The 144,179-nt window shown below is 40.3% G+C and overlaps 5 protein-coding genes across 6 annotated transcripts; 3 read left to right on the top strand and 2 right to left on the bottom strand.

Moving 5' to 3' along the window:
* The first annotated feature begins 30,903 nt into the window (after nucleotides 1-30,903).
* On the top strand, nucleotides 30,904-40,418 carry dll4 (delta-like 4 (Drosophila)). The gene is made up of 11 exons (XM_031755148.2): nucleotides 30,904-31,340; nucleotides 31,502-31,762; nucleotides 32,152-32,209; nucleotides 32,886-33,149; nucleotides 35,070-35,130; nucleotides 36,138-36,268; nucleotides 36,497-36,666; nucleotides 36,766-36,985; nucleotides 37,487-38,222; nucleotides 38,575-38,683; nucleotides 39,176-40,418. The coding sequence occupies exons 1-11, from the start codon at nucleotides 31,287-31,289 to the stop codon at nucleotides 39,179-39,181; spliced, it is 2,070 nt and encodes a 689-aa protein (XP_031611008.1). The 5' UTR covers nucleotides 30,904-31,286; the 3' UTR covers nucleotides 39,182-40,418.
* A 5,071-nt stretch (nucleotides 40,419-45,489) lies between these two features.
* On the top strand, nucleotides 45,490-47,184 carry chac1 (ChaC, cation transport regulator homolog 1 (E. coli)). Its single transcript, XM_031755179.2, has 3 exons — nucleotides 45,490-46,150; nucleotides 46,290-46,325; nucleotides 46,438-47,184. The coding sequence occupies exons 1-3, from the start codon at nucleotides 45,980-45,982 to the stop codon at nucleotides 46,819-46,821; spliced, it is 591 nt and encodes a 196-aa protein (XP_031611039.1). The 5' UTR covers nucleotides 45,490-45,979; the 3' UTR covers nucleotides 46,822-47,184.
* Nucleotides 47,185-49,745: 2,561 nt separating this feature from the next.
* Nucleotides 49,746-90,420, bottom strand: ino80 (INO80 complex ATPase subunit). Of its 2 annotated transcripts, none has more exons than XM_039599175.1 (37): nucleotides 90,189-90,420; nucleotides 88,921-88,981; nucleotides 88,339-88,531; nucleotides 87,904-88,055; nucleotides 87,711-87,778; nucleotides 87,423-87,569; nucleotides 86,492-86,612; nucleotides 86,161-86,366; nucleotides 86,013-86,066; nucleotides 85,675-85,878; nucleotides 85,343-85,547; nucleotides 83,857-83,924; nucleotides 83,552-83,773; nucleotides 83,135-83,215; nucleotides 82,582-82,677; nucleotides 81,639-81,698; nucleotides 81,401-81,543; nucleotides 80,622-80,706; nucleotides 80,418-80,535; nucleotides 80,175-80,260; nucleotides 77,540-77,707; nucleotides 76,318-76,451; nucleotides 75,874-75,941; nucleotides 75,343-75,436; nucleotides 74,791-75,007; nucleotides 72,324-72,464; nucleotides 71,513-71,738; nucleotides 63,054-63,181; nucleotides 57,990-58,084; nucleotides 57,499-57,571; nucleotides 56,738-56,896; nucleotides 56,519-56,621; nucleotides 56,345-56,433; nucleotides 54,471-54,626; nucleotides 53,725-53,896; nucleotides 51,981-52,196; nucleotides 49,746-51,322 (listed from the first exon to the last, which is right to left on the bottom strand). In XM_039599175.1, exons 3-37 carry the CDS (start codon nucleotides 88,488-88,490, stop codon nucleotides 51,114-51,116), a joined length of 4,716 nt encoding a protein of 1,571 aa, XP_039455109.1. In that variant the 5' UTR covers nucleotides 88,491-88,531; nucleotides 88,921-88,981; nucleotides 90,189-90,420; the 3' UTR covers nucleotides 49,746-51,113. The 2 variants fall into 2 exon arrangements, with proteins under 2 accessions (XP_039455109.1, XP_031610997.1); XM_031755137.2 differs by having other exon boundaries at nucleotides 87,898-88,055; nucleotides 90,189-90,419.
* A 538-nt stretch (nucleotides 90,421-90,958) lies between these two features.
* vps18 (VPS18 core subunit of CORVET and HOPS complexes) lies at nucleotides 90,959-97,615 on the bottom strand. The gene is made up of 9 exons (XM_031755128.2): nucleotides 96,962-97,615; nucleotides 96,730-96,871; nucleotides 95,799-95,890; nucleotides 95,132-95,382; nucleotides 94,603-94,956; nucleotides 93,227-94,489; nucleotides 92,849-93,058; nucleotides 92,318-92,554; nucleotides 90,959-92,196 (listed from the first exon to the last, which is right to left on the bottom strand). Exons 1-9 carry the CDS (start codon nucleotides 97,062-97,064, stop codon nucleotides 91,900-91,902), a joined length of 2,949 nt encoding a protein of 982 aa, XP_031610988.1. The 5' UTR covers nucleotides 97,065-97,615; the 3' UTR covers nucleotides 90,959-91,899.
* A 123-nt stretch (nucleotides 97,616-97,738) lies between these two features.
* Nucleotides 97,739-100,443, top strand: rhov (ras homolog family member V). The gene is made up of 3 exons (XM_031755174.2): nucleotides 97,739-98,115; nucleotides 98,269-98,327; nucleotides 98,583-100,443. Exons 1-3 carry the CDS (start codon nucleotides 97,776-97,778, stop codon nucleotides 99,027-99,029), a joined length of 846 nt encoding a protein of 281 aa, XP_031611034.2. The 5' UTR covers nucleotides 97,739-97,775; the 3' UTR covers nucleotides 99,030-100,443.
* The last annotated feature ends 43,736 nt before the right edge of the window (nucleotides 100,444-144,179 follow it).

The following is a 144,179-nucleotide window of genomic DNA, read 5'->3' on the forward strand; positions in this document are numbered from 1 at the left end:
GCACCCAGTGTGGTCTTCTGCTGCTGGTGCCCATCTGTTTCAAAGTTTGATGTTGTATATTCAGAGAGCTCTTTGCATACTTTGGTCGTGGCAAGTGGTTATTTCAGTAACTGTTACCTTAGCTCAGAGCAATCTGGCCATTCTCCTCTGACCTCTGACATCAACAAGGCATTTCCACACAGAGAACTGTTGCTCACTAGATATTTTCTCTAAAACCCAGGTGTGCCCATCTCACACCAACAGCTATGTCACATTCAAAGTCACTTAAATCATCTTTCTTTCCCATTTTGATGCTCACCTTGAACTTCAACAGGTCGTCTTGACCATGTCTACATCCCTAAATGCACTGAGTTATTGCCATGTGATTGGGCAATTAGATATTTGATTTAATAATCAGCTGACCACGTGTACCTATCAAAGGGCCATTGAGTATATATGCTAAAACAAATCAGCCAGCACCGCATTTCAGTCTAATGACAGATTTTCAAGTATTTCTGCCAACAACCAACAGCCAGGTGCTCAGGAGCAAATCTTTCAAATTTACATTTTCTGGAAATAAGGAGAGGAAAAACTACTCTTTTAGTCTGTCCAAAGCAATGCATTAAAGAGTTTTTGCAGAACAGTTTTTTAGGCAAATCAAGCAAAAAAATCCTCTCTTGTTTAAATCCCAATGCTCAGAGGGGATTTATATATCTTCGAACATGGCTGGAGGGAATCTTTAACTTTCTGTGTTTGAACATTCACAAGTCTTTGCTAAGGCTTTTAGGGATATGTTTACTCCTTCTCTCCCAGTGCATCATTTAATATTAAATCTAACACTAAAAAAACCCCAGTGGACATCAAAATGCAGCTTTAGACCACAATTTACATACTGCAGGCACAGAAGTATGTTGTTGTGGAGCTTTATTAGCTCTACTAGTAACAATACACCCCGTGTGCAGCTGCGCAGTAACCATTTTATATGCCCTTGTGAACTAACAGTGTTTGCATAAAGCCCCAGTAAAATCAGTGTTTATGTGTAAAAAGATCATAAAGCATGCACAGAAATCACACAACTGCTGCCAAATCTCCTTCTCAGGGAAGATCTGGCAGACTATTCTGTACAAGATACTCAAAGTGGCATACGTAAAACAAGGTTGTGTTTCTATTGTTTTGTACCACTGGGAGTTGAAATGAAATATGGTAAGTAAGTCTGTTATTTGTAGTAACACTTGTTAGCAATTTAATGCACACACTGCTTAAAAGAAAGCACATTGCTACTTTTATTATTCAGTGCTTGTTTAAGGACCTAAACAACAGCATCTGTGAGTTTGGCGCCCATCACTAGAAAGCTACACTTCAGAGGCAGACAACCAAACATGCTGATTGGGTTAATAACAGGGCTTGTGAAGCTGAAAGACTCAGTGATTGATTTGATGAATACAGAGTCTTTAAATTCAAGGATGGCTGGCATTGAAAGGGCACTTTTGGTGATGTGATAAAACATATTGAGGTCATTGTTATGTGAAAATGTAACTGACATCTCTGCCGTCTGACGCACATACACTCACAAGACAAAACAAAACAATTAAGCAGCTAAGTCTGGATTTGTTGTTCTTCTTCTTGCATCGCACACAGACCCCAGAGCCGATTTGGACGAGATCAGGACGGGGAAAGAGATGAAAAAGGAAGCTGGCAGGGAGTTTAAAGGAAACGGGGTGTGGAGTGAAAGCATTTGTGGAAGGAGAGGAGGAAAATAAGGGGACTGCCTGTGCCCCATTCCTCTGTTTTGTTTTAACAGAAGTTGGCAGCACAGTGCCCCGACCTGGTTGGCACTGAGGCATCAAACGGTCTCCACCCTGTGCCGTTACTCATTAAAGCCTCTGAATGTGAGCTGCACTGCCAAACTTTCTCTGTTTTATCCTTTGCATGCCATGCTCATCCTCTTTTTTTACAACCATAGCACAGAACTTTAAAGTGGAATACTTGCAGATTTTGCATTGGTTAATATGTTTCCAATACCAACTAGTTTTTCATTTTCTCCTAATTTTTTTAAATGTTATTTTTCCTAGTCAGATGAGAAGATCAGTGTTTCTGTCATGCCTGGACAATAAATATGAGGATGGCATCAGCTTAACTTTAATAGTGGACGCGGTGGAAACAGCTGTGTTGGCCTTCTGTCTAAAGGTACTGAGGTATGCCTGTTTTTCTTCACATATTCACTGCAGCCCAGAGCTTCTATACATTCACTTGTATGTGAGAAAGCAAATGTCAGATTTAGACAGATTGGACATTAAATCCTGCCCACTCCCTAGTACAAAGTCTATGTGATTTCTTACTCAGCCCACATGAGAAAAGGTGAGGTAATTATGCTGTTTATTTACGGTAATGGAGCACCTTCGGCGCACTCTACCCAGTTGTCACCCCTGACCTAAACCAAAAGGAGTGTTTCCAGTAGCATGATTTGTCTTGTCTCTCCATCCATTTTAAGCACTTTCATCAATTCAGGAGGTGGTGGTGGGGGCAGCAGGGTAAGAGGGTGACAGACAAGCCAGTCGTCAGTCTATGGCAGGGCTAGCACAGAGAGACTGACAACCATTTACTGATATTGCCAATTTAGAATCACCAATGACTTTGAACTGTGGGAGGAAGCCGGGGTACCTGCAGATAGAGCATGAAGACACAGGGAGAACTTTCAAACTCCATGCAGAAGGGTCCCTGTCCACCATTGGATTCAAACCCAGACCCCTCACATTGAGGTGACAGTGCTAACCACTGGTGCACTGTGCCACTCCTATTGTGGACCATCTGTAACTGGCTGTTTGTTGGAAAAGGCAACTACCGGCCATGTTACGACCCAATTCTTATGAAAGTCATGCAGGTCATCGCCCATAACTGTATGTCAGTTTATTCTGAGAAATGTTGCCACCTAACACCTTTAGCATCAGCTGCCTTTTTTTTTAACAACATCATACTATGACAACTGTTACAAGCTCCTGAAGTACATAGAGCTGAGTTCAAATCTGCCATTTTTAAATTGCATTATTTTTTAAATGCAGAGGCTAGCAACATGAAATTTACACTCATCTATATAAATCATCTTTGTAAGTTTCAGATTTTGAACTATTGCCTTTGTTACAGTATGCCTCTAGTAAAAAGGTGTATAAGGACTCATTTGTGGCAAATGCAATCAGTACAATGAATAGTGAAATGCTTTGATGTATTTCTGTAATTTTATTTAATTTTTATTTATGTATATATATGAATGTGTGCTGATTATTGACAGTATTTTTATTACAAAATGATTTTTGTTAGTGGGGACAGGTTAACTGGAAACTCTAAATTGCCCATAGGTGTGAATGTGGGAGTGAATGTGAGACTGAATGGTTGTCTGTGTCTATGTGTTAACCCTGCGGCAGACTGGCAACCTGTCCATGGTGTACCCTGCCTCTCGCCATCCCGACAGCTGAGATAGGTTCCAGAACCCCCCCCCAACCCTGAAAAAAGGATAAGCAGAAGTGAATGGATGGATGGATTCATTTTTGACTTGGTGAACCAAAGACAATTTTTCACTAATGTGGAAAGTAAAGTTATTCTGATTCCAATTCTAAAGGCCTTTACACAGCAGACGCATACAATTCGTGTGGATGTTTCACTTGTTACAAATATTTTTCTGATACACCGGCTTGGTTCACGCTGACCAAACTCGAATTTTCACATGTGATTAACAGATCTGACCAATCAGACCACTGCATTTGACAACAAATCCACTTGCAGCTCAAAATGCGCACTGGTACTGAAAATACAATGATATAGAAGTAAAATAACACTATTTTACCTCAGACACACAGATAGGTGCACTCCCTGCTGCTGCCTTTTCATGAGAATTGGATGAAACCAGAATCTCTGTTTCTTCCTTTTCTTACTTAATAATATCAGGCCCAGCTCATCATCACTTGATGTCTACTTTATTTGTATTCACAGTGTTTTTTTAAGGACACGTTTTTGGTGAAAACATTTTTGTTGTGTATATACATTACACAACTAGTTTGAGCTCCCAAAAAATTCAGAATTTCGTGCAATTTTTTAATAACACGGCCGGTGTGTAATGGCCTTAATTCTAATTCAAACTCTATGATCAACTTTGAGCATCCATATCATGCAACATAGCCTCATAGAATAAGGGTGTCCAGACTTTTTACTGTTAGTAGATGCTAAAGTTATCGTATTAAAAAATAATAATATTAATAATAATTCATGTGATTCTGAGGCATTAGGCTGTACTCACTGGTATTCCAGGGAATGACCCATGTATAAAAATGGCTTAAGCTGGTTAACTAAATGGTAACATAAAACTCTTAGTACGTTTTCCAAAGTGACATTATTCATTAAAATAATACTTACAGTTGGGTATTCCATGCAAAGTCATTGTTTTTTGCAAGTGTAGAACATTTGAAAATGTATTATCAACTTATGCCATGACTCACAGTGGTGGTCATCTGTCCATAAACTGAAATGTGCTACAGAAATAATCTCATTGTTTATGAGAGATTCACGGATATCAGCCAAAGACTGTGTGTGAAGAGGATGTTGTTCTTGACATAAAATTTACTCCTGCTTCCCAAAAATTACATCACTTGGCTTCAAGTTGAAGAAAAGTGTGAATAATGGATGGAGCAAATTATTTTTTATCAGTAGTCAGTGATCCGAGGTGACTGTGGGGTACTTTTTTTAAAAACACACTGTGCACTGCCAAGCTCTGACATAAAAAATACTACAGTTGACTTTTATGAGGTCAGAGGTTTTGAGATGGGTACACACACTCAGTAAATATAGCTCACCTTGGTTCCCACATCGTAAACAACCTTGTGATGTCAGTGATGATCCCGAGGACAGGATAAGAGCAATAAACAGGAAGTGGCTCAGCAGCAAGCTGCATCCCATAATAATCACAGCAACAACAACAAAAAAAAAAAAAACATACACTGACAAACAATCCCAAATCACCACAAGACACAAGTGACAGACAACACAGACAAACGACCCCAAAACCCAGCACAAACGTTCAACAGCCCCAAAAACAGCACGTGACAGAAACACAAACAGACCCCCTTCATGCAGAGATTTCCCGAAGAGAACATCAAATGCATCAATTTCCAAAATCAAAGGCTTCTAAACCTAAACAGTCCATGAATCAAAGAAAGGCGCATGCAGGAACGAGCAAAGATGCGTGCAGAGAATGGTACAAACAGGCATAAACAGAGGATAGTGTGACAAACACTGTAGGATCAACTGTGAGACAACTTCACATCTTCAAGAGTGATGCTCTAATGTATCATATTTCCTTGTGTAATATGCTACAGTGGGGCACCACATTTCCATTTTATTTGAAGCATGTAACAGAAAGAAGAGCCTTCATGCTTCATCTCAACAGCAAAACCTTCTTTATGGCCACCTGACCTGTGTCAGCGGCACATAAAACCATTTTGAACCTATCATACTGCCTATAAACAGACATAGGAATATGCTGTATAGATACCCTGACTTTCTCCGCCTGGTGAATGGTAGAAACCTGAGGGAAACCATCTGCATGCAGTTTCTCTGTGTTTTATATGGTCCCATCTCTTTAGCTACTCTTCATCTCTGAATATGCAACAGTGTAACAAGTTGGTGGATATACAGCTAACACATAAAACAGCTTTTTTACAAATCTGGAACCAATGGACAGTTGACTATGGAATCACAAACAAGCATTTTAAAGCCTTACTAATTGGCCTGCAATTAGCATTAATCTAAAAACCTGAACACCTTAATCAGCATAATTACTGCTACTATTAGTAGCTTAATTACAGATTAGCATATTAACACACTGTTGTAGGATAGCAAACATGGTAGGCGTTAAACATGTTAAACATCAGTACATGTTAGCATGCCATTTAGTTCAAAGCATTACGGTACAATTAAATATAGCCTCAGAGCGTCTCTTATACAGTTTTAGATTCTGTCATTTTTTTCAACATTTATGCCAGAAAAAACTTGATTTCAAGTTTAGTGATGGTACTTTTACAATTCTGATGAAATTAAACTTAATCATGTCTGATTAAATAAAAGATGCTGTTAAAAGTATGTGGTGTGAGGGAGGGGTTGTTGGACTGTTTTTCAAGAGTTGTATTGTTTTTAATGAGTGCTAATGGATCCCGATGGTAAAGCACGCCAACTACCACAAAAAACAAAAAAACCTAAATTCAAGTGAATCTACGACAATATTTTCTTTTACTGTGTGATGATTGGTTATACTCAGTTTTTATTTTCAGTTAAATGACATGCTGGACTCTTCCTCTAGCGGAAAAAATTCTGCGAGGGATCTCTGGTTATGATATTGCTCGCTGGATCAGACGCTTGTCTGGAGTGATTCAACGTCCTTCCTTCATCCACAGCCGGCAGACTCACCAAGTCCGTGCAGCTGTTAATCCTGCTCCCTCCCATCTCCGACTACTGATCGCCGCCACACAAGGAAGGAGAACTTGAAAGGCAACCTCGGTGACTGTACTTCACACCTTTTTCTCTGCCTTACACACAAGGGTGCTTGCGCACACACATCATCTGTCTCCTCGTTTTCATATACACACACACAGACAAACACACAGCTGCCTGGACGCTTAAGATAAGAAGCAGGAGCTGTAAGGAGCGGGGAGAGGGGGGGGTTGCTCTGATGAAGTATGCCTGTATGTGTTTGTGTCTGTTTGTGTCTGTGTGTTTTTCTTTTTTCTGAGGGGGGGGGGGTGCTACTCTACAGGACGTCCTGAGAATGGCGAGCTTTTCAAACAGGAGACAGGTTGCGCACCACGTCGAGCCATATACAGGGCAAACAGCTCAAAAACAACCAACTGATCGCTAAACCCCCTAATGGCTACAGGACAGCTGATGACAGACATTAAATATCAATAAGCTAATGACCGAGCAATTGTGATAGCCAGATCTGGCAGATATTCAAAAGGCAGCTCTTTTTGTTAATGAGCTGCAAATATATTAGAGCTCTAACTATGGCCACCGTTTGAAAAAAAAAAAAAACACCAGCAGCAGCTGAACAGTGTCGTTAGCAGCAGGAGTCCACTGATGGCACTGCCTCTCCATTTCCCTAACGACTGCACCATAGGAAGAGAAGCAAGGTCTTCTCAGCACTGATTTTCCTCTTGGGTCCGTGTGTGTATGTGTGTGTGTGCATGTGTTGTCAAGTGTGAAGGTAGTAGCCTTCCTAATGGGATGTGTTGTATACAGGGGGGTCTGGGAAACAACAGTGTAACCAAAGGGAAGAGCGAAGGAAAACAAGGACCCCTCCCTGTCCGAGTATGGGACAAACACATTCGACGCACACACGCACACATTAACACACATTAACACACATGCCTCCTCGCTCTCCTTTCAGGCTGATCTGGAGGGGGGCCAAGTTTCTCTTGGACACCTCTCTCTTACCGTGCTTGGTTGGCTTGCGTTTTGTATTTGAAGGATGTGTTTTGATGTCGGACTAGACGCTGCAGTGAAGCTCTACTTCATGCATCCCGAGCTCTAAGTTTAGGAAGAGGAGGGCAACACCTAACACTGTGTACGCTTTCTTTTCATCTTGTTTATTGGCCAACATGCCCTGTGGTCCCTGAGAGCTGCGAACCAATGACAAGCCGGGGATGAGAGCTGGCACCGTGCCCCGCTGGAGCAGGTGCAGCCAGAATAGGAGATAAGGAAAACGTGCTGACAGACCTGCCGATCAACTTAAAATCACTGATTGAGGGCGTTGATACTCCGAGGCTTTTTTTTTTTCTTTGCTGAGGGGACACTGTTGTATTACCCATGTGGGTGTGGGTGGCCCTGTTTGTGTGGGATTAGAGCAGGGAGGGATGGGGAAGGGATAAAACAGTGCATATGTCTATGTATGTGTGTGTTCTCTAGTGCCAGAGCTCCTGCTCCTGCAACATCGTGGAAAATCCTCCTCAGCAGTTTCCTGTGGGTCTCCATTATCAGGCCTCGTTGATAGACCAGCTTTCCCCCCTACTTCCTGGCTCTCTTCCTCCCCTTCCACCCCACTTCCCCTCCCACACTCTTCTCAATCACATGAATCACCACTGCCATGTTGAGGGCGAGGGGCTGGCAGCAATTATAAACAACTCTCCCAAATCGCATATGGCCAAATTATGCAGTATAATATTTACTGTGCAATGAGCTAATGCCATCCCTTCGATGCTGCATGTTATTCGTAACATGATGTCATTACCGTGCTGCATTTACTGACATTCTGGTGCACACACTTAAGACAAATGTTGAGTCATTTGAACATGAGGTCATTCCTCCTTCCCCTGTGAGATGTGAAACCAAGATGCCAATCAGGACTGAGCTTGCCCTGTTCAAACACCCTTAGCAAGCCCTTGCTGTTTGAGTCTTGCAGCCAGTGCAAGTGGGCCTGAGTGATGACACCGTTCATCACGATCATCACGACCGTACAACCTCAAGACGAAGCGTGAGCCAGATCTCGAGGTTTCAGTTTCTCCTCCTTCTCTCTCCAGACTCTCCTGTGATAAGACAAACTGGTTTGAGATGTGGAGATTTTAAAACACCGTACTCTAATCCTTTTCAGCAACAGCTAAACGATTCTTGGTAACCCATGTTGTTACTAAGACAACTACAACAAACACAACCCTACCTGACAATGATGAGGGCTGAAAGGTGGTTACTGGTCAATAAACATACACGCCGAGTTGAAAGGAGAGTGAGCTTCAAATCTTTTCACCAAGTTACTTTGCAGATTGCTAGAGGGATAGGAAAGCAAGGAAAAAAGGGCACCCATGAGTCATTGTAGGTGGAAATAAGCAAGAAAAGGTTTGAGAGTAAGAAGAACAAGGGTTGGAGGGATAAAACATGACTAATCTTGCTTGCATACATTTTTTTTTTCTCCAAGATTTCAATCAGTTCTGTAGACATGAAGAGGATTGATCTGTGGCTGGAATCATTGTGCCTTTCAGGGAAGGTGGGGCTGTTGTCCGCTACAGGACGTGACACAGAGCATGTGTGGGGGGCCTGATAGAGAAGCAGAGGCCGATGAGAAAAGGAAAGAAAATAAAGAGAGGGAGGAAAGGGAAGCACTTAGGTGTGCTTGATATCCTATCAGCACCCAATACCCATCTCGGGCATGGAAAAACACCACGAGTATCATGAATGGGAATCGTAATTTGGTTAAAAAGGCAAAAATAAATAAATAAATAAAAAGCTTGAGAAGACCGAGCGGATTTTGGACTGTGGATGAGAGCGGAGATCAAATGTGGATGGATAAAAGGTGGGGAAACAATACCCAGATCCCCCGTGTGTCCGAGAGCCAAATTCGCAGCGGCAATATGAGTTCCTTTTTGTTCTTGAAAATGCTCCTCAGATGTTTGACGCAAGACTGAGAGTAGAGGAGGGGGAGGGAGACAAAACAAACAGCAATTAAGGTAGTTTGTGGATCCGTTTGAAAGGCCTTGTGATCCATCCTTTAGGAAACATCTGCCATATTGATGTATGAGTCCAGGAAAAGACAAATTCCTTCTATCCCTGTAAAACAAACCTAGCAAGGATGAGTTGCCTATTAATCCATTTCTAACCTGACGCTGGTCTTCATGCATACTTACATCGATGAATCACATGTAAACGCACTCAAACAAAGAGTGTGTTTTTTGGCTATACCCTAAACTATATTCTTCATAAACATTTGTAGTCTAAACACAGATAACACCAACCCTTATCATTTCACTCTCAGCTGGAAATTCCAGACAACCTTCTGATAGGGAAAGTGGATAAGAATATATTTTTTTGAAGCAAAAAAGTTCATGCTTGTCTAGGGAAGAAACATAATTCATAATCTCAAGAAAATGCAACTGCGTTTATCGTCTGTCCACATATTGCTGGTATGAAAGAGTTCAAACGTCTCCGCTGTCAGTCAAAACAACCCTGAAAGTCCCCGAGAGGAAGCAGACTGAAAAAAAATCTCCGATTTACTGTGTGAGGCAGATGGAAAAAGATACAAACAATAGTTTACAAATTCACCATGCAGTTCCCTGAACACTAAATCATAGTAAAAGAACTTGGGAAACACCACTGTATAGTTTACGTCACTCGTCTTTGGGGAAATCATCCTCTTTGGATGCGTTAGAACGATTCATCATACAGTAAATCTGATAAATCAGACCACATAAAACACTGAAGTGCAGTTTGGAGGAATCAGAAGATAAATGACAGACTCTCACATAGTAATGCAAGCCTGACCTAGTGCTTTACACACCTCGAAAATGGGGGTTTTCTCTTTTTTCGTGTTTCTGTTTTTTTGGTTTTTCAGGGGGAAAAGTAATATGTCTGTATGTGACTGCTCATGTCAGTCCATTTATACTACACCTTCAGCAGTATAGCCTGGAATCCAAAAACTAGAGGCTGAGGAAAAATCCAATATGACAGTAGTTTAAGTGGTTTGTTGTACAATAAACAGACGATCAGGCTGCAGTGTGCCATTGTTTTTATGTCAACACTGAAATATTCATCCAAGGGACCACTCGCTTGCAAGGGCATGCACTCAAAATTGTGTCTCTCCACCTTGACTTATGCCAGCTTCTGTAAATGTAGTCGGCAGTGGTAGAAATCATTTTAAGGTAATTTGATTTGGCGCTGATTTTCTACGCTGGATGCCCTTCCTGATGCAACCCTCCCATTTATCTGGGCTTTGGACCAGCACTAGAAGTACACTAGGCTGGTTTTGTGTTTCCTCCCATTTGCTAACCGGGGAAACCTTTTGTGTGTTAGGTGAATGTGCTAACCAATACACTCTACAAACACAAGCTTGTCTCCATCCTAACATAACAAAGAACTAAAGAACTTCTAATTAACCGAGACACACAATGGTTATAGAGTGCTTCAGGGGTACTGGTTGGACAAAATCAGGATGGTTATATGCACATGCTTTCTTCCTACTTGCTAAGCAAATTAAGTGGGAGTTGCCTAAAACAGTATAAAACATGAATGCAGTTTCCAGGTCTGAAAAAAGAAGCCAATGCAGAATTGCATTCAACTTTGTTTTTTATCTGAAGGTCATGGCTATAGATGTGGTTGCAAACAGAGGCTTTCTGACTTGACCTCTGTAAATGCTTTTCTGATGAGTTTATGGCTATAGTTAGTCATTTGGGGTCATCTTGAATTAGTCATTAGTTAAATTGGTCATATTGTGTTTCAAAATGGAAGATTGTCTGTGGTAAGAAACTGCACACCCATTGGCTAACAATTTGCGATTGATACGTCGTTAGCCAGTGAGCATGCAGTTTTACAGTCATACATGTCCCACTCAGTTTTTTACAACCAAGACGGCAGAGACAAAAGCAATAAATGTAGAGGTTTCAAAACAAGGCTGCAGATATCAGTGGTTGATGTCATCTTTTCTATTTTGTATGGTTGCTCCAAGTAGATTCATATTTTAGCCCACAGACTTTTAAAAAGGCATCAATCTTTTCTCTTTAACTCTTAACAAATGGAAAACAGGAAAGATACAAATTAATTTTGCTTTCAGGGCTATTATAGTAGTCTTCTACTTTAGGGCTCACAACACTGGATCATCTGCCACCATCTCATCCTATCCCTTGCATCTTCCTCTGTCTAACCAACCCTCTTCATGTCCTGCTTTATGACATCCATGAACCTCCTGTGTGGTTTTCCTCTTTCCCTCCTGCCTAGCAGGTCCATCTTCCAACATCCTTGTTCTAATATATCAACTATCCCTCCTCTGCACATGTTATAGTATGGTAGTCTATACTAGAATCAGATTTTTGTTAACACAGGTAAGCATTTTTCCCTTACTGAAGTGATTAGTGTTGAAAACAGCTTAAGGTCAGGTCTAGACTCAACAGTTATTTGGAAAAGTGCAAAATACATGTTCCCAGGCATTAGCATCAAGACAGGGAGGAATGTGCACAGATAGAAATTAAAGCTAAATAGTTTATTCTGATTCATCATAAGCAGCATTTTCATTCTGTTTCATTCTGCTTGGGCTTTGAAAGCAATTACGGTCAGAAGGTAAAGCTCTATGAAAATCAACCCAATGAAATTCAATCAATTAATTAAACAGAAATAGATCGGGAAGAACAATAGAAACCTTAAGTTTGGCATTCCCTTGTTTGTGAACCATTTTACTATTTTAACTGAACAATGATTTACAAAATGAAGATTAAATTGTACTGATACCAATTCAGTGTATTTATAAACAAAATGAAAATCTAGGTTAAAAGAAAAAAATCAGTCAATCAAATGAGAAGTATGGCCATGTTCTCATAGTCGTCCCTGTACCGGCCATTGGAAATAATGCAATTTTAAGCCGCTTCCACATTAGCTCCATGTGTTAGTTCCACAAGCTTATATGCTGTTTTTTTATGGACTTCTCCATTTTGTTTTTCAATCGCACTTGAGGTTTATTTAAACTTAACCACAAATTCAGCTGCACTTTGTCCTGCAAAATATGAGTCATGTATTACTGTGTCTGTGCTTTGCAAATGAGTAATAGATCACTCTTTGTTTACATAAAAAGCGAAAAGCGAAAGAAACACTGAGCTGATAATAAAGAGCCCAGAGACTCCCAACAGTTTTAAGCAAGAAATGTGTTTCTTTTCTTTTTTCAAGTGTTTACGATAACATCAAGCAATCGCCATCCAGGGTTACACAGCATTAGCTGGATGCAATATCACATTGAAATATGTAAACATTCCCCAAATGGATGATAATCAGAAAATAACATTTTTGGTTCTCTGACCTGCACAGATATTGTGACTTTCCCAAAACTGACTTTGTAAACTAGCAAAAGGGACTAAATGAAGATACCGGCAGATAGTCCATCCCTTGTCCCCAGGATGTCAAATAAAATGTTTTACTAAGATTAATGCTGTACCAACATGGTTGATTGCATAGCAACTAAAGGGGAGAAAACAAACTCACCATGTTGTTTATATGTGATGTTTATTGCTTGACATGCAACACTGAGAAATAACCGATGCTTCAGACACTTGATGTTTATCATATGTAACCATGTAGCACAAATGCAAACCTTGTATTTATAGGCATGAATCGTTTCCTCTGGGGTGTTTGTAGCTCTCTGTTTGTTCTGCTAAAAGTGGGTTAATTTGCAGGGAAAGATGCAGAGTAATTTGGCCTGCAGCAGGACCGTACAGTTAGATCAGAAGCCAGACTCAGACAACATTGGCCAAACCAAAGATCCATCTGTCTGTTCCTTGCTGAGAGGAGCGTGTAGGGCATAGAGTGCATACACACACACGCACGCACACACACACCTCCCATCGCCAGCTGGATTGGAGAAAGCAGCACTTGGGGAACAGTTGACATGCTGATCTCTTTAATGGTTACATCCTCCACACCCAACACCCGAGACGCTCAGACAAACACACACGCTTTCATTACTTTAAACTGACTGACAGAAAAAATACATATTGCAACATTCGCCAACCCCCCCCCAATTCAAGATTCGCAACACACACACACACACATATGCAGCTCCGTACTGGTCACACACACGTATAGACACACTATCCTGTTAACCACCCCCACTTCCATGCAATCAGAGGCTCAGAATAGGAAGGAGGGAGAGGAAGCGGCCCTGCATTCACAGGCTGGGAACAAGGAGAAGGAAAAACAGCCGGAACCTGGAATTTACGGAGGAAAAAACAGCAGCCATCCAAAAATACCCCACTACCATCTCTGCAGATAAACAGAAATATCATTACTCTCATCCTCCTGCTCAGGAGTTTTCCTTACATACTTCCTTTGACTCATCCTCAACCACTCAACGCCGTTTCTGGCTGCTCAATCAAGGAAACATTCATCGAAGCTGCAGAGATTTTTGTTATTCACCCAGAGTGGCTGATCCTCAGATCTTTCTGCCCAGCCTTCCTCGCTCACTCAGGCCAGGAAAGGCCCTGAGTTAATCACTGTTAAGTGGAGGTGTGGAATCCCTAAATAGCAGACCAGACACTCAGCCAGTAGTTTTCCCTGTTGGTAGGCGATGAGTCCAGCTTGTACCCACTCTCCTTCACAGCTTCAAATGAACTGGTGCAGTATGGTTTTGCATTGCATCATAGTCATATAAACCTGGAGAGGTAGAATTTGAAGTTTATTATAAATTGCATGAATGGCCCATATATAGTATATATAGAAAAGGGGTGATCTCTGCAATATAGCTCTTAATTTGTAAGGCTGAACCATCCAATACATGCAAAATGCAAGTGGATATAAGGTGCTGTGAAAATCAAATGTTGCTGAGCAACATTTGGGGTTTTCAAGTATGAACGGCTTGTTTTTAAGGCCATGCCAAAGCATCTCAATCATTATTTTCATCTTGGTTTTTGAGCCATTCTGAGGTGGACTTGCTGGTGATTTGGATCATTTCCCTGCTGCATAACACATGTTTATTTGAATTTCAGAGCAAGAACTGATAGCCAGACATTCTCCTTCAGGGATTTCTGGTAGAGAGCAGAATTTATGGTTCCATCAATTATAGAAGTAATCTACGTCATGAAGCAGCAAAGCAGCCCCATCGCACTACCACCACCATGTTTGACTTTTGGTATGATGTTCTTTTTATGAAATGCTGTCTTAGTTTTAACCCAAATGTAACATGAGACAAACCTTCCACAGAATTCAACTTTTGTCTCATCAGTACAAGGAAAATTTTCCCAAAATATACATTTCACCTCTTCCATGAGGGAACTGTTGTTTTGGGTTTCTTTTGTGACCTTCTTGGGGTGATTTTGGTAGACCAGACACTCCTGGAAAGGTTCATCAGTGTTCCAGGTTTTCTCCATTTGTAGATAATGGCTTTGACAATGTTTCACTAGAGTCTTAGAGATGCCTTAGATATGTCAGTATTTCGTTTCTCCGATGTTTTTTGATTTGGATTGTGACATGATGTGTTGTTTTTTGAGATCTTTTAGCCTCCTTCATTTTGTCAGACAGGTTCTACTTAAGGGATTTCTTGATTCAACAGGTCTGGGCTGGGTGTGGCTTCAGAAACTTATCTAAGCTTTCCAAAAAATGTGGTTAATCAGAGTTAATTCATGATTTAACAAGGGTGGCAATTACTTTTTCACAAAGAGCCAAGTAGGTTGGGATTTCTTTTTCCCCTTAACAAATGAAATCATCACTTCAAAACGGCATGTAGCATTTATCTATCTTTGTTTAATAGGAAAATGTGTTTGATCTGAAAGTGTTTAAGTGTTACAAATACGAAAAAAACTAAAAAAAAAAAAAATTAAAAATCAAGAAGGAGGAAAATACTTTTTCACACGAGTGTAGAGGAGAAAAAAAAAAAAAAACAAGTTGTCAGTGGGTCCAGTAGACAGCTCACTGACAGAGGTCTTCCTGTGGATAAAAGGTGGGGTTAACTGACCCTGAGGCCATTTCCTCTGACCTCTTCTTCCTAATTGATTCAATTTCCAAGCCACTGGCCCTCTATTAGGATGTTCTAATAGACCCATGCTACATTTTCTAAGTCCTTTTCCTTTGTCACTAAAATAGGGCAAATTTCCATGCTGTCCACTTGGATGAACTCAATTCATGTTGCTAAAATTTCTGCATCTATCCACATGTGATATCAGTTAAATTCATACTTCCCTCGCTATGTGCATAACCTTTAAATGACATAATTAACCTTTCAATGAAATAGCGATGTCATCTGTTGAACTCAAGTGGAATGCAGTAGATGTTGGACAGCAGAAAAAAAGATGTGGCAAATGGCTTATCTGCAGTTTGCCTGAGAAAGCTTAAACTATACAATTACATTCAAAACTATTTAGTGATACAATTTTGCCCAGTGCACTGAGAAAATAGCAAAGATTGATGTAAACAAATACAAATAACAAAAACAAAATTCAAAAATAAATACCATCCAATAATGGATTATAACAAAGTTAAAGATTAAAACAGTCACAGGTTTAAACTGAGTTATATATGTATATACTTGTTTATATCTGGGATCAATTTTCCTGCTGTGTTTAATTTAACTTGTAACTTTAACTGTTGTTAATAATCAACTATAATTACAAACATACAGTATTTTATATACTACTGCATATATGATACTGTCTGAGTGTATGCATATCTACACAGGAGATAGGGTACCATATCATATACAATGATTATAGTATGATGCTATGATACATTATATTGTGATACACCATTCTAATCTGACATTCTATTCGTTTCTTAAATTACTCATCAAATCTACAAATATATACGACTGTGGGATTTGTATAAAATATTTCCATGTGCTACATAGATGACTGGCCCCGGCAATGTTTGTGCAAAGTTTCATTAAGCTCGGTCCACTCATCTTGGAGGAGAAGAGGAACATATAAACAAACGTATGCTACATTCATTATCTTGGGATATAAGTATGTCTGACATTAAGAATGTCACTGCAGCATACATGAAAATATTGATTATAAAATATCAGCATTTTTCGAGAATGTAAGAGATTTTTTCCACGTTTTCTTATGTAATCACATTACAGTAAATTTACATTTGCTGATTTGCTTACCAAAGTATGTGTCACAAATTGTCAGTCCAGTGACGGGCACCATGTGACCGCTATTTTGCCATCAGACGCTGCTTACACTAGGCTCCAGGCTGACTGCCCTACAGGGCAGGTCAGGGTAGAAAACAGTACCATACCATAAGGAGAATGTATGTAATTACCACATTTTACTTTTATTCCATTAACAACATATGAAGTTTCTGACTGTAAAAATGTCATTATCACTGCTTCTCTTCCTTACGCACACCAAGAGGATTGTGAACATTAAACTGCTGCTGGTCCTACGATAGGTCAATTTCACCGTGTTAACATCCATAAACATTTCAGCCCATAAGTCAGACCCATTTCTGTGTAGATGTAAACACAGTGTGACATCAGGGTAATTAAACAACTCACGAGGACTCCAGACTGGTCTCCTTCGGGTTGTTCTTATGTCTGTTTATTCAATATTTTACTTTTTACGTGTTCGTTTATGTGACTACTGAGCGAAAACCTCTAATTAAGATAAAATATCACCACTGCAGTTGAAAAATTACAGGCAGCCCCAGACGAGATGTTTCATTTGAAGTCCACGAACCACGGGGGTAATTCATGTAGACTCAAAATTTTGCTCTAATACAACTGGATGCAATATTAATCTTTGTCCGTTATTAAATATTAGTAAACATGGCTGATATATTTTTGTTTAATCTGATAAAAAGGAATAAGATAAACTGACACAGATACTTGTCCATGGAAATGTGCCACTTCAGCAAAACTAAGAACTCAGGACAGATAAACAACAATTGCTATTTGTTTGTTCTTTCCTTTTCTTACACTGTTGACACAAAGCATGAAGCAGGAAAATGACTTCTGTGGCAATTAAGGAATGTTTCATACAATGAAAAGCTTGTGTTTGCTTAGATATGCTGGATTTACAAACATTTCCAGGGCCTTTTGGAGTTTAGACCGAAAAATATCTGTGAATTCATGTAAGCCATGAGCAGTTGCTGATGCAGCAGTTTGTCTGATTTGCTAAGTGGTGTCTTCATCTGTAGCAGTTTCTGTTTATTAGTTTAAGTGTTTGACATTTTCCGAACGCAACGTCTTATTCAAACAAGCCTGCGCCGAGCACGCTGCTTTAATCACAAACTGCTCTTTTAGGATAAATACAACTGTCAGCCTGTCAGAGAAGCATTTCACAAAACTACGTCTGTGTTTGTTAGGCATGGCGTTTCAGATGTGTGTGTGCACATGTTCAAAAAGTGTTTATGTGTGTGAGTGTGTGCGTGCATGTTAGCCCCACTGAGAGAGTTATTACAAAGAGCCAATAGGAGCGAAGGACCACACTCTAGCACATCCTGTTTGACTTGACCTCAGAGGATACTCTCCTTTCCCAAGCAAACAAACTGCGGCTTTTTGGATCGTACCAACGTCGGAGGGGAAGGGAGGAGACGGGAGGCAGGAGAAGTCTCTGGTGGGGAATCAGTGGGCTGAGCAGAGTTTTTGCAGCAAAGAGCAGCAAAATAGTTAATATATTGCCAAAGGGTGGGGGGAGGAACAGGTATAATCTCCGAAAATCTGTGTGTTAGCAGACTGTAGGCCAAAGTTGATACTTTTAGTCCTACAGTGATCCAATGATAATACACTGCTGTATATCTATATGGATATGGACTGGATGATGTGTTAGGAATGCCACATTGTTTGGTGGATATGAAAATGATCAACCTACAGAGGGCTGAATGCAAAGTGAAAAAGTGAAAGTAAAAATACAATAGAGCAGGATAGTCCATTTTGCCAAAATATCATTGCAGCAACTCAAAATGATACTCAGTAGTTTGTATGGCCCCCACATACTTGTATGCATGCTTGAAAATGTTGAAGCCTGCTCTTGATGAGACGATGGATGGTGTCCTGGGGGTTTGCCCCCAATTTTGGAGCATCACTGAGCTCCTGGTGCAACCTGGGAGCGTTGGATGGACTGAAACATAAGGTCCCAGAGGTGTTCTGTTGCATTTTGGTCAGGCAAGTGTGGGAGTCAGTGAGTGGCATCAATTCCTTTAACCTCCAGAAACTGCCTGCATACACTAGTCACATGAGGCCGGGCATTGTAGAGCATCAGGAGATACCCAGGTTCTATTGCACAAGTGTAGGGTTTGACAATGGGTCCAAGGATTTCATCCCAATACCTAATGGCAGTCAGGGGGCTGTTGCATAGCATGTAGAGGTCTGTGCATCCCTCCATGAATATGCCTCCTCAGACTATCACTGACCTGTTCCTTGAACAAAGAAAGTTCCTGGTCTTGTTGATGAGTTAAGGGCCTTCTACAGCCCTGTCCGACTCTCATAGAGTAACTGTCTGTCTCCATGGAATTTCCTCCATGCTTTTGAGACTGTGCCGGGAGATACAGCAAACCTTCTGGCAATGGCACATACTGATGTGCCATCCTTGAGGAATCAGACTACCTGAGCAATCTGTCACCTATCACCAGTAGTGACACTGAGCTTAGACAAATGAAAACTAGTGAAAAAAACATTCCTGTTTTAGTTGTTGCCCCTCAAGTGCACCTGTTGTTAATTTCATTAACACCAAAGAAGCTGAAACTGATTAGCAACCCTCCCTACCCAACTGACCAACATGACTAAGACCAGATCAATATCCCAGAAGTTGAATTTACTTAATGCTACAGTGGCTTGCAAAAGTATTCGGCCCCCTTGAACTTTTCCACATTTTGTCACATTACAGCCACAAACATGAATCACTTTTATTGGAATTCCACGTGAAAGACCAATACAAAGTGGTGTACACGTGAGAAGTGGAACGAAAATCATACATGATTCCAAACATTTTTTACAAATAAATAACTGAAAAGTGGGGTGTGCGTAATTATTCAGCCCCCTGAGTCAATACTTTGCTTTACACCTATACACCTTTTGCTGCAATTACAGCTGCCAGTCTTTTAGGGTATGTCTCTACCAGCTTTGCACATCTACAGACTGAAATCCTTGCCCATTCTTCTTTGCAAAACAGCTCCAGTTCAGTCAGATTAGATGGACAGCGTTTGTGAACAGCAGTTTTCAGATCTTGCCACAGATTCTGGAAGGTGAACCTCCGCCCCAGTCTCAAGTCTTTTGCAGACTCCAAGAGGTTTTCTTCCAAGATTGCCCTGTATTTGGCTCCATCCATCTTCCCATCAACTCTGACCAGCTTCCCTGTCCCTGCTGAAGAGAAGCACCCCCAGAGCATGATGCTGCCACCACCATATTTGACAGTGGGGATGGTGTGATCAGAGTGATGTGCAGTGTTAGTTTTCCGCCACACATAGCGTTTTGCATTTTGGCCAAAAAGTTCCATTTTGGTCTCATCTGACCAGAGCACCTTCTTCCACATGTTTGCTGTGTCCTCCACATGGCTTGTGGCAAACTGCAAACGGGACTTCTTATGGTTTTCTTTTAACAATGGCTTTCTTCTTGCGCTCTTCCATAAAGGCCAACTTTGTGCAGTGCACGACTAATAGTTGTCCTATGGACAGATTCCCCCACCTGAGCTGTAGATCTCTGCAGCTCGTCCAGAGTCACCATGGGCCTCTTGGCTGCATTTCTGATCAGCGCTCTCCTTGTTCGGCCTGTGAGTTTAGGTGGACGGCCTTGTCTTGGTAGGTTTACAGTTGTGCCATACTCCTTCCATTTCTGAATGATGGCTTGAACAGTGCTCCGTGGGATGTTCAAGGCTTGGGAAATCTTTTTGTAGCCTAAGCCTGCTTTAAATTTCTCAATAACTTTATCCCTGACCTGTCTGGTGTGTTCTTTGGACTTCATGGTGTTGTTGCTCCCAATATTCTCTTAGACAACCTCTGAGGCCGTCACAGAGCAGCTGTATTTGTACTGACATTAGATTACACACAGGTGCACTCTGTTTAGTCATTAGCACTCATCAGGCTATGGGCAACTGACTGCGCTCAGAGTAAAGGGGGCTGAATAATTACGCACACCCCAATTTTCAGTTATTTATTTGTAAAAAATGTTTGGAATCATGTATGATTTTCGTTCCACTTCTCACGTGTTCACCACTTTGTATTGGTCTTTCACGTGGAATTCCAATAAAATTGATTCATGTTTGTGGCTGTAATGTGACAAAATGTGGAAAAGTTCAAGGGGGCCGAATACTTTTGCAAGCCACTGTATATTCTGATTAAAAAGCGGATCTTTATATTTTTAAAAAGGCAGTGTGTATGGCATAGCATTTACATATTTTACATAATATTTGAGTCGCATTCTCAATTCTCAGCAAAAAATATTTGTATAGTCAAAGCAAAGCGTCCCAATCAAGAACAATCACAAGTATATGGCACTGGGGCTCACAATTCTCAGTATTCAGTACTGATCATTTTTGTAGTTAATCAATTAATGTTTTTTAACCAATAAAAAAAACCATCCTCTTTTATGCTAGATGTGCTGTTATATATAACTGGCACACCTGTCTTATTTTAATTTTCCTGTGTTCAGTGGTGTTTTCAAACAAAATTCTGTCATGGAAACAAATTTCGGTGACCCTTAAGTTATGTTAATGGCAATGTCGATGAACACGACACATGAAACAAACACAAACGGGCAACCCCCACAACCCTGAATTGGATGGATGGCTACACAAATTTTTTGCGCTCGAGAAGCTTGAACTGTAAAAGCTTCTCGGATGAGAGGTGAAACGTTTTCAAGAAACTTAAAGTGCTTAAAGGAGTCCAGTCGCTTTTCTTTCCAAGCTCCTTAGTCAAAATAACATCACATTCACAGGGAAAATAATATATCCATCCATTCATTCGTTCTCTTCCACTTATCCTCATCAGGGTCGTGGGTGTTTGGGGCTGGAGTCTATCCCAGCTGCCACTGGGTGAGAGGCAGGGTACACCCTGGAGAGGTCGTCAATCTGACGCATGGCTAACACGAACATAATATATACAAAAATCAAAAGAATTTCGATTTATAAGAAACATTTTTTTTTTAAATCCTTGTTTGTGCAAAGTTTTATTTAGAATGATCCACCCGTTGAGGATGAGATAGGGCACATACCCACATATATACATAAATAATCTATCGTCAATATAGTGAAACAGATTACAGTTCTTACAGGATTCATTCTGGCAGTCAGCATGCTGGTTGCCTGATCCTTGCTTCCCTGTTGCTGTCATGGCATTAGGGTTAGGGGGGTTAGGGTCTTGTAACAGATTATGAATCGCACCATGTGGACACGGCAACTTGGCTCTGCAAGACTACTCACAAGAAATAAGCTTGTAAGTAGTAATCCCCTTTTCACTACTCTTAATTGTTCTCTTGTAAGTATTTTCAATTGTGTAAAATTTGACTTGGCAACTTGTTGGGTTTCTGCTTTTCTAAAGCTTCTTAATATGATTTTAAACTTGATTTATAGGACTCACCTAGCGCAGCAGGTCCTTAAAATAAAAAAACGTGTATATCTATCCATTCGATTACCCAGTTGTAAGGGGCTATATTTAACAAATGCATTTTCTCGTTATAATTAGACTACCATCTGGAAACATCAGAGTTTTGTTCTATTTAGATGAAATTATCTACTGATACTTTTGTTTTTATGGTGGAGCTTTTTTTTCATTTGTGTGACTATGAATTACTGCTTGATTTTATTTTGTTGATATATCTGTCCCAAGTTATAGGTACTGAATTTACTGATTCAGTGAAAATTTCAGGCAGTTACCTTTAATAGCTGTTTAGATATGCTGGAAGTCGATGAAAAATCTATCTTAAATAGTATTTTATATATCATATTGTATTTGTACCAAATTTCTGGGTAAATCCGAGATTGTCAAATATAAAATGTTCTAAAAATTTTTGATGATTTGAGATGTAATAAGCCAATAAGCTCACATTAGTCTAAAGATATTTGTTTTATTCTGTCACAAAACAATGAATCCAAATAGAGTTAATGATTAATAATGTGTCAGCTGTGCCATCTTATCATTGTAGGATAAACAAAACATATACTAACATACTAACACAGCAAGGCATACATACAATATAAATCTTGCGATATATGTAAGGCAATAATATCAGCAAACTGACTGTATAGGAAAAAAAATGGACAAGCCTGCATCACAGTGGTAAGTTTGTTTGTTTTGCTTTGCACATTATGTAGAAAGTCGTCTCCTCCTCTATCTGTAACTGATTAATCCATTATTTGGTTAAGTCGCTGCAGCCCACTCCCTTCAGCCTCCCACTGGTGTTTTTCTCAGTTAACGGTGGGCCAGCTTGATGCTGCTGCTGCTGCTGCTGGGAGACTATTGGGATTAATGCTGCCGACTGACACTAATCTCATTGTGGTTAAGGCTTTGGAGAGACTGCATAACCTACACCCACTTCACTCTCACTCCCAAACACGTATTTATGGCACCAATCCACTGGGATATTCATGCCCAGGGAGGGATTTGTGTAGTGGATTCTTTCACTCACTGCTCATCTAATGGCTGGCTTGATTTGATTCCTAAATGACTGATTCTGAAGTCTTGAAAAACTAAAACTTAACTTAAAAGATACAAATAAACACACAAAAATCACAAACCTATTGTGTGCTTTTATAATTAAACACTATGTCATGATTTTTACTCTTATTAATTATCACTACGGTAAAGCCTTGACGTTGAACTACATATCCAAAAATTCACCCGAGCGGTGAGTCCTTCCACTTATCTGAATAATTATTGAAAGCTCTTTGTTCATGATGAATGATATCTGCTGCTTTTATCAACTTCAGGAGCTGCTGTCACTATATTTAGCTTATATAGCCTGTGTTTCCATGGCTACTACAGTTAAACTGTGGTGGTTAAAGGCAGGAAACCTATACAATCCACATCCTCGTAAATCATGTCAGCAATCACAGCATTTGTATCAGAGTACTAAATCATTTCCACCTGAGTCCTGTAGTAAACATTAACAGAACTTAAAATCATTAAGTCCATAACACTGGCATTGCTCTGTTATATGAATTCATGTGCCCAATTTTTATGTTTGAAAAACTGTTTCAGTAAAAAAGTATTTTAGTTTGATTTTTCAGTTTCATCTTCACAAAAATTGTGCTGATTAAATTCTGCAAAGCTTGTCTTAAGTTAAGTTGGCGTAACCTGACATGCACTTCCCTAGAAATGTAACTACACATCGCATCAACCCAACCCTCAACAATTATCATCTCAATATAAGGAATAATAATCATAGCATAATGACTCACAAATGTCTCACTCGAGGGACAAATATGGCAAATATACCTCCACACCAAAAAAAACAAACAAAAAAATGACCAGAACAAAGAGCGTAGGAAAAAGTCCCCGCATTTTATTTGTTTGTATCGGCTGGCACTGCATATAAAACACCAGGACACAACCACAATGTAACTGAACACATAATACACCAGGTGAAGGTGCTGGTTTACACACCGAACAAACGTAAGAAACCTGATTCGATCCTGGGATCAATCCTTTTCGAGTTGTGCCAGGAAGGGTAACTGGTGTAAAAAATGAGTAAATAAATCTGCAAAATCAATCATGCAGCGCTACATGCAGTGACAACCCGTTGTGAATAAAGGAGGAACAGAAAGTACCTTTATGATACTTTCTGCTTTTATTCCCCTATATCGATGCAGTTATTGTGGTTTGTATTTCGAGCTATTCATTTTAAAGCTGTAGGTACTTTTTTTGCAAAATTGCAATGTTAAAGAGCAAACTTTATACCCATCAATCAATCAGCTATTACAATTGAGTAATACTATGTGTATTCTGAAAAGTGACATTCCACACAATGAGTAATCTAAATATTTTTCATTATACAAAATATAACATAGCAGTTTTATTTATATAGCATATTTCATTATAATTAACCTTGGAGATTAAAAACATAAAAATCTGTGTAGATTTTACTACGCCTTAAGGCAGTGAAAAGCGTCAATTTAAAAAAAACACGCACACAGCTATTGACTGTAAGCCTGTGTGAACAAGACGGTTTTGAATCTGTTTTTGAATGTGAGCACAAATGCTTGTTCCAAAAAATCGGACCACAGTAACTGAAAGCAAACTCAGCATATTTGAATCTGATTCTTGGAACATTCAAAAGATCTGCACCTGATGACCTGAGAGGTCTGATTTGGTTATAAACAGTGAGCTAAATCACAGATCTCCTGGGAGGGCCAAACCACTGAGAGCTTTGTGACCTAATAGAAGGATTTTAAAGGTAATTCTATATTGCACTGGGAGCCAATGAAGAGAGTTTAATACTGTGGTAATATGGTCAAATTTCCACGTACCTTTAAGGACTCCATCTGCTGCATATTGAATGAGTTGAAGTCACCCTACTGATGCAAACAGAGCATTACAATAATCTAACCGGCTTGATATGGGACAAATTTCTCAGAGTCAGTGTGAGATAAGAATTTTCACATCTTTTAAGGGATTTCAAAAACATTATTTATCAAAACATTATGTTTAAATTCTTTATGCAGACTACTTATAACATAATGAATGTGTAAACACAGGACTGCACATGAGCCTGAAAAACGTGTTTTCTACTCCAGTTTTCCACAATGATTTTATTTCTGTTTAAATATTAATTTGTCTGGGTTCTCCATCCTGTGCTCTCGGTCTCCTCTGTCTCACCTTATTTTTAAAAAATCCTGGAAATACCCTTTGTTTTGAGTAGTTTCATGTCGGAAGTATTTCTTTTACGTAGTAAAACTTGATGTATGTTTATGGGGGTTTTCTTGATGTTTTTGTGCTTTTTATTGTTTTTGGTCCATTATAACCAACAGAAGGCAGACATCTCTATAGTTCATTTTTTACAAAGGGCAACTTGCACTGAAGGAATCTAGAAAATATCACATATGGGAGAAAAAAAATGTTTATTTGATTTTGTGTGACTTCTTCATTTAAATTATAAAACCCAAAGCTAACCTCAAACCTTAGCGCGTACTCCATTAGGATAAGGTAAAAGTGACCTCGACCCCCTCCTTGAGATCATGATGTTCTCAGACAAGGTGAGTTTTGATGACGGCACATTCTCTGTAGTCTGCGGCATGCTAAACAACTCCAGATGGTTCATGTTGCCACTGTAATCGTCAAAAGGCCAAGTCAGTGCTGGTACAGTGCTGTTTGTAGTAAACACCATGAAAGAAAAGACAGGTTCCAAAACAGAACATAAGGAAAGCATTGTTAAGCTAGAAAGATACGGGGCATTTTGCTCCAATGAAGTCCAAATTTCAAGAGTTGAATCAGACATCTGAATTTTCCTTTCAGACGTCTGAATTTTCCTTTCAACCAAATATCATGGATTATCTACACTATGTTTCACCTTCTTTAATTAAAATAACTGGACTTTTATTAAATTGGTTTGTAGGAAGAACTTCTTAAAATGTTAACCTATATATTCTTCAGGTTTCATTTAAGAAACACTTTTTTTATAGCTTGACGAGGTCATTTCCTTCACCTGCAACTGAAGAAAATGGAAAATCCAGAGAGACTCGCATCTGCTGACGGATTTTTTCTGAATCACTTTTGTGTAGGTCACCCGTGACTTCCTTAAATGAGGTCTTTCAGGTGTGACTAAGAAGTATCCTCTATACAGCCAGGCAGTGAACCTGTACCTCTGAGGAGCAGGTCATAAATCTGCCGTCCTCTGGTGTAACTGTCGATGTCAATGTCAGTCTACTCCAACACACTGGCCTCCTTTCAATTAAATCAGGATTTATGATACATTTACAATAAAGCCCAGGTGGACTTCAAATATAAGCTTCATTGAGTAGTAGATATGGTCCAGCCCTCCTGATCATCATCCAGCTAAACAGGATCAGACAAATATGACTGACTACACATACACATGTCGTATATAAGGACTGAGTCATAGTATACAAAATGTGAAGTCCAAACCATTTCACCTAATGTACTCCCAGTTCTGTTACTTCTCTGCCTACAAGACAGGCTTGGTGTAGTGAAATGTAAAACTGTCAAGGCTTCAAATTACAGCATGTGTTACCTTAGACTATTAGTGGCTTCCTTTTCCTTCCTTCACTCTCTGTGGTCTAAAACAGTAAAAGTGGACACTTGATGACTTTACATAATAGAAGTTTAACCTGGAAATGAAAATCGGATTTTTCCGTTAAGAAAAAAGAAAGAAGCAGAAGAGATTTCTGATGCCACTTCGTTATCCAAACTATTGTACTTCAAAGATAACTCCAAAAATGTACAACCAGAGTTAAAATTGCTGTTATGGTCTGGTTGAACAAAGAAGCAGATTCCTGTCATAGAAAAATTATATTATGTCAATTTAGTTGAGTCTATATGCCCTGTTAAGTGGAAACAACCTTTCTCAGACTGTCCCTGTTCACATATTTTTTTTAGATTAGCACCCACTGAAGTTTAAACCAACTTCATCTACCCACAAAAAGTTTAAAATATAAATAGTTTCAAGGTAGTACAAATGGTAGTGTGCATACTCATAACTCCCTTGTAAGAGATCTGTGGCCCTAAAAACTTTGATAGCCTTCTGTATGTTAAGCCATGTGTGGCAAATAAAACTGTATAAATAAATGTGACAAAGAGTGACAAAGGAGCAGCATATTAAAAAAATATCTGTCTCCTCCTATTTCCAAGTTTCAAGTATCATTACAGATGCGCCTATACTGTAGCGCTTGCCCTTCGTTTTCAGATTACTCATGTGATAAATGGAGAGGCTGACATCATCTTGCTTGCTCCATTAATACAGCATTCTTCACATTCCACTGACAACAATAGATATTTTCTTGGCCGCTCTCTGACCGATCAACCTGTTTACACTTCCTTGTCAGATCACGGTTTATTCATGAGAATTGTCCAGAATGGTGAGAACAGGAAACGCGGCTTTCTCCGCGGCGTTCCTCAAATCCACAAACAGCCAGGAAAGCATCGCGGAACGATCTGAAGCGCACCAGCAAAACCCACGAGGGGGGTTTGCTCGCTATGGAGTAGAGGGACGCAAGAGGAAGCAGAGGAGACATGAGCTTGTATGCTTTCTTCAGCTTCCACGACACCCACATACAAGCCCGTAGACACAGACACACACACATGCAAACATCAAAGCGCTCGGATGAAGGCTACAGCATGAACTGAAGCCTGGTCAGTCAGATCCTGCTGTGTTGCTGGAAAGCAGAGAGCTTTGATGCAACATCTTAATAAATGCAGGGTCCCAGCTTGTGGTTTAGAGAATGGGCCCAAATAGCTTAAGAATGAGCCGCACCAAAGCAGTTGGCTTGTTGTGGGCTCCAGTTGCTGCCTGGCATTGCATAAGAGCTCAAGAATACAATGGTTTTTCAGCAAGGCATGTTATAAATAAAACCACAGAGAGCATTTGATGACAGCGGCTTAACTCTACCTCAGATCCTCTACTGGAAATGTTTCTGACTGCAGACATCGTGCGACGTGTTTCGATTTTTGCCTACCATGCTTTACAGCTTCAGTGCTTTTCCTTTAAAGAGTTTTCAACTTTTGCCAAATATAATCAGTAAGTAAGCATGAATAGGCCATCTGCAGGTATATAAAAGTGTAATATCTGCTATCTTGTGCAAGCACTATAATAAAAGAAAGGGTCTGATATTGCAGACATTAACAGTGTTATATAAAAAAAGCAAAGCTGTTTGGTTTATTTCAGCTTTATGAAAAAAAAACAAAGCCCATATGGCATTGTCTTCATAGTAAAGACAGTTTTGTGTTATCAGCTGCACTCCCCTGTTAAACTGCAACTGTCACACTTTTTATGGTGGTGACATTTTAGCTGGACTGGAGACATAGGGCCATAAAGCAGATAAGCGGGGAAATATTGAAGATGATTAGAAACCATTATTGGCAGAAAAACTGATGTGCTAATGTGGATCAGTAATCCTGAACCAACTCAAAATGCGTAAATTGAATAAATGGATGCAGCTCCTATAGAGCGCACACACAGATTCTGTTTAAAAACACCTCATTAAATCAGAAAGAGTCATCAACACTGGAGCATCAACAAGTTACAGAATTAGCATCCGAGAGTCAAAAAAAAGGGGGAAAAAAAGAGCTGCACGGCATATGGCTCAGTCAAGCCAATGCCATTGTGTCTCTGTGGACCCACTGGAGACACAACAGGTGTGTCAATATGACAAGCATTCAACCAATCCATCGTGTCTCCCTCATATAAACACTGAATAAATATAGATGCTCTCCATTTTCACTCTCAGCAGTGCACAGAAACAACAGATGAAATGCAAACACTTTGAGATCGTGCCAAGGTCAAGGGAAAATCACAGACTATTTAAGCGTGTCATCATCCGTTAAGTCATAAATATACACTTTTAAGAGGGGGGGAAAGCAGCTTTTGTTGCTTCTAGGTGACTAAGATTTTAAGATTAATCAGACTCTAGTCACATGTACTTGGACACATTTGTTCCCTTTTCATATGTATAGCATGCAAACGTACAAGAAAAAAACGGGGAAAAAATAACAGAGTTGATGGAGGAGTGCACAGTTCATATGCTCAGCACTGACTACACTATTCAGTGTTTTGTCTTCAACAACCTGATTATCATATTTTCCAGAAGCCTCCTCCTCACGTGGGCAAATGGTGTTGCTACACAGCAACAAGTTTTGTCATATCCCCAGCGTTCACGTAGGAAGTCATTTTATTACACTATTACTGTAGTTTCCTCTTCACAAACGCTCAGATGATGCCAAACAGAATTTAGATGAACAGGTTGGAGAAAACTGGCTCGTGCCCTCCGCGAACAGACGATAGAAAAACGGTGCGTCGGACTGCCAGTCTCCCACCAGATGGTAAATGAGAGAGACACGGGCGATCGAACAACAAATACAACCGATGAGATTAATCAAAAAACAGCCAATGGATATGAGGGGGGAAACTGAGGTAAAGAGTGGTTTCCAAAATATTAGTACTATTCAAATATGGAATTTTTTAGATTTCTTTTTCTTTTAAATATCCCCCGGAAGTCTTTTCAATGCAAATTCAATAAATGAAATGTATAAATTGTATGTGACTGACATTCTTTGTGCATTACACTGGCGTCTACATCATCCTTAGTGGGTAAACCTGAAGGTTATTTATTTATTCTTTGCGTCAAACGGATTTAAGATAAGACAAATTGTCAGTTTAATAGTTGGACGCATCACCGCTGCCAATTTCAGGCCATCAAATCAAATATTTTATCTCGAAAATGGGAGTCTCGGGACTCAGATTCCTATTAGATGTAAAAGGCCGCGTGGAGAATAAATCCGTTTTACGCACGCGGGTGAAACCGCGCGCAGTCTCTCTGCTTGTGTTTGTAGGGTATCACGGAGAGAGAGAGAGAGAGAGAGAGAGCTCATTTGCATACAGCTGAATAGTTATGTCCCCCCGTCCCGCACACCCGCATAAGGGCGAGAGAGGGACACGCGCCGCAACAATAGGAGGCACGCTGCCATTAACCGTAAAAATACTTGGGTGGGCATGAAGGGGCACACGCGCTGCAACATTAAACACAACTAGAATAAGATGTTCAGAAGGGAGAAAAAACAGAATGGAAACATAATGCGTAATGTAAGTGTGTGAGCGTAAAAGAGAAATTTTATTGGAGCTGAGAAAAGGCCCTTTTTCTAAATTAAAGCAAGCGTGTGTCTTTAGTGGGATCATTTGGGTCTGGGAGTTGTAAGATATTGGCTCTTGTGCTTCTGGGTTTGGTCTGAAAAAAAAAGTAACATTCTGAAAACTCAAAAACAACTCAAAAGATTGTTCCCCCTGTAATCGCATTTCTGCTTTCATTGTTTGTCTTACATCCCGAGGGAGGCGCACATGTGACCCCACAGAGAGTGGAGGGTCCTGGAAGGATAGCCCAAGTGTGCGAGGCTCCAGTGCTGCAGTAAGGGCTAATTAGGCGTGCAATTGAGTGGAACCGGGGGGTAAGGAAGGTACAAGGAGAGTAAGACAGTAATTGAATTTCTGCTTTCCATTCTCGAAGTTTCGGCTCTCCTGCGCTGTCCCCTCTCATGCAAAAAAAAAAAAAAAAAATGTGTAAATCTGCGCCCCGCATATTGTGCGCTAAAAATAAGTCAGCAGATGTTGGGGGCTTGTTAATAATCGCCCGGTATCCATGGTGGTCAGTCATCTCTCTGCCAGTGGGTATTAAATCTGGATAATTGTTGGGGTGGAAAGAGAAGGGGGTTGAATATGTAAAATGGGCGGTGCCAGCTGGGTGAGTGGCAGTTTATGTAATGAGCAGCGCAGTGGTAGTCTATATATCTGGGAGGAGACACACTAGGGTTCATTCAGTAGTAATAAGACGAGTGATGAACGTCCGTGGCGCACTGACGCACCGACTTGAGCACCAAAACAAGCTCTGAGCCGCGCGCACACAGAGGAGTTGACCATTGTGGAGTACAATATCATGCAAGGAGAGGACGCCTGCTGACGGAGTGAGACACAGCTGTGGATATTGGTCTTCCCTCACCTTTGGATAACTTGGAGATTGGAAACGCTTCCTCTGGACGCTTTTGACGCACGGCAACAAGGAGCTATTGAGGACTCCTCGGGAGTGGAGGATTTATAGCGTTTCGTGGAAGGGTTTTTTTAATACCCTATTTGTTTACCTCGGCGTCAATACTTCGGAATAAGAAGGTTTTGCTGCGTGAGTGGCTGGTGACGCGGCTGCCCTGGAGAAACAAGAAGGATGGCAGCCTGGTTCACCTTTACCATCGCATTTAGCACCACGTTAATATCACAGGTATGAAAGAGGATGTACATCTCCTTGGTGGTCCTGAGACCTCGGCGAAACCAGATGGAGAGCCGCCTGTTTAATTTTCCCCCCCCTCTTTTTTTTTATAACAGAATAAGCTTCATGTTGCTGCACGACGTTTTCTTAAATAATATTTCCTTCTCTTTTAGGTATTTGGATCCGGAGTTTTTGAGCTGGATCTCCACGAATTTAAAAATCACAAAGGTCTGCTTGCAAACGGAGACGCATGCAAGCCCAACTGCAGGACTTATTTTAGAATTTGCTTGAAGAACTATCAGGCTGTGGTCTCTCCAGGTGACTGCATCTTTGGAAGTACAATGACACCAGTGCTGGGGACAAACTCTTTCAGCGCCAAGGACAGTGGCACTTTACCTACACCGATTCAAATACCCTTCAACTTTGGCTGGCCGGTAAGGGCGTGGAGCAGCACATCCACTTTATTTGTTTCACTACAGCGATTGCTATTATGTTGTTTTCGGGGAACTGCTATGCATTTTGGGAGCGCACCGATTATTGGTCAGCTAGTCTAATCCATATCATTAGGTAATACTCTTTCGACTAACAGATTGGACTGCTGCCATGTCGTTCATTTCAAAATCCAGAAAGGCTCTCGTGATCACTGTGAGACATATTTCCTCGTGCAGTCTTAAGTCTGATTTGAATTTCTCTTCTCAATTAGCAGCAGCCCATGAAATACAAAAATAAGCAAGATTTAGGCTCTCGTCTAAATTGCGAGAACTCGTTTTTTAATGGCTATAATCTTTGTAGCATGTATTAACGGCATATGTTTTCTCTTTAGGGGTCCTTTTCATTAATAATTGAAGCCCGACATTCACCTTATGGAAACCTACCTGTAGGTAAGTGCAGCCTTTTTTACCACAGGAGGGAGCTCTGTGTGTAGGTTTAACACACTCCAGTCGGTTTACCATTTTTGCACACTTAACATGCATAAAAGCAGAAAAAAATTAGGCTATTAAATGCAGTTTAGTCACTGAAGTGTTCCCCCTCTACCTCCTGTTAATTGTTCATCATTTCAGACAATTTTCACGCCTATTCATGCCTTTGTTATGAACTTCAGAACACCTTTTTCATTCTTATACCCAATACAATTGAACTTCCTCTAGTTTATTTTTGGCGTGGGAAAGAGCTGTGGGCTTTGGTGAGAATACTCAGTGCCTGCCAAAAGCCCCTGACTACATCTTCCTGTATTTTACACCTTACTCTGTTCTGCCCTTTGGAAGAGGGGACTGGGCCTGGGAATGTTTTTGCTGACGGAAAGAAAGAGGAAATTTCAACCTGAGTTTATCTTTCATCTAAGCTGTATGGGATTTGATAAGGGATGCAGCTTGGCACTGGGCAGATTATTAAAGCAAAAGTGGATGACTTTTGACCTCGCAAGCCATTTATGATGCATAAGTGACATAAAACCATAATCAATCCAGGACATGGGCAGGTTTAAACTCTAAACTTCCTCCATTAATTCTGACTTCCTCTTCCTTCTCCTCTTTTTTCTTCTTCTTCATCTTCTTTCAGAAACCAACAACCAAGACGCTTTGATTAGCCTCTTTACCATCCAAAGACAACTTGGTGTAGGAACTGACTGGTCTCAGGACACACTGGCCGATGTGCAGACAGAGCTGAAGTATTCGTACCGATTCATCTGCAATGAAAGTTACTACGGAGAAAGTTGTTCCAAAAAGTGCACGCCCAGGGATGACCGATTCGGCCACTACACCTGCACCCGTGATGGACAGCTATCCTGTCTGCCTGGCTGGAAGGGGAAATACTGCGAAGAACGTAAGCAACCAGCTAAATAATCTTTATGTTTTACAACTGTCTGGCTCACTTGCTATCAGTAGTCTGTTCTTGGTGGTCACAGTCTCTGTAGTTGCTTTAATTCAATCTGATTGTAATGAGTTTTTGGATAGTGTTCTGCAGGATTTGGTGGACAGGCCTTACCTTAAAGCTGTTAACTGTCCAAGACTCTGATGAATCTGTTTCCACTCTGTACATCGCCCTTTGCTCTTCATAATCATTATAATGGTTTTCTGCCTATAGAGAGAAATGCATAAGTTTGATATCAGCTGTTGCTAGTATGTGAGTTGTGTAACCCATAGGTCATCATCCTGAAGGCCACAGGATGTTTGAGTGCTATAACTAGACATGACCTCATGATATCTGGCAAGTCTGATAGGCAATTTTGGTGTGGAATGCATTTTTCATAGCTGTTTGCTTCATATAATTTGTAATCATATAATTCTGACGTGCAATTGGTGGGTTTGTGGGTTCTCATTGAATATGGGTTTTCTTGGCGGGGGGAGGCTTAGCACGACAACAGGCACATTATACTTGTGCAAACCCACTTGGCCGGATCGTGCACCAACACTCCCAAGATTTGGAAAGTTCTGAATGAGCCTATGAGGAGGCTCAATGCCATTTGGCTCCACAATACCAAGGGCCCCCTTTCACCAAAACAAATTAATCAAAGAGTAGATTGGAAGGAGGCACCGTGAGAGTAATAGTTACCATGTGCTGGATATGTGACCACATGGGTGACAGCGGATCTGTCATCCATGTCACTTGGCGGTGAAAGAGAAATTGGCATGTGCTATTTTGACTGTGGCGCCAAATTCTAACCAGATGGGCTCACGTGTTGCAATTACACACACATCAATCGCCACTGACTACAGAAAATATACATGAGAAAGACAGATTGGGCATCTTTCAGAGGCCATAATTTGCCTTCTCGCTCACATGCTCCCATACATACATTTTAACAAGCCCGGCCGTTCGGGGCCATAGTGTAGTTTGAAGGAGCTTAGTAGCAAACACATTAATGCAGAAACACTCACTGTGGACACTTGCGCACAGTGGTAGTAGTAGTGATCACGTGACACAAATGGCTAGCTAACTCAAGCTAAGTCTACGCGTATTAGCGAGCATTTACCTGCTGTTTCTGTCCAGGTAAATTAAAGGGAGAGCTGTTAATTTGTGTTTACTACTGTACCTTCAGAAAGCGCGTGCCCGGTAACTTAATCTGCGGGCGCGAGGGGGTGTGCGCGCGGGCATTGATAGAAGGAGCCCAGGCGACTGCACGCGCCAAGGTTAATCGCAGCATTATTATCCGCCACGCGCCACCGATGTTTAGTCCCCTTCCATTGTTGGGCGCGCGGTAGTGGCAGCTGCAAATATGGTTCTGGCAGACCACAAACAACAATAGTGACAGCTGTCTGCTATTGAGAGCGAGCATCTGTTCTGGACTAAACCGGCCGCTTACTGTCAGTCGCCTGATATGTTGCCCCGGCGAATCAGTGTCATGACCGGTACACTTAAAACAGGACAAACAAACTCTCACCCCCACCCACACACACACAAACGACCCACCCAGTGGCAGCTGTGGGTGTGGCGGACAGGTTTAGATCAAATGGAGGCTTCTGAGGAAAGTTGAGCCTCACCAAGGCCCCGTGCACTTTAATATACAGAGCTTACAGTTGGCTATTTCAAGGAAAGCCTCGGTTGTTGTGTGCCTAATGGCCGTGCGAGGGGCTTGTGTGACATTTTAGCTTATGGTTTATTTTTAACAGTATGGAAAATGTGAAATTGTCACGCCTGATGTATTGTGTCAGGAGGAACAGGTGGACAACAGGCAAAGAACAGTAAAAGAGCAGCAGCCTTACTGTAAGTTTCATTTTTTTTCTTTCTTCTTTCTGCTTGTAGCTATCTGTCTGGAGGGTTGCAGCGAGAGGAATGGAAACTGCACCAAACCTGGCGAGTGTGTGTAAGTATTAATAATTGCAAGTGTTGAAATATGTGTTGGCTGTTAGGAAAGGAGCACATATGGGCACAGCGTCAGCTCCTTTCATGTGGAAGGCCTGGGTTGTTTTTCACTCAACTTCTTCACTCAGCTGCCTCCCAGTTTATGTGCAACAAAAGCACTTTTATCATCCGAGGATCCACATGAGCTGAAATATTTCCATATGATTCATTAAGTGAGGCTGAAGTTCACGTCAGCGTTTCGGTCCGCGCCCTCTCTTCACAGCATCACTCACTGACTTCTCTGCTTCCCATGTTCCCTCCTTGTCACTGCCCTGTCTCACTCACCAGCGTGGATAATTCACACACACACTCACCCACTCGCTGTGAGAAATTCCTCCTGATTTTTATTTTTGCCCTCTTTTTAGGCACAAATCCACCATTCCCACCACTAAAACCATCCCAGATTGAGGTTAAATCCTTTAGATACCAGTAAAGCTGCTCCCATGTCTCTGCGCACTAAGTAACAGAAAAATGTTTTAACCTTTAAAAGAGCATCTTAAGTCCCACGATCCTAGGAAACTTTAGGAAGCATCTTAATCTTTAAAAAAATATTTTTGCTTGGGTATTATTATATTATAATTAGTCTTAGCATTTACTTCTACACATGCTTTACATACATTGTACAACCTACCTGTACAAATAAAGTGCACTTTCACTGAGTGATGAGCGATAAACTAACTAGGTTTTACTAATGCAAGATCTCACTTTTAGCCAAGTGAAAGTTTGGGTTTTTTTCAGATTTCTGTGATGCATTAAGTAATCATATAATGATTGTGTCCAACTGTGGTATGACGCAGTTACTGATGTTAACCGATTTCTTAATATTAACATCCAGTTAATCTGTTACAGCGATATTTAATCTGAGTTATTTGATGGTTTAATATGAACTTCAATCGCAACACTTTTAGCATGAGAAAAAAACAAAGACTAATGTTTTAAATTTCTTTTGTTCTTGTTTTAATTTTTCAGATGCAGAGATGGCTGGCAGGGCACGTTCTGTGACGAGTGCAGGAAGTACCCGGCCTGCAAGCACGGTACCTGCCAGCTGCCATGGCAGTGTAACTGTCAGGAGGGCTGGGGAGGCCTATTATGTGACCAAGGTACGGCAGACAACTTGGCTCACTGCTGCTATTCCTTTTTAAAAAGATCCTCTCATATTACTTGCACCCTGTTTTCATTTGAATTAACTTGAAAGCATTAGTAAATTAGGTTTCCTCTGAAGTGTTCTATTCATAGCTTTCTACACATCCGGGGGTAGATAGGTTGTGTGTGTGTGTCCTGCAGACACCCTGTAAACAAACACTCTTCTCCTCTCTTCCCCAATCCAGACCTGAACTTCTGCACCCATCACCATCCCTGCGTGAATGGTGCCACTTGCATGAACACTGGCCAGGGAAGCTATACGTGTACATGCTTGCCAGGCTTCACGGGGGTCAACTGTGAGCTGGAGATGAAGGAGTGTGACAGCAACCCCTGCAGGAATGGGGGGACATGCACAGTAAGTAGGAAACTAAGCGGTGCATGCCCATCTTTAGGTTTCAAGATACGCTGCTGATCTTACTTACTCACTGACTTTTTTATATTTCCGTTTCCCAAGAATCTGGAGAGCGGCTACATGTGCACCTGTCCCCAGGGCTTCGAGGGTTCCCACTGTGAGCACAGCCTGCTGACCTGTGCTGACTCTCCCTGCTTCCACAAGGGGAAATGTAAGGAGAAGGACAACGGGCGCAGCTACATGTGCGAGTGTCCCCGAGGCTACACCGGGCTCAACTGCGAGAAGAAAGTGGACAAGTGCACGTCGCTTCCCTGCGCTAATGGTACGGTCTTCCTTTCCTCTTTGCCACCCCCCCCCCCTTTTTTTTCTGAACTTCCCCTTCCCCCCCACTCCAATTCCTGCCACTGGAACAACAGGAATTGGTGGGAACTTGGTGTCTATTGTCCTCCATGTAAACACTCGGCAGCTTCGAGCAGCAGCTTGTAAATGTCACCACAGCTTGCTGTGGTTGTTGATGAAAGGGGACAAATATCCAGCGCAGTTCAATTTCTGTCCTCATGTAAACACAGAGGGCTCTGGGATTGTTCTGCGCTGGGAGAACAATATGCAGCGCTGCGGTCACACTGTGGATTCAGTGGAAATGTGTGAACTCAAGCGGCCTCGCGGGAGGGATTATGGAGATTGTGTTCTCTGTCTTTGATTATGAAATGCCTCAGTGTCGAAACGTCTCTCACTCTGTTTGCTAATGGTAGCTTTTGAGTTTCCTCCGAACCTGTATTCGTTGATGCTTATGATCTACATCCGCTTTCTCTTTTTTTCATAGGAGGTCTGTGTCAGCTCCACGGTGGCAACCGTGTGTGCAGCTGCCGCGCAGGGTTTACCGGCCAGCGCTGCGAAACCAACATCAATGAGTGTAATGGAAACCCCTGCCTTAACGGAGGCACCTGCCAGGATCGAATCAACGACTACACCTGCATCTGTCCTGCAGGCTACGGAGGGCGAAACTGCGACCGGATCCTGAACGAGTGTTCCCTTCGGGCCTGCCTCAATGGGGGTACTTGCAGTGGAGGAGGTGGTCCGGGCAAGTCTCCAGCAACTTGCACCTGTCCCGCTGGCTTCACTGGACCCCAATGCGAATATTTCGCCGTCACCTCTCCTGTGACCACCGGAGAGAACAAAGATGGTTTCCAGTGGGCGGCGGTTTCTCTGGCTGTTGGGCTGGTGGCACTACTGGTGGTGCTGTGCATGGTGGTCTTGGCCTTGAGGCACATCCACAGGCAAGCCCAGAGGCAGCGAAGAGAATCAGAGACTATGAACAACTTGTCCAGCAGTCAGAGGGATAACCTGATCCCAGTGTCCCAGCTCAAAAACACCAACCAGAAAATCAGCCTGGAAGTAGACTGTGACTCAGAGAAATCAAACTTTATTCATAAAAATTATCACTTGGACCCTTACAACTCGAAATCAAAGGAGTTCAAGGACGAAAAGTCACAAGAGGATAAAAGTCTTATTTATGACAAGTGTTTAGATGATAAAACGCCTTTGAGTAGAGTGTACAGGTAAGAGAAAACATCTTTGCATGTCTTTATATTCTCGTCTTGGCTGCGATAATGTCTGTTAAAGAACTATTTATTCCACTCACATAGATAGTTTGTATATATACAGGGCTCTGCTGAGTAGAAATGACTGTTATGTATGAGAAGCCTCTCTCGTGTAATCCTCATTTGCACCCAACAGTGGGCCCCCCAACCATACATTGCTCTTCATCCACAGAGTTTATATTGAACAATTGCTTAGCTATGCACCGCACACTCTTCTTTGATGCTTCGCCGCATGTGTATACACCTAACGCATAGTTCTGCCATGTGTTTCTAGTTTGCATTAACACAAAGTGTGATTTGTGTTTTGCAGCGAAAAGCCAGAGTGTAGAATATCTACGATATGCTCCTCGAGAGACTCCATGTACCAGTCGGTATTTGTTATAGCAGAAGAGAGGAGGGAATGCGTCATAGCGACTGAGGTAAGGCAAATAAATAAATAAAATAAAATCACGTCTTCATCAGCGTTGCCTTAGATCCTCTATTTGACATCCATTAGGTTGTCCCAAGTGCACGATTCCTCACTAGTACACCAACATTCATAGGAGAAGATGAGACTTGCTGTTTTTCCTTGTTTTTTTGGTATTCTGACTTAAGCTGGGGGGGGAACGCAATCACATGCATTATTGGTTTCTATAAATTATGCTGGCTACACTTTATCTTGGCCATATGATGACCTAAAGTGAGAACCTATAATGATTTCTCGCACATGTTTGGCTCTGCTCGGTCTCAAAGGTGCTATGTTTTAGTGCTGTGGCTTTTAGTGGAATTTTTAGGATGTTTACCTCCAAGCAAAATATAAAAGTGATACCGGAGCATTTGAGCTAAAGGAGAAACTGTTTTTAATTTGCTGTTTTTATGTTGTTCAAATTATTTGGTCTAACTCCATTTTTTTTCTCTCTTTTATCCCACAGGTATAAACTGTGAGTGTCAGAAGGCAAGGGAACGGGGGGGGGGAGACACAATCAAGGCAGAATGTAATATTCTGGATTGTTTACAAATGCTGAGAAGAGACTGGAGATCATTTTAGATGTTCACTGCTGCTCTGGAACACTTGAGAACTGGAGAGGGCAGAAAAGTCTGCTCTGCAAAAAGGAAAGAAAAACAAAAACAACAAAAAAAGGACAGAAATGAAAAACTTTGACCGAGTGTTTGTATGCAACACATGTACAGTGAAGGACCTCTCTCAGTCGCGACAATGGTTAAATGGACTGGCAAAAAAATAGACTGACTGCACGAGGTGTGACGACAGCATCGGTGAAATTATTAAACTTCTAACCTTGGCCATCCTGGACAGTAAAAAAAAAAAAAGAGAGAGATAAAGGGTGGATTGTTGCCCTTTGTATCTGACCTGGCCTTGTGTGATAATCATGATGACTTTGACAGCCAGCCAATCAGTAAAAAAGAAAAGGTGCCTAAAGATTTGATCACTCCAAATCCACCCCCCCGCCACCTTTCCCCTTCTTTCCTGCCAGCTTCGCCTGCTATGCAAGACTCAGGGTCCAGACGAGTGAACTCACCCCGTGTCACAATCCAACCTCACCACCACTGAGTTCTGAATGTCTGAAACTAATCTTCAGCCGTCAATCACGTGGAAAAAAGAAAAAAAGAAATGGGGGGGGCGCTGGTTGGACACGTCATGCGCAAGGGTGAAGATCGTATGCAGCCCAAATTCACTAGAAGCCTTAAAAAAACGGGGTTTGAATGCTCAGTTGTGTGCCCTTGTCTGTCCTTGGATCGATTTGCACTACCAAAATAAATAAATAAAAACAACGGGGGAAAAAATACTTTGAAAATCAACAGGGATTTGAAAAGAAAACCACAGGAGCGCAACAGTCAGTGCAGTGCCAGCAAGATCCAAGAGAAAGGGAAAAGTTTGCGCATAGAAAAAAGGTGTTGGGGTTTTTTTGTTTGTTCTTTTTAATGTAACTGAAAACAAGAGACTCAAAACGAGAAGAAAAAGACTGTCACACCACTGCCTGCCTATAATGAATTTCAAAAGTACAGAACCAATAATGTAATTTTTTTTAAATGAGTATTTCCAGAGTTTTAATTTAAATATGACACACTGCTCTTTATATGTTTTATAATGTTATTTTGTATATAATGCATATTTATAAGGACCAAACTTCTGAAGAATAAAAAATTCCGTGAAAATTTCTGGAAAGAAATTATTTTTGGTCTTTTTTTTTTCTTTTACATTATTAACCGTGTGTGTCTAGAACTTATTTATATGTTTAGCTTCATTTCAGCCAACAGCATCGGTTTAATCAGTGCTAACTGCTCTCCTGCAGTAACACAACATCACGTATAATGTTTTGGACATTTGGTAAATGAAGGTCCTTGAATGTAGTATGTCTACCTCGAGTAATTCCTGGAAATGCTGTTGGCTCTGGCCCCACTCACTCACCCACCCACCCCCTTGTTTCTCTCTCTCCAGCCCTAAATTGGCTTGAAATTCAAATCCGTTTCCACGGATACCACCCCCTCAAGCTGGAAATGGTGAAACAAAGCCCGGCACGGGGCAAAAGGGGGAATGCCTCCCCACCACCACTACTCTTCTCTCTCTCACCCCTCCCTCGCCATAAAGCTCGTGCGTGCATCCGTGCGCACACGCGCAGCCGTCCAAGCAGATGCCGTGGGGGAGCGCGGTGTGAGTCTGCAGTGCCATAAAAACAGCAGCATATGCCAAGCCTCTCAGCCTGTGCGCACGACCCACAGAGACCTCCTCCCATAAAAAATACACTCAGGCACTTGCATGCTCCCCAACTGCTCTGCCTCCCCTTCAGGGTTAAGAGCAATATTTCAATGCCCGGTTCCGTACCACCCACTCCTCTGCAAACAAAGCTGGAGAGAGGACCTGGCACCAGAAGAGGGGAGGGTGAAACCAGATGGAAGCCAGCGGATCTGCGAGGATTCCACATAAATAAATAAGTCAACTTTTCTAAAATAGAGATCTTTATCAGAGTACTCTTCTTCGTCTTACTACCCTTTACCGTCCTCATCTATTTGCAAAATAGCCACTGTTCCATACAGTTTGGAAGATCACTTAAGGATCAGTGTTTTTAATTATTATTTTTTTTATTTTGTCTTTTTTCTTTTCTCTCTCTCTCTCTCTGTGTGTGTGTGTGTGTGTGTGTGTGTGTGTGTGTGTTTGTGTGTGTGTGTCATCCGCATTATCAGAATCTCTCCTGACTCCAATTAACACAAATGCTGCAACAGTCAACACCCCCTAATCAGCAGCAATCAACACTCAGCAGAGAATCTGGATGGTTTTTCCCACACACACACACACACACACACACACACACACACACACACATCCTGTCAGCCCGTTGACCTAGGCATCCTCATCTTCAGCTAGTGTGTGTTCGTTAAAAAAAAAAAAAGAAAGAAAGGAGTTTGGAAAGGGGAGCTTCCGCACAGGCTCGGAAAAAACATACTTGCTATCACAGTGATGAATCACCCAGTTAAAGGCCTCTCGCGCTGTGGTCATCTGTTACCTGACCCAGCCTGATAGCGCTTCCCACCGTCCCCACACTCACACCTACGAGCAGGAGCGCTCTCTCATCCACACTCCATCGCACATGCTAAGGCTCTGCTCTTTGGCCTCTCGGTGTCCATAACACAGCCAGGCATTTTCATTGTGTTATAATCACAGCATCCTGTTTGTGACCCGATGACATCAGTTCCTGTTTCCTCCCTGATTAAAAAAAAAAAAAAAGCAGAACATGCCACTGCATGCTGACTGCTTTTCTCACGCATCGTTTTCATTTCGTTCTGTACTCGCACACATGACTCGGGCTCTCAGGAAACATCCTCAAAACAAGCCAGGGCCCAGACAAACACACTAATCAGTGCTATTTATTCCCAATCTAGGAAAAGGGAAGAAAATAAAATGTATAAATTGATGTGTGAGCGAAGCAGATGTTGAAAGTGCCAATCAGGAGTTGAAAGCTGCAGGTTGTCTTTCTTTTTATAGCTGGAGCTCTTGTGGTTTGTTAAAATCCTCAACTGGCTTCAAACAGCATGAGTGTGTTGTTGTTGGCCTGTGTGTCCTTGCCCTGCCCTGTTAAGGTGAGCCTGATCCAAATATTGATAGTACCGATACCAACCCTGGTATCGCTATTTGTATCGGATCAATACTAGCACAACAGGATTGATACTTTGTTGCACTATGAAAAACGTCTAAACCTTTTTCTGTTCAAACATCACGTTTATTGTAGTTATAGCCTACAGCACATTTAAACAACAGAAGCTGAAACAAAGTGCTTTAGAGACAGACATATTTACATTCAGGGTCTCCAAAAACAGTTTCAAAATACACGAAAAGCTGAAAGATGTGTTTTACTGTGTTAACTGAGTACTATGGAAAGTAAAAATCACCACAGTGATTTAGTAGTTATTAAAATGTGTTAAGAAGTTAACAAATTGATGATGATTCAGCTCATAAATAGTGACACACTGACACACACCCTCCCCTACATAAGCTGCCTTTCTAGGTTACACTTATCAGCATCTGTATCTGTACTGGTACTGGTATCTGCAGTGCTGGCCCTGTATTTACTTAGCATCAGATCTATAGTAAAATTTGCAGTATGGAGCAGCACTACTGCCCTTGCCCTGCTCTTATAGCTGTCTCGTTAATTAACAGAAGGTGTCAGTAAGAATCCCCACACACACACACACACACACACAGGAAACAGGGGATCAGTACATGCCAACATAAAACCTGCAGGAACCCTTATGTTTAACTTAAATGCCACACTTCTAGAGCAATAAGCAGATCTGCTTTTACTTGCACTGCAGCGAACCTTAATCAAAACGTGAACCATTCAAACACACTGTACAGTTTATTAACACACACCCTCATCTAAGATAAACATGCATTGACCATAATGCCTTCCTAGTTACTTTTAGATCCAAATGACCTGTCCTAATTACCTCCTAACCTTTTATCTAACATTTGTAAAAGAATGCATACCCTGTGTCACTGCATATATGTGTGGGAAAAAATAGGGGTCAGGAGGTTTTACTAGGATATCAGGACTAATTAAACATGTATGAGACTATCAGCATGGGGCTTGACTGATGATCTTAGATTGGTTGATGGCAAAGACAAATGAATGTATGATAAACGGACGTGTGCAAACATCGGAGAAGTGGGTGCCACTGAAGTCCTTGGCAGGCTGTGGTGAGAGCAACACAAGATAATGTAGCAGAGAGCTTGAGAAGCGGATGGACATGAAGGCACAATGGGCTGGAAGCTCGTGTATGCAGTACAGGGTCGCTCAAAGGGCTGGATGGGGTGTAGCTTTAGATTTATGAAGAGCTGATACAGTGGCCTGGCCTCTTATCAAGACAGATAATGCCAGCTATTTATAGATAATCTATGTATTGAGCACAGATGAGCCTCTGCTATAACTGTATATCAGATCTAACAGGAGTAGTGGGCACTTTTGTGTGTTTGATCAGATCTGAGGCTGGATCTTTCTGTGCATCCCATCTCTTTTATTTTGTCTTAACTGAGTTCCATGTTTTAGCTGTGTTGGCACTTAGCCATTTTCTTTCTTATTTTTTTTTTAACAGGGTTTCAAATGCATTTTAAATCTTACATGAAGTAGAGACCCATACATGCTATTATTTTGCAGGAAATCCAAAGAAAATACACTTGATTATTACAATATATATGAGGGAACCTGTGTTGAAAAAGCTGGAATAATTCAGAAAGAGTGTGCTTCCTGATTATAACTGCAAGAAAAGCATTGAATCTGGTTAAGGTTTTGGAGTTTAAGCTAGTAGGCTTTTTGGTGATTGTCACCTACAATCACCTGCTGTAGCTACACAGACAGAAAGAGGATCAAAGCTCAAATTAAATGTTATGGTGTCGTAATGGGTCCCAATTAGATACATAATGCATGCAAAGACTGACTTGAAAAGATGGACGTAGCCACAGTAAAGTTATCCAATGAATGGCCCACTTCCTTTTTGAAGGCTCGACTTGGGCTAAAGCCTATCTAGGGTGAAATACACCCTAGGTACACCCTGGACAGGTTGCCAGTCCACTGCAGTGCTAACACAGAGAGACAGACAACGTTTTAGGCATACATACACACCTACAGCAAAATTTGGAACCTAACATGCATATTTTCGGACTGTAATAGGAAGTTGGAGTAGAGCCCACACAAGCAGAAAGAGAACATGCAAACTCCACACAGAAAAGAAAGCTAGTTGGTAGATTTGAACCCAGGAACACAGAAGAATAAGTTGGTAAGTAAGTAAATAAGTAAATCTTATTAATTAATATATATATATATATATATTTATAAACATTTTTCTTTATTTTAATTTTAGGCACCATCGGTTCACCACACAGTGCCACACTGCTTATGTATTATCAAAAATTGAAAAAAAAGAAAAGAAAAAAAGAAAAAGAAAAGACTAATACATACCTAGTTTACATAAAATAACCTGTGTGCTTTTTGTAAACATTGAATTAATGAACACTTGAAAGTAATTGTGATCATTTAATCAATATAATAGTGATACTAATAATTGGTTCATTTGAAGCTTAAGTGACTGTATTTTTCCAGGATGCCATAAAGTGAAGTCAGGAACCCTGACTTTTTGAGTAGTGGGAATAAATAATATGCTTTCTCTCTTACACATGTACATCCATATAAGGTCCTGTGTAACTCCCTGCTATACCAGATGTGGTTTCCATCTCTCCTGTGTAAAGTCATATCTTTCAAATTAGAATACTTTATTTGTGCTTTGTATCAAAGTGAAGCAGTTGCGTATGTGTTCTTTTTGTGTGGTGAAATAAAATGTGTGGATCCTATAGGGAATCTCCCATAAGAACATCTGATGCAATGCCTTGGTATGTTGCTTGGTTCCTGCTGAGGCCCTGAAACGCTTCGGGAAGTTGCATCAGCCGTATGAATCGCTAAAGCTTGTGAAGAGAGTGACAACGCATTGGACCAATCACAGATTTATTTGTTTTGAGTGTCAGTTCATCGAGCAATCACGTTAAAAGATAGCAATGCCGGTCAAGTCATTTTTAACCAATAGTGTAAGGAAATTTTTTTCTAATCCCGCCCTATTTGGCGCACCGAAATCTGTTTGGGCAAACGGGATTATTTGGTAACGCCCCTTTAAATATAATTGGTGTTAAACGGTAGGAGAGGACCCGCCTACGTCCTGCGGACTCTATAAAAGTAAGATCCCTGCTTCGCCATGTTATCGAGGAAACGCGTCAGATTAGAGGTACATCTTGGCGGGTATATTAATACCATCTGGGCGTTAAAAGCGGTAACATCTGTGAATCCTCGATCTTTTAATTCGGTTTTTTTTTTTTAAACCAACCATCACCAGCCGGCAAGCAGCTAGCAAAAGCGGGTTTTGTCTTTTTTCGACATTGAGCTAAGGGCCAAAGCGGCTGCCATGGATTTTTAAGGCATAATGCGGCACCTCTAATGCAATGGCAATGCACAGTGCAAGGCAAAACAAACAGCGAAATTCCATCTTCGCAACTGCCAAGCAGTTGGGCTCAAATACCGTCCGCGGTATACCTGCGAGCCAACCGGTACCTCTGCTCCTGGACCGACGGAAGCTAACGCTAGCTAGCTAGTCATCTTAGCTGGTTTAAAACAAATCAGTCAGGAAAAAAAGATCCATTCATTCATTTGAACGTCGTCAAAACTAACGATCCAAAAACAATGAAGCCTCAAGATATCATCGCCGGGAAGACCAGCCTGTGGATCTTCGGGTACGGGTCACTGGTGTGGAAGCCTGACTTCAAATATAAGAGGAGCAAGGTCGGTTACATTCAAGGCTACAAGAGACGCTTCTGGCACGGAGACAACTTCCATCGTGGGAACGATGAGTTGGTAAGATGGGGCAAATGTTTTCTTGTTAACGGGAACATCATTAAATTGCTTAGGGTGGCATGATATGTGGAACAGCTGGGCTCACACTGCATCAGGCGTTGTCCGTGACGTGATTTATTTATTTTTTTCTTCTCTGCAGCCCGGAAGAGTGGTGACGCTGATCGAAGATGATGACGTAAGTGGAATTTTCTGCTTCCTATTGGTTTACAGTAGAAACTGCAGTGGAGTTTCCAGTCTACATCAGTTAATTGAATGGTGACTTAATTTGCTTTCCTCTTCTTCCACAGGAGACCACTTGGGGTGTGGCGTTTGAGGTGGCAGGCTCACAGTTGGAGGAGTCCCTGAAGTACCTCAATGTGCGAGAGACGGTCTGCGGTGGCTACATGACCAAAATGGTGGATTTCTTCCCTGAGGGGGAGGAACAGCCTTCGGTTCAGGCGCTGGTTTACATCGCCACCTCCGACAACCCTCTCTACCTGGGCCCGGCCACCTCGGAGGAGATCGGCGCCCAGATCGCAATGTCCAGAGGGAAGACGGGCCACAACCTGGAGTACCTGTTCCGGCTTGCGGAGTTCATGAGGAGGAGTTGCCCACATGTGGAGGACCATCACCTGTTCTCCATCGAGGCCGCAGCATTGACCATGGTGTCTTACCTGTTAGCAGCACAGTAGCTCGTACCCTTTGTTTCACTAGCATGTAATGGAAAGAATACACTACACATGAGGCTTTGTTCTGCCATGTTCTACCTGTTTTACATTCTGTAGCTTCACATCCCCATCACCATCCATTGTACTTGAAAAAGTGGAAAAAAGAAGGGTAGCTTAATACAATCCCTACAATGTTCACTGTAAACACTTGTTTTTCTTCACTAACGGTTTTGATTTGTACGGTGCAACTTTCGTCCAATTCAGAAGGTACTGCTGTCGCTCATAGTTGAGTGCGTTGATGTGTCCAAGAATAAATCTGACTCTGAGAAGTTGCTTGTGACAACTGAGTGTCAAGTTAAATAAATACCAATTTAAAAAAGTGGAAAATGACTGTTTTTGTGTGTTATTGCTGCAACAGAAAATGTGTTCTCTATAGCTGTAGGTTTTGGGTTTTTTTTTTTTTTTTTTAAGTGTTCTGTTCTTGGTCAGGAAAATCTACAGGTATTAAAAGTGGCAGTTTAATGTGTGCGTAGCAAAGGGATGTATAACCAGAAGTCCTAAAATAAAGGGCACTAGAGGAGAAAATGTTTATCTACTGCATTTTCCTGAGGGGTATGGAAATTTATTTTTAAATTTTTTTTTTTTTTTTTTTTTTTTTCCCCTCCTTGGGTTTAAATCAAAAACACTAAGCTAAGCACTCAGTGTGAAGATTGTAATTGAACCAGCTGACAGAACTTTTTCACACCAGCTAATAACTTGCAGCGAGGGAGGCTTTCAAGGTGTGTCTGTGTACATGTCATAAGAACACAGACCATGAGGGGCTTCTCGTGCCAAGAAGCAGCTTTTCTGACATGCTTTTGGAATAAAAAATCATCAGACGTGCTGGTTTCACATCTGGGTTGCAGATTGTAACTCAACAGCAGCCTTCTAAGAAGTCAAAGCTCTTTTTTTTTTTTTGGAACAGGTCTCCTGAGTGCACATATACAAGCATACATTGGACACACCCAAACATTGGCCAGAGCAGCTTGTACCCTGGATGTGATTCAAGTCAAAGAGTCTATCTAGGTGAAAAGGCTTATATAACTGCTGACCGGGAACAAGCCCAGACCTGGAAGTCCTGTGTTTACAAGTCTGCCCCGTGGTCGTGTCAAGAGTGCGCCAGGAAGAACATACTGCAGATGCACTCACTGAGATGAAATCTCAGCAGGGTGACATGGATCTCAGGTGCATCTTTGTCAAATGGGTTGTTTTTCTGTCATTTCCTTACGTCAAGGCTAAGTTCTTCCAAATGATTTTTCATAAACAGACCTTACAGATAGTTTCTATTTTAAATGCCAGAGGTTTTGAATATCTTACCTCTGAGATATACGTTTCCCTCCCAGTGCAACGAAGCTCAAAAGCTGCCTGTAGCACGAAAAAAACCCTACATTTGGCAATCTTTTTACAGTCTACTTCTTTAATAGTTACTCCAACAAAACCTGCCCATGGCGAGGTCTGCATGTTATTCTGAGCAACAGAGATCTAATTTCTTGGAACGACTACAGTAGAATAGATTAAATGTAATTTTAAGATTGCTGTAAGGACCACCAATTAAATTAGGGTTGAATGTGACCCTTGGCTGTATATGGATGTCTTACTAATGAGATTACAGGTATCAGGTTTAGTTTTTCTCTGTAGAGTTGTTAATCGTACCTTAATCTTTTTTAAAAATCAAAAACATGGGAATTTTGGTTTCCTAAATAAACGGTCTATCAAGTCCCAGTTTCTGGGTGTTTTGGTGAGTTTATGAATCCATGATTGTGGGATTGTCAGGAAATGCTGTAAAATCACTTTCTGGCTAAAGGAAGAGTACGGAGAGCCTTACAAGGGTAAGCAAGCAGACATAACAAGAAGGGTGCCAAACAAAATGGTTTTAAGAAAAAGCCACAGGTGAGCAAACATTTGTGTGATAACAGAAACTGTTGTTTCTGAGCTTCAGATGTTCTATTTAAATAAAGGGCTGAAATGAATATTGTTTGTATCTATAGCCATGGGGGGAATAAAGCGTGTAACTACTGAGAAACTGACTTGAAGATGTCAGTGTTCTATCACTGTTGTGCTGCACACAGATGTTTTAGTTTTATGAGAGATGGCAAGGCATGTTTCTCAGCTGGCAAAGTGATGTTTCCACTTGGCAGTAGTCTACTGATATGTGACCACCCATTTGTGGAAGACATTAACTGAGTAATATGAAGCTTTTATGAAATTTGTGGCCTTCCAAATCTCATTTAGGCCCCGTTTCTGCTGTACTTTTTAAACCTAGTACTTCTACAAGCAGAATTATTACATTCTTCGCCCTTTATTCCATTTCTTTTCTTTGCCAGTGCAGATTCCTTCCACTGTTGCAGACCTGGAGTCCACAACAGCCGTCACAGATTGAAAGGCAGGGTACACTCTGGAGAGGTCACATGGCTAACACAGAGAAAAGGCATCCTTTTACGATCACATTCACAGTTAGAGTCAATTTAGAATCGCCAATTAATGTAATATGGATGTCTTCGGATTGTTGGAGGAAGCCAGTGTACCTGGAGAGAACATGCAAACTCCAAACAGAAAAGCCACAGCTGGCTGGTGGGTTTGAAGCAAGAAAGTAAGCGAGCAACTAATCTTACATATGGAAAATAAAAATAAAAAAGAAGAAAGAAAAACAACAGCCTAATAAATACTTTTTACATAAGAGTGTACTTTTTTATAAAGTTTCACTTGGTAACCACTTTAATGTAACTGTGATAATTAATATCAATTAATATTGATAGTTATCATTTTTTTTTTAACTTACAGCCTATTTATATTTTTCCAGGATAACATAAAGTGAGTTAACCCTCGTGAAGTTGGATTTCTGAGCAGTGGGTTCAAACTCACAACAGTGCTAATTTAAAAACAAACAAACAAACAAACAAGCAGCAGAATCAAATTGCTCAGATTTCGCCATCTTTTATTTTCAGTTGACTCCTGTTAGTAAAATGACAGATGCATTTCTTCATATGTACACATGACTTATAAAAATAGTCAGGCAAATGAGAGAAAAAGCCAGAGGAAATGTCGCTTTCATTCATCATTATGTACAATCGATATAGAACATTGCATTTTAATCACGCTATAAACACAAAAACAAACCTATTAGAACAGATGTAGTGCTCAACTCAGGACACTGATGCACACCATTTTTTCCTGTTTTTTGTTTCTGAAACATTAATGACATCAAAGAGAACCACAGATTTCTCATCACAGAAAACAATTTTGGAAAAATTAAGAAAAAAATGGCTCTAGAATTTGCAATTTACAGTTTTACAGGTGAAGATTTTTCCGCAATTTTCATGAATCGCCTGTTTTTAACTTAAATAACTTAAGACAACCAAAATAAATGTGAATCGATTCATAAGTTTAACATTAGCAGCATTGCTGTATCAATCAGTACCCCTCATTTTAGTAGACCTTTTCTTTTTTTTTTGTTTTTACATTATTTTCCCCATCGGACACAAAAAATAATCAGAAATTTTCCATTTCCACCTATACATGAACACATTTTATGGACACAATTTTAACTGCCTGCCTGTTGGTTTCAGTACATCTTTCATTACAAAAATAGGAGCTTTAGTACAAAAGCTGTTTGGTACGGTGTGGGTTCACATTAAGCTCTGTAAAATGCAGACTTGTCCACCAGCTTTGCGCTGAACATATCTACAGAACAATTAAATAACCAAATGTGCATGTAGGAGAATCAGTAACACAGAAAAAAAAAAAAAAAAAAAATAACAATTAAAAATAAAAAATAAAATAAGGGAAGACGTGGCTCAGTGCATTTGACAGGAACCCCTTTTTCTCGCTACCTGGACAAACACAAGGATCTGAAAAGCCCTTTGAGCTACACGTGCTGCTACACGCCTTTGGGTTTCCTGTCATCAATAGTAGAATACAGCTTGTCTTCTCAAAAAAGCACTTAGAAATACTTCTGTCAAAATTCAAATTAAAATGCTCAAGGCAGTGTTTTTGTCCACTGGTCTGGACAAACAAACAAAAAAATTAAATAAAACTAAATGAATATAAATGAACAAATGCAGAAGCTGGTTGAGGCTGTACCTTTAAATTGTTGTGGTTACTTCTGTTTAGTTGCTGAGCCAGCAGGGAGAGCGTGGTCCTCCAGGTAGTGAGCCTCAGTTACTATAAATACTCTTGTTTATTAGTTTAGGTGGGCGGGGGGCATCTCTGGGAATCACAGTGAAGAGCAGGTCAGTTATCTGTCAGGGCATATTAATACGAATACGCGTACGCATGTATCATCGAGCCCCAGGACCGCCAGGACCCTTTCCTTTCCTGACTGCTCCGTGGCTGCTGTGGTGGTGGCTGTGGGCCAGCTGTTTGTGGGGGCTCGGGGTGGAGGTGCCTCCTTTGGTCTGGGGGGAGGAGCTTCTGCTGAGGCTAAAGGCAGGACTGGTACCAGACCGGCCCAGGGAGGTCTGCAGAGGGCTGGATGCAGAGAGGCCCGCTGAAATGGACAGAAAAGGATAAAGTTATCATGTTCAAACAGACAGTTCAGTAGGACATAACTGGCTTGTGTTTGTTTTTTTGCAGTGATACCACAACAAAATACATCGGCCTCAAAAAAAACAAAACAAAACAAAAAATCTCGATTAGACATCTCTGGTTGAACTCTACAAGAGTAGAAGTTCATAACAGTGTCAACTGTGTGGCAGAATGATTATGGACTCTAACAATCTTCTCCTTTGTTACTTTCTCCTGGCTTACTGTATCCATAACAGGAACCAGTATGGTATTCATTCAGTGCATTCATTGTGGCTTGAAAAGAGATGCCAATCAGGTCAGCACTCTGGCTTGAAACATTGGTGAAGGTGTAACTTTGTGCATGGGTAGCAGACGTTTAGCTTGCAGGGAAAAGGACAGATTTTAAAACAATATTTTTTTTAAAACTGAGTTATTCTTGAGTTAAGAGTGCTCATTTGAAAATATGGATGTATGAACATGAGAAACAGGACAAGCATGTTTGTTGTGACATCAACAGTCCTTAGGAACATTTGTCCAAGAAATGCATTGACAAGTAAACAAAGCACACATAACACACATATTCTTTTTGATTTCTGGACAGCCAGTGCCTGTGCATATGGATCCGTACAATATTTACATACCTTTCGAAACACTGTAGCCATAAGCAGCATAAGCTGCTGCCGAAGCAGCTGCTGCGCCTGCCATCGCTCCTGCCATTGCTGCTGCACTACCTGCAGTTGACTTACGCCCGCGACCTTTCCCTCCAGTCTTGGCACCGGCTCCAGAGCCTTTAGGCCGCCCACGACTCCGCCCGGACCTGCCTCTGCCTGGACTGATTGTGTCCGAGGCTGAAACACCTGAACACCACAGGCAATGAAAGGAAAAAATAGTAAAAAACTCTTCAGTATTTTACAGTCAGGCAACAGAGGAATAAAGTCAGGCAGGAATCGACATCACTGTCAGAGACACTCAGTTTGGTTTGGCCATGACCCAGTCTTTCAGAGTCTACTGTGGTAATTTCTCTGCAACATTTAAGCGCAATTGCACATTAATCACGGCTCATCATTACTGTAAGTGCTGGCTCAAGCAAAAACAGTCTTCTCATTTTCCATACTGTTTGCACAATCAGAGCCAAAGTGATGATGTACCTAATCCTCCGGTACCTTGTCTTCTCCCTCTCTGACTCCCCACATCCCACCACTGGTCTGCATTTCCTCTACATGTTTCACTCCAAATACTCTAGATTACAACCTCCCTATGTGGGGAAAAAGGCCCTAATCTATCACTAACACCAAAGCACACAAGAAAACCTTTCATAAAATTCCCCACGCTTCCCCCAACCTTCAGGTCTAAATTTCACTCTTCTTTCCCATTTACCCACGTTCACCAGTTGATTCTTGATTCTTTGCTTTCCATCTCATCTTCCAAACCTTTCATTAAAACATCATCTACATCTCTGAAGGAACCAACTTTCTCCCAGCTTGCTGGCTCTGGTTATTAATGCACATCAATCTTGCTGGCAAGCACCTCTTAGCATGGCAGCAAAAATCCCCAACAGGTTTTAATGAAGAAGTATGGATTTAGGAGAGATTATCTTGCTGCAAAATTCTAAAGTGAAGATAAAAAGAAAAAAATTCACCATATATCTGGATTTCTGAGTGCGGCCGAGCCAAAATAAAACTGTTATAAATGTAAAACAAGCAAGAAACGAGCTGCACACAGCTTATGAGGTAAAAAGCCACTTGTCTCAATGGACCCCAGCCTATTAAAACACAAGGCGAGATAGCAGAGAGAACATAACAAGCCAGCCTTCTACGTGCAGCGATGACTTTCATGTAAGTCACACTAATTTGCTATTCTAGCAACAGTAGAACAAGATAATAGTCTCATGGAAAGGACAGATTAAGTTTTATTTGGCAACTCCACACTTGGAAGAGATTATATGTACTTAGATTATTTTTAGTTAGGACAAACCATGAGGTTTCTGATAGTGTGTGAGATACGTGGCTGGGTGGGCTGGCTGTTTAACACTGCCAAAAATGCATTGGCTAAACAACCAGAGAGCAAGAGGGACCTCTAAAGCTTCTATATAGGAAGAACACAACGTTTAGTACCATTTACATACTTTGGGCTTAAGTGACTGTCTTTGATGCTACATATTTATTTGGAAACTTTGAACTTTAGCTGCTGATATCACTCACTATACAAACTGATATGTCCTAAATTCAGAGGTGGGGAGTATCAGTAACAAGTCAAATCTGGTCTTGATCTAAAGCAAATTTTCCAGGGACACCAACTGCAGAGCAAGTCTATGCAAAGTGCAGAAAAACATAAACTGGTCTACTCGCTCCATGAACGATGGCTAGACTAAAATTGTTTTCTCACCATTCATGTTGTCAGAGACTGATCCAGACACAGAGGCGGGTGAGTTGGTGGCACGAGACTGAGGCGCGGAAGAAAGTGGATCATCCACGATGACGAGCATGTCGCTGCTGCTCTCATCCGCGTCGGCATCAGGAGGTAATGAGCCGGGCTGGAGCTCGCTACTTAAGGAGATCTGTCCATGCACAGGAGTACAAAGAGACATACATACAGGCTGCGGGTCAGCACCACAAGGGGACGAGGAACCGGGTAAGTACAGTAAAGGGCAACAAGAGGAACAGTCCGAGGAACAGAGAAGAAAGGCAAGGCAAGGCAAGGCAAGGCAAGGCAAGGCAAGGCAAGGAAGGGCAAGGCAAGGAAAGGCAAGGAAAGGAAAGGAAAGGTTCAATGTGCAGGGTATAAAAGTGACAAATGTTTGGGAAAAGGTAAGAAGGACAGAAGAGTGGATCAAAAGAAGAGGAAAGTAGGTGAAGAGAATAAAGGAACAATCAATAACCCAAAAGAAACAAAAGATAAGAAAAGAAATAGGGAGGAGGATTAATAGCACAGCATGCAAAGTAAGATAGTGAGTTTGTGGATGCAGGCCAAAGAAGCCTAATGGAGCAGCCACAAGTCATCACATTTAACATAAATCTCATCCATTTCCCGCCTCATCTATGACCTACACTTTCACAAAAGCATTTCTCTCTCTTTATCGCACACATGCACACACCATCCATCTCTTCTGTTTTTCCTCTGGATTCCCTCACCTCGCTGAAAGGACTGGGCATGGCCGAGTCCATCTCGACGCTGATGAATGAGTCGTCTCCATCTGCCGACAGGTTAGAGTTGTCTGCTGAGGGGGCGTGGGAAATGACCAGGTTCACTTCCTTTTTCCTCTTGTTCTCCAGTTCCTCGTTCTTCTTCTGAAAGTTAGAAACAGAAACGGGGAACAGGAGAGGGGTATTGATGAAATCCAGTCTGCTGAAGTGGGGGTGTGACATTTTTTCCCTAAAACAGAATTAAAAGTCAACCTAACTAGTATATATTAAATCAGTGGTTTAAGCCACTTATTGTTAGAAGGCATTGCTATGCAGATGATACCCAGCTATATCTATCAATGAAGCCAGATGATACAAAATAACTACTTAAACTACAAGAATGTCTTAAAGAATTAGAAAAGAAAGAAAGAAGAATAAAGGCCTGAATGATCTCTAAATTCAGATAAAACATGTTATTGTCCTCGCCCCCCCCAAAAAAACAAAGAAATATGGTGTCTAACCAGGTACTTATTCTGGATGGCATTACATTGGCCTCATGCATTTATTACTTCTAGGGTGGACTACTGTAATTCATTAATAGTGGGTTGTTCTAAAAAAAACACACACAAAAAAAACAATCCCTGAAAAGCCTTCAGTTGAAGCAAAATGCAAAATGCATGCACAAAGCAGGTCTTGAACAATCAGGCCATAGTCTTAAAGGCCTTATAGTAACATATCACCCCAAATACAGCACTTCACTCTCAGGCTGCTGGCTTATTTGTGGTTTCTAGGATGTGTGAACGTAATATGGGAGGCAGATCCTTCAGCTTTCAAGTCACTCTTCTCTAGAACCAGCTCCCAGTTTGGATTTGAGAGACAGACACCTTCTCTACTTTTAAAATAAGGCATAAAACTTTCCTTTTCATATAGTTTATTGTTTGCCTGGATTAGGCAACCCTGAACCCTTCTTTAGTTATCCTTCAATAGGCCTGGGCTGCTGGAGGCTTCCCATTAGGTACTGAGTGTTTCTTCTTCTTTACCCACCTTGTTTAATTGTTTTTATCTATCACTTACCATTTAATTATTAACTATTATTAATCTCTGACTCTCTTCCACAGTGGGTCTTTTGTCTTGTCCTATCCTTCCCCTTATCCCGGACATGTCACAGCGGATGGCTGCCCCTTCCTGAGCTTGGTTTTCCTTCCTGGTTTCTTCCTGTTAAAAGGCAGTTTACCTTCCCACTGTAAAGCACCGTGAGATGACTGTTGTTGTGATTTGGCGCTATATAAATAAACCTGAATGAGTTGAACTGAATGTGCTGACAGTCAGTTGCATGGCATATACATTTTCTGTTCAGCTCTTGAGTTCAGAGCAAGACAAAACTCAACAGCCACTGACCAGATTGCCATGAAATCCAGTATGGATATGATCCCCAGAGGAAGATATTTAATGATTTTAGATGAACCTCTGACCTTCCATCTGACCCTACTTTAGTCACTGACTATCTCAAACTAGTGACCTGATTTCTGTCAGATTCACCAGCTATGTACTGCATAACGTCTCAAAGGAATAAGTCATAATGTTTTCAATGTCCCCTCGACCCTTCCTGCAGCTTCACTATCAGGTCAATGTTATAATTATGTTAGACAGAAAAGAGTCTATCGTCTAACAGACAGACTGCAGTTTACACTCTTGAGCTGAACACCAAACTTTCTGTACAAGTTTCTTCCAGGACTCTTCTCAGTGTCTCCTTATCTTCCTTCCTTACAATTTCTTCCATTCCAACTTTCTCTCTAACATTTCACATGTGTTTCTACTCGAGGTATTCTACATATTCCACTCCACATCCAGGCAGCCACCAACTCAGTTAATCAGTTCCATACCTTCTCAGCATACTTTTCCCTCTTCCTCTTGCGCTCCTTCACCTTGCTGCTCTCCTCTTGCTGTCTCTTCTCCTCTTGCCTTTGGCGCACTACAGAAAGAGACACAATGTTTGTTTTTATATTTTCCATCCCCTCACAGTGAAACTGTAACATCTGCCCAATGAAAACACTCACATTTCTTCTCCAGCTCGTCATCGTCCAAAAGCAGGCTGACCACCTCTTTGGGTTTGAGTGTGTCTGGCTTGAAGTTGCCTCCAGAGATCACCACCCTTTGGATCTTATTACAGAAGACCATTAAAGCATTAATCACCTCTGTTATTAATATGACCATTATGCACTTGTGTTATTTTGTTGTTGTTGATTTAAAAAGAATAGAGGATATTTTTGACACACCTCGCTCTTTTCCTTGGCCCGCTGCAGTATCCTCTCCTCGATGGTGCCCTGACAGATGAGGCGATAGACGGTTACCTGTTTGGTCTGACCCAGCCTGTGAGCCCTGTCCATGGCCTGTTGGTCCACTGTGGGGTTCCAGTCACTGTCATAGAATATAACCTGCACAGGATTTAAAAAAATAAAAAATAAAAAAATAAATATTTAAAAAAAATATATATATATATATATATATATATATATATATATATATATATATATATATATATATATATATATATATATATATATGTATAAAAAAATCATAATATTTTTCTCTAAAATTAAGTTATCCATGTTTACCACATTGTCTAATTTTTTTTGGGGGGGAAGAAAGTCTGAGCGTGAAACAGACACTCCCTTCTCTGCAATTTCGGAGACTAATAACAATGACGTGTTTTCCCAAGTGAACTGCCTTTTAACGTGACAGATGTCCTGTGTTAACAATCGCTTCACGCTCATTGTCATGAAAGCTAATTTCACTCGAACAGGGCTACAGGGAGTTTATACCGAGACATGTTAATAAACACTGACATTATCATTTTCAGAGGCGTGTTTACCCCTATTGATTACATACACATTCATGCTCCTTAGTCATTATCCAAACACATTTATTTATGCTGAAACTGTGTTTCAAGACGGAGAATGTGTGCTGCCCTGGATATAGACCTTTAGCAAATGTTAGTGCTATTTAAACTATGATATGGTATCAATAAGGGGCTCACAGTGTCAGCAGCAGTCAGGTTAATGCCAAGCCCTCCGGCCCGTGTGCTCAGCAGAAAGACAAAGATATCCGTTCTGTGGAGGTCAGTGAGAGAGGAGTGGGGGTGGAGGGAATACAGGAGGGGGACAAAATCAGAAGATATCATTTCCAACTGCAGCTACAGCACAAATATCCACATATCATGCCATTAAATGAAGTTACAATGTAAGTTAAGAATAAAAATGTCAAGCTTAAGACCTGTATAGGATGTGAAATGTGCACCAGTAGTGAAAGTCCTGCACCGTAAAGCAACTTCAGTAAACTCCAATAAACTTCAAACTCTGTTGTCCTCCAAAAAGAGTAATGCTGGCGCCTGAGAGCTATGTACTAATGCAAACCAGAGAATGTGGACTAAACACACACACACCCATATATATTTCGATGTATGGGTGACGTATTATTTCATGCATGCACAACCACTTGCACTCTAAGTCGTATTTTATCTTTACCCACCGACTCTGGAAGTCAGCCACCATGTCCCTGCGCTCAGAAATCTTGGAGGATCCATCGAGGCGCATGTAGGTGTGCTTGCGATAAACCATGTACTCCTGCAAAGATGGGACAAAGACAGTAAAGAAAATAATTACTAATAAATAAAGACCATTTATTCTGGTCTTTCACAGAACAGAAGGTTGGCTTACTTCCAGTATGGAGGAATATGTAGATATACAATAACTGATTCTCATTTTCACAACATCTTTTGTCTTATTTTCACACAACTTATAACTAGAATAACTAGATCTGCATCTAGTTAATAAAAAAAAAACTCTGAACTCTAGGATTAGCCAATATTTGGCATTCATAGATCGCCCTCACCGCATATTTCGAAACCAGCAAACCAAACTTATCCAAACTTCAAATCCAAAATTCAAATCTCAAACTGTTCTTCAGCCTCTGCTCTGGGGATCGCAAGCAGCAACTACACACTGAATTTAATAAGCTCTCAAATATGAAATTCTATTCTTTCTCTGAGGAGTGGATAAAGCCTGCAGCCCTACTTGTTAAATTTCAAGGGTCAAGAAATATTCATCTGTGCTGTAAGAATTTCTTTCTGACAGCAATTTTGTGTCCAAAATCCCAAAATCCCACATTTCTTATGTGCATTTGCTGGAGTTGAAACCTCAATCCGAGCCCAGGGAGGCATTGAGAAATCAAGAGATTGATATTCTATCCCCCCAAAGTCTGCTAAGCTGCGCTGTGTGCGCCTGTGTGTGTGGGTTTGATGGGAGGAGCTCTGAAGTCAGAGCAACAGCAGTGATGAGGTGACTCGCTGAGCTTCCTTTGAGCGTTGCCCTGAACTCGCGACCTCCTCGGTGAAACATGTCAGTCCCCCCTGAACCAGTCACAATAAATGGCCACAGATAACAACTCCCCTCACACAGCCATTATCAATGATAACGATGATTTGAAGCTATGTTTTCTATGACCGCCTCCAAATCCCCTTTCACGACACCCGGGGCCCTCAGTCCCGGCAGGGCCTGCCCCCTCATCGCCCTGAGTGTCTGGCTCTGTTCCCAACAGCCCCATCTGCTCTAACCGAACACTACATTAGGGACCATTAGGGCAGCGCTCACCAAAATGCTGCTAACCTTGTTGAATTGGGCTTTGGTATCTTGCCAGCACAACGCTGCCGTCTTTCTAATCTCCATCTAAATCAGCAGAATCAAAGTTTTAGAAAAGTTACACCTGAGAGATCAAATTCCTCTGCAGCCTTTTTGTGGTTTAAACTTGGAGTCCTGGTTAGTTGCAGCATGCTTTGGATTTCTTCCAAGATTACTGCCACACTGAAATATAAATCCCAACAGCTGGCAATTTTCTACAATATTCTGATCCAGTTTGTTCTAACTGTAGGTGAAGTGTGATATTTCTGCAGTTTTTCACTCATTTTCTAATGTATTTCTTTACAAATCTTATAAATCAAGCACTATGTCCCGGTTGGCCTGACTGGACAAAATGTTTGCTTTTTTCATGCAACTGTCATCAGCCCATTATGAACCACATTTCAGAAAAAAAAGAAGAAAAAAAACAAAACAAAAAAACAACCATAAAATCCCCAAACCCCTACATTTCCAGAAGTTCACGACGCATGGGAAAACGCAAATTTGTTTTAAGAATGCCTGAAACTTTTGTATCCACTCCAATTACAATTTTGCTTTTTCTTTCAAAGTGGCTCTGGGAACACACAGGCTGTTCCCAACTTCCCGTTAAAAATGAGTCCCCGCAGTCAAGCAAACGCTGTTAGATTAGTGTGCGTGGTCACAGACTGTTCTTAACCCAACAGCTGTAATAACTGAAAAGAACGTGCTGTGGCACGATAATAAAACAGAGTCCACTTCAGAACTGAGCTGCGCTTAAGACTGTTATGTCTGCTGTCAGTGACATGGTACATACAACACCTGCCCAAGACCACAGGAGCAGCAGAACTTCACTGACCTTAACTATTAAACAGTGTTTCCCATTTTAGGCATTAATACAGATGTGTGAAAAAAACACTTTGTAAAACATCCTATGGTGTAGTCTATGCACATTTCTTTTTGCATGTATGGCTGAATCATTCTGCAATTACAAAAATGCTATCTGGCATTGGCTCCTATGACAGTCTGTCGAGTTTCTCTGTGTTCTGTTTCTCATGGTGACTGCAAAAGCAGATCATGTTGGATTTTTTTCACTTAATAAATGTTTAGCCACAGTTATTTAGCATTAAATTAATGCAACGCTGAAGAGAGAGTCTATACACGGATTGAAATAGCAAAGAAAATGAGAATTGCTAAATATAATAAATGACAACATTTTGTTTCACTGAAGCAAAGCATATCGCCACTGAGCGGACAAATCAGTGTGTGTGCGTGTCGTTAAATGTCTGGGGAGGGTGTGTGTGGCAGGCTTCTGCAAGCTATATGAAAACTACATCATATCTCTGACATGTATTAACACAGCAGTATAAATCACACCTTAGCAGAAAGCTCGCTGGACCCTTCTATCCCCCTCTAGTACAGCATACTCAACTCTCAGAGTAAGAAGTGAGCGACCAAGCTGCATTGAGGGGAATGAAATGCAGGAAAAATGCAATCTCTGGTTCACTACAACAGTTCAGATCATTTTGGCTTCAAAAATAGTTCCACAATATTACAGGAGCCAAATGACTGCAGAAACCTTCAAAATGTCAGCAAGCAAGAACATGAACTTTGATTAGCTACTGCTAAAAAGTCGCATGTATAAACAGAAAGCCAGTTCAGACAAGGACAAGGTGATGAAACCTGCAAAACTATCCATTCATCAAAACCACAGTGTTAACAAACACGGTAACTTAAACTCCACTCTCTGGCTTTTCCTTCTGTGTTACAGGCTGTAGAGTTTCTATATTTGCAATCATAGTGTGCAGAAACGTACAAACAAACAGTCATAGTGTGTTCCACAAAATAATATAGGCAGAAGCCGTGCTTTTCATTGAATAATGGGTCACTGTGTCTCACTCCAACACTCCAAGACAATTTTCCCGAACCCAAACTAGTGATGGCAGCTGGTCGCCCCTCCCTGAGACTGGTTCCTATTAAAAGGAAATTTTTCCTTCCCACTGTCGCCAAGTGCTTGCTCATAGGGGGTCATTTGATTGTTGGAGGTTCTCTGTATTATTGTAGGGTCCCTGCTTAACAATATCAAGTGCCTTGATGTGACTGCTGTTGTGATTTGGCACTATATAAATAAAATTTACCTGAATTGAATAATGAACAAGGCACACCTGAAAGGCAAATTGCATTACTTCATTTACAGACAAAATTCTATTCTGGTTTGGCAGCAGTTCCAAGAGACTGTGGGCATTTCCCCTCATTCCTGCATTTTAAGCTTTGCAGACTTGGAGTGCAGTAAAATGATGTCTAAGCAGCCCCAGAAACTCAGCTTAAATAGGAAGGCAGTGACTCTGTGGTCCCGTTACACTATCAGCTGCTGCCAAAGAAAGCAAACAGTGTTATTTTTCTTCAGGCCACCCGAATCTTAATGATCCATCAACTGACAGCGTGATGTCACCAAAAGAACCAGCAGCCGAGTGGTGAGGAAAACAATGATGCTAATGACACAGATCAGCATCAGCTTCTCCCGCACTCTCTTAGTCAGAGACTCGCTTTCAGAAAATGAACTCCATCTGCAGATTTTTTTTTTATTTTTATTTTTTAGCTCTGACCAATGACAAACATGGAGGAGGAAAAAAAACTGAAGCCAAATTGGGTGAATGTATGATTTCATTCGTGGTTGCCTTGAGCCCATTAGCAGAGGAGATGCTGTCACATACAACCTCCCCCTCAACCAACGCCCACCTCCCATTGCATTATGAGGTCATTTATACACAATGACTTCTGTGATACACAGGGCGCTGTAATGTTGTCTCATTAAATCAGGAAATCATAGCTAGAGGGAACAACTATAGGTGGGGAAATCAGTGAGAAGAACACTAAAGCAGAATGACTAGCCAGCATTATCGAAGCCATCTTGAGCTTTCTCATCACTGCCGTTTTCCTATGACCTTTAACATGAGGCATTCTTGCTGTTTTCCAGACACACAGGAAGACAGTCCTTAGCCACCTGGGCCAGGTCCATCTACCATCAAAGGATTTGGCTGTGGAACCGGCTCTGCACTGTGTGAATAGGGACAGAATTCCCAATGACATCATGCGAGAGGCTTTTGGCTCCATAGTGATGTTTGCAACAAATATGGAGGCAACAATAGAGTAGTGCACCGAGGCTGTCGACACATAATCACTGTCAGGGCTGGGTTTCAGCATTATATTCCTGTAGAGAGAGCAGTAATGCACTTCGATCTTCATCTTGGCTTCCAAACTGACAGCCTCTGACCTCCCAATAAGATTATAACTAACTAAGAAGCTGAAAAGAAAAACATGCATGTGGGTAAAAGTAATACAGGTTCATTTACCAAGCTCAACCCGGGAAAAACTGATTTTGTGATCGTTTATTTGTTCCCACCTTTTCCTCATCCATCTACCTTTGTCTCGGTTTTCATACGTTATTTACTTCTCCTCTAACCCCAAAGACCCTGCCACTCCCATCACCCCTTTCCCCTCCACTTCCCCGCTTTCCTTGCTGCACCCAGTTATCCCTCCCATCTGGCTGCCTCCCCTGCAGATGAGACCCCTCTAATTAGTCCTCACCTGTTAATTAGCAGGCTAATGAGTGCACCAACGAGGGACAGGCGGGTTGATTAGAGGTGCTGCAGCGCCACACCCCAACGGTTACACTGCTTGGGTGAGGAGCTTAAACAACTTACTTGGAAACTTGGAATTTATATATGCGGTTATCTAAAAGACTTAACTCACCTTCAGGTTACATATTACTGAATGGAATTCAGGACATGACTTTTTCTACACTTAGCAACAGTGTGAGGGTAACTTATAAAAAGAATAGATATGAATAGAACAAGCAGGGCTGTAAAGGGGCAAAGGTAATGAAAATTAGGAACAAACTGTCCTGTTTATAGATGTATGTTGTGTATGTGTGCTTTTATACCTCAAGCAGGTCTATCATGCGAGTCATCTGAGAGTAGATGAGGACTCTGTGTCCCTGAGCCTTTAGTCGACTCAACAGGATATCCAAGGTGTGGAGCTTTCCACTTTCTGTAATCAGGCTTTCCTTATCTGAAAGAGGGAAAAAAGTTTTACCACACAAACCACCCAGGTGGCAACAGAGCAACTTTTCCATGTCGATCCTCCTAAATCTGGCCCTAATTTAGTGACCGTTTAAATAAAGCCTGTGCCCTGATTGACTGTGCTGTTGATGAGAGCTGAGAGAATTAAGGATAGAATGAGTAAGAGACAAAGTGAAACTGTGAGGAAAAAGTGATTTACACTCCATTTTAGACAAAAGCACAAAAGGTGAACAAACAGGCCTGGCAGTTGGTCATGTTTCTGTTGATACCACATCAGGTATTCGCTGCCCTTCAAATGATTTACCGACAAGAGCAATGGAAAGGAGGGGGGTGTTCTGACCCTGGGTCTACTGCTGAAGTGGTTTCCTCGATGTCCAGCTGATGAGGAATTAACGTCATCTGACACAATGGTAGAATAAGGAAAAAGCTGTGCCTGCATTTGACCCTGTGACAGGCACACGATGGTGTTTGACCAAGAGGTCGTGGCCCTGAGTGGGAAGAACCTAAGGCCAGGTCAGGGGACAGGGTCAGGCCAGGATTACAAGGGAGTCCCAATGGGAGAGTGAGTCTTACACATGAGGTGGACTCTTGTCTCCCAAGCCCTTTTGTGCACTGCAAACCTGGGCTTATAAATATTTCCCAGTGTTATTTCTTCACTTTGCTTCGGCCATTAATTCAAAACACATTCCCCAAAAAGCAAAAAACAGAGACTGGGATACCTTCAAAAATAATAGCCTCCTGGAACATATTTGAAACATGCAAAAAAATTTTGAAATGTACACCTGTGTTAAAATGTATAAGACCCACAAACTCAAATAGATCTTTTTTAAGGGGACCTTTCTATGCTAATTTGTACTTGGACTGAACCCTGACCTGTGACCTTTTAGTATAACCTTCTGAAAAAAGGTCAGGCCTGGCAGAGGTGTTAAAGAGGAACTAATAGAACAGATGAATAGGTGAAATGCTCTGGGGAAGTATTGGAGAGCTCACCTACAGGTCACTGTGGAGTGGTGTCAGCCTGTCAAATACATCCAGCCCTGGTCTCACTCACACTCACAACCTACAGCTGCTGGGAATACGCTGACAAAATTTGTTTTGGATTAAATTCATACATGTCTTTAATTTGCTTGTTTTATTTTTCTTCTGGACAGCTGAAAAGCTGAAAAAGGTTCAAGTTTTCTGAAGCGTAGCTTTTTTGTCAAGTAGCCTGTATTTTTGTCCATTTGCAGAAAAGAGGATTATGCAAAGGTTTGTGTGTTGACCGGTCAAAAAGTTGGCTTGAACATGAAAGAGTGAGACCACAGTGGAGTTCACCACGTAGAGGAAGAAGTGCAAAATATCAAATATCAAAGAATCACGTAGGAGAAACACAGACAATGGCTGCAGTGAATAGTTTTGTTTTAAACGGTTTCACTCCACTGTTAAGAATTTCATTGTATAACATGACTACCGTCTCCTCTGCAGCAAGAGCAAGCTTAAAGACGATCAACAGCACTTGCATAAATAAGAGTAGCCCACATTACTGGTTTTTCCATGTATGGCGTAGATAGCAACATGTAAATGTGGGTCTGCAAAGCTCTACGTAGCACCTACGCACTACTAACCCAGTATCACGCAAGTACTTTATGCCATTACAATAAACAATGAAGTTCACCAACAACACCTGGAACCAGCTCAACTGAAAGGAAGGTCTTATAAAGAGACATTTTAAAGAAGGAGACATGAAAACAAATCTATAGGAGATTTCTCTAACAGTCAAACTGGGAAGCATGTGAGCCAACTGTGCTTTTGCTACACCCACAGCTTCAGCTTTGTAGAGGGCGCATCTAGTCATTATAGAAGAAAAGATGTATGTGTACTGCATGTTTTCACAGCTTATCATACAGGCTGAATTAGAATGGTACTTGTTTAGTACTCTGGTAGAAAGAAAGCTGATAGTTACAGCACTGCTGGCTGAACTGTTAAAGAAGCTGTAATGTTATAAAGCTTTGCACATGCATGGTGTGTGTAATGGGTTTAACTGAACATTTTAAATATACAACTGTTATGTCCTGATATTAGGTACGCTCTCTCCTTATTCAGACAAAGGCTTCGAAATACCCAAATAGCTGCTTGGGGGCATTACCAGGATGGTTGCCAAAGGGCAAGACTTGCTAGAAAGATTTGGTTAGCAGGATGAGCGTTTTATCTCCTGTTATTATGCAAAATTAAAGCTTTGACAGGGATCTACATTTAGTAAATGACATATGCTCTTCCAGATTATTGTCTTTTCTTGTTATATTGTAAACACAAAAGAGAAAACATCTACAATGAATTGAGGTAACTCACAAAATATAGAAAAATTGTGAAATGACATAGGAAATGCTTTAAGGAGGATAATGAATGGCTTAAATAATACACCTATAGCTAAAGGCATTAAAGTACAACTGAAGCAGATTCAATGTGACACTTGATTTACTGTAAAATAGGCAGTTATGCATTGCTGTGGTTTCATTCGGTGTGTACAAAGAGCCCAGTGCACCGCAAACCATGAGATACACAATGTACCCTTCTGTGAAAGGCCTGTAATTGGCCTTGGCGTCAAGAAAGTGAATGGATTGAGAAAGTAAAAGACAAGAGAGGCAGGCATGCAGCAGATTAGACATGCAGAACAGAAAAAAAAAAAAGGTCCAGACAGAGAGGGACAGACGGAGAGGAAAGGGGGTCTGTGGTGGCTCCGGCTACAGCGAGGCTGGATTAGCCTGGTGGTGGCGGCGGTGATGTTGTGGCTGAGATCAGACAGGGCCTCCTGGCCGCAGGTGCCAGTCTAACCAGGGCCGCTGCTCAGTCAAGGGCACCGACTAACACTTGCGGGCCACGCTGCCAACCACCCAGGCGCAAAACCACCACTTGGCAGAGACACAAATACTCATATAAGGCAACACTACTAAACCCCTGCTACTGATCTGTTTCTGTTTAGCAGATTATATTTAAGCCTCCAGACTCCAGTGTCATGTTTTAAGACAGGTTAAAAGCCCCTATCTGAGGATTTTTGCGGCCAAAGAGGACCAAATGTTGCATGTACTTAAACTAAGTCTTGAATGGCATTAACAGGCAATGAGAAAATCCCATATTAAACAGTTGGATACTATTATTCTTGTATATAGAGACGTGTCAGTCACAATAATCCTTTTGTTTATGACTGGATTATGAGGGAGACAATTAATAGGGAAGCTGCTCTGCTCCTTAAGAAAGCAACCTTCTGGTGTTTGACGACACCGGTGACCATGATACAGCATTTGTGAGTTGCTTATCGGCATCACTTGATCACCACCATATTGAATTCTGAGTTGCATTCATACACAGAGAAATTATTAACACAAAGACAATAAAAAAAGGAAAGAAAGAAAGGCAAGCAAGAAAACAGGCAGAAAGAAATCGTCCCACAGCAATGTGGCTTATAGAGAGGTTGCAGAGTTCAAAGCATTTAGTACTGCATTGAGAAAACCCCAGTTTCATATTGCTGCTATGCTCTTTAAAAGGGAAGCCAAGAAAATGAATAATTACAATTTGGGAGGACTTTGGTGGTCTGTCTCATTCCAATGTAACACTTACGCTTACATTATAAGCTACATGTGGTGGCAATGAAATGCAGGACCACTGCCCTTAAGTGTGAGCAAACTGGATATAGTAACTACGCATGTACCATGAATTATGGACGGTTTGGAGGAATTTAAATGAAAAGGTCGATACAGCTAAAAAAGCCAGTGTGTTGGCTTGAAAGAGTCACTAAAATTCATTGACATAGCAACAGCAATATTATGTAGCTGATTGCAAAACAAAGAGATCATGTCCAAATATGTTGTGGTGTGTAAATCAAATTGTGGAGTAAAACTGAAAACAAAAAGGGGGGGGGCACAAAACAACTTTAAAATCATGGCCTGACAGGGATGAGGACTGCGATAAGACCACACCCCAAAACATGAGCAAATCCCATGTGGTGTCACACCACTCTGCCGTTGCTATGGATACACATATCAAGCTTCACCACCTGCCCTGCCCCCCTTTCACAGCACCCCCCACCTCGCCACCACCACCCGCTTCAATCCAATCCAGTCTAACAGAGGTATTCACCCAGCCAGGCCCTCCCCATCTCCTTCATGCTTACCGCCTGCTGGCAGATTAAGCTGCACTCCCTTGTCCCTCCTCACACCCCCATTCTACTACATCCACTGTAGCACCCTCCAGCAGCCTCTCCATCCTTCCCTCCTCCACTTCTACAAACTCACCCTCCCACTCCACGATACACACCCTCTCTCGCTCGCCCCTTCCCTCCCCCTGCTGTCTGTCCCCCGACGTTGTAATCCAATCCCTGCAGGGCCAGAGCCAGGGGTCTGACATGGTCCTGACCCAATTAGAGGCCTGCTGCCAGCTAATTAACCCCGGCCCAGCCCTGGTGCCTGGCGCCTGATACTCCCAAACCAACTATGGCGCTAATTTCATTAATACGCCACTACAATCTTCTATGCTGTCCTCTGTTTCCTTCCCCTCTGCTGCTGTTGCCTGCCAAAGTCAAGCGGGGAGCTGCCCTGAACATGGAGGGAAGTGAGCCAGATGTGATGAAGAACAGCGATTTTGCAGAGCATGAGTTAGTAAAGGAAGATGGATGGATGGTTATGTGAGAAAGAGAGACAGATGGGAGGCCACAGAACAGGTCGAATCAACGATCGAACCAAGCACCAGCCCCTCACTGTACAATGATACATTACACTGGGCAATCAATAAGTCAATGAGCAACACTTGTTCAGCACCGCTGATGATGGAAATATTAGCCTGACACTACTTTGCTGCTTCTGCATATATTGACAAAAATCAGAGTGAAACTTAATTTTCTTACAGCGACAGCATCAGTACAGCTAAGAGCCAGATGCCAGTGGGAGGATTTGAAAGCTAGGAAGTGAGAAGCCCGACAGAAAACAGGAGAATTTAGTGAAGATTTAACCCCCCCCCACCCAACAAAGTCTGTCTGCATCCAGAAAGCAGCATCTCTGCTCTGAAGCCCTGAAAGAGAGTCATTAAAAAAAGAAAAAAAGAACACGAATTCCCTTAAGAGAAAAAAATATGCTTGCACAACTAAGTGTGGCAGAAACTGAGCGATGGAGGGAGCATATATGGAACATGTTCACACATACACCACTGCCTCCCCTCAAACATGCGAGAGGAACGCTTCTTTTGGTTCTCTAGGAGTCGTTAAAGCAGCGGAAGAGACAGACAGTCTGATGAAGACTCCCAAGTTTCGCTGGGGAACCTCACCGCACCACACCACAGCGGCCCACTCTGAACTCTGTCATTAAGACAGATTACTGCTAGTTACCCTTGGCTGGCATCGACTCAGAACTTACCACAGATCAAAGCACAAAGATTACTTGGCTTCCATGTTTAAAGATCCCAGCATAGCAAAATAATGTGGCTAATGTCTCCCCCTTCAGTCTACACTGGATTTTTTTTTTTTTAATTTGCTCTTTCTTGTGGACACATTTATAGCCATAAATTGGACTAGGAAATCACAATCCCTTTACACACTTGGCTGTATGTTTTGTTTTTCATTGCTAGCCAAAAAAACAAAAAGCTGAATTCCACAGACGGACACCGGTGCCAGCTTAATGCAGATTAAAAGGGGCAGAGTCAGACGGTGATGTGGTGAGGCTGGCAGTCTGTGTTGTTTTGTGCCTGTCTATCAGAGGGCCGGGGAAGCTTCCTGCCATTTTGGTGGAGAGCAGAATTTCTTTGAAGGGACAGGAAGGCAGAACTGCATTTCCCACAGCCTAATGTGAACGGCAGGGCCAGAACTTTACTGATGGATATGGAAGCACACGCACACAGAGTGTGTGCTTTCTAATGCAGCTAAAAAAAACCCCCAAAAAACAACAACAACAACAACAACCAAAAAACAGCTGCACAAGCTGCCAACCATCTCCTTCAGAGATTCCTTCACGGCAGCAACAGTCGTTTAACAGTTCACAATAAAGCTAGAAAAAGAGTTAAAGAGTCGGTGCTATAGTGAGAAGCCCGTTATTTTGTGGAGTGGCTGCTTCTAATTAATGTGAGGGAGACAGAGGCCACACAGACAGCAAGGAAAGCTATTTCTGTGGAACTGAAAGTTTCTTTTAAACTTTAAATCTGTCTCCATTTGAATATATATTTTTAATCGAGTGGCTGCAAGGAGTAGAATTTTCACAAAGCAAACTAAACTAATTTGGCAAGAAAACAAGCCCAGAATTTCTCTGTAACTACAACCCAATCTTCTTTTTCTGCCATGTCTCCATGGAGAAGACTGTGGCTGCATGGGCTTCATTTTTTAGCGGATAATACATGTTGGTTTCTTTCAGAGACGTACAGAAGCATCGTGTCATCATCGGTGTTAACATTTTTAACATGTAGTTAATTCTCTCTCTTTTTTCCTTCAAGGAAATAATACAATTACAATGACATCAAAACAAATAAACAAACAAACAAAAAATAATCTACGGTCCAAAATGTTACAGCCCATTGTTTTTTCCTCCTCTATGGCCTGATTCCTAATAAGTCCTCTGATTAGATTCCTCCATCGATATCAGTGGGCAGCTGTACTCACGCCATGGCGCTCAAAACAAACAGTTATTCAGCTCTGCCATTTGTTCTAAAGGTGTGGGGCTGGGAGTGCGGAGGAGACGGAGGGTGGGAAACTTCAGCTGAGCTACTGTACATATCTGAGCCTTGATGTGGCAACAATGTGTTCAGCGGAGGACGGGTGCCTGAGTGTTGGGTCACTTCCTTCCTACTGAGGCTGAGAAAGAAGTGGGAGACCAGACGGACTGAGAACCCGTGGCCAGATACTGATTTCAGCCCAGCGCACCGTCCTGTCTGTTAGTGAAGGAGAGACAGAGGTAAAAGCTTGTCCCCCTGAGCGTGGGAGAGTGTGGAGGGCTGAGAGACACCTCGGTCCCCGTGTGAGCACCGCACACGTCCCTGAATGGGCTCGACTGTACATAAACAACACACATATACACACACACACACTCACTCGCACACAGGCAGACCATCTATTAGTGTTACCTAACTGAGCACTTGAACAATGACCAGTAGCTAAACTTCCTCGCTTTGTCTGCCTCCGTATAACTTCACAAGAGCTTTCAGGCTGTTCTCACACAGACACACAAATACTTGTTTTGTTTCTCACTTTTACACAGAAACGCTCTCACAAGCACATGTATACACAGGAGCTTAAAAAAAGGACTAAGCTTTATTATTATTTATCTGACAGGATCTAAAGGACTTATTATGATTTTTAGAGAAGCTGTTGTTTTACAGTGCACCTCAGAAAGTACTAAAGGTCGTGAAATGAGCGCACTGCAGGCTTATCAAACAAGGTATCCAGTGTCCGCTGCACTGGGACAATTTGACAAAACAGTCATCATAATCCATAACAGAGTTTATCAGAGACCCCTTCATTAGGTCACTGAGAACGGATGTGCTTTCTGTAAGAAGGTAGCGGCCTCTCTCACCTTAGACATCCATCAGTCATCTGAAGCCTGGTGGTGAATCACCTTCCAGTGTGCTGCAGCTAACCCTTTGCTCAACAAGCCAATCTTTTCTGATAAAGGCCTGCTAAGCCATAAATTCACTCGGACAAAAAAAACCCCCCAAAACAAAACACAATCTTTCCATTGAATCGCATAATTCAATGGAAATTGCTGGTATGTGTTTATATGAGTGAACCTCTGCAGAAGCCCTTTATCTCAGCAGTTCCCTGGGAAGTCACTGTGTGACCTACAGGTAGAGATAGTGGAGGGTGATGTTGCTTGCCCTGCCCTTCCTGACCCAGCACTAAGATCTATGGATTCTCCCACGGGCCTCTATTACTCACTATTCTATAAAAGAGGATATCCACTATTTACTGTTATTGGTCACCTCTCCTTGGAGCTAACCTTATTTACCCCATTTATTGCCCTAAACAAGCTCATTATCTCTCTCCACATAAGCAAACTTTCTTCAGATTAGCTGCCCCTTGAACAGCCAGTGCTGTTACATGCTACATCTAACACATCTATTTATTAGACTGCAAATTTTGGGACATTTACTTATGGGATTTGATAGCCTAGTGTGAAAAGCTGTGCATGAGACCACGGGAACTCATTTGAATGTTCAGTAGTAACACTCCAAAGGAAAGGAGAAATGGCCCCTCTCTCACACACACACACACACACACACACACACACACACACACACACACACACACACACACACACACACACACACACACACACACACACACACACACACACACACTGACAGGACTTACCAGGTATCCGTATAAAGGACCATCCATGGCGAGGATAAAGGGCCATCACACCCCCAGGGCATTGTGGGTGAAAGGCATTAGCCCTCACACGCCATTCTGATGCCAGTTCAGGAGAGCCGTACAGGAAACACTGTTTAAAGATCGTGCCTCCTCCGCTGCGTGTCAGCTGCCACTCGTATTCAGCACTGCGGTCGTTACAATAACGCTCCATGGGTACTGCTGTCACCTTGGAAACAAAAGATAGCATTGCATGATGGATAGAAACAACATTTTACGATGGCAAAGCACAAATACTGTACGCTGACACAGGCTCGGTTTTTAAGACTTCTTTTTTTTTAAACAAACTGATAACTTTGCTCCAGAGAGATTCAGCTGTAGATGGAGAGATGTCGATGCATGCAGTCCTGGTTTCACTGAATCAGCAACTTCTGCATCTGCGCATGTTTGTGTGTGTAGGGGGAGGAGGAGGTGAGGGGGGGGCAAGAGGAAGCTGAACAACTACTGAATAACCTGAGCAAGAAGCCCTTTTTTAGAGACTCAGTTTGTTTTAAGTGCAGCTGGGAGTCACAGTGTTGACCTCCTGTACCCCAACCACACACAGTCATACAAACATTTCACAGATAAGAGCTTCTCATTGTTAAAAAGCCACAAAAGCATTGTTCACAGTGCTTCCCTCTTCCATTTCCACGACCACCCAAATGCTTAGCTGTTTTAAGCGCGCCAGCACACAACCCCGACTGTCATCACATACAGACAGGCAGGACTTGCAAGTGTGTCTTCCTCAGTCTGTTTGTTGTTCTTATACACATACCCTGGGTGTGGCGGCTAGCAGGAACTTAGGTGGCAGCGTGGGCTGGCAGGATCGGATTGTAGAGGTGCCCGATTTTCTGCAGTGGACCTTTACGTCTGTGTGCCCCACCACGCCGGGCCTGGAGGCCGTGAACACCAAATCCTGAAAAACACATACAGAAATCAACACAATGAATCAATGATTTTGTTTAAGCAGAAAAGAGAGGAACTGCAAACAGAAGTAAACAAAGTAGGATCATAAAAAGCTCACTGAGTTCAGTGCTCATCGTTTTATAAGCTGTTCTCACATTATATTTAAGTTTATCTGGCTTTCATCCAAAGACGTTACATAACATTTCAACTTAAGGCTTAAATTGCTATGTAAAATGTAAGATTACTGCAGCCTATATAGTTTAAACTGCACATGTCACAGCATGTGGACATCGGGATAAAACGCAGTGGTAAACATAAACATTCATTTGGAACAAAGTATAATAGAGTATAACAGAATGGTAGGTTTAAAAGGAATATGGTGATGTCTGCTTTTGTGTGATGTGTGTGAGATTATGGTTACGCAGCGCCATCTAAAGGCAGACAAAAAAAATAAATAAATCAACTATCAGTGTCAGACCAACTCAGGCAGTGCTTAGCAACTACAATTTTTTCTTCAATTTCTTTGTTGAAGGCCATAATGCTTTGTGTGTGTGCTGCACAAAAGCAATGCACCACGGAAGATTTTAGTTTTTCAAACCAGCAAGAACAGATTTTTTTCACATGAAGCACTGAAAGCTTCATCCTCTTTGAACATACAGGAGGATGTTAGGATTGTTAGCAGATTGCAATTCAGACAAAAAAAAAAAAAACAGTTTAAAAATGCACTGACAATATGCAAAAATCATATCAGCACATCTTTATGGTTGTGGAACATAATTATGATGTCAGAAACAAACAAAAGCAGAGTTTCATAAGGTAGACATGGATGACATTAAGAGAAAGACAACATGCTGTTTGTATATTACGACTGTTTCAGCACTGAGATGGAACAGAGATGGAGTGAGAGCGAAACAGAGGGACAGACAGCCAATCCAATGCTCCCCCACAGCTTTCTGGGTATAATTGTGCGCGTCTTGGTTCTCTCGGTTTTCTCAATTCCTTGATAGAAGCAACAGGAAAGCTGAAAGCAATACTGGCCACGCTGTCAAGTACACAGCCAGAGAGAGATGAGCCAAGCAGAAAGAAGTGCCACTGTGTGCCAGCTCCATGCAGTTTTAAAAGAAAAACGAGGAGTTAAAAGAAGTTGGCAAGAACTGCGGGAGTGAGTCATTTCTACAAGTAGGAGTTTGGGGTCAGCGTGGTCATAAAGCACACATACACTAAAAACTCTCCAGGTGTCTGCAAGTTTCTATTCCTTGCTCATATTTGAAGTTGCATCTAATATTCTTATTCTCGTATGTTGAGAAGCTCCAGGGGGGAACCTAAGATGCTAGACAGCTGCCTAACCCAGCATGATGAGGCCGGGAAAGGAAGAGGAGGATGGAATTACCCCCGGCAGCATTTACTCCTGAGTATTTTCCACCCAACAAGTTAAGCTAGAATTGGTGGAAGGGTGGAAATGTGATACAGAAAGTATCTGCCAATGGCTAGCAGTTTGCCGAGTGAAATTTTGACGATTTTTTGATGATTTTTTGATGCTTTTCAGTTAAGCAGATAAGTGAAGGAGCAGGAATTTTAAGCAGCGACAGTGTAGAGCTTTTATTTTTTTTACTATTCTTTGTATTTGAACTGGCATTGTACCACCACTTCTGTACTAACAATAAGATTTCCATATTGCCAAATAATACAAAGAAAAAAACATTTTGGAGCAATAATGTGCTGTCTCAGCAGTACCCATGAAACTATTTGCGTGTAGAGAAAAGGCTTTGCTGTATGTATTACATGTATCATCTTTACTGATGAACATTACACATCACTAATCATATTTTGCCATAAAGCACCAGCAACACACTGGCCATGTATACTAATCCACACAGACAGACCTCACAACCAGCTAAAAGTCCGTACTGAAAGCAGATCAATTTGTTTTAATTATTAATACAAAACTTTGTATATATATTTTTGAAATGGTGTTCAATGATTTGAGGAGATTTCCTCTACACATCTGATATAAGAGTGAAGCTAGATGGTGTGCTGCGAGGTCGTAGAAACATATACCAGGAGGGAAATCGACATTAATGGGTCACAGGGCTACAAAGGGATTAGGTTCCACATTGCGTCCCTGCGGACGGAGAGGAAGCTTGGGGCAGAGAGCATGATGTGTGGCCAAACACCGGCTGATGCTCTGGAGAGAATTTCAGCACTGTCAGCAGGACATGGATCCTTTACTGGCGTTTCTCATTTCTACCACACATTAATGTGTACTGCAGATGGCTACTCAGAAATTTTTTGCGTACAGCTTGCCATCAGCATGCCTGCACCTTGATGTTTCTTACCTGCAAAACAGGACTGTTGTGCATATTGGGGAAGGAAATGGGTCTGTTCAGCCACAGAATCAGGTCCTTGCGAGACAGACACTTAATCCCTGGCTGTAACTTTCCTCTGCAAGCCTCCCCGTCTCCGGCTTCCTCCTGGCCCTGTTCTTCAAGGTCGAACAGGCGCTGATGATGGAGCCGGTATGCAGCTTTCAGAGACAGAAAAAGGGCTAACCATCTGTAAAGGCAGGAAATAAAGACTCAAGTTACAAATGAAAAAAACAAACAAACTGTAGAAACGTGATATATAAACTCAGCGTCAATTAAGGTGGATTTGCAACTCTTCAACATTTAAAATTGGACTACAGTAATTTTGCTTACCCCCTTTGGCTTTAAGGCAACCCACTGTTTAAGCCAACTTACTTCCCAAATCTTCACAGACAAAAGGATGACCATATAAGGTCACATAAGGTCATATATATCCACTCTCACTGACATCTTACTTAGCTAATAGTAAAAATATCTGCCTGAAACAGAGCATTTAGAGCAGTCTAAAGCCTATTTGATGCCTACCTTACTAAGGTGCCTTGGAGGATAAGATTGGACATTTCAGCTGGTGACATGTCAATGAAACGCAAGAAGGAGAAACAGCTTCCTTTGTCATCACCTGAAAATGGAAAAAAAAAATATTAAAACATTTGAAACATGACACTAAAAAAAATCAAAAAAGGAGAAAATGTTAAGCATGGATTAATGGAAGTCAGGGATTAACCACTTTTGACTGATGGAGGCAGACACAGGTACTTAAAATGCCCCCTGTGCCCATTTTTCTGACAATACTTCTTATTAAAAATAACTGAACTGTGTTTCAGGTCTTCACCACGCTGACTGAACATGTAGCCAACACCAAACTGGTGTAACAACAAGTAATCATCAACCACTGCCAACATAAGTATCATTTTATTATCAGTGGACCCCTAATGGAAACATCAAATTAAGACAGAAACTGAGGTTTGGATGTCAGGTCACGTCACAGGAGAAAACCAACTCCTGGTTTGAGCAAGAACTGTCTGTATTCTAGCTGAGAGCTTGACATGTGCTCACCTTTCCTGTGAAAGAGAGACTGCTGTATGTGATTCGGGGAGAAGGGAGACAGCAGCACTTGAAGTAATCTGAGGACGACGTGGAGAGAAAGACCAGGTTACACCAAAGTTTAAAAAAAAAAAAAAAAGGAGGGATAGCAGTTCTGAACCTAAATTTGACATGATCATCTGATCTCAGTCCAACCCACACAAATTCTTATTTTCCTATCTATAATTGGGATAATAACCATTTGTGAGCCCCAAGTCAGCTTATGTCCACAAGGCTGAATATTTGTTGAAGAAAGAAAACAGACCGTTTTCAAAGTGTTTACACAGTCATTTCAAATGTAAACGTAACCCTAAAACACTGTTAACAGAAACTCTGACAGACCGTCTATTATTGGATTAAGTGAATATTAGCGAAGATTACGTGATCCTGTGAATGTCTCTGTGTGTAAGAACTCACTTTTTCCTGGTCTGATTGTGCGTGTGAATGAGGCCATGACGGTAGAGGAACTTGCACATGACGTAGGGCTTGAGGGACATGTGGAAAGGTGAGCGGGTCTCCTGACGCTCAAACAAGTCAGGGTGGTTGCAGACCTACACACAAACATATGCACAGTTGGAGTTCGGGACTCAGCATGCTTGTTTGTTCTGTGCAGCCAAGTCACTGTTCGGATCAGACTAACATTCTCAACAAATGGTAAATGGACTGGTTCTTATATAGCACTTCTACTCTACTTGAGCACTTAAACCGCTTTATACAACATATATCTTTCACCAATTTCACACATTCACACAAACACATGTTTAAGAGCTTCCTACCCAATAGTCACACATTCACACTCCGCAGAACGCATCAGCAGTTCACTATTTTGCCCAAGGACACTTTGGCATGCAGGTTGGAGCAGCCAGCCACCTTCTGATTAGCAGATGACCTGCTCTACCTCCTGAGCCACAGCCACCCAAAATATAAGAATTAAGATTAATTTGTTTTTTAAACCCACTATACCTTAATAATAACTAAATAGGTTATGTTTACATCAGTGCTTGTCTGTTTTAGTGCCAAAAAGTAACAGGCCAGCAGCATTACGGTGCTGATTTAACAATTATTTTAACAATCCTGTCACGAGCACATACGCCAGGGAACTGCTTGGGGTCCAAGGCTTTTAGAGAGCCCCTAAAGAACAGTTTGTGATGGCATCTATGTGAAAATGGCCCCCTTTCTCTATGAATTATGCAATTTAGGTCATACTAAATAAAAGATTTGGTCCATTTTGTATATTTTGGTCATATCGGACAGAAAAGAAGATTACCTAGGGTATGCTCATTGCACAATGACTTTGTGATTGGCAATTCGTTAGCTGACGAGCATGCAGTTTCAGTCAGAACCATCCCTTGGACACCAAAATACCAAGAATGCAAAAATGTGTCTCCTGAAGGCTGACTATGAGACTTCACAGTGGCAAAATCCATCTTGTAAACATGAAGTATTGTTATGTGCTGTGCGATGTAACCAATTTATTGTTCAAACATCTAAACATATGTGTATCCATTGTCTTATTTATCATTCTTGAATATCTAATTATTTGCTGAGCGTATAGGTCTCTTCAAGTGCCCTTCTAGTTTTCATACATTTTTAGCATTTAATACCATAAAGACAATAAAATATGGATCAGAGCTCATACCTTTCTAAACTGCATGACCAGATTCATGAGGGAGGAGGTGGTGCTGTGAGCCTGCTGGGCCGTGCCCATCGAGGACTGCAGCAGATCCTCGATAGAGATCTTGTTTCTCAGAGCCTGGTAAAGCAACCTCTGCCGGGAGGTCAGCTGACAGTAGGTTAGGATCTCAATCTGAAGAAGGTAAGGGGAGTTCAAACATTAAAAAAAAAAGAAATGTAAGTCACAGAACATCTCTCTCTCCCTCTCCCCTCTCTCTCACGGACAATAACCATATCCAACTTCTAAATATTATTCTAAATATTACTTGTCATGTTGTATGTTGTTGCTAAGGACTGTTTTATTGCACTGGAGTCATATTTACACTTATTATTATTTTATTCACGGGTGTATGGAAGCTCCAAACGCAATTTCATTGTTTTTCTGACAATGACAATAAATATTTGAATTGAATTGAATTGATTCATGCAGAATAATGCGTTATTAAAACAGTGCTGCATAATCATTGTTCTCAACAAAGGATGCTTCATCATGTGTAGTTCAAATTAACTTTACATTGTCCCCTCCCCTTTGGTCAGCCAAACAAAATGGTTTTGATTTTTCTGAGTCAGCATTACTATCCCATTAGAACACACACAGTGTTTTCATGTGAGCTTAGCCCAAACTGTTATGCGAGTATGGACTTCATGCCCATTGCCCAACAGTCTTTAAACAAATATTCAAATCTCTGGTTTTATCGTGTGCCACGCTTTGATGAAAGCCGTGAAACCCAACGGTAACAATCCATAAAACCATACCGTGAACCACCAGTGAACTTTCCTGGTTAGTACTGGCTTTCAGTGTTCTGACAAAACAAAGAGGAACCAGCGGAGAGCGGAGAAGTGAGGGAAGTGGGCTGGCAGGACTACATGTGGGTGCAAAGGAAAGTGAAAAAGACAGATGTGGGGGAGTGGTGAACTCTGCCATTCCTCAAGACTCCCACAGAGCACGAGCGACTGAGTGTGTGAGTGTGTGACCTCGGGTCCAACATCTGTCAGGAGGATCTGCCAGCACAAGCATCACTCATACCCTTATTACAATACTTTCTCTGTCACTGAGGTGTACAGAGAGACAGATGGAGGAAGGCTCCATGTTTAACCAGGAGAGGTGAAAAGCATGGCTTCTTACTGACACAATATGGTCCTGCATTATAGCTGAGAACTGCTGTATAAAATGCAATTATATACAGATTTGTTTTTCCCCAGGAGGCCTGCATGCTCTAATCCTCTCTCTCTCTCTTGCTCTCTCTCTTTTCAATTCATGAACCATGTTTTTCATGAAAAAGTCCTCTATTAAAAAAACTGTGTTTTGCTTCCCTTGTTTATGAGACACATGACGACAGTTTCAGATAATAAAGTATAAACTCTGCTAGCTGAACGTTAGGGTTCAAAAAATTCTTGCGTTTCAGTTACAGTGTTTTTTTATTCTTGACTCCACCCACCTGCGGTTCAAGCCTTCAGTTTGTGGGATGCAGCCAATCAGAAGAAAGATAGCTTGTTTCACATAGTGGATGAACTTGGGAGCAGCTCCAACAGCCAATATAAAGTAACTAAGTTTTGATTTAAGGTCTGAATCAAGCAAAGCTATTGTAGTGACCATACATGGCTTCTTGAAATTTTTAGGCAGGCAAAGATGTTAATCTGGATGGTGAGAAGAAATGTGGAGGGACTGCACTAATGCACATCACTGAATACTGAACTGCTGGCTATTCGGATGAATCGATGCAACTCATCGAGGATATTCATCATTGCTGTTTGAATCTAGGTTGAATCAATAAACTATTCCATCATCAGCTGGAGCAGAGGTGATTCAAATGGCTGTTGCTGTCACACTGTAATTTCCCAACATTTGGGATACAGTGGTCCCTCGCTATAACGCGGTTCACCTTTCGCAGCCTCGCTGTTTCACTGATTTTTTTGTGGCAATTTTGCATGCTTTTTTTTTTTACAGCGCATTTTGTTCTGCGTCCTGATCGGCTGTAGACCATTGTCAATCAATCTCGTTCGTGCCGTGTCTCCTGTACAGTACAGAATGCGTTCAGCTTGTCAAATTTACATAAATCTTCGATCGCTAGCAGTGTGACTCTGAGTGCTGTACTGTATGTTTGTAACTTTTCTCCCCAACAAACAAAATGTTTGTCGACAAAACATTTTGCACTGTCAAAGGCACCTGCGGATGCCTTTGGTTTGATTCTGAACTTATTTTTCTATGAAGGTTTGAACTTTGAGTGTGTTTAGGATGAGTGTTTGAGAGTGTTTAAACAAGTGTGAAAATGTTCATGCCTGTCTGAGAAAAGTGTAGTGTGTAGTGAGGGGTTTTGAAGCCTTAAAACATGTATAATAATTGTAAAAAATAAGTTGGCTACTTCATGGATTTCACCTATCGCGGGTTATTTTTAGAACGTAACTACCGCGATAAAGGAGGGACCACTGTAAATCAATTATTTCTTATATTATCTTAGCAGAGTAAACGGATTAAAATATGGAGAGGGGATGTGGCATAACAGGAAGGATGCCACTTGGGGGGGGGGGTCCATCTTTTTTTGCCCTTAGGAAAACTGAAAAATGACCCTTAATTGTTAATACACTCTTGGTTCTTCTACCTTGTCTGAGAGTTCATTTTCCACATCTTTCTTAATTCTGCGCAGCATAAAAGGCTTGAGGATCATATGCAATCTGGATAGTTGGTCTGAAAAACAAAAAAAATCATGTTTACTTACAAATCATATCACATGCAAATAGAGCCAGGATAGAAGAACAGTGTTGGTACACCTATTTTCAAATAGGCTAAAAAGCATACATATAAAATAGGGGGAAAAAAAAATAGTAGGCTTTGCTGTACTCACTCTCATCGATGGCAGACTTGTTTTCAGCATGGCTCTCTATGTCCTTGGAGAACCACTCGTTAAACTCTTCATGGGAATCGAACAACGTAGGCATGATGAAATGCAGCAGGGCCCACAGCTGAGAGAAAAACATGTAGTCTCTTACAGTTCTGACCGGATGACCACACACTTGCCAACACACACACGCACACAGACGTCGCTCACCTCAGCCATTGTGTTCTGGATTGGCGTCCCGGTTAGCAGAAGTCTGTTCCGACACTGGAACTGCAGGAGGATTTTCCACCGAACGCTGAAAAAGCACAGAACCCGGGACCGTCACCTGCTGTGACAGCTACAGATGTTTATCATCTGCATTTAACACTTCATTTAATGTAATCACTGGATGTACTGAAATTTTTTGGATTATTGCTTGTATGTGGCTGTACGTTTGGCCAGTCTATTGATTTTGGCTGGTCTCCAATAGGAGCCGAGAAATGACACATACTAGTGTAACCGTAGAGACCGGTTACTGTATTTTTCCAGACATTTTTGTTGATTTACCAAATGATTTAAAGAACAGTTTCCCTTGCTCTGCATATTTTAGCTGATTTATTACAAACTTTTTTCACTTACATTTCTCAAGACACTTATCCAAAACATTTAGGGCTTTATTTGTTCAGACAAAAAACAAGAAAACTTTCAAATGGCTACAGCATTCTGTGCAAGTTTGAACTGCTGGGACTAGAAAAAAGTCATTTATTTTACAGCACTTATGTTTTGGCCAGAATGACATTATAATTGGTTAGTAAAGCTGTTAAAAGGTCGGTCTACATTTAAAACACATCTTAATAATGTGTGTATGCTCAGGCTAGTTATTGAATTGACAAAGAAGGGTAAGATAAAATCTTTAAATACAAAGTCTGATAAATCAGATATCACGCATCGACAAATGAACCTGTGACCCTGTGATCAGAAATATCAATGCCACCATGATAACGCTTCACCTTGTGCTGCTTTTCAGTGCCTGGGCCTCATCTAGAACCATGTACTGCCACTTGACCCTCTGAAAGTACTTGACATCTTGGACCACCAGCTGGTAGCTCGTGATGACCACGTGGAACGGTGCGTTTTGCGTGTAAAGAGTTTTCTGTGCGACAAAACACAGTGTTAGGATTTAAAAGGATAAAAAGTGCAGAATTTACTGGCTGCAAAATGTATGGTGATCTATCCTTCAATGTTTACCTGGCTCCAAAATTTCCGAATCACTTTCCGATCGTGAGGATTTCCCCAGTACGGTAACACCTACGGAACATATCAATAACGCTGCTCTGTCAGAAAACCTTCATAGATCAAAATAATCCCCATGTGAATGTGTTTAATGTAAAAAAAAAAAAAAAAAAAAAAGCAAAAAACAAAACCCTACAGTTAAGACTGAGCAATGCTGGAAAAACAGAGCCACAGTGATGTTCTCAGAGGAAATGTCTAGGCATAACATCGCACATGAATCACTGCCCCACTTGTTGAGATATAGAATGCGATGTGAAAAGATTTACACATCATTACGTCGCTCAACGCAAGCCGCTTTCCCATTGTTTTCAGTCAGTCTTGCTTTGAATGTTCAGGAAGCTTATCTTCAAATTGTGTAATGGGGTCTTTTCACACCTCATTAGCAAAACAAACTGCAATTGATTTATTTCCAAACTGGCTGAGAAAATGGGCACAGCTGAATGTCGTACACAACAAAGAGTCATGTTTATCACTGACTGTGTGTGTGTGTGTGTGTGTGTGTGTGTGTGTGTGTGTGTGTGTGTTCAAGCATAGCTGACATATTGATGCATTTGATAATATTTTGGCTACACACAGTCTTTCAAGAGCCAGTTATGGCATGCAAAATGATTTTTTTGAGAAGTACCACTCAACAAAAATAAAAACAGCCATGTAGTTATGTGTCACTGTGAGCAGTGCTACAATACTGCCCCCTAATGGACAGCTCTAGATAACATTTCATCTGGTAACTAGCGCTTGCTCTCAGAATCTCAAAACTAACAAAGTACTGCATTAAGAAGCGGAGAAAGAAATGCATTGGCGGAAGAACAACAGAAATGGCGACTCAGCGATTCCTTTGGACGTGCTTCTGCAGATGTATCAGCATGTGTGCTTGCTCAGTACCGCGATGGGTTCTCACCTTGAATTTTGGCACAAAGCGGGTGAACTCCTGATGCCAGTTGTTGAGTGTAGATGCTGGAGAGATGATCAGGAATGGACCCCAGATGTTATCTCTCTGTTGCAGGAACAGAAAAGCAAATACAATGTCAACCACTGCAACAGGTGGTCTGCTGTGCTTGTGTGAGCAGCACCCAGAAAACAGGAAGTCCTGGAGGGCCTGTGAAGCCCACAGTATGCACCTTCCTGCTGGCGACAGTTGACTGAAAAGCTTGCATTTCCACCTTTTTTTTTTTTTTTTGGCCTTTGGGGTTGTGAGACTAAAAAAATGTAAAGAGCTGGCAAATCAGCTCTTCAGAGGAGTGAAGTGTCATATGACTAATTCATTGAAATGTTCCAGCACCTGCAAAAAGCCAGAAACTGGGGACCCTTTAAAGGATGCAGGTGCAAAGAGGCTGCCTTTTAGATGTTTTATCGCAAGTCGAAAACAATGGTGGAGTCAACTGAATATTCCGCAAAGTGTTTTGGAAGAGTGTGGTGAATGAAACCTTTTGGCCCCCCGTCCTCTCTCTCACCTCTGCTAAGTGTGCCAACAAAGCGATACTCTGAACGGTCTTTCCCAATCCCATTTCATCTGCCAAGATTCCATTGATTCCCTGTGGAAATGAAGAGCAAACGAGAAAAGGGAAGAAGAATTAAATCACTCAGTGGGGAGGAAAAGTTTTTTAGAAAACATCCTAAAACTGTACACATGTTGACCAAAAACAATGCTAACGAGCCCTGAATCATGTTAGTGCTGTTCCACTAGAGATTCAGAAATTTTCTTAACCAAAACATGAATAAAGATTTCTTTTATACTGTTGGCCATTAAAAACTGCCCATTTCAAAGTAATGAAAACAAACTAAAGGAATACTGAGAGTTTCAGAAAAGCTCAGCATAAATCAGAAAAAACAATAAAAAAAATAAATAAATAAATAACAGACATGTGTACCTGTTCATAAAGGTTAGCCAGCCAGTTCATGCCTTTGAGTTGGTAGCCCTTGAGTTTCCCGTTGAAGATGGTGGGCTGAGGAATGTCTTCATCTGCACGGATGGATGGGTTTGAAAGGCTGTAGCTTTCTCCAAACCCAGAGCCGGCTCCTGTGGACAAGCTGCCAGCTGCATGCAGGGACGCACTGCGACTGTCTTTAGCCTCTTCATCGAACATTCGCGTCTAAAGGAGGAGATTTGGACATTACCGCCAGTTGCGCTGTGTGAATTAGGGCATCTAATAAAGGATGTCCATGAATTACTCACCCTCTCCTGATGAATCTGGTAGGCCTCTTGGGCATTCCTCAAGGCCTGGGATTTGTAGTATTCGCTATCTGCAATCACATACCATCATCTTGTGCATAAATGTATTGCAAACCATTTAGATGTAATATTTCTTCTGATAGAGTATATAGTCAAAACAGCTAGTCTAAACTGAAATTCTTACTAATGTATTACCACAATTCTTTATACTTAATCAAATGAACTGCAAATTATCATCATTAGTAAACAGTATAATGACAACAATCATGATAAAAACAGAAAGTACACACTCTTTAAATTTTTTAAAGTTTTTACCTTAAAATTTTGCAAATGTACAAAACACGGCATGTTACACTGTCATTATCTATTTACCGAAGAAGCAAAATGCAGATGAATTGAGTAAATAAATAAGTACATACTTACTGCTTCCCCATGAATTAGCAGGAGAAGCAGCAGTCAGCTGCTGCTAAGCAAATGCACTTGTTTACCTGATCATCAGCACATGTGTTCAACAGCAGACGTTTTGTGAGTTTGCTGGCCTGGAGCATTCATGTGTGTGTTAACACAATGTATTAATTCACCCCAACGCCAGACCCAAGACCTATATCTCAGGCTCTGCAGGCCTCAGCTAGTATGCCAAATGTTAATATCTGTGACAGTACAATTAGAAAAAGGCTCGTGCAACTGTGATGATTTGGGCTTGCTCTACAGTGACAGGACCTGGGCACCTTGCAGTCATTGAGTCAACCATGACTCAATGACTGCAAGCTGTATGCCAAAGTATTCTAGAGTCAAATATTAGGCCATCTGTCCAACAGCTAAAACCTGGCCCAAACTGAGTCACGCAACAGGACAATGATCACAAGCACAGCCGCAAATCTACAACGGAATGACTGAAAAAGAAAAGAATCGCGGTGTTGCAATAGCCGAGTCAAAGGCCAGGCCTAACCCTGACCCAAATGCTGTGGTGGAATACCTACAAATCTAAATGATCCATAAAGAAGAGTGGACCAAAATTCTTCCACAGTGACGTGAGAGACTGATAAAGTCACTCACTGCTTCACTAAATTATTGCTGCTAGGGGCGGTTCTACAAGATTCTGAATCGAGGGTGTTCTTACTTTTCCACACAACACTTTGCATCTTGACTTAGGTTTTGCTAAATACATAATGACACAGTGTAACACATCATGTGCTTTGGTTCATTTGAGGTTAATTTTAAGATCTACTGAGGACTAGATCATTTTTATCATGCTTGTGAATAGATGGAGAGTGTACTTTTGTTTTACCAATGTAGAGGAAGAAAAAAAAAATCTAATCTACAGCTAGAAAACTAGACAGGAAACAAACAGAAATGAGTTTCGTCCCATTTAATTTCACACTGTTATAGTTGATGAAGGGAGTCAATACATATATATATAAATTTCAGCCATCAACGATGACTACTAATTTCTTCTGTAATACATTAAACTCGACTGAGCCGTTCATACCATAGTCCTCTTGTCCCATGTTGACCATTACTCCTCCTCCAATGTCTATCTGTCTCTGGGCTGCAGTGTCTTCAAGTTTTCTCAGAATTTCCTCCTGTGCTGCATCTCCACCTGGAGCCCCCACGCTAGCTTTACCACTCATAAAATGAGCATACAGCTCCGTCTGGGTAATGAGAAAATTCAGTTTGCGCTGCTGACGCTTGGCCTGAGAGAGACAAAAAAAAAAAAAAAAAAAAAAACCCAGGGAGAAAAATGTATCTATATTTAGGATTTTCAAAAAACCTGTAATGGCAAATTAAAAATGTCTCCATAATAACTTCCTTGTCACAGACCTCTCTCATTTCTTCATCAAGTTTACGTTGCTCCAGGGCTTCCTTCTCGGCTCTCTTTCTGTGCTCCTTTTCCACCTTGTCATATTTTTTCCAGTAGAGCATCATCTCCTTGGTAAGACGCCGGGCACGGGGTAATGTCTCTTTACAGTTCTTCTGAGCCTGAATAGCTGCACGCCGGACCTCTCGCATGCACTGGTGAGCCAGCTAAGACGAAATGAATCACACGTTAAAAGTTACTTTTGCAATATAAAGCTGACCACATGTGTGCAAAACCAAGAACATTTAACAAAATGCTTTAAATGTACCTAACTATACAGTGCTGTGTACACTTTATTCACCTTTTTTGCATTGGTTAATACCAGATTCTTAGCAGAAGTCTTCTGCTTGAAGGACTGAAAAAAAAGTAGAAATGGGACAGTTGGCATTACAAAATGTTGGAAAAATGGTACCAACATCAAAACAAAACTGACTTTTTGCTTAACTAACCTTGGGGATTTCTTTTTTGGCAATGGTGAGCCAGACTTTGCGTCGGCGAGCATTCAGCTGCTCGACAGTGAGATGTTTTTTCTTCACCATGGGCAGCGGAGCATCATGGGAAAACTTAGCAAATATTTTGGTGACGAAGGGACGCTCCTCATCCACAAATTCTCCCTCTCCCCGTTTCTTCTTCTTCTTTACTTTTTTCAGTTTGGCTACAAAAAAAAAAAAGGAAAGACATTTAAATGAAAAGGTAGATCTTGTTAGCGGTTTTAAAATATGGTTTTTGTTTTTGTTTTCCTTAAAGGCATTGACACTGGGATGCCTTTTTTCTTCTTACCCTTAAATTTCTTTTCATCTTTGATTTTCTTTTTCTTTGGACCCAGCAGGTGGCGTTGTTGCTCATAGAAGGGATCATGAGTAGATAAGAGTCCCGTGCTGTAGTACTGATATTGGTGAAGCTGTAGCAAACACATACACACAGAGGAGCATGATACGTCTTAATTAATATGTCTGAAGAACTTTTTTTGTAGATGATGAGGCTCTGAATTGGCTGATTTTCCTTTTTTTTAAAGTAAACTCCCATATGGAAAAGATATATATAAATCTTATAAAGTTTGTATCTGTCTTGTGTGTAACTTGTATGAAAAGCATACAAGAGTGAAAACAGATATAAGATCCCTTGAAAAATTATATAAATGAAACTTGTATGTTTTGGATACTTACTAAAACAATATATGAAAGTAATGAGAAAGTGGCCACTTTCATGAGTAAATCATATAAGCCTTATATGATTCACTATATGAAGTAGGCCACATCTTATGCAAGTCTTTTACAAGTTTTTACTATTTCTTTTCCATATGGGTGTCTTGTCCTGTACTTCTTTATTTAGTGGGGTTCCCCAAGGTACTATTTTGAGTCCCCACTTATTTGCTTCTTATATATTATCCCTGGGGCAAATTGTGCATGGCCATGCCATTGATTTCACCCACTTATATATCACCATCTGTTCTGGCACCAGAGCTACATCCTGCATTATGTTCTGCCTCTCTGAGAGGGGATTTCCAACACATTTCGACAGCTAAATGACGCTAAACCAGAAGAAATTATGACAAACCACTATGAATCAAGCACAAGCAGTGTTATTTGCTCTTTTTGTTTTGCAGCACTTATTGATTAAGAACTTAAATAAGAAGCTTATTATTATAATGACACTAAATTGACACAAAGTATTAGCAATTAGTGTTCTTTATTTGTGTGTGTATTTGTACCTCTCGGTCAGAGTAGAAGTTGCTCTGATGCTGCCTTGTGTAACGATGGAGCCTCAGCATGTCATGTAGTTCTTCCCGAGACATGCTGAAGTTAGCGTCATCCGAGTCTGTATCTGAGTCTGTGGTGTCATCACTCAACAAGATACTCTACATGAGAAAAAAGTAGGTACAGGCATGGTTAAAGGAAGCTGAGAGCATGTGACACACAAACGTATCCTATGAGAAAGGAGGTAGATACAAAACTAAAATTCTTCAAAGATGGAGGTCAGTATTAGCCAGTCTAAATACCTTCAGCCATTTCCTGTTCTTCTTCAGCTTAGAAAAATTGTAAAGGCTTGTTTTATTTGCCTTTTGGTCTGTGAAACAAACAGCAAAAAAGAAACAACAGATAAATATGCATCAAAAGATTCATTAAACCAATGAGAGTGTGGATGTGTAGCAACATATCACTAACACATTTCTCAATACATCTTACCTTTACCTTGCAGAAGTACTCCATTAAGCGGCTTGCCATCTGCCAATCCATCTCCTTGATCACACGACTCATTCTTTATTGTCAAAGCCGTATCATGAGTGGTGGCGTCCAGGGATATCCCTGGCCCCAGTCCACCCTCGCTGTCATCGCTATCATCACTACAAGAGAAATGTATGGCCGTAAGCTCAACATTTGCATCCTGTTTGTATATTATCTGTTCTCTTCTTAGACAGTGTAATGTAAAGCAGATGACAAGAGGTGCAGTCAGCCATGCAAACATCTAAATTTGTATGTATATATATATGAACACAATATACAGTTTCATTTTGATAAGATGGGAAGATTGCTGCAAAACACTTCAGTTTTTTATAGGTGGCCAAAACAAACCTTAGCCTGGAAGCAACAACTGAATGCCCACCATCAGCACCTCTTTTTCTGTACCTGGTTATGTCTCTGTTGAAGATAGCAGCAGTTTGACGCAAAAAACTGTCCAACTTCAGGGATCTTTCTAGGCGCTGCAGGTAGAGAGGTTTGGCTAGGCTGGAGGCCCCTGATACCCCAACCTCCAGCTGGCCACCCTGCCCTGACGCCATACACCACAGACCACCTCTGCCCAGCAGGGCAGGACCTTTTACTGAAGAGAGAAGTATGGAAGAAATAGATGTGCAAATGGCACAAGGTAAGGATGAGCAGTACAGGAAAGTTACAGCTATGTGAAGAAAAACATTTTAATATTCTTCATCTAAAGTGTGGAGGGAAATAGAGTAAAATGGTCCAGACTAAAAGAAACTGTACACTGCTTCATTTTCTCAGCTAATCTGGTATAATGGGAGATAATCTCCTAGTATGTTTAAAGATTTCATAATTACTGCCTACATTTTTTTTGTCAAGGTCAGAAAAAAGGCACTTACACCAAAGACAAAATACTTGCCTCCAAATGCACAGATATGAAGTATGATACCATGACACTGTCCATTTTGCAAAATGTTTATTCTATTATTTTTTTTTTTTTAATGGACATACCTTCTCAACAGTGGATGGCATTGATTTTCGATTCCAACACTAATGATCAAAGATGAAAAGCCTACAAAAAAGGAAATGCAGTCATACACTGACAATTAAATGGCAAAAACAAAAGCTTTTATTAGAAGCTCATTTTACAGTGCTGTACTAACAGTGTTTATGCACGTGATTTCAAAAAGACAAAGGAAAAGTTAGTTTATTTGATCATCTCTTTTAAAGTATAAATAATTTGCTTCCATGTTTCAGTATAAATACGTCGTACAGTAAATTGTGCTTTGAACTCAATTTTGAGTTTATTTTAGTTTATTTTCAATAAAAAATAATAAGTTATGATCAGCCATATATTATGTTCGATAGTGTGTCTAAGTAATCTTGGTAATCATTTTCAGTCCTTTCAGTTTATTAAAAAATAAAATTAAACTTTAGGCATAGTGTAATTAATTAAGTGTTATTATGCATTATGAAGTGCCAGGTGGTTGTTTTGAGAGTTTCCATGCTAAACTTAACTCAGCTGTCCACAACAATACCCATAAACAACGCTATGGTTCATATTCACTTGACTTTCTGTGAGTTCATTTCCTCAAATGTAGCAGGCTGTAAGGGACTAAAGTTTAAAAATAAATACTTTTTAAAATAGCATTGCTATCACGTCGTTACGTTGTGCTTTGGTGGATAGCAAAACCAAGCTAGTGTTAGCCAGGGCTTGCTAGCTAACCTTCAGCAATACTGTAGCTTCAAAGCTAACGACCGTTAGCTGTCAGCAAAAGCAGCATTGCCTCGGATCAGTGACAGTAAAGAGGCTCAATGTACTGCTACAGACGCTCACTGACGGCTTTGCCCACGCCAATTCAATTAGGTTGCGCAGGTAGTTTTACTATAGCTAGCCTCTCCTTGCTATCTTTGTAACTTAGCGTATCATTAACGTTAGCTAGTTAGCTTATCAAATACTAAGGCGTTTTGACACCTTCGTCCTCTCACACCATTAATATGAAGTATTTAAATCGGCCCTGTCTCTTTAAGGCCACCACCTCCCTGCAAACAATGTATTAAGATATGAAATCGGTTTAATGACAACTCTTTAGCTTGCTTGCTGTCACTATGCAGCGACAGCTAGGGCCTCCGCCCGCGCCTCTTGGACCCTCGTTTCGGATACGAGCCGCGGCTCGGTTGCCTGGCGCACGTATGATCCCCATCTTTTAATTCTTTCTCCCTCCCGGCCATCTTCCCCATTGCTCCTTCGCCATAACAACCACCGCGGAGTCTCTCACCTCGGCCCCGTGTCCGCCTTTCAGTCTCTCTCGTCGCTGCTGCCGACTCTCGGTTCTCTGACTCCAAAATGGCGGTTTGAGACGCCGAGCGAGTCTGTGAGCTTTGAGTCGGCAGCAACAGCGGAGAGGCGGCCACTTTCTGTTACTGAGAGAGCAGAGACACGACGCCATGGCGAGGGTACAGCAAGGAGCAGGCATTTTAATCAATCCCAGAGAGAAGGACGCCAACCTATCCACGTCTCCTAGGACATGACCATGACAAAATTTTCACCTGTATCTTTCACTAATAACATACGAGACAGCGCTATCATGCCTTCGGGTTTGGAACATGTCTTTGCAACTAACGTAAATGTATCGATGAATTTCCGATGTTGATTGATAGTGTCTGCTGGCTGCGAAGATTACCGAGCTACGTCTTACGTCACTAGAAGGGAACTCCGTTTTAGGTAAAGTGGACACCGACACAACATTTTGAAAAATGTGAGTAAGTAATTGGCTTAAGATTCTCGTAGGACAACAAAAACAACGAAAAACATATTTTATAGTCTAACTTACCAGTTATAGTCTCTGATATATATATATATATATAATGATACAGGCTCATGGAGCTGGTAGCAACGTTATTATAATTAAAACTAAGAATTAAAGTTACTTATAAACCAATTATTTCGGTAAACTGAAATAAAAATAAGAATTAGACTTCAGAGAAATTGAAACTAACAGAAACAATAATTGTTTTTTTGCAAAAATAACATTAAATATACAGGAAAATTCTTGCACATCTGTTTATTGAACATGGCAAGTCCACGACTGTAGGCACATTAGCTTCCTGTCATCTGTGTTTGGATTATACTACCAGTTGTCAGCCTCTCAAATCTTGACCCTGACAATTGTGACTTAAAAAAAACACTTCCAAAAACTGGCAGGCAGCGATCCCAACAATGACACATGTATTCGCAATCACTTAAACTCAGATCTTCCTGTTAAACTGCAGTTTACACAAAATCACCAGTTGCATCTTTTTCACTTAAGCTGCTCTTTTCTCATCTTCCTTTAACTTACTGGGCTGTTAGTAGTCAACTGCAAGCTTGAGAAACTTTGATGAAGCACAGGGCTTTTCATTTTTCACAGTAAACATAAAATGATTTGTTAAATATTTTTTACATTTAAGCCAAGTCAAAAAAAAAAAATCTGTCATAACTGAGAAGCTGTACTGTGCCATAGCTGAACTCCAAAACAGCCTATATGTTATATAACGTTTAGATGAACACAGATGCATTAATTGGAGAGAACAAACCGAGCTTAGGACAGACAGATATTTTGTTAGTGCATTTTGTGTTTTCACTGAATCGAACAAATACATAACATAATGCAGTTAACAGCTAAAAATGAGTGTAAAGCAGTTGTATCCTTATATATAATCGGAGGTTTAGGCACATGTATGCAGCATACAACTCTAGCACAAGCATAGATCAGGTTGGTTTATGTCTTCTCTATGTTCTTCACTACATACTCCTAGTGCAAATGTTCAGTTTCAAATACTGACAACAAAACAAGTGCAGTTTCTAAAGGACAGAAGCTGATTAAGTGTTCAGCAGTAGGCACTACCAACAGGATATCGGCGAGTCTCCACTTAATGTGTCTGCCCTGTGGATGATCCACTTTCGCTGACAGATAGTGAGTTTGTAAAGAAGGGGAAAAAAGTCTTTGTTCACAGCCAGCTGGATTTCTCCTCCTCAAATTTCTGTGGATCGATGAAAGGCTTGTCGATGGATTTGATCATCAGTTCGCCGCAGTATACGCACTCGGATGCGACGATGTCATCAATGTCTGATTTTATCTGCTCACGGCTTGTGCCTGCAGTGGCCTTGCCCAAACTTGATGTGTCTCCCTCATCCTTTGGTGCTGGACGGTGGCGCGATTTGGATGATTGCGTGGTTGCTGCCAACTTTTTATGAAGATCCTCCAGGCGATTCTGCTTGAAGGCCGACAAATGAGGAGTCACCTCCTAAAAAAACATTGAAGGAGAAAAAAAAAGGTCAGAGGACATATTCAGAGTCAATAATTTCCAGATTGATTACTGACTGAATTAAATAAAAAGTGAAATATTCCTGTGTGCAGCAAGTTACCTGCAACAGGCAGTCATTGTGGAACATGTGCCCACAGAGGAACAGATAAAAGGGCCTGTTGAGCAATGGGAAGTCACAAGCAGCACACTTTTCTTGGGAATCCACTACACCATACTTGTTCCTCATTTCCTGTATGTCTTCCCTAATACGTTTTGCGCTCTCTGTGGCCTCTTCCATTTCCTGCTTCAGCTCTTCAATGTGCTGGTTGTACTCCTCCAGGGAAAGGCAGATGGCCTCCTGAGAAACCATGATGAACAGAGCATTAAGAACCTTCATTTGAAATAGTACACTATTTTGTGTCTTTGTGAATGCAGATGCCAGCCAGTATCACCCAATCTGGATATTCATCACCTACCACAAATAGAAAGCAAAAAGTGCCTAAAACCTTGCCCACTGCTTAAAGATTCTACTTATGAATACACAGAATCTGATTACTGAGATCAGGTCTCACCCGACAGCTCAATTTACTGTAAAAACACACACACTGAGGGGAAAAAAAAGACAGGAAAGAACATCCTACTTATTACAGACCTTAAAGTGGTCGATGGTGACAAAGTCTGGAAAGAAAGGTAGGATGTCTTCAATTTTGAGCAGGTTGCAGCTGGACAGACAGTTCATGGCTTTCTTAACATCTTCCTCCTTCTGCACCACGTGCTTGGCGATTTTTAGCCAAAGCTTTTTCCTCAACTCCTCATCATCCTCTGGGAGGTTAGCACAGGACTTGGCCAAGTCCACGTCTACCTGCAAACAATTTTAAAAAACAAGACAAAACAGTGCAACAACTGAAATCGCCAACTGCTGTCTATAATTTTGATAATTTGGAAAAAAAGTGACACTACATTTCAATGATCTACATATGTTCGCCACTTATTTACAAGCACCGCTGATCCATTAATAAACATTACTTACTTCTAAAGCAAGATCCACTGCCTCCTCATACAGTTCCATAATCCTATAAACCAGCACACAGGCCTGCCTGTAGCCATGCTCCGCACACAGCCTGAGAGCATACTTGAGGTCGTAGTGGATCTCTGAGGCGTGTGTGCCCGCCTGCTCCAGATACCATAGCAGAGAGTCTGGTTTGTACTTTGCATAAAGCGACAGCAAGTAGTTATGGATGGCCTCCTCTGTTACCATCAGCTCATAAACGCAGAACTCCATGTAGCGGATGGTCTCATTGATCTGCTGCGTGCTGCCCATCTGGCTGTAGTTCATCAGAGCTGGGATGAGCTTCTTTGGGTCCAGCCTCTTGCCCATCTGAATCCACGCGTCCACCACGTTTTTGGGAATGTGCTGCATGAGCACCGGGGAGAACTTGTAAAAAAGCTTTTCGTCACAGTGCTTGGAGAGCACATCCAGAGCAGCGCTGTACTCGTCGTGCTGGCAGTAGTGGGATATCACTCTCTCGTAGTCCTGCATGACGACTGAGAAGTAAACCATGTCGTCCACGTTGCCGTGGCTGGCCAGCAGGTCGTAGATGGTGGTGCGGTTGTTGTACAGGCAGTCTCTGTGCTTGGAGCTGCTAAGGAACTGACGAAACTCGTCACGGGTTTCTTTGAAAATGACGCTGTTGCCGTCACTCTCCAGCTGGCCGAGGCGATTCAAGTAGAGCTCGGCTAACCAGGTGACCAACAAGGTGATCTGCGTTCTCTCACTGGGTTTGAGATTGTTTAGCTTCTTCAGTAAGAACTCCTTTAAGGCCTCCTCTTGTTTGGCTTCTATGAACTTGAGAGCAATCTCTTCAAAATAGTTCTGTGTTTGTGCATAGCACATGGCGCTCTCCAGATAGCGTTTATTCTGGAAACAGTGCTCAGCCTCCTTTGCCAGCACCATGTCCATGCACTCAGGCCGATCGCGACAGTACTCCTTGGCCAGATCAAATTTATTCATGCTCATGTACATCTGCCAGACATCCCTCGACTCCCGCTGGATGTGATATCGAAAAACTGCCCGCTCAGTGTAGATCCACACCAACCCGCCAACTGGGTCTTTGATCATTTTCTTGAGGCTGCCAAATTTATCTGGGAACACGTCCTCGTAAACCACTTGCCCGTTCAGAGTGCAGATGGCCTTAACTCGGTCATGAAGCAGAAGCAGGAAGTGGAACTGTGTCAGCACAATGGAGATAGGCTTGTTGTGATTAAGGTCAATGTCCGGAGTGTATTCCCACACCTGTTTGTGAAAGAGGAGATGTGGAGATAGTATATGACACATAAAGACAGCAAGGATGGGATATTACTGAGAAAAATGTTAAAAAGTTTTCACACACACTGACTGACATTTACCTGCACATCACTCAGCAGGGAATCAGGCCTGACGTAGTCAAGCTGACCATAAAGAACTCCATTACCCATCATCCAGGCGAACGCCTTGGGGGACGTTCGCAGCTTGGGGGTGTAGAAGGTGATCTCGCTGTGTCCCATATTGGCTGGAAACTCCTGGAAACTGGGCAGCAAGTCCTGATTTTGATTGAAGATGGAACTGAAGCCTTGCTGCTCCGACCCCTCGGCTACCTTACCCACAAACTGGAACAGGCGTTTGCGTGTGGTAGCTATGATAAAGTACTTGTTCTCCAGGCCCCGTTCGACCTCCAAACAGCAGACTGGAGCAGGTTTGCCATCCTCCTCCACAGAGTGGACCTACATCAGGATGTTATCAGTTATATCAAGAGGAAGAAATGAACTACATCAGGATTTTCTTCTGTTTCCACAAGTGCATAAAATGTACATGCTTATAATACAGTTTGAACAGTTAAAACTTACAAAGCAGACGTGGCTATCATGTGCTAAATAGCAGACGTAATCACTTTCTCACCTGTCTGAAGTATTGATCTGGATTGGTGTTAAACAAGCTGCCCTCATTCGCAGAGATCTCTGCCTCAAAAATGATGCCTTGACTCGTGCCAACCAGGATGGGTCCTGTGCTGGTCTCGTTGCCCAGCAGCTTGTTCCAGCCCACACTCTCGATGAGGTGGCCTCTCCAGCGGGACAAACTGCGCACCTTCTGGGTGTTCCTGTTGAGGTACAGACACTCACTGGTGTTCAAGCTGATCAGCAGATGGGAGCCTGTAACGGGAAAATATGGAGGAGGATATAGCTGTTGTTAAGCAGTCATAACTGTGACATAGCATTTATAGTGCTATGAATTATGCAACAGCATTCGGTGTGCAGCTTCAGGGTTTCAGGCATCTGTGTTGATGCACTGCTAGACATTTTTGTCTAATTGTTTTATCATATGAAACTGTTGTCTTTATCCAAGTTCAGACTTGCTGTGCATTGAGGTGCACTTATGTATGAATGCTGAATTACCTCAAAATACACAACGACTAATCAAAATCAACTATTTCTCCAATTATACAACATTATATAATATCTGAAAAATCTGTAACAATGTAACATAGCACTATCTTGCAGAATGTTTGATAGTAAATAGCAGTTTATTTATAAAACAATATTTTGAAAACTATTATAGTTTATCTCACCCGTTGGATCCAAGAACAGTCTGTGCACTTTACTGTCATCTTTCCTTCCTAATTCAGTCTGGTTGGGTTGATCTGGTTTTGCTAAGTCAATCCTACACAAAAGAACAATAAAATGTAAAACCTTAGTACGATATCTTTAGACAGATGCGCTGAATAATACAACTGTCTTAACAACAAAGTTAGAACGCTGTATAAAAATTTTAATAAAAACAGAATACAGCTAAACTAAAGCAAGCGTAAACACAACATGACAAACGTTTAAAACTAGGAAGATTGTGCCCATTGTGAATTTGAGGTCTGAAAAAAACAGAAATGCTCAATCCGTCTATTTTCTTCTGCATATCCAATTCAGAGTTGTGATCGGGCTGGGGCCTATTCTGGCTGTCACAGGGCAAATGATGGAGCACACTTTGGATAGGTGACCAGTCTATCTCTGGGCTGTTACAGAGAAACATTCAGTTTAGGGTCCAACATATTAACCATACAATATGTTCTAAACTTAGGCCTTACTTCTTTCAGGAAGACAACACCAAGCATGCCAAACGTCATTGTTCACATATTCCACGGGCATAGCTGTGTAGTGACAGTGTGTGGGTGCTTAAAAACATTTTTCAAACGAGAAGTCCGTGAACTGCTGTAAGCAGATGAAATTCAATGCCAAGCACAGATGGGAAAACATTTTGATTTCACAACAGCATCAGCTGCTCTCCCACACTGGCACAGCGTTGTTTAAATGAAAGGTAATGCAGCAGTGTGGTAAACACGTCCCTGATCAAACATTTTTGATTTACATTTTAAACTGCACCTCCGTGTTTTTACAAAATGGGTTAATCATGGTAAATAACAGCTCGCCTATCAAAACCTAACGAAACTAATCAAAGCCATACAAACAGCAGTGAGCGTTTGAACTGCATGTCATTGTGCTATTTGCCTTAGCAGGGTGTCCTTTCCCAGACTCATGCACAGCTGATTGTTGCAGACAGCCAGATGGTTTATCTTCTCAGGTGGGGTGAAATCAATCCTCTGCTTGTTGAATATCGGCTTCTCTTCTTCAAGCCTCGCGTTGACAAAGCCTAACGTTGAAAAAATAAATGTCTGTATCAGCCAAATATCTCCCACTGCATCCTAGCACGGAGTTTTAAAAAAAGAAGAGGGCGACCTACCAGAATGGGTTATCCCGATGTTGGTGCTTGACAGGCGGCTGTGCTGCTGGGCACTTTGCCGGATGTTTTGAGAATCCTCGTACTCATCGAGAATTGAAGCCATGGTTAAACGTGCCTCAGCTCACTTATTGAATGGATTAACAATACAGGACAGGAGCCAACCCTAAAGCAACATGGGGTGGGAAAGAAAACCTGCTAGCAGCTAGCTAGCTAGCTAGCACAAATTTACCCGTTAAAGCTTCGGTAACGTATTTCCTTTCTCCGCGTGCGTCTGAGTTAAGAACAAAAAAGCACAACACACGCTTTTATTCTGCAGCATTAACACACGAAGAGATGAAATTTCAATCATTCGTTTTGTCACACCAGCTAACTTAGCTTCCGCGTACAGAACGGAGGGTAGACCGTGATAATCAGGTGACACATGGAATCATGTGACCACTTTGAATGCAATGCTATCTTGTAAACACGAGGGGGTGTAGTTCGTCCAAAAGTGATTGAATTTAGAAGCTTAGAAAAAATGTAAATAAATCCTGAGCGCTTTTGTCATATACATGTCTTCGAGTGACATGTTGTTCAAGTATCGGATACTTTTCATTTTTAACTTACAGCCGACAAATAATTTGTATATAATATTTTCTCCACAATTAATATCTAATATATATGGTCTTTATTAAAACAAGCCAATCTATATATCTGTCTAATATAGAGAAAAGCTGAGAGAAAGCTGTTGTTATTCTTTTGTCAGTGGGCGTGTCTATGCAAATCACAACCTGTCTGAGCACAGTGGTTGCCCTAAATACGTCCCACCCCGCACATGTTGCTCCTCAGTCGTACTTCTACAGTCAGTCTGGTGGTATGTGTCAGAGGGAGAGGTAACCCACGGTATCTAGTGTCACTGCGACCGGGACGGAGAAGAGTTTGCATTCAGAGGTTTAATGTTCGGCTCGACATGCCACCTCACATGGATTACTTTTACCACGAGTCCCGAGTCCCATCCGCGTGCGGGCTGACCCGGGAGGATGAGCTCGATCCCGCTGTCATCAGCTGTATGCTGGTCGGAGACGGAGCAGTCGGGAAGACCAGCATGATCGTCAGCTACACCTCCAACGGATATCCGACAGAGTACAAGCAGACAGGCTTTGATGTCTTCTCCGGTGAGTTATGATTTTTAGTTTTTAATGACAGCACAGATTTACATTGAGTGGCAAGTTATGTTGGAAGTGGAATGGCATGAGCTGCATGTTCTGATGTTTGAATTGGTTACTGTGTTTAACTGTAAACTGACTGACTGATGTGTTTTTTAACAGGTCAGGTCCAAATAGACGGATCTCCTGTCAAAGTTCAGCTTGTGGACACTGCTGGCCAGGTATGAATGCCTTTACACTTGAATCAAGAGTTTCATTTAAGGCTGACACGAAATACCAAATTATCCACTGATGAGACACCCTTTTGAATTTAATGATATGAGCTATGAAAGTACAGACCGTCCCATCGTTGCTTAACCCACTGTGTGACTCACTGACAGGATTTCAAGCTGAATGTTAATGGCGTATCTTTATTTAGTGACTCAGACTTGGTACTCTCTTTGATCGACATTAACCCTCTCTCTGTCTCCACACAGGAGGAGTTTGACGAATTCCGCGCTATGTCCTACGCCCACACGGATGTCTTCCTCCTGTGCTTCAGCATGGTCAACCCCACCTCGTTTCACAACATCACCAAGAAATGGGTACCAGAGATCCGTTCTAACAACCCGACTGCTCCCATCATTCTCGTAGGGACTCAGTCCGACCTGCTGCTAGACGTAAACGTCCTCATCAACCTGGACCGATCCAACGTCAAGCCCGTTCTGAGCTCCCGGGCCCGGAGCATGGCGGAGAAGATCAGAGCCACGGAGTACATAGAGTGCTCGTCGCTCACGCAGAAGAACTTAAAGGAGGCCTTCGACTCCGCCATCTTCGCTGCCATAAAGAACAAAAGGCGTAAAACCAAGAAGAGGAGGTTTTCTGACAGGCGCACCAAAGCGTTCTCCAGGTGTAGCTGGAAGAAGTTCTTCTGCTTCATCTGAACTCTTTGTGATTGTCGACCCTGTGGGTTGTGGACAGAACCTTGTTATTTATTTGATTCTCCTACTTTCACTTCAATCACATTTTCAGTATGTGGCAGCGTAGCACTCTTTCCTTTTTTTTAAAAATGATTTGGCTTATTTTCAGTGGGATGCCAAATGGGGAAACAAAAGACACGATTGAGAGCACTGAGCAAACATCAGCAGTGACTGCAGAGAGGATTCTGGGTCGTTCTCACATTGACCCGGGACAACAGTATTGTTTACATTACATGTACATGTTTGATTTGGTTCACGTAGCCCGCTTCCCCTTGAGAGGATAGGACGGTGTGAGCTGACACTTCAGTGTTGGGAGATGAAGAGATCAAGCTCTCGCAGGCCCAGGGAGAGAAAAGAGAAAAGGCCAGGGCTTCATGTAAAGCTGTGAATTTGCATGGTGCTCTGCCTTTTAATGCAGGCGTGAGAGAGATAGAGAGAGACAGAGAAACGGAAAGTGTCGGGACTGTGTTTGAGCAGATGGGCGTTAGCCACTTCGCTGCTGTGTTCCCACTGCCTGACTGCACCAGCGATTTATATGCAGCAGCTGTGAGTTCACCTCGCTGTGTGAGCTGCCGCATTCTTACCTGCATGCAAATCTCCCCAGGCTGGTTTTTCTGTTGCTATTTTCTGTCCTCCCCAATTAAGGTCAGCTGACACTTCTATCAAGCCGGTGTTTATTTCCTAATTCACAATTGATAAAGAAATCACAGTGGGAGGTTTTGTTCGTGACACATCAAGTCAGGCCGAGGAGCTAGTTTGTAAATCTCCTAATCTTGAGGTGAAAGGTTGCAAGAGACCAGTGACCTTTGGCTTTTTATTCCCCTCTCCTCATCAATCTGCATCTGTGAAAGCAAGCACTGCAGGGATCCCAACTTCCTACCACCAACCATCTTCATCCCGGCTTTCTTATTCGCCTCTTCTTTGTTTTGTTGGCTCAATACGCTGCTTATCTCCTCCTGTGTGTACAGTTAAGGGGTTGCTAAACAGCCTCAGTGTGAATGCAAGTGTAAGGTAAATACACTTTAAAAAAACAAGCTTGTACCTGTGACAAATGTGTAAGAATGAAAAAAACTTATATTTGCACTCCAGTGTTTTGTTATCTGGTGGGTGTAAACTTTTGTAATTTTGTTATGCTTCTCGTGGAAGTCAACTAAATGTTTAAACTGTTCTGTTTGTTAAAAACAGGTCCTATCATCACGTGTATGTTTATGAAATATCACAGGAGGCACGAGTTTTAACAGGATTAATGTACTCTACAGATTTGTTATATTTTGTATCATTACCAAATCGTCATTAATCTTAACCACCTTCTGCTCTAAAGCTGTGTGTCCTTTACATGGAGTGATGTGATGCCAATAAATGAAGTGTAGCTCATCTATTTTCTGTGTTATGTATATTTTTTTAAAGTAGTCTGCATTTGCAACTCACAGTCGCTTATGTGGTGTGATGCGAAGGAAAACTTTGCAAAAAGCCGAAGCACTGCTCTCTGCAGGGTGCCCGAAAGGTCCCCAGGATCACACCAGGTAGTTTTCCTGAACCACCCTCAGCCCAAACATATGATAAACAACCTCTGGCCTCCAGCTGTGCGTCGGCTCGATCAGTTCCAATGCAATCCACATGACTGTTAATGGGTACTGGCAGTGCCATGCTGTGACTGATTGCCACGTCTTGGTTGGGCCTTTTTCCAAAATGACACGGGAGAGTGACATTCGAGGGAGAGTGACTGAATCAAATGCACTGATTGAGAATAAACAGTAGCGGTGGAGCACAGAACATTGATTACAGACTTTAAAGCATGCTTTTGTCTGAAAAGAATCTCTCTTGTACTCCTTTTTAAGCCCGAGCTGCAGAAAAACAAACGTGGACGGAGTGTCGGCGAGCACACTGAGGGTGAACATGACAGAGGAAAGCATGAGAAGTGCCTTTGTTCAGAGCAGTGAGCGAGAGCATATGAAAACACGTGTTCACCCCAATACTTCAGAAATCTGTTTGCACTTAGTCAGTGGGCAGTCTGTCATGTGGAAATCTGTCAGGGTTCTGTTTGAACGTCTGTTATTGATAGGGAAGCACGGGACATCTCACTCTTGGCCTACTGACCTCGTGCAGTGGAGAGGTCACAGAAGGGAGCTGGTGTTTTGCAATCTGACAGCGTGATAGCGCTTTCACACATGAACTCTCAGTAACCAGCTGGTGTTAGCCATGACCACTGACAACAGTCACAGAGGTGCATAGAAAGCTTTAAGCTGCTCTTATAAATAGTTCCATATGAGCGATGGTTTAAATGATGATCTTATACTGTGTGGGTGCTTTTCAGTGACAAACACAAAGCTTTATCATCCAAATCAGTGTTCGCTATTACCACCTCCCACAGTTTAATATTATGTATGGCACTAAAGACTCTAAAAGGTGACTGCATGCTACCTGCCCAGCTTCAAACAGCAGCTATGGGTAGCAGCTGCTGGAAAACATAGCAGAGCATTTATATTAGCATGGCGAGAGACACTGCCAGAAACTGGCACCTAATAAGAAGTGTGATCAAAACATTGGGAGAACTGGTCCATAAAACTCAAAAGCCTTACCTGATACAAGTGTGGCCAATCTCGCATTCAAGGTTCTTACAATCTCAGTCTTATTTTTTTACTACGATATATGGCTATCACTACTTCAGCCATGTTGTTTATTTATTTTAGACTGTATTGTTTGTTTTCTTTATTAAGCTGCTGTAACATGATCATTTCCCTTGTGGGACCAATAAAGTTTCTGCCTACCTATACCTATACTGCCAAACTACCTATTTATCTAAAAAAGGAGATCTATGATCTTGTGCACATCTTTACCATTTTCAGTATTTGTACTTGTGTGCTTCTGGGCTCTGAATCTTCTCCAGTGTGTCAAAACTGCAATCACTAAAACGTGATTTTCATTTTCAGGAAGTGGATCAAATTGCACAGAGGCAAATCTGTTGGTCAACAAAGATTGCGTTGATATGACTAACAAAAAAGGAAAAAAAGAAAAACCCAATACAAAATCCCTCCTGTGCTATTGCGATTGCAAGCTGACACAAACTACAGATATTATTATTAAATCCTTTATTTAAACAGGTGTTTTCATTGAGATCGAGATCTCTTTTTTGAGAGACATCTGTGTATAAAAGACATGCAAAAATGAATAAAACAGGCGTTACACATGATCACAGTTTAACAAAAACGTGCAAGAGATATAACCTTTTTAAAATCAGAGAATGTAGCTTCATAGCTTTTCATGGCCTGTTGCTTTTAGATGACATCATCATTTTCATATAAGCTGCAATGGTGAGTCAGAAACTAACAGCAAGAAACTATGAATGAGAATTTGTTTGTCTATACAAATCCAAATTTGGGTCTTAATTTTCTTGAGAAAGTGGTTTTTAGAAGTGAGTTCAGATGGTTTCCGGAATGTTCTCCCTCATGCACTTCAGGATGTTAATGTAAGACATTCGTGCTGACATCCTCACCCTGATGAATGTTGAAATACCGAGAAGTGAGCTCCCACTCGTGCTCCTCACCTGTTGGACTGCTTTGGAGCTCCTGCTGTCTTTGAATAAAAATTGGTTGTAACTGGACACCCAGCTCTCATGGCCAGGCGTTTACCCTTTCTTATGAAGCTTCAGGTCAGTTTGAAGCAGATTTTGATACTGCCTCTGTCTTCAGACACTGCTTTGTGATCACACCTGGTGAATGAGAAATACATAAAGCCTTCTGAAATACATCATTATATACTGGCACTGTAATATCAAAGATCTGTGACACTTAACTTGTAGAATAGCTAATGGAAAGGAAATGTACTGATATGCAGTGGCCTAGATATTAATCAGTCCTCTTTGAGTCATCGAATCCATTAGATAAATGACAGTACAATTTTTTTTTAAGATTTACATATTCACAATTGTATTCTATATGGTAGTTAAAGTAAGAATTACTGCACAGTGATTATGATCCAAACAGAAAGACAGCAGGAAGAAGCAGAAGTTGAAAAGTGAATGGAAAGCCCAGAAAAGCCTGTTTGCAGTATGACTAATCTCACTATTGTGAGGGTTATCTTAATATCCACCAAGTTTTTTTTTCCTTCGTTTTGTCCAGTAGCAGATTTTGTCAAGTACAGCACGTTTTGAAATTATTTTATTCAGATGTCTGCAACACATCTCGCTGTTGCTCGTCGTTTCAAAGCTGCATGCTTTGCCTCATGTCGTTCAGTAATTGTTAATTATTTTATCCCTTAGATTATGATACGTCTGTGATATTTGTAAGACTGAGGAGCCCACAGAGTCGTCACTGGAGAATCTGTGCTCTAATGCTTGCGTGTAATAATGAGAATTGTGTTATGCATTGAAGATGAGACACAAAAGGAAGGCATGAGCCTGAATAGGAACATTAGAAGGCATTGTGATGGGAAGGGCCTGCTTTAACTGTCTTATCCATGCGCCTGCTCGATATGACGGTGCCAAAAGTCCAAATACTACATGTTTCTTTCAGGAGTTGGTGGAGACCTAAAGCTGGCCTTAAATTTGCCGAAAATGTCTACACGAGAGTTTAAAAGCAGTCATTTTCTAAAAAGACTGCTATTCTAAACTATTCATTGATCATAAAGTTGTATCCATGAGGTGTTGACTAGCTTACTAAGTGATCCGAGTGAAAAACACACGTAACTCATCATATATTTGAATAACCTCTTAGTTTATTTTCACCTCTACAGTTTTTGGTGTTCTCATTCTCCACTTCGTCTGCAGGAAAAGTTGTGTAGATAATCTTTTGAAACTCTGTATTCCTTCCACCGGCACACTTTGCTGCAGCACAGGTTTGTGTATTTCAGCAGTGTTGTCTTGTTTGAAGAGGAGGGAGTGAAATATAATCACTCTAAAGTTGTTTGTTCCTTTGGCTTTACTTTGTCAGTGTGTGTGTGTGTGTGTGTGTGTGTGTGTGTGTGTGTGTGTGTGTGTGTGTGTGTGTGTGTGTGTGTGTGTGTGTGTGTGTGTGTGTGTGTAAGGGCAGCTGTAGGTCAGAAGCACTGTGGGTTTTAACATCTTGAAGGGTAGCAGACCTCAGTCGAGGCAGGCCGTGAGACTCCTTATCTCATCCAGTGTTATTTATCACTCGTTCTTTCTTTCTTTTCTTCTTCAAAAAGCTATGATTACTTTCCAGTCATTCATTAAAAGTGAAAAATGTTCTGCAAAGTCCTTCACTATAATACAAAAAACATGTCAGAAGTTTCATCCGCTCACCTATGATGCAAACAGAAACACTTAGAGGTTGTATTGGGAGTATTGAGCAATCGTCAAGGCCATGCCGGACAGGTTCCAGGTTCCCAGGAGATCATTGAACTGTACCCTTCTTCTCCTCCGCCCTCTTCTCTCTTCTCATGGTTAGTCATCTTTTTTCTTTTTTTTTTCTTCGTCCTGTCAGTGAGGGCTGGTCCGCCTCCCAGGATCCCCTGCTTTTAGCGATTGTGTCAAAAGTAGTCAACCAGCTCTTCCTCTGGCACTGAGCCAGTTTCACTCAGGTTGGTTTCACTGTAGTCAAAGCCTGGCAAGGAGGCCTGGGAATCAGCAGGTGCACCAACAGGTCTGCCTAGCTGGGGACAAAGCCTATTGGCTCACCGCTGCTCTTCCTCGGTCATCCAAATTGGCAGTTTGAACTTGGCAGCACTTGTAGTTTCTCTTTCACACAGACAGAAAACTGACTGTTGTGATTATAATTGTTTTCTTCTTTTTCTTTGCTCCTGTTATTGTTGCCTTTGGTCTAAATTTTGAGACGTGCATGACAGAGTTGCAGCGTTCTTAAACTCAACAAGCTATTAAATGCTTAAATTACTATGGTAATCATTGTTTTCCGTGCAGTTTCTATATTGGTGTGTTTTGTAGAGCAAAAACAACCTGTCAGTCACATTCAGTGTGCAGAACACTACATTGAAAAAAAAAAAAACTGCCAGTTTCGATGTCAAGCAAAGCCAATAAGGAAAGGTCCCAGTTCCTGACTCTGGCTGTGCCTGGAGGCAACAACGATAATTTCTGTCCCACAGTCAACAGCATAAGTTCCTCTCCATGCATATACATGTGCTGAGCTTAATATTCATGTTGGGTAGTTGAGTGATACATGGGTAATAATACATCACCCCCGACACGTGAGCATTGCTCCTTTTGCACTTTGTTGTCATTTCTATGGGCTGCAACGACACATAAGCCAGTCAGCTTGTTATCAAACGCAGCTCTTTCTTTCTGTTCATGCTGAGTTTTAACCTGCAAGTGAATCTCCAGCTATCAAGAGGGACAAAATGACTTCAGAGTGACCATCAACACATGATCAAAGGAGTGTGCAGATAAAGGTGCACGCTGCTTTCGAAATGAGATGATTAGCACTTCAAATGGACCTCATTTCAAGGCTCATTATTACCACAGACGACCCTCAAACACCCAGACACTATCGCCCCTTCACAGCTCAGGACAACAACAGGACACTAAAGCTGTGACAAAGTATCAAAATAAGTATTTTTATTGTTTTTTTATGTAGCGTAAAAGAAGAAAGGCCAGCATGTAATGTGATGCTGTTTGTTCACTGCATCCACATCCATGTTGTGACATTTATTCTTTATCATTATTATGCAAAAGGGATTTTCTTGACTGATAGCAAATGTTCATAATAGAAACAAAAACTACAGCAGATAATATAAGGCTCCGAACTGCAGTGCTCACATGGAAACATGGCATGAAAATCAACTCGTAGATGAATAATTAATGCTACAATAAGCAGAGCACGCTATGTGAAATTCTCAGTGCCAAGGTGCTCAAAGCTGAAGTTTGCACACAAATTTATGTGAGTCATCTTATGTGATACTACTATGCTGTTGAAATAGCACATCCTAATGTTACACCCTAATAAATGTTTTATATTTGTGTGTATATTAGAGATGCAAGAAAGAAATATCAGCAGTTCTGTATCAATCCAAAAAAAGGTGCCAAACTAAGTATTTTCATATAATACTCAATTACAAGCAACAACAGTCTGACCAAACTATGACTCACATACAGTGCAAGTGTAGTTTTCATGAACAGAATGAGTAATCATTCACAGTATAAACTGAAAAAAAGCAGGGGAAGTCTTTACTTTAGTAACTTTCACAACCTCCTTCAGCAGGAACTGCCTTCATCTCAGGTTTTATGCCACTGCTTCCAATCTAGTCGCCACTTGGATGAAAACATTTTTTAAAATATTTTCTTTGCTTGTTTTCATGAACTTGTCGCAGAGGGCAACAGCCACCCTTCTCTAAGCTTCAGGTCATGGTGGGCTGTTCCGACACGCTTCTGTAAAATGTTTTGATAAAAATCAGAATTCAATTTTGTTCTTGGTGATTCCCGGGCACTCAAGGTAAAGCAGCCGCAAACCATGATGCTCCCTCCACCATGCTGAACAGTTCACAGGAAATTTTCCTCAAAGTGCTGTTAAACACATTTGATTGGATAATATATTTCCTCAAAGGGCCATGTGAGAAACTGGGACTGTTATGGAGGACCACTCCAATAAGCTGAACTATATTCTGCTTATTAATAATACTACTACTACTAATAATAATGATTGGCAGCAGTTTGTTACATACTAAGAGAAGAGTGCAACAACCACACTAAATAATAATAATGAGAAGAAGTGAAATCAGCTAATTGGTGTGGACCTCCACAACAGTCCCAGTTTCTCATGTGGCCCTTTGGGAAAATCAAGTGTCCGTCCCAGAGTTAAGTTGCTTTTTGTTTATTTGTTTGTTTTTCCACACTTGAAATGTGCTGAAATGTGTTTTTGTCATTTTTCAAGAGAAGTATGTGCTTCTTTTATTCACACCATTTTTATTCAGTGCATTCAGTCTTTCGTAGGACAGAGAATTAGACAAAGAGGAAGCTAGATGCAGAAAGACCCACCTCAGAGAAGCCACAGCCCTGTCCTTTTTGTGTTATGGACACACAAACATTCAGGTCTAGCTTTTGTAGGATATTCCATCTTGGAGCATCACTTTAATGCTTCTTTGAAGATCCTCTTTAAATTGCTGTGATTGAGGCATGGTTTGCATCAACATGTCTTTCTTGCAAAAGAAAACTTAATATACGAGAAAGTTCATGCTTTGTTTACAGGGAGGGCCAAGCTTCACAAAACACACTTCCTAAAAAAAGTAGTTTTTGGAAAAGTTGTTAGCACAGGAGATCAGTTCTGGCTTGCAACCAAAGTGATCACTCAGTGTGAACAACCAACACATGAGAGGTTTGAGCACAAACCTTGTATGTTATTAGTTTAGTCACTCTGCCATTGTCTACACTTTGGACTTGCACAGATCTTAATCAGAAGTTAGAGGGGGGTGAAGGGCTGGAGGCGTCAGTGACACAAAGCGGGGGATAAAAAAAAAATTCACTTTTTAAATGTATTGTTAATAAGTTCTTATTCTGTCTATGTATGGGTCTTATTTATGTCAATCAAAACAAGTATAATGAGTCTGTTACCTTTCCATGTTACTTTTGGGCTAGTAGAAACTAGCCCAAAAGTACTGGGACACGTTATCTAAATCTTCAGTGAAACCACACACTTTTCTTAAGGTGAAAGAAACTGTTCCCACGAACCCAGAGAAATATGAGTCAGTCAAGTTACATCAAAACTAAGCCAACTTAAATGAAAATTAAACCACATTTTATGAATAATAAATGGTGAAACCCTTGTAATTACAAATGGTTCACAAGGTGCTTCCCAGGTTGAGACACACTGAATATTGACAGCAGGAAGGCATCCTAATTTGTGAATTCTTAATAATTTTGTTATTTGTGCGTAAAGATGAGCTCATGTGTTGTATGTGAAACCAGTCTCCAGTGCCTAAACTTGTATCTGTGATGAAATACACATGCATTCAAAGTCTTCACTGAGTAATCATTTACTCAATGCCACACTTCTCTGAATAGAGACTGACGATGAGTGATCTTAACGCCTGCTTTCCAATTTGAATTAAAAGAGTCTGTGGTTGTCTGTGAGACTGATCGTCTTGCTCAGCGACTGCGACTACAAGCATCATTATAAAGTGTGAATACACACTGGATGTGTATTAAACCAGCCACCAAAGTGTGTGAATAAATTTAATTTCCAAACTTTTGTGACAAACTTATAGAAAAGGCAACATACAGAGTGATGGGAATGTGATGATCTTGCCAGCGTATTAAACAGTATTGAGTAATATAGTGTCAAATGAATTATAAGTAACTGATACTAACGCGAGTTTGTTTTTATCTTGTTTATCGAGTCGCATCTTAATCTGTAGCAAAGCTGGAGACGGAGCAGACGGATAAACAGAGGCAGGACTACATCAGTGTTTTAGATTCAAATCCTTAAAAAAGTGACAGTTAACTTTAGGAGGGAATATGATAGTCATTTGCATATGGGAAGTAGACAATTTGATTGGATGTGAGTCTGTGAATTGGGTGTGTGCGCGTCCTGGGAATCAAGGGGGTGAGGTGTTCTCACAGTGGCGTTGGGGGATGAGGAGAGGAGGGAGGGGGTGTTGTGACATCCACACATGATGGCAGTGAAGCAAGTGAGAGCGTGATGCAAGTCAACACAACCCTCATTGTCCCGAGCCCCCTCGTTGACAAGTATATTGATTCGCACAAACAGACACGCGTGTACAGCTACCACTATGTGCACATGTAGTGTTAATAGAAATGCAAGAATATAAACAAAAATATAGGTAAACCTACATGTAAACGCTCACAGTCCCCAGACTTGGAAGGACAGGTTTGACAAGATGTGATGTGGTCTGGAAGGTCAATGACAATAGATAAATAGCTAGATTGTGCGTTTCGGTCACTCTTTCTGTGAGAGTAATATGCTGTGTCTGGACTTGTTCAGTACAGAGTGACGGATTACTCACAGAAAGTAAATCGGCTTACTCAAGATGTTTTTGTGTCACCGCCATCACATGAGCGTGTCTACGTGTTTAGGGTATCTTTACAATGAAGGTGAAGAAGAGATGTCAGAAAACAGTGTATCAGTTTCTTTCTGCCTAATTGGCTGCTGTAACCTCAAGTGTTTGCATATTTTTGGAGTAAAAGTGGTAATACTAGAAGTAAATTTTATACTGATTCCAACTTGAGACTTTTTGTTTTGTTTTTAACTAAATAATGTCTCTGTTATATATATATAGAATATTATTAATTTTTTTTGTCCTTCTACATGCCATGAGTGCTGCAAACTGCAGTTCCTGGAATGGCCACTTGAAGCTGCTTCCTAAAGCAAGCAAGTAATGTTTATTTATGAAATCGCCTTTTGGTCACAAAATACTGGACATAAAACAGAGTAAACTAAATAATAAAATGAAATGCCATAAAAACAAGTTTTAGATGCAAAATAATTAAATTAGTGCAAGTATCTACAAAAAAGACTGTTTAAGCAGAAAGATTTTTAACAAAAGAAATTTCGAATTTAAACTCTAAAAAAATGGTGAGGTCTCTGTGACTAGTTCACCACTTCTGTCTTTTAACTGGCTTGAAATGTTTTTTTGCCTCAGTAGGGGCGTGGCTGCCTTCCGGGTGGGTGTGGCCACATTTAGCTGTAGTCAGCATGCTTCAGACCGACTAATTCAAATCACTGCGTAGGACCCATGTTCTTGCTTTTTGGGACAATTTTACTGCAGTGATCCAGTTGCACTCACATCTTTCCCAGTAGAATAGAATAGAATACAATAGAATAGAATAGCCCTTTATTATCATTGTACATGCACAACGAAATTGTGGGTGCTCCACACCAACTGTGCAGAAATATAAATAGTAAGACGGCAGGACTAACAAACGTGAGAGATATGTAGAAACAGCAGGATTATAAAAAAAAACCCCAAGAGGAATATATATAATATGCTACTAAGTTTCCTACTAAGTTTCTTTTTATCTATAATTACTTATCTATCTGTTACTTACCTGGTCATTCTATTTATTTATTGTTGTTTTTATCTTAAGAGAAAATTAAACCAAGTTTCATTGTACCATGTATAATGACTATAAAAATCATTAATTTATAACAGTTCACAAACCAGTGGGTGATGTGATAGTAGCTTATCAATATAATCGAGACTGTACTACAGATAACAGACATGCGAAAGCATTAGTGTGTTTTGTTTTTTTACTGTGGAAAACTGACTTTTATTACCACTAACTGCTACTGCTACACTGTAAATATGTTTCTTATTCCCTTGTTTTTGGATTTATTGCTCCCATTGTGTTCTTGTTGACTTTTATTTCACCTCATGTGTATACGTGTATGCATCTGTTGGAATGACAATAGAAATAATTGAATCCCTGAAAAGAGTAAATTTTTTGATCTTCCGAAAAACACTGAAAAAGAAAGCAATTCAATTAAAGTGACATGGAAAAGTATTTGTCCACTTCTTGGGTTCTTTTTTAGGAATATTTGTCACACCCACATGATTCAGATCATTAAATAAATGTTAATATTAGTCAAAGCTAATTCAATTAAATTCAGTGCTGATTTTAAATGATGATTTCATCTATTAAGGGAAGAAAAACCTATCCAAACCTATCTGGGCCTGTGTGAAAAACTAATTGTCCTAGTAACTGGTTTTTCTGCTAGGGAACAGCACCAGACCTCCACACTAACACCACCATGTTTGCATGTTGGTATGATATTCTTCTTATGAAACGTGTTAGTTTTATGCCATGTGTAAAGAGACTGAAACCTTACAAAAAGTTTAGTTGTTGTCTCGTCAATCCACGGAATATTTTTCCAAAAGTCTTATTGATCATCAAGGTGTTTTTTTGGTAAATGTGAGACGAGCCTTTGGTTCCTTCATGGTCAGCAGTGGTTTTCACCACACTTGGACAACATAACAGGTTGAATAGTTTTTTTCGCCTTTGATGAATAAAATGAACATTTAAAAACTACATTTTTGCATTTACTTTGGTTATCTCTGTCTAGTATTAGAATTTGATTGATGAGCTGACAAGTGTAAGTGTAAGAAATATGCAAAAGAGGAAGAAGAAAAAACCAAGAAGGGGCCAAATACTTTTCACAGCACTGTATGTACGGTCACGTACAGATGATGACGTTTGAAAAACAGTGCTAAATTATTCATGTCAACACAAGACTAGTTGTATAAAGCAGGTCTGTTGACAACAACTGTTTATGTCAAGAAAACAGGAGGTGTAAGCTGTATTTTAACACTGACACAAAGACCCAGCAGAGCTAACCACAATGTCTCATCAGCTCCCTTAGCTGCTACGCTAACTGTGGTGGGGGTTGGTTTTATCATGCTTGAAGTCGTGAATCTCCTGCTAGCAAAGTTGTTTATATACAGACTCCAAGTCTCCCTTTTCAGATACACAAGTCTGTTGGGCCAGTGTGCATGTGTCATGTGTTCATGGTGACACAACAGAAATGTGCTGCGGGGCTTTCCAAGAACTGGCTCATGAGACAGCCTCCGGGATGAACATCTTCTTAGTGTGGTCTCCAGAGGATGAGTCTCACTTCAGCAACAACAAAAAACGTTTCAGGATCATTTTAATGGAATTTTGCTGTCTTGTTGTTAAACAAATATTAATCTTTCTATTTCTTTTGCTCAACAACATCTGAGCTGAGCTCCACTCAGAAATGTTCTACAATTTAAAAGCCAACGAGTTCATTAATAGCGTGGAAGTGAATAAGAAATTCCGATATTTTGTTTGAGGAAACTTTCAGTAGCTTCCTTTCTTCCCCTTAACTCCTTGCTCGCTCATCCCTTCTGTGTCTCATGCCACTGTTATGTCACTTTGCATGCCACTGCAGTACGATCACCGTGCGGGTATTTTGGAAGAAATGACGGAGTGTCTTCATAATTCGCGTCTTTTTGCAGCAGCTGATTACAGAGCAAACATGCCTCTCAGCGATACACAGTGATGGGCAAAGTGACACGCATATGCGCATGCCTATCTGGAATCACACATGAGGGGAAGAGGCCTAGAGTGTCTTTTCATGCTGGGATGAGTCACAGTTAAGACTGATACAAAAGTTAGGGATGGAAATTAACACCAGGCTTTCGGATGAACAATAAAATACATACAACTTGGTAGGGTTGTTTGCGGCCCGCTTTTTATTTGTTTTCAATTTATTGCTGTAATATTTTATGCAAACCACAATAGCTGTGACTGAATGACTGGTCACAGACAGCTCGGCACCACTGAAAGTGAAGATACTCAGCAGCTGTCATCGTACAGTAATGGTATATGACAGATGTGGGAGTAATGGAATGAGGATGCATACGCAATAGAAGGACAATCAGATCACTTATTTCCAGACCACTAAAAGCACAAACCTACCCAGTGGATTTGAATACAGCAGTTTAGGCCTGCCTTCATCACACACACAGTATTACAGGCCTGTATTCACTCATAACAATGGTTGGCTCTTTTCAGTAGAGAGCGAAAGGAAGAAAAAAAGGATGTGTGTTTTACCAGGTAGCTCCCTGCTGTCAGCTCCCCCTGACAGACCTGTCGAGCAGGCTTGTCTTTCTTATCTGCTGCCAGCTGGTCTGACAAGAAGTTTGTCTCGCTTACCTCATGTACCAGGTGACTCTGCAAGGGTGTGGCCTGAGAAGAGCCTCTTGCTTCATTGCAGATTTTAAAACAATGATTTTTTTCTTTCTTTCTTTTAAACTGAGTGAATGGCAGATTACAAAAGCTCAAAAGAAGGGAGTCTTTTGGCTGTAACTGTGCCAAAAGGCTCAATCGTCAGCTCATCAAGAACTACAACTGCAGCAGTAGGCAGGCAGGTTGATTGAAGTGACAAAAGGCTTCAGTGAGTACACTTTGGCTGGCGCAGTGCTAGAGTGAGCCTGAGGAAAGAAAGAAGGCAACACCAGACTTTCCTGTTCAAGAGGGAAACTAATCTCTGTGTAAATAAGAACTGAAAAGAAAAGTAATGACCATGATGGAAGCTGTCCAAACCTCCACCGCTGTCACACCTTCGGTTGGACTGGTGGATTAAATGAATATCAGTGAACATGTATAAAATCCTAAGACAGTGTCCCCATCACTTCTAGGAGATCATCATATCATTGAGGATCTCACGATAATTTTTAGTTCAAAATATAAAGTGGCTTATATACATAAAACTGAGTTGAATTGAATGAATTAAAATTTAGAATAAAAAAAATATATTGGTAGGTTCTATTCAGTCAAAGTGGACAGAATGTTATTTTTAAATAAAAGATCATTTGCATAGTTATCACATATTTATTTTAATTTAGTTTTTGTTTCATAAAATCACAGCAGCAGTTGACTTAAGGGGCTTTATATTGTAAGGTAAAGACCTTCCAATAATACAGAGAAAATCCCATCAATCAGAGTACCCCCTATGAGCAAGCACATCAGCGACAGTGGAAAAGAAAAACTACCTTTTAACAGGAAGGACCTTCTGGCAGAACCAGGCACAGGGGCAGCAATCTGTTGCCCTGCTTGATGGTAAGGGGAGGGAGACAGGAAAGCCAGAGATGAATAATAACTCATAATTAAATGAAGAGTGGTGTAAAAAAAAAAACTAGAAACCCATGTTTGGATTGCCTATCTATCTATCTATCTATCTATCTATCTATCTATCTATCTGTCTGTCTATCTGTCTGTCTGTCTGTCTGTCTGTCTGTCTGTCTGTCTGTCTGTCTGTCTGTCTGTCTGTCTGTCTGTCTGTCTGTCTGTCTGTCTATCTATTCAAAACCATGAGGCAGTGGTGTTTTTCCAGTATTTATGCCAAGCTGTGTATTAACTATACAGCAATATAAACACGATCTATATATATATATAGTTTTGTAGTTTTTAAAGGATCTAACTTACATGTTGTTAAAAGTCAACACAATTAAATTCATTTGCTTTTCTTTCACTTCATGTTACCCCTAAGAAGGCAAGAAATTTCACAAATAAACCCTGACGGGCACACCTGTGAAGTGAAAACCATTCCAGGTGACTACATTATGAAGCTCATTGAGAGAAAGCCAAGGGTTTGCAGCGGTGTCAACAAAGCAAAGGGTGGCTACTTTAAGGAATCTAAAATATAAGACATATTTAGAGTCATTTAACAATTTATATATATATATATATATATATATCTTGCTTGATATATTTGATGCCTTCTGTATGTATCTACAATGTAGAAAGTAGTAAAAACTAGAAAATTTGCATTTCCTCTAAAAATGCAGTGTGGATGCTATAACGCTGAAGCTGTCTGCTAAAATTAGCTGAAAAAGCTGAAAAATAGCAAAAATTGTAATAACTTTGCAGAAGCATAAGAACTTAGCAAAAATGTAAATACTTAGCAGAACTACAATAATGTAAAGAAAACATAATACTTGGCAGAAATAAAATAACCTAGCAGAACTTAGCAGAAATATTGTAACTTAGCAGAAACATGATAACTTCTCAGAAATACAGGAATTTAGCAAACATGGTACAAGATTACAGAGATACTTTATTTAACCAAAAATACCTAAACATTGCAGAAATTCTGTGATTTAGGACAAATACTACAACATAGCAGAAATGCTGTGATTCAGCAGATATACTATGCTATGGCACAAAAAAAGAATGAATTTGCTCAAATACTATGAGTTTGCTCAAATACTATGATTTAGCAATAATACTAAGATTTGGCAGAAATACTATGCTTTGGCACAAATACTATAATTAATTACAAGTACAATAACATAGCAGAACTATCAAGATTTGGCAGAAATACTATGTTTTAGTAGTAATACTATGATTTGGTAGAAATACTATAATTACGCAGAAATATTATATTTACCTCAAATTCTATAAAATAGTAGAAATAGTATGATTTAGCACAAATACTGTATTTAGCACAAATACCGAAAAGTAGCAGAAGAACTATAATTTAGCAGAATAGTAATAACACACAATTACAAATATGGACACATATTGAAACACACATGCACAGAGGGCACCCACACACAGGATCTAATCCAGTCAACCAGTCTAACTATATTCAAGCTAAATCCTACAATAAGTTGCTGCCAAAAAGGGTTGGGTTCTCTCTCTCTCTAAACACACAGACACACACACACACACACACACACACACACACACAAGATCCAATTCAGTCAACCAGTCTAAATATATTGAATTTAAATGTTACAATGAGATCATCCCATAAAAGGCTCTCTCTCTCTCTCTCTCTGTCACACACACACACACACACACACGATCCAATTCAGTCAACCAGTCTAAATATATTGAATTTAAATCTTACAATGAGATCATCCCATGAAAAGGCTCTCTCTCTCTCTCTCTCTCTCTCTCTCTCTCTGTCACACACACACACACACACACACACACACACACAGATCCAATTCAGTCAACCAGTCTAAATATATTGAATTTAAATCTTACAATGAGATCATCCCATAAAAAGGCTTTCTCTCTCTCTCTCTCTCTGTCACAAAAACACACACAGACACACACACACACACACACACAAGATCCAATTCAGTCAACCACTCTAAATATATTGAATTTGAATGTTACAATTAGATCATCCCATGAAAAGGATTTCTCTCTCTCTCTCTCTCTCTCTCTCTCACACACACACACACACACACACACACAAGATCCAATTCAGTCAACCAGTCTAAATATATTGAATTTAAATCTTACAATGAGATCATCCCATAAAAAGGCTTTCTCTCTCTCTCTCTCTCTCTCTCTCTCTCTCTCTCTCTCTCACACACACACACACACACAACATCCAATTCAGTCAACCAGTCTAAATATATTGAATTTGAATCTTACAAAGAGATCATCCCATGAAAAGGCTTTCTCTCTCTCTCTCTCTCTCTCTCTCTCTCTGTCACACACACACACACACACACAAGATCCAATTCAGTCAACCAGTCTAAATATATTGAATTTAAATCTTACAATGAGATCATCCCATGAAAAGGCTTTCTCTCTCTCTCTCTCCTCTCTCTGTCACACACACACACACACACACACACACACACAGATCCAATTCAGTCAACCACTCTAAATATATTGAATTTGAATGTTACAATTAGATCATCCCATGAAAAGGATTCTCTCTCTCTCTCTCTCTCTCTCACACACACACACACACACACACACACACACACAAGATCCAATTCAGTCAACCAGTCTAAATATATTGAATTTAAATCTTACAATGAGATCATCCCATAAAAAGCTTTCTCTCTCTCTCTCTCTCTCTCTCTCTCTCTCTGTCACACACACACACACACACACACACACACACACAAGATCCAATTCAGTCAACCAGTCTAAATATATTGAATTTGAATCTTACAATGAGATCATCCCATAAAGAGGCTTTCTCTCTCTCTCTCTCTCTCTCTCTCTGTCACACACACACACACACACACACACACACACACACACACACACACGGACACACAAGATCCAATTCAGTCAACCAGTCTAAATATATTTAATTTGAATCTTACAATGAGATCATCCCATAAAGAGGCTTTCTCTCTCTCTCTCTCTCTCTCTCTCTGTCACACACACACACACACACACACACACACACACACACACACACACACACACACACACACAGATCCAATTCAGTCAACCAGTCTAAATATATTGAATTTAAATCTTACAATGAGATCATCCCATAAAAAGGCTTTCTCTCTCTCTCTCTCTGTCACACACACACACACACACACACACACACACACACACACACACACACACACACACACACACACACACACAGATCCAATTCAGTCAACCAGTCTAAATATATTGAATTTGAATCTCACAATGAGATCATCCCATAAAAAGGCTTTCTCTCTTTCTCTCTTTCTCTCTCTCCCTCTCTCTCTCTGACACACACACACACACACACACACAAGATCCAATTCAGTCAACCAGTCTAAATATATTGAATTTGAATCTTACAATGAGATCATCCCATAAAAAGGCTTTCTCTCTCTCTCTCTCCCTCTCTCTCTCTCTGTCACACACACACACACAAACACACACACACACACACACACACAAACACACACACACACACAGGGAGAGAGAAGTAAGTTTCTAGCTCAGTCAAGCAGCCTGGGAGCTGCTGAATTTGAATCCACCAATCAGAGAGCCTGTGCACTTTTTCCCGCCAAAACAGGTGCACGCAGCACAGAGAGACACAGGACTTTTGCAGTCTATTTCTCATAATGACGACTCCCCTCAAACAAATGACCATAATTTCCTAACCGTAGGGGCTAGAACGGTCATTCTTACACCGTTTTGTTCAGAAGAGATGGGGGAATCTTAAAGTGTTGACACTTTATCATTAAAATATGAATTATTGAAGATATTTGACTTCTAATGCACCATAACTGAGTAGAGCAAAGCAAAAACTGCCTTGGCTTGCCCTCAAACAACGCTTTCTAACTCTAAATCTATTTGGAGTATTGATATCATTCTTTCACCGTAAGAGACAGCAGGCTTTGGTGAACAGTCATGGAAATTTTCAGGTCTCTGTGGAAATCCATCAAAAAGATATGATGAGAGAAAAAAAGTGCCTCATTTCCAGAGTTTGAAATCTGAAGAAATCTGAGCGAGGGACAAATTTCCTACCCTCAAACAAACCCAATTCATGGCCAAATGGTAATAGATGAGAAAAAAATTCTTGAATTGTGAGCGTCAGGAGTGTCTGAAGATATATTGGCACAAGCCTCATGTCTTAACCGCTTCGTTAAGGAGATATGACGATTCGAAAATGCCTCTCATTAGAAATCCAGCGGTGATTTTGAACAAACTCTCCATTGACTTTCTATGGAGAGTTTTCAGACTTTGTGTTGGTCTGAGGAGATTTGCCAAAATTCTATAAATCCTACAACAATGATAGTGACATTTTCTGAAAGCCAGCAAAAATACCTACGTTTTGATGTATAATTTGTGGAAGTTAAGTGAAAATTGAGCAAGTAGCAAGAAGTTGTTCGGACATGAAGAGAAGACTGCGAAACCTACAGTGGCACACTGGAAGCCAAGTGCATAGCAACCATAACAACGCATGTATTTTCTGAAAAATCACAATTTTGCAACTCAAAACTTTAAGAGGGATAAAAGTAAAACTGTAACAGATATGAAAAAGCTGAATCATTCATGAATAGCCCAATAATTTGTGAACATTTTAAAGTTTGAATGGTTGTTCTACGTGAAAGTAGGAAAAAGTAGTTAAGTTTCAAAAACAAGCAAGTTTTAGCAGAATTGTGGAAGTTTCCCATTCATTTCAATGGGACAAATTAAAGGAAAAAAGCTTAATATTTTAAAAAGTATAATAGTTAAAAATACCAAAAGTCATTGCCATCATTAGCAGAAATAGCAGAATAGTTTAAAATTTGAGCGGTGAAAATCGGCTGAAAATTGTGGAAGTAGTTAAGTGCCAAATAAAGCGCAAAAGTGGCAACTAGAATAATAATAATAAAGTAGAATAATAATAAAGAACTAGAAAAATTTGCATTTCCTGCGAAAATGCAGTGTGGATGCTTTAAAGCTGAAGCTTTCTGCTGAAACTAGCTGAAAAAGCTGAAAAGTTGCAGAAATTGTAAAAACATTGCAGAAGCAAAGGAACTTTGCTAAAATGTAATAACTTAGCAGAACTGCAATATCTTAGAGGAAACATAATACTTGGCAGAAATACAATAGCATAGCAGAACTTAGCAGAAACATTGTAACTTACCAGAAACACGATAACTTCTCAAAAATACAAAATTTAGGAGAAATAGTATAAGATAACAGAAAGAATATATTTAGCCAAACATTCTTAAACATTACAGAAATACTATGATTTAGAGAAACAGTACAACATAGCAAAAAAATGTAATTTGACAGAAATACTACATTTGGCAGAAATACTATGTTTCAACACAAATACACTGGTTTAGCACAAATATTTTAACATAGCAGAAATACAATTATATAGCAGAAATGCTATATTTAGAAAGAAAAAATATAATATAGTAGAAATACTATGATTTAGCAGAAATACTGTAATCAGCACATATACTGTAACATGACATAAATTCCTCCACTTAGTAGTAATACTATAACATAACACAAATGTTATGATTTGGCACAAAAACCATAATTTGGCAAAATACTATGATTTAGCAGAAATACTATGATTGAGCAGAAGTACTAAGATGTAGTAGAAGTACTATGATTTAACAGAAATACAATTATGGAGGAGTAATACTTTAAAATGGGAGAAATATTGATACACACACACATACACAGAGCCTAAAGGAACAGTATTTGTGCCATGGAGTGTTAAGAAGAAACTGAGGTCCATATTAGAAAAGCTGGTAAAAGTTTTGAGAATTGTAATAAATGATGAATATGAATTAGTGGTCTGTGATAGTGTATTAATTTGTAGGGCAAAAAGATGTTGACCAAGGTATACTTGAACCCACAACCTTTGGGTTGCAGACCCGTGTCATTACCAGCTGCGCCACTGGGAAAGACAGTGAGCTCTTGGGAAACAGGGTGATGAGCAGTCAGGGTTGGATCGCGGTGAGGCGAAGAATGCCATTTTGGAGTTACAAAACGTCGTGTAACTCAAAAGCTAGGTGGACTAGAAGCATAATTCTTGTACTGAGTGAATCAGCGGACTTTGGTGTACTTTGACTGCGATTTTCATTGCTCTTTGTACATCCGACGCAGAGATATGACGAGAGAAGAAAGGGCAGACCTCAGATATGATTGGCTGGCTGGGAAGCCGTGCAGGCCCTGATATGTAAATTTGAATGTCTCAGTCCTCAGAGGATTGGCTGCCTGGGGACCTGGCAGAAATATATAGTAATAGTATGATTAAGCATAAATACTACATTTAGCAGAAATACTGTATTAAGCACAAATCCTATAAAAAGCAAAAATACTATATTAAGCACAAATCCTATAAAAGCAGAAATACTATACTATGATTTGGTAGAAAAACTATAATTAATCAGAAATACTATATTTGGCAGAAATACTATATTTAGCACAAATCTTGTAAAATAGCAGAAATAGTATGATTCAGCACAATAGTAATAACTTAAACAGAAAAATTGGAAAAGCAAAATGGACAGCTGAAAAAATGCTAATCATGCTAAGGATCCTTCAAATGTACTTGTTAAATGAAAAAAAAACTCAGCAAAAAAAGTATAACAGTCACACAATCACAAATATAGACACCTATGGAAACACACATGTACAGAGAGACACACAGGATCAAATTCAGTCAACCAGTCTAAGGCTATGTCCACACGTGCCGGGTATTTTTGAAAACGCATGATTTTTCTATGCGTTTGCACCTTTAAATCCACACGTAAGCGGCGTTTTCGGTCAGTGAAAACGGAGATTTCTAAAAACTCCGGCCAGGGTGGATATTTTCTAAAACTCCATTTTGCATTTACGTGTGGGCGAAAAAAGCGGAGAAAGCATGGCGTCAAGGTGTGCGCCTTTTTGGCGTCACAGTGTGCGCCACGTTGTTGTTTCGATGAAATGAATTTCTACAATACTGTTACTGTTAATTGTCCTCTCTGCAGTGTTTAAATGCTTACATATACACACACAGTTACTGTCCCTCCACACATACGACTCGGTTCTGCTTCTATGCCCCAGCTTTGTTTACTATTTCCACGAGGCTTCTAGACTTCTGATTGGCCAACATTTCTACGGTTAGGAATATATCGCCACCTGTTGCTTTGGCATGTTCCTAGCAGCGTTTTCCTTCATTTCTGCCTTTACATGTGGACGGGATTATTTTTTAAAAGCAAAAGCGGAAAATCTCCGTTTTCAAAAATACCCGATGTGCGTGTGGACATAACCTAAATATATTGAATTTGAATCTTACAATGAGATCATCCCATAAAAAGGCTTGCTTTCTCTCTCTCTCTCTCTCTCTCTCTCTCTCTCTCTCACACACACACACACACACACACACACACACACACACACACACACACACAGAGGAGAGAGAAGAAACTTTCTAGGTCAGTCAAGCAGCCTGGGAGCTGCTGAATTTGAATCCACCAATCAGAGAGGCTGTGTACTTTTTCCCGCCAAAACAGGTGCAGCCGTTTTTACGTGTTGTGCCAAAACATAGTGTTTCTGCCATATTGTGGTACTACTACATTACAACATGAATACGGATTAAAGATGAAAGAAACTGGCACCAAATTCCTCCACTACAAACCAGTCTGATACCACTTCTTTGCAGTGTTCACGTTTACTAAGGCACTACCCAAAAGGCGCCACAAGAGGCACTCCAACACAAGAGATGACCTATGTACACTGATGCACTTAGTAACAGTCAGCCTCCTTGAATTGGCAGAAATACTGTGATTTAGTAGTAATACTATAACATAACAGATATACTGTGATGTTGCAGACATAGTATGTTTTTGCACTACTCATTTGTAGTGAAAAAAATTAGCAATATAAATTACAGGTCTGTGAAAGTGTATAAAGTTGTAGTGAAAAATTTTTTTTAACCAAGGTGGGATTGAACCCCCGACCTTTGAGCTGCAGAGCCGTGTCATTACTGATTGCGCCACCTGGAAAGGGTGCGGGTGGCTGAAAAACAAAGACATCAGCAATCAGAAATAAAAGCGATTTCTGTTGAAAACACCTGCAAAAGCTGGGATTTGTGCTGAAAAGGGGTGAAAAAAATGAAAATTTTGCTGAAAAGGGGTGAAGAAGCTAAAGTATACCAAATCAAAGTATTTGTGCCAAAACATAGTATTTCTGCCATATTGTGGTATTTGTGCCACAAAAGTTACCACATTACAACCTGAATACGGATTAAAGATGAAAGAAACTGGCAACAAATTCCTCCACTACAAACCAGTCTGATACCACTTCTTTGCAGCGTTCACGTTTACTAAGGCACTACCCAAAAGGCGCCACAAGAGGGCACTCCAACACAAGAGATGACCTATGTACACTGATGCACTTAGTAACAGTCAGCCTCCTTGAATTGGCAGAAATACTGTGATTTAGTAGTAATACTATAACATAACAGATATACTGTGATGTTGCAGACATAGTATGTTTTTGCACTACTCATTTGTAGTGAAAAAAATTAGCAATATAAATTACAGGTCTGTGAAAGTGTATAAATTTGTAGTGAAAAAAAAAATGTTGACCAAGGTGGGATTGAACCCACGACCTTTGAGCTGCAGAGCCGTGTCATTACTGATTGCGCCACCTGGAAAGAGGGTGGGCAGCTGAAAAACAAAGACATCAGCAATCAGAAATAAAAGAGATTTCTGTTGAAAACACCTGAAAAAGCTGGGATTTGTGCTGAAAAGGGTGAAAAAACTCAATTCTGCTGAAACGGGGTGAAGAAGAGGTGTTGGACTGTTGAGAAGAGTTAAATAAGTTGAACAGATATGTTTGGGTACAGATACTATGATTTGGTAATAATACTGTGTTTTAGCACAACTCCTGAGATTTGATTGAAATAATATGATTTAGAAGAAATATTATGACTTTGTACAAATACAATGTTTTGGCACAAATACCATGATATGGCAAAAATACTATGATTTAGCAGAAATACTATGATTGAGCAGAAGTACTAAGATGTAGTAAAAGTACTTTGATTTAACAGAAATGCAATTATGGAGGAGTAATACTTTAAAATGGGAAAAATATTGATACACACACAGATACACAGAGCCTAAAGGGAACAGTATTTGTGCCATGGAGTGTTAAGAAGAATCTGAGGTCCATATTAGAAAAGCTGCTAAAATCATAAAACTTTGCAGAATTGTAATAAATGATGAATATGAATTACTTGTCTGTGACAGTGTATTAATTTCTAGGGAAAAAAAAATGTTGACCAAGGTGGAATTGAACCCGTGATCTTTAGGCTGCCGACCGGCGTCATTACCAACTGTGCCACTGGGAAAGAGAGCAGCGGTTTGGAAAAGCGGGGAGATGAACTGTCAGATTTAGATCGCGGTGAGGCGTAAAACGCCGATTTTGGAGTTACAAAACGTCATGTAACTCAAAAAACTAGGTGGGATAAAGCACAATTCTTGTACTGGGTGAATCAGCAGACTTTGCTGAACTTTCACTGCGATTTTCATTGCTCCTTTTACCTCCGTCACGGAGATATGATGAGAGAAGAAACGGCTTCATTTTCAGAGTTTGAAAAGTGAGAGGAGGACAGATTTCCACCCTCAAACAAACGTAATTTATGGCTTAACAGTAAGATGACTGTAAAAACTGCTCTATGATTTACATGAAATACTTTGATTTAGAAGAAATTCTATAATCTAGCAAAAAAGCACTACAACATAGCAGAAGTTATATCACTGAGCAGATTTACTAGGATTTAGCACAAACACTATGATTTGGCTCAAAAATCTTTATTTTGCAGTTATATTATGATTTGGCAGAAATACTATGAGCAGTAATAATATAACAGTACATAATACTGTTATTTTGTGGAAATACAATGCTTTATCACAAATACCATGATATGGCAAAAATACTATGATTCAGCAGAAATACTATGATTGAGCAGAAGTACTAAGATGTAGTAAAAGTACTTTGATTTAACAGAAATGCAATTATGGAGGAGTAATACTTTAAAATGGGAAAAATATTGATACACACACACAGATACACAGAGCCTAAAGGGAACAGTATTTGTGCCATGGAGTGTTAAGAAGAATCTGAGGTCCATATTAGAAAAGCTGCTAAAATCATAAAAGTTTGCAGAATTGTAATAAATGATGAATATGAATTAGTGGTCTGTGATAGTGTATTAATTTGTAGGGAAAAAAAAAACATGTTGCCCAAGGTGTAATTGAACCCACGACCTTTGGGTTGCAGACCTGTGTCATTACCAACTGCGCCACTGGGAAAGAGAGCGGCGCCTGGAAAACAGGGTGATGAGCAGTCAGAATTAGATTGCGGTGAGAGCGAAAAAACGCCGTTTTTGCAGTTACAAAACGTCGTGTAACTCAAAAACTAGGTGGACTAGAAGCATAATTCTTGTACTGGGTGAATCAGCGTACTTTCGTGTACTTTGACTGTGATTTGCATTGCTCTTTGTACATCTGTCGCTGAGATATGACGAGAGAAGAAAGGGCAGACCCCAGATATGATTGGCTGGCTGGGAAGCCGTGCAGGCCCTGATATGTATTTGTATGTATCAGTCCTCACAGAGGATTAGCTTCCTGGGGACCTGGCAGAAATATATAGAAATAGTATGATTAAGCATAAATACTACATTTTTAGAAAAACTATATTAAGCACAAATCCTATAAAAGCAGAAATACTATATTAAGCAATATAAATATCCTCTAAAATCCTATAAAAAGCAGTAAAACTGTACTATGATTTGGTGAAAAACCCTCATTAATCAAAAATACTAAATTTGGCAGAAATAGCAGAAACACTATATTTAGCACAAATCTTATGAAATAGCAGAAAGAGTATGATTTAGCAGAAATGCTGTATTTAGCACAAATCTCATGAAATAGCAGACATAGTATGATTTTGCAGAAATGCTGTATTTAGCACAAATACTGAAAAGCAGCAGAAATGCTATGACTCAACACAATAGTAATAACTTAAATAGAAAAATTGGAAAAGCAAAATGAACAGCTGAAAGAATCCTGAACATGCTAAGGGTCCCTCAAATGTAATTGTTAAATGAAAAAAATCAGCAAAAAAAAGTATAACAGTGACACAATCACAAATATGGACACATATGGAAACACACATGCACAGAGAGACACACACAGGATCAAATTCAGTCAACCAGTCTAAATATATTGAATTTAAATCATATAATAAGATGCTCCCATAAAAACTCTCTCTCGCCCTCCCTTACTCTCTCTCTCTCTGTCACACACACACACACACACACACACACACACACACACACACACACACACAAACATAGGGAGAGACAAGCAAGTTTCTAGGTCAGTCAAGCAGCCTGGGAGCTGCTAAATTTGAATCCACCAATAAGAGTGGCTGTGTACTTTTTCCCGCCAAAACAGGTGCAGCCGTTTTTACACACTCAGCACAGAGAGAGACAGGATTTCTGCAGTGCATTTCTCATAATGACGACTCCCCTCAAACAAATGACCATAATTTCCTAACCGTAGGGGCTAGAACGGTCATTCTTACACCGTTTTGTTCAGAAGAGATGGGGGAATCTTCAAGTGTTGACAATTTATCATTAAAATCTGAATTATTAAAGACATTTGACTTCTAATGCACCATAACTGAGTAGAGCAAAGCAAAAACTGCCTTGACTTGCCCTCAAACAACGCTTTCTAACTCTAAATCTATTTGGAGTATCAATATCATTCTTTCACCGTAAGAGACAGCAGGCTTTGGTGAACAATCATGGAAATTTTCAGGTCTCTGTGGAAATCCATTAAAAAGATATGACGAGAGAAAAAAGTGGTTCATTTCCAGAGTTTGAAATCTGAAGAAATCTGAGCGAAGGACAATTTCCTACCCTCAAACAAGTCTAACTCATTTCAGAACGGTAATAGGTGAGAAAGAAATTCTTGAATTGTGGCGTCAGGAGTGTCTGAAGATATACTCGGACAAGCCTCATGTTTTAACTTCGCCGTTGAGGAGATATGACGATTCGAATATGCCTCTCATTACAGAAATCAAGCGGTGATTTTGAACAAACTCTCCATTGACTTTCTATGGAGAGTTTTCAGACTTTGTGTTGGTCTGAGGAGATTTGCCAAAATTCTATAAATCCCACAACAATGATAGTGACATTTTCTGAAAGCCAGCAAAAATACCTACGTTTTGATGTATAATTTGTGGAAGTTGAGTGAAAATTGAGCGAGTAGCAAGAAGTTGTTCGGACATGAAGAGAAGACTGCAAAACCTACAGTGGCCCACTGAAAGCCAGGTGCATAGCAACCATAACAACGCATGTATTTTGTGAAAAATCACAAAAATGAAACTCAAAACTTAAAGAGGGATAAGATGAAAACGGTAACAGATATGAAAAAGCTGAATCATTCATGAATAGCCCAATAATTTGTGAACATTTTAAAATTTGAATGGTTGTTCTAGGCGAAAGTATGAGAAAGTAGTTAAGTTTCAAAAACAAGCAAGTTTTAGCAGAATTGTGGAAGTTTCCCATTCATTTCAATGGGACAAATTAAAGGAAAAAATGTAATATTTTAAAAAGTATAACAGTATAAAATACCAAAAGATATAGCTGGAATTAGCAGAAATAGCAGAATATTGTGAAATTTGAGCGGTGAAAATAGCACAAAAATTGTGAAAGTAGTTAAACATGCCGAAAACGTCTGCGGAAGCAACTTGAAAAAGAATAAAGTTTAAAGAGAAACAGGAAAACAATAGTGTGGATGCCTAAAGCATCCACACAATAAAAAATAAAGAAAACAGGAACTCAATAGTGTGGATGCCTCCAGCATCCACACAATAATAATAACTAGAAAAATTTGCATTTCCTGCGAAAATGCAGTGTGGATGCTGTAATGCTGAAGCTGTCTGCTGAAACTAGCAGAAAAAGCTGAAAAGTTGCAGAATTTGTAAAAACTTTGCAGAAGCAAAGGAACTTTGCTAAAATGTAGTAACTTAGCAGAACTGTAATATCTTAGAGGAAACATAATACTTGGAAGAAATACAATAGCATAGCAGAATTTAGCAGAAATATTGTAACTTACCAGAAACACGATAACTTCTCAAAAATACAAGAATTTAGGAGAAATAGTATAAGATAACAGAAAGAATATATTTAGCCAAACATTCTTAAACATTACAGAAATACTATGATTTAGAAAAACAGTACAACATAGCAGAAATGCTGCGATTTACCAGAGACACTGTAAAATACTATTAATATTGAAATTTAAAAGAAAATACTATGTTTTAGCACAAATACTGTAATTTGACAGAAATACTATCATTTGGCAGAAATACTATGTGTCAGCAGAAATACTCTGGTTTAGCACAAATATTATAACATAGCAGAAATACAATTATATAGCAGAAATGCTATATTTAGAAAGAAAAATATAATATAGTAGAAATACTATGATTTAGCAGAAATACTGTAATCAGCACATATACTGTAACATGACAGAAATTCCTCCACTTAGTAGTAATACTGTAACATAAAACAAATGTTATGATTTGGCACAAAAACCATAATTTGGCAAAATACTATGATTTAGCAGAAATACTATGATTGAGCAGAAGTACTAAGATGTAGTAAAAGTACTTTGATTTAATAGAAATACAATTATGGAGGAGTAATACGTTAAAATGGGAGAAATATTGATACACACACACATACACAGAGCCTAAAGGGAACAGTATTTGTGCCATGGACTGTTAACAAGAATCTGAGGTCCATATTAGAAAAGCTGCTAAAATCATAAAAGTTTGCAGAATTGTAATAAATGATGAATATGAATTAGTGGTCTGTGATAGTGTATTTGTAGGGAAAAAAACATGTTGCCCAAGGTGTAATTGAACCCACGACCTTTGGGTTGCAGATCTGTGTCATTACCAACTGCGCCACTGGGAAAGAGAGCAAGCGCCTGGAAAACAGGGTGATGAGCAGTCAGAATTAGATTGCGGTGAGAGGCGAAAAACGCCGTTTTGCAGTTACAAAACGTCGTGTAACTCAAAAACTAGGTGGACTAGAAGCATAATTCTTGTACTGGGTGAATCAGCGGACTTTGGTGTACTTTGACTGTGATTTGCATTGCTCTTTGTACATCTGTCGCTGAGATATGATGAGAGAGAAGAAAGGGCAGACCTCAGATATGATTGGCTGGCTGGGAAGCCGTGCAGGCCCTGATATGTATTTGTATGTATCAGTCCTCACAGAGGATTAGCTGCCTGGGGACCTGGCAGAAATATATAGAAATAGTATGATTAAGCATAAATACTACATTTTTAGAAAAACTATATTAAGCACAAATCCTATAAAAAGCAGAAATACTATATTAAGCACAAATCCTATAAAAAACAGAAATACTATATTAAGCAATATAAATATCCTATAAAAATCCTATAAAAAGCAAAAATACTGTACTATGATTTGGTAGAAAAACTATAATTAATCCGAAATACTATATTTGGCAGAAGTACTATATTTAGCACAAATCTTATAAAATAGCAGAAATATTATCATTTAGCACAATAGTAATAACTAACAGAAAAATTGGAAAAGCAAAACGGACAGCTAAAAAAAAACATTGAACATGCTAAGGTTCCCTCAAATATACTTGTTAAATGAAAAAAATCGGCAAAAAAAACATGTACCAGCCAAAAAAATCACAAATGTGGACACATATGGAAACACACATGCACAGAGAGACACACACACAAGATCCAATTCAGTCAACCAGTCTAAATATATTGAATTTGAATCTTACAATGAGATCATCCCATAAAAGGCGCCGCTCTCTCTCTCTCTCTCTCTCTCACTCACACACACACACACACACACACACACACACACACACACACACACACACACACACACACACACACACAGAGCCTAAAGGGAACAGTATTTGTGTCATGGAGTAACAAGAATCTGAGGTCCATATTAGAAAAGCTGCTAAAATCATAAAAGTTTGCAGAATGGTAATAAATGATGAATATGAATTAGTGGTCTGTGATAGTGTATTAATTTGTAGGAAAAAAAAAACATGTTGACTTAGATGTAATTGAACCCACGACCTTTGGGTTGCAGACCTGTGTCATTACCAACTGCGCCACTGGGAAAGAGAGCGGCGCCTGGAAAACAGGGTGATGAGCAGTCAGAATTAGATTGCGGTGAGAGGCGAAAAACGCCATTTTTTGGAGTTACAAAACGTCGTGTAACTCAAAAACTAGGTGGACTAGAAGCATAATTCTTGTACTGGGTGAATCAGCGTACTTTCGTGTACTTTGACTGTGATTTGCATTGCTCTTTGTACATCTGTCGCTGAGATATGACGAGAGAAGAAAGGGCAGACCTCAGATATGATTGGCTGGCTGGGAAGCCGTGCAGGCCCTGATATGTAAATTTTATATGTATCAGTCCTCACAGAGGATTAGCTGCCTGGGGACCTGGCAGAAATATATACAAATAGTATGATTAAGCATAAATACTACATTTAGTAGAAATACTATGTTTTAGCACAAATACTATAAAATGGCAGAAATACTATAATTAAGCAGAAATACTATATTTGGCAGAAACACTATATTTAGTACAAATCTTATGAAATAGCAGAAATAGTATGATTTAGCAGAAATGCTGTATTTGGCACAAATCTCATAAAATAGCAGAAATAGTATGATTTAGCAGAAATGCTGTATTTAGCACAAATACTGAAAAGCAGCAGAAATGCTATGACTTAGCACAACAGTAATAACTTATAGAAAAATTGGAAAAGCAAAATGGACAACTGGAAAAATCCTGAACATGCTAAGGGTCCCTCAAATCTAATTGTTAATTGAAAAAAAACAAATCAGCAAAAAAGTATAACAGTCACACAATCACAAATATGGGCACATATGGAAACACACATGCAGAGAGACACACACAGGACCAAATTCAGTCAACCAGTCTAAATATATTGATTTTAAGTGATATAATAAGATGCTCCCATCAAAGGCTCTCTCTCGCGCTCTCTCTCTCTCTCTCTCACACACACACACACACACACACACACACACACACACACACACACACACAGAGCCTAAAGGGAACAGTATTTGTGCCATGGAGTGTTAAGAAGAATCTGAGGTCCATATTACAAAAGCTGCTAAAATCATAAAAGGTTGCAGAATTGTAATAAATGATGAATATGAATTAGTGGTCTGTGATAGTGTATTAATTTGTAGGAAAAAACACATGTTGCCCAAGATGTAATTGAACCCACGACCTTTGGGTTGCAGACCTGTGTCATTACCAACTGCGCCACTGGGAAAGAGAGCGGCGCCTGGAAAACAGGGTGATGAGCAGTCAGAATCAGATTGCGGTGAGAGGCGAAAAACGCCGTTTTGCAGTTACAAAACGTCGTGTAACTCAAAAACTAGGTGGACTAGAAGCATAATTCTTGTACTGGGTGAATCAGCGTACTTTCGTGTACTTTGACTGTGATTTGCATTGCTCTTTGTACATCTGTCGCTGAGATATGACGAGAGAGAAAGGGCAGACCCCAGATATGATTGGCTGGCTGGGAAGCCGTGCAGGCCCTGATATGTATTTGTATGTATCAGTCCTCACAGAAGATTAGCTGCCTGGGGACCTGGCAGAAATATATAGAAATAGTATGATTAAGCATAAATACTACATTTTTAGAAAAACTATATTAAGCACAAATCCTATAAAAAGCAGAAATACTATATTAAGCAATATAAATATCCTATAAAAATCCTATAAAAAGCAGTAAAACTGTACTATGATTTGGTAGAAAAACCTAATTAATCAAAAATACTAAATTTGGCAGAAATAGCAGAAACACTATATTTAGCACAAATCTTATGAAATAGCAGAAATAGTATGATTTTGCAGAAATGCTGTATTTAGCACAAATACTGAAAAGCAGCAGAAATGCTATGACTCAACACAATAGTAATAACTTAAATAGAAAAATTGGAAAAGCAAAATGGACAGCTGAAAGAATCCTGAACATGCTAAGGGTCCCTCAAATGTAATTGTTAAATGAAAAAATCAGCAAAAAAAAAGTATAACAGTGACACAATCACAAATATGGGCACATATGGAAACACACATGCACAGAGAGACACACACAGGATCCAATTCAGTCAACCAGTCTAAATATATTGAATTTAAATCTTACAATGAGATCATCCCATAAAACTCTCTCTCTCTCTCTCTCTCTCTCTCTCTGTCTCTGTCACACACACACACACACACACACACACACACACACACACACACACACAGGAGAGAGAAGTAAGTTTCTAGCTCAGTCAAGCAGCCTGGGAGCTGCTGAATTTGAATCCACCAATCAGAGAGCCTGTGCACTTTTTCCCGCCAAAACAGGTGCACGCAGCACAGAGAGACACAGGATTTTTGCAGTCTATTTCTCATAATGACGACTCCCCTCAAACAAATGACCATAATTTTCTAACCGTAGGGGCTAGAACGGTCATTCTTACACCGTTTTGTTCAGAAGAGATGGGGGAATCTTAAAGTGTTAACAATTTATCATTAAAGTATGAATTATTAAAGATATTTGACTTCTAATGCACCATAAATGAGTAGAGGCGAAGCAAAACTGCCTTGACCTGCCCTCAAACAACGCTTTCTAACTCTAAATCTATTTGGAGTATCGATATCATTCTTTCACCGTAAGAGACAGCAGGCTTTGGTGAACAGTCATGGAAATTTTCAGGTCTGTGTTGAAATCCATCAAAAAGATATGACGAGAGAAAAAAGTGGTTCATTTCCAGAGTTTGAAATCTGAAGAAATCTGAGCAAAGGACGAATTTCCTACCCTCAAACAAGTCTAACTCATTTCAGAACGGTAATAGGTGAGAAAGAAATTCTTGAATTGTGAGCGTCAGGAGTGTCTGAAGATATATTGGGACAAGCCTTATGTCTTAACTTCGCTTCATTAAGGAGATATGGCGATTCGAAAATGCCTCTCATTACAGAAATCAGCGGTGATTTTGAACAAACTCTCCATTGACTTTCTATGGAGAGTTTAAAGACTTTGTGTTGGTCTGAGGAGATTTGCCAAAATTCTATAAATCCCACAACCATGATAGTGACATTTTCTGAAAGCCAGCAAAAATACCTACGTTTTGATGTATAATTTGTGGAAGTTGAGTGACAATTGAGCAAGTAGCAAGAAGTTGTTCGGACATGAAGAGAAAATTGCCAAAGGTACAGTGGCTCACTTAGAACCAAGTGCATAGCAACCATAACAACGCATGTATTTTGTGAAAGATCACAAAGATGAAACTCAAAACTTAAAGAGGATAAGATGAAAACGGTAACAGATATGAAAAAGCTGAATCATTCATGAATAGCCCAATAATTTGTGAACATTTTAAAATTTGAATGGTTGTTCTAGGCGAAAGTATGAGAAAGTAGTTAAGTTTTAAAAAAGTGTAAGTTTTAGCAGAATTGCGGAAGTTTCCCATTCATTTCAATGGGACAAATTAAAGGAAAAAAGCTTAATATTTTAAAAAGTATAATAGCAGAAAATACCAAAAATCATAGCTGGAATTAGCAGAAATAGCAGAATAGTTTAAAATTTGAACGGTGAAAATCGGCTGAAAATTGTTAAAGTAGTTAAACGCCGAAAAACGTACGGAAGCAACTTGAAAAAGAATAATAATAAAGAACTAGAAAAATTTGCATTTCCTGCGAAAATGCAGTGTGGATGCTGTAACGCTGAAGCTGTCAGCTGAAACTAGCTGAAAAAGCTGAAAAGTTGCAGAAATTGTAAAACCTTTGCAAAAAATTGTAATAACGTTGCAGAAGCATAAGAACTTAGCAAAAATGTAATTACTTAGCAGAACTGCAATAACGTAAAGAAAACATAATACTTGGCAGAAATACAATAACATAGCAGAACTTAGCAGCAGAAATTAGAATAAATATTGTAACTTAGCAGAAACAAGATAACTTTTCAGAAATACAGGATTTTAGCAAACATGGTACAAGATTACATAGATACTTTATTTAAACAAAAATACCTAAACATTGCACAAATACTGTGATTTAGGACAAATACTACAACATAGCAGAAATGCTGTAATTCAGCAAATATATTATGCTATGGCACAAATAGAAAGAATATGCTCAAATACTATGATTTTGCTCAAATAATATGATTAAGCAATAACACTAAGATTTAGCAGAAATACTGTATTTAGCACAAACACCGAAAAAGTAGCAGAAATACTGTAATTTAGCATAATAGTAATAACTTGCACAATTACAAATATGGACATGGTAAATGGCCTGTATTTATATAAGCGCTTTTATGGTCCCTAAGGACCCCAAAGCTCTTTACATATCCAGTCATTCACCCATTCACACACTGGTGATGGCAAGCTACATTAGCCACAGCCACCCTGGGGCGCACTGACAGAGGCGAGGCTGCTGGACACTGGCGCCACCGGGCCCTCTGACCACCACCAGTAGACAACGAGTGAAGTGTCTTGCCCAAAGACACAACGACCGAGACTGTCGAGCCGGACCTCGAACCGGTAACCTTCCGATTACAAGCGAACTCCCAACTTTTGAGCCACGATCACCCCCATATATGGAAACACACATGCACAGAGACACACAGGATCCAATTCAATCAACCAGTGTAAATATATTGATTTTAAATCACACAATAAGATACACCCATAAAAGGCTCTCTCTCTCTCTCTCTCTGTGTCATACACACACACACACACACACACACACACACACACACACACACACACACACACGCAGCAGCAGCAGCGAAGCAAGTGAACAAACAGGGCCTGTACATACAGTGTTTCCTGTATGTTTCTAGGTGGGTCAAAAAGCCTGGAGCTGCTTAATTTGAATCCACCAATCAGAAAGGCTATGTACTTTTTCCCGCCAAAACAGGTGCACCTGTTTTTACACATAACACAGAGACAGGATTTGTGCAGTCTATTTTTCATAGTGAGGACTCCTCTTAAACAAATGGCTATAATTTCCTTACCAGCTGCGCCACTGGGAAAGACAGTGAGCTCTTGGGAAACGGGGTGATGAGCAGTCAGAATTACATCGCGGTGAGAGGCAAAGAGCGCCGTTTTTGGAGTTACAAAACGTCGTGTAACTCCAAAACTAGGTGGACTAAAGCATAATTCTTGTACTGGGTGAATCAGCGGACTTTGGTGTACTTTGACTGCGATTTTCATTACTCTTTGTACATCCGTCGCTGAGATATGACGAGAGAAAAAACGGCAGACCTCAGATATGATTGGCTGGCTGGGAAGCTGGCAGAAATATATAGTAATAGTGTGATTAAGCATAAATACTACATTTAGCAGAAATACTGTATTAAGCACAAATCCTATAAAAGCAGAAATACTATATTAAGCACAAATCCTATAAAAGCAGAAATACTATATTAAGCAATATAAAAATCCTATAAAATGGTATAAAAAGCAAAAATACTGTAATATGATTTGGTAGAAAAACTATAATTAATCAGAAATACTATATTTGGCAGAAATACTGTAATCAGCACATATACTGTAACATTTTAGAAATTCCTCCACTTAGTAATACTATAACATAACACAAATGTTATGATGAGTTGAGCGGCTGGTACTCTGTTGCAGTCAGCACAATCTGGAGCTGAACACTCTTAAAACTGTAGAGATGACAGTGGACTTCAGGAGACATCCCTCAACTCTGCCCCCCTCATCATATCAGACAGCCCTGTGTCGACTGTGGAGATCTTCAAGTTGCTGGGTACCACCATCTCCCAGGACCTGAAGTGGGAGACCAACATCAACTCCATCCTCAAAAAGACCCAGCAGAGGATGTACTTCCTGAGACAACTGGGGAAGTACAGTCTTCCACAGGAGCTGCTGATCCAGTTCTACACTGCAGTCATTGAGTCTGTCCTGTGCTCCTCCATCACAGTCTGGTATGGTGCAGCCACTAAACAGGACAGGTGCAGACTGCAGCGGACTGTACTGGGTAGCAGAAAGGATCATCGGCGCCCCTGCCCTCCATCCAGGATCTGTACCTCTCAAGAACCAGGAAACGGGCAGGGAAAATCATCACAGACCCCTCACACCCTGGACACAGACTTTTTGATCTGCTGCCCTCTGGCAGACGGTGCAAAGCCTGCAGACCAGGACCACCCGACACAGGAATAGTTTCTTTCCCTCACCATCTCCCTTCTAAACAGTTGAACTGTCACACTGCTCCCACTGCCAGACTGCAACTGCACCTTATGTACATTCTGTAGTATTCATTCCACCTCATTTCATTTCTGTATTTTATGTATATACGTTTAGATTAGTTTTTATAGTTGGTTTACACAGCTTTGTGTATGTATGTGTGCATGTGTAATGTATATATAGATACGTGTGTGTGTGTGGGTGCGTGTGTGTGTGTGTGTGTGTGTGTGTGTGTGTGTGTGTGTGTGTGTGTGTGTGTGTGTGTGTGTGTGTGTGTGATTTACATTGCTGTGCTCGAGAGCCACCATCTACGGAACCAAATTCCTTGTATTTGTCTGCACATATACTTGGCCAATAAACACGATTCTGATGATTTGGCACAAAACCATGATTTGGCAAAAATACTATGATTTAGCAGAAATACTATGATTGAGCAGAAGTACTAAGATGTAGTAAAAGTACTTTGATTTAAGAGAAATCAATTATGGAGGAGTAATACTTTAAAATGGGAGAAATATTGATACACACACACATTCACAGAGCCTAAAGGGAAGAGTATTTGTGCCATGGAGTGTTAAGAAGAATCTGAGGTGATGAGCAGTCAGAATTAGATCGCGGTGTGAGAGGCAAAGAGCGCCGTTTTGGAGTTACAAAACGTCGTGTAACTCAAAAACTAGGTGGACTACAAGCATAATTCTTGTACTGGGTGAATCAGCGTACTTTCGTGTACTTTGACTGTGATTTGCATTGCTCTTTGTACATCTGTCGCTGAGATATGACGAGAGAAGAAAGGGCAGACCTCAGATATGATTGGCTGGCTGGGAAGCCGTGCAGGCCCTGATATGTAAATTTTATATGTATCAGTCCTCACAGAGGATTAGCTGCCTGGGGACCTGGCAGAAATATATACAAATAGTATGATTAAGCATAAATACTACATTTAGTAGAAATACTATGTTTTAGCACAAATACTATAAATGGGCAGAAATACTATAATTAAGCAGAAATACTATATTTGGCAGAAACACTATATTTAGTACAAATCTTATGAAATAGCAGAAATAGTATGATTTTGCAGAAATGCTGTATTTAGCACAAATACTGAAAAGCAGCAGAAATGCTATGACTTAGCACAACAGTAATAACTTATAGAAAAATTGGAAAAGCAAAATGGACAGCTGGAAAAATCCTGAACATGCTAAGGGTCCCTCAAATCTAATTGTTAATTGAAAAAAAAAAATCAGCAAAAAAAGTATGACAGTCACACAATCACAAATATGGGCACATATGGAAACACACATGCACAGAGAGACACACACAGGACCAAATTCAGTCAACCAGTCTAAATATATTGAATTTAAGTGATATAATAAGATGCTCCCATCAAAAGGCTCTCTCTCTCTCTCTCTCTCTCTCACACACACACACACACACACACACACACACACACACACACACACAGAGCCTAAAGGGAACAGTATTTGTGCCATGGAGTGTTAACAAGAATCTGAGGTCCATATTACAAAAGCTGCTAAAATCATAAAAGGTTGCAGAATTGTAATAAATAATGAATATAAATTAGTGGTCTGTGATAGTGTATTAATTTGTAGGGAAAAAACACATGTTGCCCAAGGTGTAATTGAACCCACGACCTTTGGGTTGCAGACCTGTGTCATTACCAACTGCGCCACTGGGAAAGAGAGGGAGCGCCTGGAAAACAGGGTGATGAGCAGTCAGAATCAGATTGCGGTGAGAGGCGAAAAACGCCGTTTTTTGCAGTTACAAAACGTCGTGTAACTCAAAAACTAGGTGGACTAGAAGCATAATTCTTGTACTGGGTGAATCAGCGTACTTTCGTGTACTTTGACTGTGATTTGCATTGCTCTTTGTACATCTGTCGCTGAGATATGACGAGAGAAGAAAGGGCAGACCCCAGATATGATTGGCTGGCTGGGAAGCCGTGCAGGCCCTGATATGTATTTGTATGTATCAGTCCTCACAGAGGATTAGCTTCCTGGGGACCTGGCAGAAATATATAGAAATAGTATGATTAAGCATAAATACTACATTTTTAGAAAAACTATATTAAGCACAAATACTATAAAAAGCAGAAATACTATATTAAGCAATATAAATATCCTCTAAAATCCTATAAAAAGCAGTAAAACTGTACTATGATTTGGTAGAAAAACCCTAATTAATCAAAAATATTACATTTGGCAGAAATAGCAGAAACACTATATTTAGCACAAATCTTATGAAATAGCAGAAAGAGTATGATTTAGCAGAAATGCTGTATTTAGCACAAATCTCATAAAATAGCAGACATAGTATGATTTTGCAGAAATGCTGTATTTAGCACAAATACTGAAAAGCAGCAGAAATGCTATGACTCAACACAATAGTAATAACTTAAATAGAAAAATTGGAAAAGCAAAATGAACAGCTGAAAGAATCCTGAACATGCTAAGGGTCCCTCAAATGTAATTGTTAAATGAAAAAAATCAGCAAAAAAAAGTATAACAGTGACACAATCACAAATATGGACACATATGGAAACACACATGCACAGAGAGACACACACAGGATCAAATTCAGTCAACCAGTCTAAATATATTGAATTTAAATCATATAATAAGATGCTCCCATAAAAACTCTCTCGCCCTCCCTTTCTCTCTCTCTCTGTCACACACACACACACACACAAACATAGGGAGAGACAAGCAAGTTTCTAGGTCAGTCAAGCAGCCTGGGAGCTGCTAAATTTGAATCCACCAATCAGAGAGGCTGTGTACTTTTTCCCGCCAAAACAGGTGCAGCCGTTTTTACACACTCAGCACAGAGAGAGACAGGATTTCTGCAGTGTATTTCTCATAATGACGACTCCCCTCAAACAAATGACCATAATTTCCTAACCGTAGGGGCTAGAACGGTCATTCTTACACCGTTTTGTTCAGAAGAGATGGGGGAATCTTAAAGTATTGACAATTTATCATTAAAATATGAATTATTAAAGATATTTGACTTCTAATGCACCATAACTGAGTAGAGCAAAGCAAAAACTGCCTTGACTTGCCCTCAAACAACGCTTTCTAACTCTAAATCTATTTGGAGTATCATTATCATTCTTTCACCGTAAGAGACAGCAGGCTTTGGTGAACAATCATGGAAATTTTCAGGTCTCTGTGGAAATCCATTAAAAAGATATGACGAGAGAAAAAGTGGTTCATTTCCAGAGTTTGAAATCTGAAGAAATCTGAGCGAAGGACTAATTTCCTACCCTCAAACAAGTCCAACTCATTTCAGAACGGTAATAGGTGAGAAAGAAATTCTTGAATTGTGAGCGTCAGGAGTGTCTGAAGATATACTCGGACAAGCCTCATGTTTTAATTTCGCTTCGTTGAGGAGATATGACGATTCGAATATGCCTCTCATTACAGAAATCAAGCGGTGATTTTGAACAAACTCTCCATTGACTTTCTATGGAGAGTTTTCCGACTTTGTGTTGGTCTGAGGAGATTTGCCGAAATTCTATAAATCCCACAACAATGATAGTGACATTTTCTGAAAGCCAGCAAAAATACCTACGTTTTGATGTATAATTTGTGGAAGTTGAGTGAAAATTGAGCGAGTAGCACGAAGTTGTTCGGACATAAAGAGAAGACTGCAAAACCTACAGTGGCCCACTGAAAGCCAGGTGCATAGCAACCATAACAACGCATGTATTTTGTGAAAAATCAAAAAATGAAACTCAAAACTTAAAGAGGATAAGATGAAAACTGTAACAGATATGAAAAAGCTGAATCATTCATGAATAGCCCAATAATTTGTGAACATTTTAAAATTTGAATGGTTGTTCTAGGCGAAAGTATGAGAAAGTAGTTAAGTTTCAAAAACAAGCAAGTTTTAGCAGAATTGTGGAAGTTTCCATTCATTTCAATGGGACAAATTAAAGGAAAAAATGTAATATTTTAAAAAGTATAACAGTATAAAATACCAAAAGATATAGCTGGAATTAGCAGAAATAGCAGAATATTGTGAAATTTGAGCGGTGAAAATAGCACAAAAATTGTGAAAGTAGTTAAGCGCCGAAAAAAACGTCACGGAAGCAACTTGAAAAAGAATAAAGTTTAAAGAAAACAGGAAAACAATAGTGTGGATGCCTAAAGCATCCACACAACTAGAAAAATTTGCATTTCCTGCGAAAATGCAGTGTGGATGCTTTAAAGCTGAAGCTTTCTGCTGAAACTAGCTGAAAAAGCTGAAAAGTTGCAGAAATTGTAAAACTTTGCAGAAGCAAAGGAACTTTGCTAAAATGTAGTAACTTAGCAGAACTGCAATATCTTAGAGGAAACATAATACTTGGCAGAAATACAATGGCATAGCAGAACTTAGCAGAAATATTGTAACTTACCAGAAACACGATAACTTCTCAAAAATACAAGAATTTAGAAGAAATAGTATAAGATAACAGAAAGAATATATTTAGCCAAACATTCTTAAACATTACAGAAATACTATGATTTAGAGAAACAGTACAACATAGCAAAAATGCTGTAATTTGACAGAAATACTACATTTGGCAGAAATACTATGTTTCAACACAAATACACTGGTTTAGCACAAATATTTTAACATAGCAGAAATACAATTATATAGCAGAAATGCTATATTTAGAAAGAAAAATATAATATAGTAGAAATACTATGATTTAGCAGAAATACTGTAATCAGCACATATACTGTAACATGACATAAATTCCTCCACTTAGTAGTAATACTATAACATAACACAAATGTTATGATTTGGCACAAAAACCATAATTACAAATCTTGTAAAATAGCAGAAATAGTATGATTCAGCACAATAGTAATAACTTAAACAGAAAAATTGGAAAAGCAAAATGGACAGCTGAAAAAATGCTGATCATGCTAAGGATCCTTCAAATGTACTTGTTAAATGAAAAAAAAAAAACTCAGCAAAAAAAAAAGTATAACAGTCACACAATCACAAATATGGACACCTATGGAAACACACATGTACAGAGAGGCACACAGGATCAAATTCAGTCAACCAGTCTAAATATATTGAATTTGAATCTTACAATGAGATCATCCCATAAAAAGGCTTTCTCTCTCTCTCTCTCTCTCTCTCTCTCTCTCTCTGTCACACACACACACACACACACACACACACACACAGAGAGAGAGAAGAAACTTTCTAGGTCAGTCAAGCAGCCTGGGAGCTGCTGAATTTGAATCCACCAATCAGAGAGGCTGTGTACTTTTCCCCGCCAAAACAGGTGCAGCCGTATTTACGTGTTGTGCCAAAACATAGTGTTTCTGCCATATTGTGGTACTACTACATTACAACTTGAATACGGATTAAAGATGAAAGAAACTGGCACCAAATTCCTCCACTACAAACCAGTCTGATACCACTTCTTTGCAGTGTTCACGTTTACTAAGGCACTACCCAAAAGGCGCCACAAGAGGGCACTCCAACACAACAGATGACCTATGTACACTGATGCACTTAGTAACAGTCAGCCTCCTTGAATTGGCAGAAATACTGTGATGTTGCAGACATAGTATGTTTTTGCACTACTCATTTGTAGTGAAAAAAATTAGCAATATAAATTACAAGTCTGTGAAAGTGTATAAATTTGTAGTGAAAAAAAAATGTTGACCAAGGTGGGATTGAACCCACGACCTTTGAGCTGCAGAGCCGTGTCATTACTGATTGCGACACCTGGAAAGAGGCGGGCAGCTGAAAAACAAAGACATCAGCAATCAGAAATAAAAGAGATTTCTGTTGAAAACACCTGAAAAAGCTGGGATTTGTGCTGAAAAGGGGTGAAAAAACTCAATTCTGCTGAAACGGGGTGAAGAAGAGGTGTTGGACTGTTGAGAAGAGTTAAATAAGTTGAACAGATATGTTTGGGTACAGATACTATGATTTGGTAATAATACTGTGTTTTAGCACAACTCCTGAGATTTGATTGAAATAATATGATTTAGAAGAAATATTATGACTTTGTACAAATACAATGTTTTGGCACAAATACCATGATATGGCAAAAATACTATGATTCAGCAGAAATACTATGATTGAGCAGAAGTACTAAGATGTAGTAAAAGTACTTTGATTTAACAGAAATGCAATTATGGAGGAGTAATACTTTAAAATGGGAAAAATATTGATACACACACAGATACACAGAGCCTAAAGGGAACAGTATTTGTGCCATGGAGTGTTAAGAAGAATCTGAGGTCCATATTAGAAAAGCTGCTAAAATCATAAAACTTTGCAGAATTGTAATAAATGATGAATATGAATTACTTGTCTGTGATAGTGTATTAATTTCTAGGGAAAAAAAAATGTTGACCAAGGTGGAATTGAACCCGTGATCTTTAGACTGCCGACCGGCGTCATTACCAACTGTGCCACTGGGAAACAGAGCAGCGGTTTGGAAAACGGGGAGATGAAGTGTCAGATTTAGATCGCGGTGAGAGGCGTAAAACGCCGATTTTTGGAGTTACAAAACGTCATGTAACTCCAAAACTAGGTGGGATAGAAGCACAATTCTTGTACTGGGTCAATCAGCAGACTTTGCTGAACTTTCACTGCGATTTTCATTGCTCCTTTTACCTCCGTCACGGAGATATGATGAGAGAAGAAAGCGGCTTCATTATCAGAGTTTGAAAAGTGAGAGGAGGACAGATTTCCACCCTCAAACAAACGTAATTTATGGCTTAACAGTAAGATGACTGTAAAAACTGCTCTATGATTTACATGAAATACTTTGATTTAGAAGAAATTCTATAATCTAGCAAAAAGCACTACAGCATAGCAGAAGTTATATCACTGAAAGCAGATTTACTAGGATTTAGCACAAACACTATGATTTGGCTCAAAATCTTTGTTTTGCAGTTATATTATGATTTGGCAGAAATACTATGAGCAGTAATAATATAACAGTACATAATACTGTTATTTTGTGGAAATACAATGCTTTATCACAAATACCATGATATGGCAAAAATACTATGATTCAGCAGAAATACTATGATTGAGCAGAAGTACTAAGATGTAGTAAAAGTACTTTGATTTAACAGAAATGCAATTATGGAGGAGTAATACTTTAAAATGGGAAAAATATTGATACACACACAGATACACAGAGCCTAAAGGGAACAGTATTTGTGCCATGGAGTGTTAAGAAGAATCTGAGGTCCATATTAGAAAAGCTGCTAAAATCATAAAACTTTGCAGAATTGTAATAAATGATGAATATGAATTACTTGTCTGTGATAGTGTATTAATTTCTAGGGAAAAAAAATGTTGACCAAGGTGGAATTGAACCCGTGATCTTTAGACTGCCGACCGGCGTCATTACCAACTGTGCCACTGGGAAACAGAGCAGCGGTTTGGAAAACGGGGAGATGAAGTGTCAGATTTAGATCGCGGTGAGAGGCGTAAAACGCCGATTTTGGAGTTACAAAACGTCACGTAACTCCAAAACTAGGTGGGATAAACACACATTCTTGTACTGGGTCAATCAGCAGACTTTGCTGAACTTTCACTGCGATTTTCATTGCTCCTTTTACCTCCGTCACGGAGATATGATGAGAGAAAAACGGCTTCATTTTCAGAGTTTGAAAAGTGAGAGGAGGACAGATTTCCACCCTCAAACAAACGTAATTCATGGCTTAACAGTAAGATGACTGTAAAAACTGCTCTATGATTTACATGAAATACTTTGATTTAGAAGAAATTCTATAATCTAGCAAAAAGCACTACAGCATAGCAGAAGTTATATCACTGAGCAGATTTACTAGGATTTAGCACAAACACTATGATTTGGCTCAAAAATCTTTGTTTTGCAGTTATATTATGATTTGGCAGAAATACTATGAGCAGTAATAATATAACAGTACATAATACTGTTATTTTGTGGAAATACAATGCTTTATCACAAATACCATGATATGGCAAAAATACTATGATTCAGCAGAAATACTATGATTGAGCAGAAGTACTAAGATGTAGTAGAAGTACTTTGATTTAGCACAAATACTATAATGGAGGAGTAAGACTTTAACATGGGAGAAATATTGATACACACACACATACACAGAGAGCAAAGTGTGCAGAGGCTGTTGAGAGTCTGGGCTTGGCATATCTAGGTCAGCTAAATTGGCTGCACCTGCTGTAATCAGCACTTACACAGACAGACACAGAGGCTACGTTCACACTGCAGGCGAAAGCGCATCAAATCCGATTTTTTCGCCCCTATGCGACCCGTATCCGATCTTGGTATGACAGTGTGAACGGCACAAATCCGATATTTTCAAATCCGATCTGGGTCACTTTCGTATGTGGTACTGAATCCGATACGTATCCGATGTTTTAGAAAGCGACTGCTGTGTGAACGGTCAGGTCGCATTAAATCCGTCTTTTACGTCACTGACACAAGACAGACGCCAATTATCAGCGCCGGAGAAGCGCCCGATAGGACATCGCGAACGATTTCCTACCATCCGGTGAAACTGTTGGGAAGACAACGTTGGAGAAATGTGAACATTTTATTTTTACTGTATTTTCTGCAGATTCTGACAGAAATCTGCAACTATCCTTTGAAGCACCGCTCCTCTAAAACAGCAAAAAGGATCATTATTAGGTTATTTACATTATTATGTAAATAACAAAATAACTTAAGGCAAAAATCTGGAAACATAAAGTCCGAAGTCTCTATATTAAGGGCCATCAGTCAAACAATATTGTTTGCTCTGGGTCTAAACAGAGCGCGTTGTGTGTGAATTCTTCTTTTGCGCATGCGGGCCGCTTTGAGCGTTCACACTGGAGAGCGTTTGATGTCGCATTTTATGTGTAGTGTGAACAAGCAGACAAAAAAATCGGATTTGATCAAAAAATCGGAATTGAGCATTAAGACCTGCAGTGTGAACGTAGCCAGAGAGAGCTATGGGTTTTCTTCAGTGTATTTCTCACATTCAGGACTCCCCTCGAACAAATGGCCATAATTTCCTAACCGTAGGGGCTAGAATGCTCATTCTAACACCGTTTTGTTCAGAAGAGATGGGGGAATCTGCAGGTCTTCATAATTCAGCGATAAAATATAAATTATT

This window comes from Oreochromis aureus, linkage group 15, assembly GCF_013358895.1.
Source record: "Oreochromis aureus strain Israel breed Guangdong linkage group 15, ZZ_aureus, whole genome shotgun sequence".
NCBI lineage: Eukaryota > Metazoa > Chordata > Actinopteri > Cichliformes > Cichlidae > Oreochromis > Oreochromis aureus.

Bases quoted from the DNA above. Each gene is read 5' to 3' on its own strand.
- vps18 (XM_031755128.2), bottom strand. From the start codon at position 97,064: ATGGCTTCAATTCTCGATGAGTACGAGGATTCTCAAAACATCCGGCAA. The intron at 96,872-96,961 runs GTAGGTCGCCCT...TTTCAACGTTAG, and splicing joins CATCGGGATAACCCATTCTG to GCTTTGTCAACGCGAGGCTT. The intron at 94,490-94,602 runs GTAAATGTCAGT...TTTCACAAACAG, and splicing joins CCCTGCTGAGTGATGTGCAG to GTGTGGGAATACACTCCGGA.
- dll4 (XM_031755148.2), top strand. From the start codon at position 31,287: ATGGCAGCCTGGTTCACCTTTACCATCGCATTTAGCACCACGTTAATA. The intron at 31,763-32,151 runs GTAAGGGCGTGG...TTTTCTCTTTAG, and splicing joins CCTTCAACTTTGGCTGGCCG to GGGTCCTTTTCATTAATAAT. The intron at 36,986-37,486 runs GTACGGTCTTCC...TTTTTTTCATAG, and splicing joins GTCGCTTCCCTGCGCTAATG to GAGGTCTGTGTCAGCTCCAC.
- rhov (XM_031755174.2), top strand. From the start codon at position 97,776: ATGTTGCTCCTCAGTCGTACTTCTACAGTCAGTCTGGTGGTATGTGTC. The intron at 98,116-98,268 runs GTGAGTTATGAT...GTTTTTTAACAG, and splicing joins AGGCTTTGATGTCTTCTCCG to GTCAGGTCCAAATAGACGGA. The intron at 98,328-98,582 runs GTATGAATGCCT...GTCTCCACACAG, and splicing joins TTGTGGACACTGCTGGCCAG to GAGGAGTTTGACGAATTCCG.
- ino80 (XM_031755137.2), bottom strand. From the start codon at position 88,490: ATGGCGTCAGGGCAGGGTGGCCAGCTGGAGGTTGGGGTATCAGGGGCC. The intron at 80,261-80,417 runs GTGAGTACAGCA...TTTGTTTTTCAG, and splicing joins CAAGTCTGCCATCGATGAGA to ACCAACTATCCAGATTGCAT. The intron at 51,323-51,980 runs GTATGTAAATAT...TGTCCATTTCAG, and splicing joins TGGCTACAGTGTTTCGAAAG to CGGGCCTCTCTGCATCCAGC.
- chac1 (XM_031755179.2), top strand. From the start codon at position 45,980: ATGAAGCCTCAAGATATCATCGCCGGGAAGACCAGCCTGTGGATCTTC. The intron at 46,151-46,289 runs GTAAGATGGGGC...TCTTCTCTGCAG, and splicing joins ATCGTGGGAACGATGAGTTG to CCCGGAAGAGTGGTGACGCT. The intron at 46,326-46,437 runs GTAAGTGGAATT...CTTCTTCCACAG, and splicing joins CGCTGATCGAAGATGATGAC to GAGACCACTTGGGGTGTGGC.